Source organism: Stomoxys calcitrans, chromosome 1 (assembly GCF_963082655.1).
Source record: "Stomoxys calcitrans chromosome 1, idStoCalc2.1, whole genome shotgun sequence".
In the NCBI taxonomy this organism is placed as follows: domain Eukaryota; kingdom Metazoa; phylum Arthropoda; class Insecta; order Diptera; family Muscidae; genus Stomoxys; species Stomoxys calcitrans.
In genome coordinates this window covers 180840423-180962318 of record NC_081552.1, presented here as the reverse complement: position 1 = coordinate 180962318, position 121896 = coordinate 180840423, and the positions used below count along the sequence as shown (strand labels likewise).

Here is a 121896-nt window from a genome sequence, read left to right as displayed (position 1 = left end):
TAGGTAGATGTTGAACAGTGCCAGAGATATCACCCCACCTTAGGGAACTCCCTGTTTCATTCTACGGTGTTTCGACTTCTTATCCCTAAATTCCACAAATGACTGGCGACCACACAGATAATTCGCGACCCAGCGTTTCAAGCCTGGCTGGAGGGACGCGTTGGCGTTGTCCTCAAATAATTTGGCATGGCTGACCGTGTCGAATGCCTTCGATAGGTCCAGCGCCGCGAGGACCGTCCTATCACGTGGTGTGCGGTGATGGCATGCAAAGCTGTTGTTGTGCTGTTCTTAGTGCTGAGCATCAGCAAAATGCAAATTTGCCCATGAACAATCCATTAAGGAACTGGGGTAAACTTTTCACAAATCAATGGGTGCTGTCCGATTCAATTTTTATAGCCGAGTCCGAACGGTGTGCCACAGGTCGACACCTCTTTGGGGAGAAGTTTTTACATGGCAAAGTACCTCACAAATGTCGCCATCATTAGGAGGGGATAACCACCGCTGACAAATTTTCTGATGTTCTCGCCAGGATTCGAACCCAGGGGTTCAGCGTCATAGGCGAACATGCTAACCTCTGCGTTACGGTGGCCTCCGAGCATCTGCATGGGTTTCGTAAAATGCATCACAAGACGACTGCTTTGTACGTCAATACCCCACAGGCGAGGTCTCAACCAGGTCTAGTCATAGGACTGTATACGTGGCTCTTGACTTATCGAAGACCTTCGGTACGGGCAGTCATGTCAAGATTTTGAGGACATCCCTAACAATTCCCCCAAGCCGGACCTAATGTGGAATTTGTTCCACAACATTATAGAACATTATTAGAAGTAAATAAAATACCATATACCATTTGTCAATCATTATAAATATTTTTATTTTCTTTAGTTTCTTACTATAATAACATTTATATTACAAAGTTTAAAACTTGTTTTATTTATTTTGATTTGTGTTTTTAGTGTGCCTTGGTAATTTCTACGAATTGTTGTTTTTGTGTTTGTGCCACATATACTTGTTTCATCACACATTGATCATATGTATGATCTAGTGTGAACGATGTTTGTTTGATGTTGTATTAAATGTTGGAATAAAAAATAAAAAAAAAGATTGCATAATGCACTTTAAGACTACACCACTGCCATTTGAAGTGTGACTGATAATAAACTGATGCAATGAATATTTTAAGGACAATTTAACATTGTGTTAAATAAAACAATACACAATACCATATTACAATGACCAATAATAGCATTTGATTTAAAACATTCTTTGGTAATTAAAAATATTTGTATGTATATATTGGTTTTTATGTAAATAGTTAAACAATATAGAAATACATATATATATAAACATCAAGTTATTGTTGGATTACATTAAAGTGTGGTGTGTTCAGCGGGAAAAATTAAGGAGTTTATAGTTTTAGGAAATCAACAGCTTAACATTCTATAAAACTTGACAGATTATACAAAACAACCCAAACTTGTATATGTGTGTGTATGTAATGCATTTGTATGTTATTAAAAGTAATTTGTTATTAATATACACTTAACATAAATGGAATAACCTAGGCTTATTGATTTTTGTATGCGATGCTTTAACACCTTCATATCTTATTTATACTTAGTTATTACATAAAAATTTTAGAATAATTATTTTGTTGTTTTCTTTTCTTTCTTTCTTTTTTTTCCCTTCTTTTTTGTGTTTGTGGCTTATATTTTTACGGAAATTATTATGGTTATCTTCAATATTGCCTATAAAATATTGGTTATATTTTTAAATGTTCAGCCTATAGGCGTGGGACGTTGATTGATGTCGACTAAATAGATGTCTTTATGATTCCGCAATACAAAATCAACAAAGTCATTGATAGGTGCAATTTCATCCAGAGATGTTGTTTTCTTATCAGACCATAAAAAGTTGGGACCAAAGACAATAGCCAAGTTTGACGAAGTCATCTTATTGAGATCTTCGCATTCCATAACCTGTGAAATAAACGCATTGCAATAAAATATGAAAACGAATATAACTCAAAAATTAGGTTTATGGTACGAGGGTTGCTTGTTTTAGTCCGGGTCCGCGACGATGAATCACAGTGAGTGGGCGATTTCCCTCTATTATTACATAAACATCGTGTATTTTAACTAGGAGGCGAAAGCTGAACATTTTCAGTGGACCTTTTCTGAATGGGTTGTTTGAGTCTGTAATCTTTTTTACAGGCTATTATTTCAAAAATAAAAAAACGATGATTAATTTGTGTGTATAGTTGCACTGCTGGCAGGTACCAAAGCAAGCAGTTTCATTAAACAACAACAATGCGAGTGCAGTGGAAATGCAAGTGCATTTATGCAATACAGGCGGTTAACATGGGGAAGGACCTTTTCCGGAGTACAAGTACCTGAGCTTGATTCTTAACCAGAGCCTAAGCTACAGATAGAACGTCGAAGAGAGGATCAAAAGTTGTCGCAACTCACTTGGAAGAAATTAAGGGCTAACGCTGTAAACGATACATTGGATGGTTACGGCGTTGGTAAGGACGATTCTCATTTATGGATGTCTAGTGTGGCGTCGGGCTCTGGACACATATACACTCCGCAAGATGATCGAGAAGTTACAGACAACAATGGCGTTGCTGATCTCTGGAGCGAGGAAGAGTTCCCGGAGATAGGTGCTAAATGTCAGGTATGTCCGTTGAGCCCGCCCTTAGGCTGGGCCATCAGGAACCCGGCGCGACTGTTTATTTGCCATGAGAGTCGTTCGTTGTTGTCAGGTTGGATGTCGTTGGCACCCGGACGAGAAAATCTCAGGACCAATAATTGAGAACTGTATTAACGGATACCTAGCCTATCAAAAATGTGGCAAAAATGAGCAGAAATCTGCCTAAAGAATAATAAGGCAGCAGGAGCCGATGAGTTGCGACTGTGAGCGTGACAAGGGTTGTAGTCTGATCTGTTTGTTCATCGTCATCGCGATAAGCTCAGCTGGAGCACGTACACAAGGTTGCAGATAGTGGAATGCTCCATACACGCAGTAGCTCTTGCTTAAATATTGAGTGCCTATGATAATCGATATGACAAGGCGAGTTATTAACGTTTTTTTATAACCTATGGCAGGGACGATACACTGTACAATTTGGCAAAAAGAACTACTAATCCAGAGCATAAGAAAGAAGACTGTAATTGACAACTATGGAAGAATAAAAGGACACTTCTCCCATATTAAACGAGTGCTGTCCGATTCAAGTTTAAACTCAATTATAAATGTTGCTTTAGGTATTGTAGTGTGTATATGTGTGAGACAATTGTCTGGCCTTGGTCATGATCATTGTCTGGCTTAGGTAATCTGATTCGCGCATATGGACACCCATCCGCGTTGCCGTGTGAATATACATACGTTGCATATTCACACAGGTGAGCAACCCAACAGCATGGGAACACGCTGGCTAGGCTTAAGCTAGCTTAGAAATATTTTGTTTAAATAAAATTCAATTTAAGAACAACAGCCAATTGAAGTGGTCCTCAATTCTTTCACATGGCGACCGTGAAAATAAAAAAAAAATAAACCCTACTCGCCGCCATTTAGAGCACAGTGAAAAAAAAACTAAAAACGATTTTTTTAATTATTCAACGGCAAAAACAACACATAGAAAATAAACATAAATGAAATACAAAAAACTCCATAAAAAAACTGAAAAAAAGCAAACAAAAAGAATTAAACAAGAAGAAAACATTAAAACACAACAGCAACACCAAAAAAGATGAGAACTGAAGCACAATAAAAAAGGATCTTTTTAAGCAAAATCAAGCAGCAATTATAAAATGAAACACTGCACCAACAACAACAACCATCATTTGTTGCTAAACCAACAATCAGTTAATTGCATCTTTTCCAATCCTTTATTATTACCAACAACAAGTAGCAGCAACAACAATACAAATAGAGGGACCGCATCTACAACTTCCACCACCACCACAACCAGAAACGTAAAGATGTTCCAGCATATGCTAATTCCAATTGTTAAAAATAGTTTAACTGCTTCCATCGCAAAGAGTTTCGCAGGACAACAACAACAATAACGCATTCAAAAGTTAAGTAAAATCCATATATTAAATATACATATATGTATAGATTTTTTTTTTAAGGAGAAAGACTATTTTTGTCTCGAAAAAAGTAAAAATTTTAATTTATATTATGTACAAAATAAGAAAAGACCATGTTTCAGTTTATGTATTTGTGGACACAGTTTATTTTGTATTTGTATTTGTATTTTATTATGATAAAACCCATACAAAAGACAGTGTCTTATATAAAGCATGGGTTAGTAAATTGATAAATACAATGAGTTCAACAAGTTTTCATTTAAATAGAACAATAATTGGTACAAAATATTTAACAATTTAAGCAAAGTTACTGATACAATATTTAAGTTAAAAAAGGTTTAAACAAAACAAAAAAAAAAAAAAAAGAAGAAAAAGAAACTTTAAAGAAAATTTAACAATTTAATCAAAGTTACTAATAAAATAAATTAAAAAAAAAATAGTTATAAAAAAAACAAAACAAATAATTAATTAAAATGATTATAAATCAAAGATTTGAACTGACGTTCATTACTTATAATTTGAATACTATTGGGAAGATTATTTCAGAGACGTATAGCATTAACAAAGAACTGTTGTTCAGATACACGATATTGATGACGTATTTGTATTACTTGTTTACCTCTTGTAGAGTTAGCAAAACGCAAAACAGAAGCCAGATATGACGGTTCATTGGTATAAATTATCTTGTGGATCATTTGCAACAAGCGTATCTTAAGGAACGAGTTAAAAGAGACACCATATACTTTATTAAGCCTCTTCTTACCGCCTTTGGTTGTTGACGCTGCACAAGTGATTCGTTCAACATATTTAGACTTTAATCGGCGTAATCATTTAAGAGTATAGTAATCATGGGTAGTACGGAATCAAAGATAGAGGATCCCAATGCCAATGTGATTAACGACATTGTTGTAAAGGTAGAAAGTCCTACCAACTACTTCTTAATCATAATTAGTTTATTGGCAGCCCAGCTATTGGTAACTCTTTACCAACTGCATAAGAGGGCTCTACGGAAGAATTATATAAGGGCCGCTTCTGTTGCAAACGATCTTGAAAAGGTATAGGAATCAATATGTCAAAAAAATAACTTAAAAAAAAAAATCTTGACCAGCCATACTAGCACAAAAAATAAATGAAAATCTTTAAATTTTAGAACTCACATGGACTGGATCGACATAATCGGTGTAGCCAGAATAATCAAAGAGCAGAACTTTGATAGGTCATACAAAAGTCTGAAAGTAGACAGACCGATAGGAAATGAGACATTAGGTCGACACCTCAAAATATTATTTGAAGCCCTGGAAAAAATTCGGACATTTTTAAAAGGGTACTACGATAATCTTACCCCCTCCCACAAAATAGCAGCAGAAGCATATTTTTTGGATGTACGAAATAAACTAGCAAATTTATTGGAATCTAAGGGCATAGAAAATAGATTGTCAGTGAGTTTCCATGACGAGGTCGTTTTCTACATTAAATTAGAGGAAGTTGGCGAAAACAGTGTTTGTGAATCACTTACCAAACTCTTTGACATTGCAAACGAGGCAGGAAACATGACACAATCGGTTACGGACTTTCTGGGTTTGGCCACAAGGGTCATACCGGATTTTAACGGAAGCTCCGAAAATCTGCAGAGTTTTCTTGATGCACTGGACCTTATAGATTCAGTAAAAGAAACTCATGAACAGATTGCAGTGAGAGTCATTAAGACAAAATTAAAAGGGACGGCGAGAAACCTTATCAGCTCAGAAGGGACCATCAAGGACATAATAATAACATTGAGAAAATCTGTCAAAGGCGAATCAACTGAAGTTATCACAGCAAAAATTTTAAATATTAGACAAGGAAATAAGACGGCAAACTCGTTTGTGAGTGAAATTGAGGAGCTTACGAAAGCACTGTCTAACGCCTACATTTCTGACGGACTACCTGTAGAATTAGCACAGAAGTACTCAACTCAAGTAGCCGTCAAAACGATGTCGAAAAACGCATCCAGCGATAGAGTTCGGCTTATAATGGAGTCTGGGAACTTTAGCACAATGAATGATGCGGTGTCGAAATTTGTATCATCTTGCACCGAGGGCATGTCCACCTTTGATGTAAGATACTACAATTCGAATTGGTATGGACGCGGAAATAGTCGTGGACGGGGTAATGGCCACTATAGAGGACGAGGTCGTTACTATAGAAACAATCGAGGACGTGGCTCCAATAACCACAATTTCGACAGTCGAAACAATAAAGGTAATAGGAACCGCAACGTGCGTATCCTTACCGAAGAAAATAATGATTCGGGAAACCTGAATCTTCCCTTGGGAGAACAATAGTCCAAAATCCAACTATACATCATATAAATCTAAGTCAGAGCATATTTGTGAAGGCAAAAAACAATTTTTCTAATAACATTCTCACATTATTAGTAGATACAGGAGCGGATATATCTTTATTAAAGCAATTTAATAAAGAATATAGTCAATTAATCAAGTCTAATACCACAATAATAAGTGGTATAGGTGAAGGAACAACCAAGTCATTTGGATCAATTGATTTGGATCTCCAAATTGACAAATTCTTAATACCCCATGATTTTCAGGTGGTGGATAGGAATTTCCGTATACCTTGTGATGGTATTCTTGGCATGGATTTCATTAAGAAATACAACTGTATTTTGGATTTCAATGAGCACCATGATTGGTTGATTCTAAGACCTAACAACTTTCATTGTAATATTCAAGTCCCTATTATATTTTCTGACGTTAACCATAACATTTTGTTACCTGCTCGTTCTGAAGTAATTAGAAAAGTACATATAACAACAAACGAAAAAGAGTTTTTAGTGATGAATCAGGAACTTCAACCTGGTGTTTTAGTCGCTAGCTCTATAGTAAATGCTAAAAACACATTTGTTCGAATTTTGAATACAACTTCACAAAATGTTATACTAAACACCAAGAGTATTGCGACTGAGAGTTTGAAAAATTATGACTTGATTGAACAAAAATATCTACAAAATGACAGAAAAGAGGAAATTCTTTCAAGGTTGGAAAAGAATTGTCCCAAAGAGTTTAAGGATCAACTTCACAAATTGTGTTCTGATTACACGGATGTTTTTGGTTTAGAAACAGAACCAATCACAGCTAATAATTTTTATAAACAAAAGATAAAACTCAAGGACTCTGACCCGGTATATATAAAAAACTATAGGATTCCACATACACATAGAGCAGAAATAAACGAACAAGTAAATAAACTTGTGTCTGATGGTATAGTTGAACCGTCCGTATCAGAATTTAATAGCCCACTACTTCTTGTTCCGAAAAAGGCGCTTCCAAATTCTGAACAAAAGCGTTGGCGTTTAGTTGTTGATTATCGCCAAATTAATAAAAAGGTAATAGCAGACAAATTTCCCCTCCCGAGAATCGAAGATATTTTGGATCAACTCGGTCGAGCTAAATATTTTTCATGTTTAGATTTGATGTCTGGCTTTCATCAGATAGAACTGGAGAAAAAATCACGAGACATAACATCATTCTCCACGGACAATGGTTCGTATAGGTTCACTCGATTACCATATGGATTAAAAATTGCTCCGAATTCCTTCCAGCGTATGATGACACTTGCGTTTTCGGGACTAGAACCCACAAAAGCTTTTGTCTACATGGATGACTTGATTGTTATCGGATGTAGTTCGAATCATATGTTAAAGAATTTAAAGAATGTTTTCGAACAATGCCGTAAATATAACCTCAAGCTTCATCCTGACAAGTGTTCATTTTTTCGATGTGAAGTTAATTTTCTTGGTCATTTATGTACGGATAATGGTATTCTACCTGATAAGAGCAAATACGACATAATTGAAAAGTATCCTGTTCCAACCGATAGCGATAGTGCTAGAAGATTTATTGCTTTTTGCAATTATTATCGAAGGTTTGTCAGAAATTTTTCATTCTATTCTCGGCATATAACTCGACTTTGCAAGAAAAATGTAAAATTTGAATGGACATTACAATGCAATGAGGCATTCGAGTACCTCAAGAAACAATTGTTGAAACCTACACTTCTGCAGTACCCGAATTTTGAAAAGCAATTTTGTATTACAACGGATGCAAGCAAATATGCATGTGGAGCTGTGCTCAGCCAAGAGTATAATGGAAAAGAGCTTCCTGTTGCATTTGCATCCAAAACGTTTACAAACGGCGAAAGTAATAAATCAACAACCGAACAAGAGTTAATTGCAATTCATTGGGCAATACAATATTTCCGGCCGTACATTTACGGAACACATTTTTTAGTGAAAACGGATCACAAGCCCTTATCATATTTATTTTCGCTCAAAAATCCAAGTTCCAAGTTGACGAGAATAAGATTGGATTTGGAGGAATATGATTTTACCGTGGAATTTCTCAAGGGAAAACAAAATGTTGTAGCGGATGCTCTTTCCCGCATCACTCTTAATGAGCTAAAAGAGCAATATGAACAGACAGTTGGAGTATATAAAGTCGTGACAAGATCTGAAACTCGTCGAAATAGTCCAAACCACGTTTATGACGATACTCGTGGAAATATTTCAATCGAAGAGCCCAACGTTTATGACGTCATTAATTTTAATGATGTTAAAAAATTCGTAAAATTAAAGTTATCTTTAAACCAGTGTTGCTTAAAACATGGCAAAGTGATTTTAAAACGAATTCATGTTGTGGATTTGTGTGCTAATGGGAATTTTGATTTAGATCAATTTTTCCACAGGCTTAATAGAGAAGCTGGCTCACTGAAAATATCCCAACTTCAGATGGCACCAAGCGAACAAATATTTAAATTTGTTCCACTTGATTTATTCAAGAAAACGGGCAAGAAGATATTAAATAGGGTAAAAGTAGCGCTACTACCTATGGTGACCATTATAAACGGAAATAATGAGAAAGAAAAAAAGACTATTTTGACAAGATACCATGATGATGCCGCTGAAGGAGGTCATGCTGGTATTACACGTACTTACGGGAAGATTAAAAGACACTATTATTGGAAAGGTATGGTTCGGGATATTACCAGATATGTTAAGGCATGCAAGAAATGTCAACTCTCAAAGGTAACCCGACATACCAAAACTCCGATGACATTGACACATACGCCAGCACAGCCCTTTGATATTGTGTTGATTGACACCATTGGACCCTTCCCGAAATCCGAAACAGGCAATGAGTATGCAGTAACACTTATTTGTGATTTCACAAAATACTTAGTTGCTTTGCCAATACCGGACAAAAATTCCAAAACAGTAGCTAAAGCAATCTTTGAGTCTCATATATTGACTTATGGGCCTATGAGAACTATAGTTACTGACATGGGTACTGAATATAAAAACAGTTTGATTGAACACTTGTGCAAATATTTGAAAGTGAAAAACATTACTTCCACAGCCTACCATCATCAAACTCTTGGGACAGTAGAGAGGAGCCATCGGACTTTCAACGAATATGTAAGGTCTTACATATCCATTGACAAGGACGATTGGGATGTGTGGTTAAGGTACTTCACGTATTGTTACAATACGACACCTTCAGTTTCTCACGGATATTGCCCTTATGAACTGTTATTCGGCAGGGTTCCGAACATGTTTCAGGTATTTAATCAAATTAAGGATATTCAACCATTGTATAATCCTGAGGATTACTCCAAGGAAGTAAGATACAGGATGGAAATGGCGTATAAAAGGGCAAGGCAATTGCTGGAAACGGCAAAAATAGAGCGTAAAGAAAGGCATGATAAAGGAAAAATCGAACCAATTTTCAATATAGGTGATACTGTGCTTCTTCGTAATGAAACTGGTCACAAATTAGATAGTAAATATTTAGGCCCTTATAACATAATTGACGTGATGAAAAATGGTAATTACGTTATAAAGGGCAAAAAGACTATTACTGTTCATAGCGATAGATTAAAAATATTTAGAAAATAGATTAGAGACAGGCCTGTTCACCAATTTATTTTCATAGTTTTTTTTTTGGTATTTCTTTTTAAATATATTCAAATTCGTGTACCTTAATTAAGTTAATTTTAGCATTTATTATTAATTTTTTTTTTGTAATTTTGTTAAATGTATATTCTGTCATTTTAAGAAAATTAATCTAACTAACACATAACATTTAATTAAATTGTAGAATTAATAATTTTTTTAACTTTAAGATTTTATTAAAAACGTTTATATTTTCCATAAGAAATAATTATCTATTAAGTAATTTTGTACATATTAAAAAATGATTAGCAAGTAATCATTTTTTTGTGAAAAGGGAGATGTAGTGTGTATATGTGTGAGACAATTGTCTGGCCTTGGTCATGATCATTGTCTGGCTTAGGTAATCTGATTCGCGCATATGGACACCCATCCGCGTTGCCGTGTGAATATACATACGTTGCATATTCACACAGGTGAGCAACCCAACAGCATGGGAACACGCTGGCTAGGCTTAAGCTAGCTTAGAAATATTTTGTTTAAATAAAATTCAATTTAAGAACAACAGCCAATTGAAGTGGTCCTCAATTCTTTCACAGTATGGTAAATTTATCGTCAATCACATACTCGTATTCACACTAAGGCAGATGCCAGAATAAGCATAAAAGATTGCTTTCAAAGTCGCTTCCCACTAGGAAGAAAAAGGTGGGCCAATTTAACGCACCACATTTCCTCAATAGAACGATTTCGATATTTGACATGGTCAAATACTAAGAAGTGATCTTGGATAGGAAACTAAATTTACTTTACTTTAATTGGCTATGACAGAATATTTGTTCCACTAACCGAGCGTAGAATAGCGTTCCAAGCGCCTCGATCTTCTGCGCTCATTCTAAAATCTCTGACACCAAGTTTCGAAGTGTCTCTCACAACTTGATCTTTCCATCGGTCTTTTGGTCTTCCCAGTTTGCGTGTACCACCGTATTTGCCTTCAAAAGACTTCTTTGCTGGAGCTTCTTCATCCATTCTGACATGACCTAGCCAACGCAGCCGTTGTATTTTGATGCGTGTAACTATCCTATCGTCGTCATACAGCTCGTGGTTCATATGTCGCCTATATTCTCCGTTAACGCAAACTGGTCCATATATTTTACGAAGAATCTTTCTCTCAAATATTCCAAGCACTGCCTCATCTGCTTTCACAAGTGCCCACGCTTCAGAGCCATAAAATAGCACGGGTAGTATCAGTGTCTTTTAAAGTGTAGTCTTCGTCTGTCGAGAGGTGGCATTGTTTATAAATTGCTTACTTAGTCCAAAGTAGCATCTGTTTGCCAGTATTATTCTTCGCTTTATCTCAAAACTGGTGTCATTCGTTTTGGTTACGGCGGTGCCGAGGTAGATAAAGTTACTGACTGTCTCAAAGTTATGGTTCCAAACTTTCTCCATTTTCTTTATCTGCTCGGTTGTGCAAGGCTTTTTGGGAGTTGAAACCATCCATTTCGACTTATATCCATTTACTGCCAGACCCATTTTCACTGACTCTCTTCCCATTACTGGACGTTATCTCGTGGAGGCTAAACTTTCCGACTGTTGGACCAAAAATGCCTTCCTTCCCTATTTTCGCATTAAAATATCCCAGAACGATTTTAATATCATGGGCGGGGCAGCGGTCATATTCTCTCTCTAGGCGCTCGTTGAAAATATCCTTGCTCTGCTCGTCTTTGTCTTCCGTCGGAGCATGAGCACAAATAAGGCTGATGAAACTGAATTGGAACTGCCATATTCAGAGCGTGCCGAGAAGGTTCACAGATGTTGGGTACTATGTAGACGGGCCGTAGACTCGAAATGAGGCCTGAATCCGACGAAAGTCCACTGGCTCTACAGGAGCGCGATTAGACCAATACTTACTTACGCCTCAGTAGTTTGGTGGACTACGATGGAGAAAAAGTGCAAAATTAGGATAATACAACTGGTTCAGAGAACATGTTGTCTGAACCTGTAGACATACACATTAAGTGTGAGGCAGCCATTGTAGCTTTGAGAGTTAAGGCGACGGGAGAATGGATAGAGGATAGGAGCAGGTCATACCATCACGGTATAATCGAGGCGACAATAGGAAACCTGGAAAGAAAGGAAGAGGTTTCCGATCGGATACCTGAGACGACACTTGAGGTCGAGTGCGATGCAGTGCAGCCAGCGGCACAGTCTTGGATTGCGGAACCCTAGTATTGCCATTTGGAAGATCATGTTACACGAATGGATCAAAGCTAGACAACAGAGTTTTAGACGGCCTGACCATAATACGGTCCTGGCGATCACGGAATGTGTGAATTGGTGTGGTGCTAACGAGAGTACGTCGTGAGTGAACATCTTTAGGGACAGTAAACTGGTCATAAAGGCAATAACAACCAGGACGTTAAAGTCCCGAACAGTCTTAGAGTGTAAGAACGGTGCCGAGCCATAGCGGAGTAAGGGGAAATGAAGAAGCTGGCAATTTAGCAGTGAAGGTCAGGGGACTGCCTCCAACAAACTTGGTTAACCAGAAGCCTTTCGGGTTGTCGCAGCCCGAGTTAAAAGCGTGGGCTATGAACGCGCATCTAACACTGTGGAACACCGAAACGGTCGGCAGGACGATGAAAATCCTATGGGGAGATCTGGATTGTGAGAAAACGAGGCTATTGCTGAAAGGTGGTCAGTAAAGCTTTCGGTATCAGAACAGGACACATGACTACGAGCTCACTTATGCAATATCGGTGCGGCAAGTGATAGCATGTGTAGGGTATGCAAAGAAGATGATGAGACGTCGGAGAATTTCCTATGTCATTGGAAACCTACATAAACGTACTTAGAGGCGTGTTATGGAAAACAATTAGGGATCTTGACTTAAATTTTCTGTTTTGATGTTACTTTTTAGTATTTAGAGCGCACAACAAGCCGATTACTAGTTTAGGTGTGTGTCCATAGAGACATGGGGCGGATTAATATCCACACCCTCTTTTCAAACTAATCTAAGTCCCAAGCAGTCAAAGGTATTCATATCTTTGTCAGAGTTTGTTATTACTGGAATACCATCTATACCAAAGCTATTCAGCCGTAACAGCTATCTGCATAATCTATGATTACTTACCCTTACTAAAAACTCCACAATATATTTAAATAGTTCATAATTTTCTTCAGGTAATCTCTCACGAATCAATTGTGTTACATTGCGGGATCGATCCTCTTTAGGCCATTCTAAAAATAGACGTTTTCGAAATAAAAAAAAAAAATCGAACTTGATTTTTCCATATATGTATTATTTACCCTTGAAACTTGTAATTTCTTCATATAATTCAAAGGTTAATAACGGCTCGGATAGATCTCTAAGGAAACTTTTTAATAGACCGGCTATAACGTGAACATTAACATCCTTGAGATCAACATCTTCGCCTCGATTGACGCGATCTTTCAAAGCTATGATTTCGGAATGGTTGCCAGAACGCCGAAATATACCTTCAGTATCTATCATGCCCGTAATCGACAATGAATCTACACATTTGCGTACAATGGGCGGTATTGAATTTAAACACGGACTATTGGTAACGATAAATTTAAGCGTTACACCAAACTGTGTTGTTTTAGCCATTTGTTTGCTATTAGGTAAATCGTCGTGTGGATGTTGTTTGCGCGAGTGATTAAGGCTATCATCAAAATTGTAGACGGTATCGGGTAATTTCAATTTCGATAAGCCCAAAGCTTGTCGCAGTTCGTCTAAACTGGATATATAGACAAGTTTTTTGCGGAATTTTTCACTAATAAAAGGACTAAAGAAATTCCATATGACACGTATAAACCATGTGGGATGCACAACGTAGAGATTTTTTAAATTTTTTCGAAAGTTTCGATCAAGCTCCTTATATGAATTCCATAGGAATTGCGCCGATGGTTTATTGTCCTCTTTCAAGCCCTGGTGGAAATATACCAGTATGTAATCATTTTCGACATATGGTTCAATTTCTTTTATGATATCTCTGAAATAATTGACAAAAATAAATGGTATTAAATTGTATTGTCTCTTCAATCGTTCCATATATACCTGATGAAACTTTCCATTTGTGATCTTTCTGGAAATCTCGATGCGTAAATACCAAAAATATGTCGTCCCTGTTTATCTGTTCCCAAAAAATCACAGTTTTTTCTTTTGGGTGTAATACTGAAATTTTCATTTTCTTCCCTTAATTGATCCTCAAAATCATCTTCTAGGGGATTTGGAATTTCTACTGGCTCATCGCTGGGATCTAATAAGAAAATTAAAAATATCTGTTTAGTATCGTGATGGAATTAGGTAATAAATATGGTTGCAAAAAGTCTATATAACGACTATATAAAAGTAATAAGGACCATTTTTTAATGTATTGCCTACATAAAAAGATACTGCAAATCTTTTATGCTTTTTATGAAATCCTTATCGCTTGAACCGTTGAGTAGGGTGGTTGCATTTCACAAAAAAAAAGTCTTAAAATGCCTGTTTTTTAGGCCACTCAGGATTGCTATAGATATTATATTACTCTTCTGGCGTATATTCACCAATAGAGCGATAGAGCTAAAGGGCGGGGGTTGAATAGACTCCAAAGACACAACAGCTGCGTCGGTGGTATCAAGCCGTTTTGCGGCCTAGGTGGAATTCTAATTTTTTACAATTTTTTGTTTGTTTTATTATTTGTAGCTTTAAGTTCAAACCCTAGATTAAGATTTTTCTATTTAATGTAGTAGGCTCGGGAGCAAGGACGTCAATAATTCTAATTTCATGTATCCATATTACATTTTACCTTTTATGCTAAAGCCAGGTGCTGAAACTACTTAATATGTTATTGCGATAATACATTATAGTCATAAGTTTTCTTTATTATGTTTCTAATTCTACTTCAATGTTTAAAAAAAAAGACTCAATAAATATAAACTTAAACTTAAACTAATTTTTTACAAAAAGTTTTGTATGCATATACAATGCAATTAAGCAATTAACCTAACTATGATACTGGGAACCAAGGTAAACAATTTGAACAACAATAGACATTTGACAGAAAAACATTTTCCTACAAAAATTTTGTTTTGTTAAACGTGGTTTTGGAGTGGGGTATGTAGACTTTTCTGTGCCACCGTATATGTCCTTTATTTACAATTGGAGTATATAGCGCTGGTCAAACGCCTAGTTCCCAGAGATAAGCAAATGTATTTTAATATGCTAGCTAAGCAAGCCGAAAATGCAGCTAATATTGGAAACATGCGTTTCCAATTTACATATCAATAAAATAAATGAGCAACAACATATAAAACCAACGGCATTTTTATGAAAACAATATTTTCCGTTTCATTCCTGAAAAAGCCCAAGGAGATATTTCTAAGGATGGATCATGGACCCAAACATAAACCTCAAATTCGTGTTCCAGGAGTTTTGCATATTGGAAGCATGTTGCATCGAAATCGAGGGAGCGCCCAATACATCGCGCTTTTCGCAAAAGTGTTAACATAAGACTTGAATATTTGCAATAAAATTGTTATTGATCCAATTAAAAAATTAATTGGATACTTCGAAAATTTCAATCATTTTTTTAATTGGACCAATTAAAAATTTAAAAAATTCAATCATTTTTTTAATTGGATAAATTAAAAAATAATTGGAAATTTTAAAAATATTCAACAATTTTTGTAATTGAATAAGCAGGTTTTTTAATTGAAATTTTTTTCAATGAAATGTTTCAAAAACTGTGATTGTTATCATAATTTTCGTGATTGAAGCAGTTTTAATTAAAAAATTAATTGGATCCATTAATTTCGTGATTGAAACCGATTTTTATTTTTTTTTGTGTGGATATCCACGGTGTCATGCGGCTGATTCTCTTATGTGGATGCCTAGACAATATGCCTTTGCATTTTCATGTTGGGTGTGCCGCAACAGTGATCGCCAGGCGAGAACCTGGCGTTCGTCAAACTTCGGGCACTCTTCTATTCTAATGGGGCCTGGTAATGAGGCTGCGACGGATTATGTACCAGGGGACTCCTACCCTTCTGTTTACCGGTTGGAAGTAGTTTGACTTCCACAACGTTTGAAGGGTTCATAACAAAAAAAAGTCCAGAGCTCTGCCAAGTTTCGACACGCGTCACACTATAGTATCTTTTGATGCTTTAACTTTGAATAAAATTGTTTCATTCTGAATAGGACCGATTTGCAAAAAGAATCGCTACTTGTCGTCTTATTGCACGAAGATCTTAAAATCTCTTTAGTAAATATAAGAGCAATATCTTTCCAAAAAAAAAAAAACCAAAGCGAAACAACAACTTTTTACGTCCATATAATATGGCATATTGCTAAGGTAATTTCAGAATTATCCTTCAATAGCTTACCATCTGTAATCACAAAATCTTCATCCATCACATCGTCTGTATGAACAAAAATGAAATCAAAAATATTAATAGAAACTTTAAATTCACCAAATTTTTTATATTGTAGTTATGAAACTTACGTTGGGTATGTGTAAAAGGAGTCGCCAATAGTTCGGAATCATCAAATTCTAATTTTGGCTCAAAATCGTGTAAATCCGAGAGACTTGGTTGTGGTTCGTCTGAATTTTCTACTACAGGATTTATAGCAGGTCCTAGATGATGATTAACACGAAACTCATTATATCCACTTTTAAGGTTAGTGCAAGTCTAAATATGCATTACATACTAATCTTTTTAATTCGTTAAATTCGCCTGTTAAATGTCTTATAATTTATTGTAGTTTTTTGTATTGTTGGTTGTATTAGTTTTAAAAGATTTTTATTTTGAGAATAAATGTTGTAGTACAATTAAGGAATTATACGTTCGTTAAAAGAAAAAATGTTCAAAAAACAAAAATGCATTATTTATTACATTTGACCAAAATATTAGTAAAACAATGCTACATATGTGAGTATTTATCATTTATAACACTTAATAACATATAAATGGTATATAGGTAGAACATATAAACTAACATATACATAAAACATGAAGGTAAAAAGGAAATCAGGCGGATAATACAAAAGTTATAACAACAGGTTTCTGTTCAACAATATATAGTATGTAATATGAAAATGTTTAATATTTTATTAATATTTATGTAACAAATTCTTAACGTTGAATTGAATCTTTATCGTTTTCATGGGGGAATAATATTTGTATCTTCTACATTTCGTAACATATCGATATCCGGTATATGAGAGCCGATCTAGCAAAAGTGCTATCATTCTCTTCGAGGGGGCAATTCTTATCCAATATAACTACTATAATCAACCACCGCAATATTCATGCCTAGTATGGTCCTATTCAGTACATAGTATGGAGGAACAATACATATATCATTTACATTCCGCAACATCTCCATAAATTATTGCGCAATCCGACGGACTCTATTCTTTATCAGTACACAAACAAAATTGAAATACACAATAAAGACAACACCATTAAAGCCGAGTTGATTGGTGGTCATTTCTTGAGCATTTATTTACTCTTGCAATCAATTGAAGCGAAATGTATGCCTACACAGCGACCTGTCACTAATATTTTACTCATAGAACCCAGTATCACTTCTACGGAATGTGTTCGCAGCATTTACTTCGACATTTTTTTAACACCCAGAAGGAAGAATGATTGACCCATTGATGAGTACACCGATCGACTCAGAACACTTCCTGATTCGATTTAGCTATGTCCGTCTGTCCATGTTAATTTGCGTACAAGTACAGGTCGCATTTTTCATCCGATCTTCTTCAAATTTGGCACAAGCATTTTCTTGGGCCTAGAGACGAAGGCTTTTGAAATTGGAAAATATCGGCTCAGATTTAGATATAGCTCCCATATATATGTTCGTCCGATTTGGACTAAAATTGAAATTATATCGTCAATTGTAAACCGATTCTCACGAAATTTTGCACTGATCATTAATGTTGAATTTCATAGAAATCTGTTCAGATTTAGATATAGCCCCATACATACGGTCGTCCGATTTGGACTAGTATTGCAATAATTTGGTCATTTGTTAACCGATTCACACCAAAATTGACACAAAGGATTCCTTTATGACTATTTCGTCCGATTTTGAATAATACTAAATAATTTAGTAAATTGTTAACCGATTCACTCCAAAATTGACACAAAGGATTCCTTTATGACTATTTCGTCCGATTTTGAATAATACTAAATAATTTAGTAAATTGTTAACCGATCTCCACAAAATTTGACACTGAAGTTTCTCTTATAACTCTTCTGATGACTGATGAATTTCATAGAAATTTGTTCAGTTTTAGATATAGCTCCCATATATATGCATTTCCCGATTTTCACTTTTAAGGCCTTTGCAAACGCATTTATCAATCGATCTTCCCAAAAAATTTGCACAACGTGCAAATACTATGGCTACAATATGTACGGATTTTGATGGATTCTACATATCAAATGTTGTGTATGGTATCAAAAGGTCGGCTTCGCACGACTTTAGCCCTTCCTTACTTGTTTAAAAATGCGTTTTGACAGTTGTTCTGCCGAAAAGCTGAAGTCTGTACTAGGCTTTATTTATAACTTTGTGATGAATTAAGTTATACTTATTTGGTCTAAAAAAAGAAATCGCCAATCGAACGTTATCCCGTTAAAGTTTTTTTGCCTGTTAGGGCGAGATCATAAAATTTTACAATTTTTGTTTGTTTCTCTTTTGAGACAAGTTCAATGATCGGAGATTTTTCTTTCCAAATGGAAAAGAAAAGGCAGAGATAGCAACATACCACTATCGGACGCGTTTCGTCTTTGGTTAGAAGTTATCTTTTTATTCTATATTTTTTTTAGTTTTATGTTTGACTTAAACATTTCTTTTTACATGGATGGCACATATTTTCACAGTTCAAATCATGCAGCAATGAAGGAAATATAAAGCTTCTCTATCTTTTCCGATTTTCCTTTAACCTTTTCTGATATAACTTTTAGTGATATTTAAATAAAAGGATCTTACAATAAAATTATTATTATTCCAAACCTAAAAGAATTTTTGAGAGTTTAAATGTTTTTGAGTTCAATGGCGAGTTTATAGCCGAATGATCCGACCAATTATCAGCCGAAGAATTGTAGTTAAATATAGTGTTTGAAAGAAAGGTTCCTCGTAAAACGAATGGACTAGTCTATTCCGATAGAGAATATCGGCGTTGCACAGTGGTCCAGACGGCGAAAAAAGTACTTATGATCTGTTGATCTGAGCTGTACGAAAGTTGTAGACCTTTGTATGCATATACTCTAGAGATGTGAACGTGAGTGAATTTTCACTCACGAGAAAACATGTTATTCATGCTCAACCACAACTTTTTATGTCGTTCACGCACGCTCACGAGACAAAAATGTTACTCAAGCACGCTCACTTACAACTCTCGAGAAAATTACGACGCACGAGACACTCACGAGACGCTTACGAAAAAATCGAATAACCGTTAAAAAATATCAAAACAAATTTATATCTCGCTCACGAATTACGTGACTCATGCGAGAAACGACAACTCACGACTCATGTACACACCTCTAGTATACTCCTTTATAGGCTTTCAGAAAAATTCATTTATTGGTCTATATCTTTAATACAGGGTGAGATGCGGGATGCCAAAGTTAACCACTTTCGACTTCTCCAACCTTCTGGAGGCTATAATTTTTGATCTACTGAACTAATTTGGATGATGATTTAGATTCTGAAGATAGAGGAAGATTTAAAAACAAGGTGCATATTTCACCATAGGGTACCGTTTACAATATGTGAATAGTTTAAAAATTGCTCGTTTAAATGTAAAAAATATTTTTTTGTTAAAAACTTGCTAAGTTTTCCAAAAAAATACACCTACTTCTATTTCAAAACACCCCGTTAACATAAAATAAATATGGCAATTTTTTTAATAAATTTTTACGGCCGTATTCACAGAACTTAACGAAGCATTAAAATAGGGTTTTTAACCAATTTTTTGCTTTTTTGCATCAGTGACTTGGCGAATATGGACATGCATGTATTGACAGTATATTTCTACCTTATATTAAAAAAAAAAACAATTTTTACGGATTGCTCTGGCTCTGAGAATAACATATGTAGATACAATAATCTTTTCAAAAAAATGCCTGTGGTATTATTATAATACATAAAAAAACATAAAATGCTCCTTTAAATTCGTTGAGCTATTGTAAGTGTTTTTGTCGTTGATCATAAAAGTATAGCCAATCATATTTTTCATTTTAAGCAGTACGCATGATGGCCCACATTGCACTGTGGTAGGACTTGTAAGGAAAGAGCGGCAAATAATACTTAAAAGCCAGATTCATTACTTGATTTCGCTGAAATTTGGAACGATGAGTTGTTATACCGATGCCCGAATCGAATATGGTCCAAATCGGACTATATTTCGATATGGCTGCCATATAGACCGCTCTGCCGATTTCTAGTCCTAAGCCCATTATTGCCGCAGACATTTGGAACGGTAAGTTGTGCTATGCACATCAATGTCCGAACCGCAATTTTTTTTTGGCTGCAATTTTTTATAGGCCAGTATCCAGTATCCAAAAAAATGTGACAAAAATCTAAAAAATCAAAATCTGGAGGCTCGATTTTCGTAGACGTATGGTCTAGTGGACTTCTTTGTCCAGTACAATCCACAAAAATAAGAAACGCGAACAGTCCATTTAGACTTTTTCCTTTCATACTAGTTGTTGTTGTTGTAGCAATAAGTTGTATACTGAAGCGGCAGCCCTTGCCGATGAAGGACTCCATCGGGTCAATCCGGGACGTGCAACCGGCTGCCATGGAATTGGCTGTTGTTGGAAGTTCCATACTAGTCGATCCACTCTAGTACGAGTATGTAAAAAATAGAAAACTGACAAAAAACTTGGAGGTATTTCTAGTATTTTGGTCATAACTTCAAAGGTTGCAAAAAGTCGCAGCTAAAAACTTGCATGACGATCATTGACATTGGTGTAAAATATCAATAGGGTGTTCCAGCTCAATTATAGAGGCTAGATAACATTACAAAACATTCAAATAAAACACTAATTTTGAAAAACATAAAACTCATGTTAGTACCTTTCTTTTCAATATCCATTATAAATGTTATCAACATAAATTTGATTTATTTTTTCTTTATATTATTTTCACTTCACTTTTGCACTATCTCACGTCTGATACCAAATATTTACATCTTCTCTCTTTGGTGCTATTCTTTAAGAGTACCGTTAGAATGAGTCAATCCAATGTATACTTTCGAAATGCTTAACCTTAACCAAATATTAGATTTTAACTTGTTGAATCTGGCAATTTCTTTTCAGTAATCAATTAAAAATCCTTCAACTTCTGGTGATGTTCATTCTCATGGTCATTAGCTCGAATCACACTCCCCTTTGGGTTAACAACGTTAAATATAATTCATTGACCAGCCGTAATAGGCAACCATAATAAATAGTTGACGACTGAAATCAAGCTACATTTTGTGTTGCCATTGTGAAGTAGAGTTTTTAGCCGTCGAAGTTAAAATTTGTTTAACTTTTGCACTAGGCTATTTTGGCAATAGTTTGCTGAGTGGCATTTTTCAACGCAACGCTCAAAAACAAAGCTTAACAATCCCATGACAGCCGGTTACATGTACCGAATTGACTACAACACCAACAAAGCTAAGCTAAGAGTGATTGAAAAACCGACTATTTTGAATAAAGGACGAAAAAAAGTTTATTGCAAAAAAACCACAAAAATGTAAAATTCATTTAAATATAGATCCTCGTCATCAACTTTTACCTGATGATTTATTTTTATACTCTTCACCATAGGATGGGGGTATACTAATTTCGTCATTCCGTTTGTAACACCTCGAAATATTCGTCTATCATTCCATAAAGTATATATTTTTTTATCGTCATGACATTTTAAGTCGATCTAGATATGTCCGTCCCTCGGTCTGTCGAAAGCACCCAATCTTACGAAGGAATAAAGCTAGGCGTTTGTAAATTTGGCACAAATACTTCTTATTAATGTAGGTCAGTTGGGATTGTAAATGGGGCATATTGGTCCATGCTTTGATATAGCTGCCATTGGAGAGTCTGAATGAGAAGTCGGACGGCACCGGCTCTTGCCTAATCACTGAGTGCCAATAAAACTCGTATGACGAGGCGAATTGTTGGCGCCTTTAAATAACCAATGACTATGACGTTCCCTTTGGCGATCGTTCCCATGGACCGAACCGGAACGAGCTTGCTCACCTTGGAATTTGGCGAGGGTCGCTACCTCCTTATTCCCAGAGAACAAATCTGAGCAGATTCATGTATTAACTCCAATGCAGATAAAAATAATAAACATCAATGTCAAAATTAAGTATAGTTTTTACAAACAATATGGGAAAAGCATTAGTAAATATGTAAATATTTTTTGGAAAAATATATTATTCTAAATATACAACAAGAAACAATTATTTATACAATGAAAGAGAGCTATATTTACATGCAAAATATTAAGTACAATGTGACGACATGTATGTAAATTAACGTTACCTGGTAAACGGGGAATGTTCCGATTTACGTTATCCATAATTACTAACCAACCTATTCAATGGGTTTCATACAAATCTGTAAGTGAAAAAATCTTAATTAAAAAATATTCGTTATATCGTAATACATTGCTCATATCTAGTCATTTAAATAAAAGTATACATTAAAAAGCATGTGTCTAAAAAAAAACGTTGAGTCAGTCCTAAGTTTAAGTAAATCTTCTTCGCTGCAAACTTTAAGCACAAATTCATCTCGAGTATGGTGTTGAGCACATCCCTTGGGATACTATTCTCTGTCTCCGAATCATATTTCCGATCAAAGGAATAATAACCCAAAAGTGGAACTTCTTATGCTTGCCACTGCAAGACAGGTACAACAAATGTTCTTTAGTTTTCTTTTCCTCGACATCCGACTTCCAGCTTTGCTGAAATCGTTACTTATTCCCACTTATTGTCTATTATGTTTCATTTTTCCAATCAGGCAGTGGAATTTCATAGCGGACACGGACAATTTGTGGCCATCTGTCATACCTTGCGTTTCGGGCCTTATCTCGAAGTATTAACCTATCGCACATGCCGCTAAAGACATACCCACGGATTCCAGTTACGCTTTAATTTGTAATGTAGTTCCTAGGCTTGCGGGCTCGTCTGTTTTATTGTCTTAATGAGAAATATTATGAAAATTTTCTAAGAAAAAAAAAATGTAAGAATATAATCGTTCATAGAAAAAGTTCTTATCTTTTTGCAACTGTGATTCATAAATGTAAAGAAAATTCTCATAACATTAATAATTTGTATTATGTATATGTAAACCTTTTATAAAATTTTCACCTATGGAACTAGTTGAGAATCGCTACTTCCACATACAAATGTACATACAACAACCAGCAACCTAGAAAAATATTTATCAACAAACATGATTTCTATACCCTACACCAATGATGACGGAATAACTTATCGCTCCGTTCGTAAATATCGAAATATTCTTCCAAGACCCTATATAAATCCTATATATATATATTTGATTGCCACAACACATAAAGAACCTATCGCTGTTCTTGTTGGTTGCATATTTTTGTTCGTCATGATATTTGGAGTTTCTCCAGCAAATCAACTTCGTCGGTCAGTCGAAAGCAGGCTTTGTAACGAGTGAAGCAAGCCTCTTCAAATTTTGCATAAATACTTCTTGTAATAACTGTAACTATTTTTTAAAAGTAGTGCTGCACTGCGGCTAGCCCTTCGTATTCGGAAATAAAAAGAGGTCCCTTATCGCTTAAACATGTATCGGACAGCACCCGTTGACATTAGAGAAATATCGCAATTCCTTATTGAATGTTCATGACATCTTAAGAGCATTTATTGTCAAGTATGCTCCAAATTGATAACTGATCTTCCGATTTACTTAACCTACTTCTTTAAGCAATTCTTATTTAAATATTTAAAAAAAAATCACATACGTATGTTACAAATATAATCTATCTTAAATAGTTTTTTGTTTATTTCTTTCAAGGCGGATATGTTGCTCCTTGATTTTCTACCCATCAAGAGATATCGTACCAAGAACTTGGAAATAATGATTTATGGTAGAGTGTATATTAGATCCGGTCCAACTAAACATAACGTTCTTTTATTTCAGATTTTGTGGCCTGTGGCCCAAAAGAGATAAGAATGGTGATGATATGATGCGATGACCCATACAAATTTTGCGAAAGTATGTGATTTGGTTTTATTGATACCTACATCATAAACAAATGAAACCAATGACGTCACTATTATGCGTAAGTTAGAACATGCCAATTTTGTACTTAGACTGATAATTATTGTACTTAGCACCTGAGAAAGCCACATAGAAATAGGTGCAACTAGCTATTCTTGATAAGAAACTATACAGACAATATCCAAGACTATGTAAATTCCCTCTAATGTTTACAACCCAAACGCCCTAGAACCCACGACTATTGCAATTTAGAAATTATAATCTTAAATATTGCGATTAAGATGGATTCAAAGATTTTTTTCCCTTCGAGTTCTTACTTGGCAATAAAAAAGTTTCGAAAAAACTATATATTGATAAAACACAAACTCCGGAGGATGATAATGCGTAGGTTGATTGTTATTTGCAGTTACATACATGGTTACTCATTGTTGCAGGTCTTTTACGCAGAAAAAAGCAAATAAATTACCTTTTTCATTCGAAACAGAGAAAAACTGTGTATTCTTCCACGAAGGCTAATGATTTTTTTAAGATTTCAAGTGTTCAATTAATTTAAAATAAACTATAACCTTAGCGAAAATTTCGATATTTTGCACTTACTTTGTGCCTTTATTTATTTGAGAAGATCACAAAGTCAACTCAAAAAAGGGATTGGCGGCGTTATTTTTATTGTCGCCCGCGAAGACAAAATTTATTAATATGGATGGTTCACATATAACAAGGGTTAGGTTATCGAAAAAAATCTGAACATATAGTAGGTATTTCGTTTAAATAAAAATTGAGTATTTTTGTTATGTTCGTTGTTCACCGTTGAAATCCCATTTTTTCGCTATTACTTTCTTGAAAGATTACGAAAATATCAATGATAAAATAACAGTTTTATTCAATCCCATGGCAGCCGGTTGTACGTACCGGATTGACCCGACGGAGTTCTTCATCGGCAAAGGCTGCCGCCTCAGTGTATAATACACTGCTTCAACAACAACAGTTTTATTAAAATTTTGCCATAAGTAATGAGAGAATGTCCTACTGAACTGAAAAATTAGCAAGTTTTTTTGCTTTAAAATCTATTATCTCAAAAAAGTATTCGGCGAAAAATATAGCGAACAACCAATATAGTACAAGCCTTTATGTTAGAAAAGTACGTCTTATGCATAGTGTGATTGTTTATAGGCCTGTAGTGCGATACCGACAGAATTAACGATATTTTTCGGAAGTTAACGATATTTTTCTGTAAGTGATATTCTGCATTCAAATTTCACCGAAATTTGTCGTTAAGTCGTTAACAATCAAAAAATAGTAGTCGGTAATTCTAATCGACAATATTTGAACGTTTTGATAATTCAATTTTTAAAGAGCAACAAGTAAAAGCACGTTAAGTTCAGCCGGGCCGAATTTTATATACCCTTCACCATGGATGCACCAAAGATAAATTTACCCACGAATATTTCATTAAGGAACAGGGTGCAAATTTCTCACCACGGTGGTCTCCGTCACCATGGATATATTCACAAAAAAAGTGGGTCCGAAAATATCCCGATATGGACCATATTCTCAATGGATATAAAAGGGGTTTTTTTGATATGGTCCGATCGAAACCATGTTCTTCTGCGACATTAAATAAGTATTCGATCCAAATTCCACCACAATCAATTAAAAAATGGGTTCTTCGTAAGTTTTAGACCGCAAATCAGAAAAATAAAAACGTTTAACATGAAAAAAAATGCGTTCTTCATTAGTTTAAGACCCCAAATAAGAAAAATAAGGACGTTTAACATGAACAATTAATAATTCAACAAATAAATTTTTAAAAAAGTAATTCAAAAGAGACGGGTATTTTTGTGGGCTGGTCGGATAGCTAATAGACGCAGACCGTGAAACGTAATGGGGTTTCCTCCGTGCGAGTTTTTTTTGTAGAGTTGACGCTTTCTTTAATGGCTGCAAGTTGGAAAATGCTCTGTGGCCGAGTATTTCGCGAAACAGGATGTCGCTTACCCTGGTGTTGAGGAACCATGACTTCGGACAACAACAACAACAACAACAACCGTTTGCGTCGAGCTGGACACAGTGAGATACACTTATGCAGTATGTGCGATGCTCTTTGGCACGTTTTAAGGGCAGAGTGTTGCGTTGGAATTGCTCTAGGGCATCGAATTTTCTTCCTGCAAAATAGAACATTCGATAAAAAGAAAAACTTCAAAATATTGTTAATATTTACACGGAATCATATTTGAAATGAAAATGATTTTTTTGACATTCTTTTTTTTATTTATATTTATCGTAAACTTTTACCGACATTTAAAATCGGTAGCCTTAGATTACAAAATAACCTAATCGTTAATTCAACTGAATTTTTTCGTAAATTAACGATGTCGGTTCAACAAAGAAAACTTTTAGAGAATCGCATTACTGATGGCTTCGCATGAAATAAATAAATAAAAAAAAAAATTAAAAATATATCTTCCGCTGAACCCATGCTTTCAGCGTCAAGAGTGGACATGTTAATCTATGAGGTACCTGACCCCAACTCAGAAACACTAAAATTTTTTAGCTGGACAGCAGTCCCTATCTTACTTTAATTACCATGTCATATATTGGGTGTTTTTTCCAGTGCAAGTCAGATGGTCCGGATAGAACTTCAGGTCAATGTTGTACTGGATAGTTATCGATATCATTCAACTTTCGATCCATTACATCAGGATTAAACAGGATGCACTTTTAAGGTGAAGTCATCGATTAGCTGAGTACAATCTTAAAAATGTGTTCTATTTGATCCGATATTCCACACAAAGGCAACAAAACAAACAAACAAAACACATTTGAAGAAAATTTCTTGTGAAACCAAATTTATTTCTAAAACCACTTTGACATTTCAATTTACGCCATGTACGACTCAAGGTAGTTTCATTGGGGGTAGATTTTTGTTGTAGTACTAATAACGCTGCCTTTTAATTATACCATAATGATTTAACAAACAGCGATTGTCAATGACGAACCAGGATTCACTGAATAAGGTTAAGCCAAGCGATCAGCCGATATACTTTTTTTTTAATATTTGGCAGTACTCAGGATTCACTGAATAAGGTTAAGCCAAGCGATCAGCCGATATACTTTTTTTTTAATATTTGGCAGTACTTGGCATTGAGGATGTCAACTTGTTCTCTTTTTACATTCATTCTTTGTTTACGTTTTCTCCTATATGATGACATTTTCAATCGTCAGATTTGACATCCTTAATGATGTTTATGGGGCCTATCCACTTTGTGTTTTTGCATGTGACCTAACCTTCTATTAGTGAATCCTGGGCAGTACTTGGCATTGAGGATGTCAACTTGTTCTCTTTTTACATTCATTCTTTGTTTACGTTTTCTCCTATATGATGACATTTTCAATCGTCAGATTTGACATCCTTAATGATGTTTATGGGCCCTATCCACTTTGTGTTTTTGCATGTGACCTAACCTTCTATTAGTGAATCCTGATGACGAACAAAGTATACCCCCATCCTATGGTGCAGGGTATAAAAATACGAATGTTTGGTAAATTATTCTTGTATGTTCTGGGTTTCATCTTTCCCCTAAATGAAATTTCAAAATTTCTTGAATTTTCATATAAGTTTAGATAAAACCAAAAAAAGGAGCTTACAGCAAATGTTTAATTTCGCCTTTTAATTGCGATAATGACAAATTGATTTAGGGGAAAATATGAAAATGAATCACAGAACACACCACATTATTGTAGACTAAAATTTGGGTGTTCAAGTGTATCTCATCTCCTTTTATAAAAAGTTTTCGTAATTTTCCTCGTGTTTCGTGCAGCACAACTTTGTTCGGCCAACCTATTATGTACATCGACAGAAAAGTAATTTTGTCTTCTTTCATTTTTATAAGGATTTAAGTTTCCGAATTCGCCATAAATAGAGAAATTAAGTTAATGTTTAGATATACAGTGGCTGACAAGTCTACGTACGACCTCCATATCAGCTACCGAAGGTGTTCTATAATATGAAATTGAAAAGTAGTGATGTAGTGGGTTGCCCAAAAAGATTGCGGATTTTTCATATAGTCGGCGTTGACAAATTTTTTCACAGCTTATGACTCTGTAATTGCATTCTTTCTTCTGTCAGTTATCAGCTGTTAAATTTAGCTTGCTTTAGAAAAAAAGTATATTTGATTAAAGTTCATTCTAAGTTTTGTTAAAAATGCATTTTCTTTTAAAAAATCCGCAATTACTTTTTGGGCAACCCAATATTATCATTGGTACCATAAATTTGATGTGCCGTATTATGTCCCATTAATTCTGAGACTTCTGTTCTGACAGCCTTCAACGTCATAAACTTTATTTACGATAAATATTTTAACAATCGCATACAATCGAAATCGATTAATCATTCCCAGCTGAAGGTGACAAAATGATAGACCTGCAAAAACTTTTTATTTTTCAAAAGAGTGACTATTTTTGATTTAACTCAAGGTGCGGCTGTAAAAAAGTAGAAGGAATTGACACCATATAAAAGAATATCCTCGAGTACAACCTTTTTTTCTAAAAAGAACACAATAAAAATATTTGCAACACAAAGTGGTAAGTTGGAAATTTATTTATGTATGCAGGTATTTAAAGATATGTATGTGTCACATGGATTCCAACGTCGTCGTAATATGTAACTCGTGCACACTTACTTATTTGTGGTGTTTTGTTGTCGCCAAGTTTTTGCCATATATTCAACTATTAACAAACAAAATTATCTAATTGAATTGACCTTATCAAAATAAAAAACACATTTAATCTCCCCGTGTTTATGTTCAAATTTGGCGCTAAGTCAAGGTTTGCAATAGGTATGTAGGATAAAAGTGTTGAGATAAACTTGACTTACTTATTGTTGTTGCACATGGGGAAGGCAGTAAACAATTTCATACTTGTTTATTTTATTAACATTTACTTTGTGAGAAATAAGCATGTAATAAATTGTATACGAGTGGATTAGTTTAAGAGAAAGTAGCGAGATCAATGACATTTTCTCAAATTGTGTGAATAAACATAACATACACACAAAATCTTACCTAATACGAGTTCGGCGACCCGGCGCACAATGGGGTTTAAACTTAAAATGGATGGTTTCATTCAAATTTTTTTTAGATTTCATTCAGTAGAACATTCCCTTATAATTTATGAAACAATTTAAAAAAAAGTATTATGTTATCACAGAGATTTTTGTAATTTCATAAAGTAATCGCGAAAAACATGTGTTTTTTTTATTTTCGACAATTAAAGAGCTTTTAGTGAAATAACATGCTACGACAAATAGTATATCGCTTGACAAACAGTTTAACAATTTAAGTGCCTTTATCTTAATCCCATATAATCTTTATTCGTCTACGAATTTAAGTTTGGATGTAAGGTGTACTCCATTCTTAAAATACTTTATTTCAGTCCGATATTGTCATGATATCTGACACTTGGCCCTGAAAAAATATCAGCATCGTGTTCTTCTTTTAAATAACATTTTTTTAAATCCCATATTGCAATCGGTTTTGAGGGGAGTTTACAGGATGAGGCATCCCCCAAAAACATGGCCTCAAAATTGGAAATCAAATTCGTTTTCTAATATCAAATGCCATTACCTTAAACCACTTATTGAAAAATCCAGCAAATATGCCCGGTTTGGGGCATGGGCCCTAAAAACTATAAATACTGAGCTCCACTGCATTGAAGACCCAAATTGTCTTGGTGAACAAATACGTCGTACTTGGGGGTTGTTATGCTGGTGGGACGTCCCCTAGACAGTTGGTTCCGAATGTTGATGTCAGATTCATGGTCTACTCCCAAATACCCTTTATTTGAGCTCCATTGTCGGCAAACATGATCGGTTTGTGGGAAGTTTGGGGGATGGGGCGGCAACTCAGTGACTTGGCTTTGAAAATATATATCAGATTCGTGTTCTACTGTAAAATAAAATAAGTCCTGTTTCATTTGAGTCCCATATTGCCATGGTCGGTAAATATGTCCGATTTGGGGTGTTTTGGGGGTTGAGGTGGTCCCCCAAACACTTGGTCCGACAATTGGATACCAGATACGTTTTCTAATGGTAAATACCTTTCATTTGAGTCCCATACTGTCGTGATTGGTGTATATATATATTTGGTAGGTTTTGGGGTTGGGCGCCGTCCCCTAGGTACCCCATCCGACAATCTCATGGCAGCCGGTTGTACGCACTGGATTGACCCGACGGAATCCTCATCGGCAAGGGCTGCCACCTCAGTGCACGTGTTCGTCTATTCGGGAGAGGCACATCCCGGAGTGCCTTCCCCGCACGCTTCTGGTCCGTGCGTGGATTGAAAAGAGCCCCGCACCCTGGTTCGGTTCGGTTTGCCAGAACCGCCTCCATCATCTGTCGGTGTCGGTGAGGTGTAACCGGTGCATGGAGTGGGTACATTTCCGATCTTACTCTGGCCTCACTTCACTGCGGGTTATGTCGTATGGTGCTGTGCAAACATAGCCAGCAGTGGGTCACAAGTCGTCGTCGTCGCCTTTTGCGTACTCGTCATAGGACTATGTGACCCTCCCGACCTCTCCAGTACGGCAATTTACGCAACGGCAGCATCCCAGCCCAAATATTGCCAGGCCAGTGCCGGGAAGTCTATCGTTTTTGCAGTTAAACTTTGGCAAGATCGATGAGATTGTGGACTTCATGGGTCGGAAGAGCATATTGGTCGCAGCGATCCAGAAACAAAACTGACCGACACCTACAGCTTGCACAGTTTTCACGGATACAATGTGCTATGTAAGGAGCGCTCAAGGAATGGAGGTGGGGGATTGGCCTTCGCTATACACGATTCGGTGCAGTATAGACCTATCTCGCCTGCGCATGGCGCTGGTGACCCCTACATGGAGTACATGGGGATAGCAGTCAGGTTCGGTACTGCCGAGATAGAGCTATACAACGTGTACATAGCGCCGGTTGGTAGCTATGCCACTCTTTGGCAGAGCAGATTGAAGGCTACACGTTTTGCACGCTGAATTGGGATACCCCCATTAGGATTACGAGGAGGTGCAGCAGCTCGCCAGACATCTCCATTGCATCCCCTGATCCCCTAAATGACGTATCCTGGCAAGCCGTCATCTCTTTTGGGTTAGACCACCTCCCCATAATTCTCACCATCGACCGACCACCCGACTTCATAACCTCTGAGCGCCCGAAGTTTATCAGTCATAAGAAGGCCGATTGGACTGGCTTCAGAGAGTATACCAATCGCCGCTTCAGTGAACTACCACCCCCATCACAATTTACCGTGGGCGAAGTTACGAATGTCATCCGTGGCGCCAAATCTTCCAAGGCGTTGGGCCCCGACGGAATCTCTACATTGATGCTGAAGAATCTGGATTTACCTGGAGTTGAGTACCTTACCACTGTCCTTAACCTGTCATTGAACACTCTTATAGTTCCCGATGTCTGGAAAATGGGCAGAGTGATCCCGCTACTGAAGCCTGGTAAAGACCCGAGTTTGGGGGAGTCGTACAGACCGATCTCCCTTCTCTCACCAGTGGCTAAGACGCTTGAGGCATTACTCCTCCCGAGCCTCGTAGGAGAATTTCCATTCGCCGAGCATCAACACGGATTTCGGAGACTGCACAGCACAACAACAGCTTTGCATGCCATCACCACACACATTTGCCGTGGCTTCAATCAACCCAGGCCATGTGATAGGACGGTCCTCGTGGCATTGGACCTATCGAAGGCATTCGACACGGTCAGCCATGCCAAATTATTTGAGGACATCGCCAACACGTCCCTCCAGCCAGGCCTTAAACGTTGGGTCGCGAATTATCTGTGTGGCCGCCAGTCATTTGTGGAATTTAGGGATAAGAAGTCAAAACACCGTAGAGTGAAACAGGGAGTTCCCAAGGCGGGGTGATATCTCCGGCTCTGTTTAACCTCTACCTATCCTCCATCCCACCTCCTCCAGACGGCATAGAGATCGTATCATATGCGGACGACTGTACGATCTTGGCATCAGGCCCCCCACCCATTGATGACATCTGCGATAGGTTGAACGTCTACCTCAACGAGCTTGCCTCATATTTCGCTGCAAGAAATCTGAAGATATCCGCCACCAAATCTTCAGCCACACTGTTCACTACAAATACGCGTGAGGTGAATTCTGAGCTGACTGTGACGGTCGATGGAGAATTGATTCCGACCATCAAGTGTCCCAAAATACTTGGTGTCACATTTGACAGCTCCTACACTTTCTCCCCACATGCCACAGCAATCTGCAATAAAGTCAAAAGTAGAAACAAGGTCCTCAAGTCACTCGCTGGCAGCACGTGGGGTGCAGACAAAGAAACCTTGTTGACCACGTACAAAGCAATTGGCCGGTCTGTGGTAAGTTATGCAGCGCCAGTGTGGTCACGTCAGCTTTGTGACACGCAGTGGAATAATATTCAGATCTGTCAGAATGCCGCCCTCCGAACTGCGACGGGCTGCCTCCTTAGTTCTCATGTGGACCACCTCCACCAGGAGACAAAGATCCTACCAGTGCGAAGACATAACTACATGCTGTCTAAGCAATACCTTTTGGGCTGTTATCGCAGAAATCATCCAAATCATCATCTTGTGGATAGATACCCACCGCCCAGAAGCCTTAAGGTAGATCTACATGATCTAGAGCGTGAGGTCCAGCGCTACAAGAGAGAACCTCTTGTACCGAAGAAATCGACCTCCCCCGGCAAACCAGAGTGATTCTGGCTCAATTACGTTCCGGCAGATGCAGCCGCCTCAATTCTCACAGAGCTAGGATTGATGCCGACGTGCAAGATGTATGTCCCGACTGTAACCAGGGACCGCACGATACACGTCACCTGTTTAACTGCCCGGCCAGACCCACTCGACTCAGACCCAGATCCCTGTGGACGCACCCCATCTTAGTCGCGGAGTTCCTGAGTCTTGACACTCAACAGAATCAAGCAGACGAAAGATAGTACACAATAAACTGCTACAACAACAACAACAACCACCCCCCTCTGATGTGCTAGTGGCTGAGAGGAAATTCCGAGACATCATTAACGCAGCAGCCACTCGCTTTATACCAGCCGGTCGAATACCCCGTGATATGGACCCCGCTAACCCCAGAATCAGCGAGCTGAATCTGGAAATAGACAGGGTAGTCAACGAACATAAGCGGAATTTGTGGCTGGAACACTTGGCCCTGAAAAAATTTCACTTAGGCACCGGTGTAGGCAAACTGTGGTCTACTGTTAAGTCACTCTCGAACCCCGGTAGACGGGATGACAGAACCTCAGTCACTTTTGGCGAAATAACCGTGACTGATCCGAAGAGATGCGCCAGGTTGTTCAACCGCCAATTTATTGTGCATCCCGAGAGAGACAGGGCAAGGAGGAGAGCCATTCGCCGTATTCGTGGTCTCCGAGCCGATGAACAGCCATCACAATTTACCGTGGGCGAAGTTACGAATGTCATCCGTGGCGCCAAATCTTCCAAGGCGTTGGGCCCCGACGGAATCTCTACATTGATGCTGAAGAATCTGGATTTACCTGGAGTTGAGTACCTTACCACTGTCCTTAACCTGTCATTGAACACTCTTATAGTTCCCGACGTCTGGAAAATGGGCAGAGTGATCCCGCTACTGAAGCCTGGTAAAGACCCGAGTTTGGGGGAGTCGTACAGACCGATCTCCCTTCTCTCACCAGTGGCTAAGACGCTTGAGGCATTACTCCTCCCGAGCCTCGTAGGAGAATTTCCATTCGCCGATCATCAACACGGATTTCGGAGACTGCACAGCACAACAACAGCTTTGCATGCCATCACCACACACATTTGCCGTGGCTTCAATCAATCCAGGCCATGTGATAGGACGGTCCTCGTGGCACTGGACCTATCGAAGGCATTCGACACGGTCAGCCATGCCAAATTATTTGAGGACATCGCCAACACGTCCCTCCAGCCAGGCCTGAAACGTTGGGTCGCGAATTATCTGTGTGGCCGCCAGTCATTTGTGGAATTTAGGGATAAGAAGTCAAAACACCGTAGAGTGAAACAGGGAGTTCCCCAAGGTGGGGTGATATCTCCGGCTCTGTTTAACCTCTCCCTATCCTCCATGCCACCTTCTCCAGACGGCATAAAGATCGTATCATATGCGGACGATTGTACGATCATGGCATCAGTCCCCCCACCCATTGATGACATCTGCGATAGGTTGAACGTCTACCTCAACGAACTTGCCTTATATTTCGCTGCAAGAAATCTGAAGATATCCGCCACCAAATCTTCAGCCACATTGTTCACTACAAATACGCGTGAGGTGAATACCGAGCTGACTGTGATGGTCGATGGAGAAATGATTCGGACCATCAAGTATCCCAAAATACGTGGCGTCACATTTTTCATTCATTCATTTTTTATTATTAAAACATCGCCCACTCGGGCTTTACATTGATAGATTGGAACATTTTCAGGTTTTTATAATACAAAAATCAATATTAAAAACTAATATAATACTATCACTAAAATAAATAAGTTTGTTGACATACTGAGATGTTTTTAAGACTAGAAGACCTAGACAAGCGAATTACAAATGATCTTTCAAATACAACATGATTGAAACTTTCAATACGAATTTGAGAGTTCCGTGTTGAATGCAAGAATTGAAAGTTAGGAAGAAGGTAACTGGGTTCACGGTACTTAAGGATATTGAAGAAAAAGCAGAGGCATCTAATATTGAGAAAGTGCTCAAAAGAACATCCAAGTAATTGTTTCGCAAAGTATTCGTAGTCTCGTCTACAACGACGACCGTAAACAAACCGTAGCATGCTGTGGAAATACTTCTGAAGCCTAAGCAGATTAGTCCTATTTGATCCGGAATATACCTCAGCACCATACAATATATGAGGCATCAGCAACGAATGAGCCAGCATATATTTTATTTGTGTGGGTAAAATAACTTTCAAATTGTAGAGCTTTTTTAGTATAAAGTTTAGTTTGGAGCAGGTTTGTGCAATGTGCAAGGAGAATACAATATTCGAATCAATTACAAAGCCTAATGAGGTCATAGTATCAGTCGATGTGACAACATTGTTTTGAACAATAATATTTTGAGGAGAGTATTGATGACGTGAGCTATTGAATACCACGCATTTTGTTTTACCAATTTTAATTGTTAAGTTATTTGACCAAGCCAATTGACAAACTCGTCCAATATCTTCATCAAGGTTCGAGATGCAACTTTCTAACGTACCGGAGTCAGTTGTAGTTAATAACTGAAAATCATCGGCATATATTGCTAAGTCTACATGTTGTACACAAGAACGAACGTCATTAACATAGAGCATAAAGAAAACAGGTCCAAGACAGAACCTTGGGGTACACCAGTAGAAATAGAATTAAAATTAGACACACGATCATGGCAGACTACATACTGCGAGCGATTTGACAAAAATGACATAAGAAGTCAACAAGAGGTATGTGACAAATTGAAATTGTTAAAGAGTTTTAAAAAAAGAATGTTATGGTCAACAGAATAGAAAGCTTTGCTGAGGTCAAGTGCGGCAAGAATACAGGGATTGCCTTTATCAACAGCACGCCTGATCTCATCAGTAAGTTTGACCATAAGAGATGTGGTACTGTGGTGTTTTCTAAAACCCCATTGACAAGGGTCAATCAATGAAAAAAGATTAAGATGATCCAAAAGTTGATCCCTTATTATTTTTACAAATGCCTTCGATAATGCTGGAAGAATGGGGATTGGACGATAATCAGAACAACTTTGACCTGTAGTGCCTTTTTTCCGTAGGGGAGTAACTTTAGCTAGTTTCCATGCAACAGGAAAGAAATTCGTCATTAAGATAGTATTAAAAAAAAAATGTAGTATATGCTGCTGAATATAAGGTAACTTAATAAATCGAATAGGTATACCATCGGTTCCCAAAGCATTCGACTTAACTCTAAATATTGCACATTGTAATTTGTCCGGATATATATTTCTAAAGTTAAGGGTGTTCTTACGGCTATCAGAGTAAGTACTATTTATTTGGCTAAAATCAGGTACGTAGTTAGAAGTAGAAGAAGTAAAATAATTATTCAACAAACTAGGATCTATATCACAGTTGCTATCACATATAACTGAATCAAGACTGCCGGTAGAGCGTATTTTAGACCACAATTCTCTCGAATCTGTGGAACCAGCAAAAAAACGAGCACCATATGAGCGTTTAACCCTTCTTATAGTATTACGAGCCATAGCCTTGTATCTCTTATGCCGCAAGTCATTACTGGCTGAGGGTTTTTCAATAGAAGCGCGATATGCCAAATCCCTGATAAGGATAGCTAGCCGCACATCATTATTATTGTACCATTCTGGTTTGACAGCTCGTACACATTCTCCCCACATGCCACAGCAATCTGCGATAAAGTCAAGAGTAGAAAAACGTCCTCAAGTCACTTGCTGGCAGCACTTGGGGTGCAGACAAAGAAGCTTTGTTGACCACGTACAAAGGAATTGGCCGGTCTGTGGTAAGTTATGCAGCGCCAGTGTGGTCTCGTCAACTTTGTGACACGTAGTGGAATAATATTCAGATCTGTCAGAATGCCGCCCTCCGAATTGCGACGGGCTGTCTCCTCAGTTCTCATGTGGACCACCGGAAGACAAAGATCCTACCATTTGGGCTGTTATCGCAGAGACCATCCAAATCATCATCTTGTGGGTAGATATCTACCGTCCAGAAGCCTTAAGGTAGATCAACATGATCTAGAGCGTGAGGTTCAGCGCTACAAGAGAGAACCTCTTGATCAAGCGGCATATCAATCAAGTCTAAACAACATTCATGCAGACACGGTAGCAGATGCGGTAAATGGCTACCGGTTAAATGTTGTCCTTGGAGAAAGACCGCCTCCCATTGCACCCGAAAAAATTGACCGCCCCGGCAAACCAAAGTTGTTCTGGCTCAATTACGTTCTGGCAGATGCAGCCGCCTCAACTCCTACAAGCAAGGATTGATGCCGACGTGCAAGATGTACGTCCCCATTGTAACCAGAGACCGCACGATACACGTCACCTGTTTAACTGCCCGGCCAGACCCACTCGACTCAGACCCAGATCCCTGTGGATCGCAGAGTTCCCGGGTCTTGACACTCAACAGAATCAAGCAGTCGAACGATAGAACACAATAAATTGCTACAATAACAACCCCATCCGAAATTTGAATACCAAATTTTTGTTTGTAGGTTACTATAAGAGAGCACACAAAATTTCCCTTAAATCGCACCACCCATCTCTGAGATCTGGCGTTTCTGAAAATTAGGGTCCGCTCCCCCTTCAGATATCAAAAATGTAGTACCCTTTTTTCACAACGCGATCATTATGCACCATCAGTGAAAATTTCAAAAAAAAAAAATCGGTTCAGCCGTTTCTGATTCTAAAAGGAACACACAAACAAACAAACCTACAAACATACACAAATAAGATTAGTTTGAAAGATCTTAGGTATTATGTTTGAGGTTTGTAGGCCTTCGGAAAGTCTATCGAGGAAACGGATTACATGGGGGCTTTATGTATTCATGAACCTTAGTGGATGCTATTTAGTAAAAATGTTGAATTTTAGCCAAATCAGGCAAAATTGAATTGGGCCGAGGAAGAGAAATTATGCCTGAGCTATATCAGATGTAGACTGATTTAGGCCATACTTGTCATGGTTGCTGAAAGTTATAACAATATATAACGTGCAAAATTTTGCCAAATCGGATAACAATTGCGGCGTCCAGTATCAAGATGTCGAACTGGAAGATCAGTATATGGGAGCTATATCAGATTATAGACTGATTTGGACCATAGTTGTCATGATTATTGGAAGTCATAATAAGCATGCAGCGTAAGATTAAAAAAATCATATTAAAAGGAGTACAATTTCATATGGGAGCTATTTATTGATTTTTGTATAAAAATAATGTTGATTTTTGTATAAAAATATTTTGTTTTATTTAGAATAATTTTTTCCCAAAAATTTGCTGTTCAAAATAATAGGAGTGTTGATATATAACTCAAAAATTTTAAAGCCAATTGCACATAAATTGAAAATTAATTCATAATTTCTGTTTGATTATTTCTGTTTCTTTCTTTCTTTTTTATGACTTCTGCATATTTACGGCCCATGGAGTCACAAATACATCCTTGCATTTCTTTACAGGGAGTTTTTGGTAACTCTTTAAACAGATTTTGTTTTAGGGATTATAATTTCGTTCCATAGCTCTTCAGCATTCGTGTCGCTATAACATAATTTCCAATGTCTACCCACATATATTCTATGGGATTGAGGTCAGGAGATTGAGCAGGTCACGACCTAACCTGAACCTCATTGACTTTTAATTACTCCTTTGCCTGTTTACTAGTATGTTGTTGTTGTTGTAGTAGCAGTGTGTGGTACACTGAGGCGGCAGCCCTTGCCGATGAAGGAATTCATCGGGTCAATCCGGTACATACAAGCGGCTGCCATGGGCTTGAGTATGATTCCGGTGTTGGTATACCAATTTCAGAAGGATATCCTATTCTGCACAAGGTCAAATTATATGTTGCAAATTCCAACATAGACGTGCATACTCATGACCTACACATTGTGCAAAAGTCTCCAATTTGTCAATACTTTTCCCCCTCCATGTTTGACTATCGTTTTTCGTATAATGTGCTTTATATTATGTGTTGGGAAGTGATCCGACATACTGTCTAGACTCAGTTCCACCAAATGACACAATTTTACATTCGTCGCTCAATAATATGTTCCTCCATATTTCCAGTAGCCAATCGATATGTCCTAAACTGAATGTCTCATGGTCAGCATTGGTACCATTTTTGAACGATTCGCTAATAAGTTACTTTCCAGCAATAGTTTGTGAATATTGGGGCCCACTACAGTCAGATTTAGCCCTTTTTGAATACGCAGTTGGGTTTGCTTTTTATATCACACAAAACACGGTCATCAATAGTTGATGAGTTCGAGTGTTTCTGACTTTTTGCATTTGCAATGATTAGTTCAAAGCAACTTACTATTTCCTTAAATTCTTTATTAATTTCTCGTAGTTTTTGGGTTAGTTTTCGTAGTTTTGGGATAATTCTCGCCTTTCCTTGGAACAGTGCTTTCTTCGTCATACTATTACAGACATTATAGTCAAAAATTAATCAATTACAATTAAAACAGCTTCAGTACTAATTCTCTGTACAAAGTTTTAATTTTTTCATTGAAAATGTAATACTGTTTGATTTTTTTATTTCAAATCATTCATACTCCTATATTTTTTGAACAAGGCCTTGGAGTGACCAAACGAGAAAACGAGGGCATATATATATAATATTTATAAAGAACTCATACTTGCAATTTTACTTCTTACATACCCTTCAAAGTACCCTTAGAATATCACTTTGGTTATTGATAAGCCAACAAATTTGGTTATTGATAAGCCAACAAATTTGACTTTTCAAAATATAAAGAGATGCACACCTATTATTTTGAACACAGCTGCACATATATCCAAATCATAATTTTTTATATAATATGCAATTATAAGCCACAATTGACCGAATAACAATAAGCTTTGCCATCAAAATTAATTAAGATAAATTTATAAATTATTTATTTCTAAGCTTAATATATACTATTAAGCTTACTACTAAGCTATTATCGTATTAGTTAAAATAATAAAAACATGCTCATTCCCAGCAGCAAAATCTCCCAAAAAAGCCACAAGACTTGGCATATAGCGTCTGGATTAAAAATCCATATATCAAGTTTGTGTGTTAATAACAAAATACACATGTAGCTGTTTCCGGTGGGTAGTCAAAGACATTTATATATATATATTTCAGATCATTTGGCAGAATATTAAATACGCGTGCCACTTTTATTTGAGATAATTTATATGGAATATAGATAATGCATAGTCCTGTCTAAAGCCTTACGTACCCTGTCCATATTATTGGCTGATGTATCACAATAAGCTTCTAAACAGTTAAGAATATTGGATATTACTAAAGCATGCACCAATTGATTCTTCATAGAACTTATAGAAGCAAGTTACCATTTTTAAGACGCCACAAAGCGCCATACGTGAGCGACGCAACCTGCTCTATATGACCAAGGACCAGAATTAGATTTGTCATCTAATATGACGGCCAAGCATTCCAAATGTTTTATTAATATGCATGCTGTGAGCACCACACAGGCAGGAACATTGAGGTTCGTTCTGTGTGGTGTTCATTGCTGTCACGACAAGCTTAGCTGCGAGCTACCGGACGCGTACACAGGAGCAGCTGCAACGGCAGTCGCGGACAATGAGCAGAGTCGCAGTGAGTGGTTGGCGGGTGGACCCGGCCTCCCACTGGGTGCCTATGATGCTCGATATAACAAGGCGAGTTATTGGCGCCTTTAAATAACCAATGGTCAACCTGTTCCCGCGGAACGGCATTGATTTCATACAACTTGCAATACTTATTCATATAGAACAGTTATAGAGATGGCGAATGATGGGTTTTATATCGGACTCAGTCAGGAGAATATTCTTGCAAGTTTGATGACCGACCTAACCTTGTTTCACAAGGATCTAGAGACCACAATGATTCCATCAGCTCCCTTGGGGGTGACAGGACCAAAACAACAAACAAGTCAGGAGCCCTCTACGTATGAACAAACATAGGACACAGCGTCGGCGCATGCGCCAAGAAAGCAATGAATGCCTTTAATCGAGCTTGCTCTTATCTATGGAGATACGTGGGTAAGGGCGAGAGAGATTTTATACAGAGGGAAAAGAAGCTCATGAAGGTCTGTGGACTATTGGTGGCGGCTGTTCCGTCCCCCATGTCGCAGTCGAGGAGCGCTGGCAGGAAGGTTTCAACTCCTTCATAACTGGTGGGATCGAAGTAAGCAGATTTTGGTGGCTTGTATGACAAAGAGCCCACCCGATGGTTGGGTGGACTTGGCGCTCATGCTGCGTCCGGTAGGTGTCGGGCGGAAGGGGCACTTCAGGTGGCAAGATTCCAGCTGGGAAGACGCCCAAATCACGCACTGTGCCAGAGAACTGTAGCGAGCAAAATTTGTTCAGCACACTTGTTCAGCGTCTCGATTTATGTTGATGCTTATGTTTGGGTGGATGAACGGGGAGGGATTGCTTTCATATTTGTTCAAACTGATCATTCAGTTTGAATCGCTTCATTAATAATCCAACATGAATGTTTGTTCTCGCTCGTTTTATTCAGTACCGAGGGATGATCAAACAAGCTATCTTGAATTGAATGAACTTTTTGTTTCTATTCGAGTTTATTCGGGACTATTGATTGGTCTACGCACATTCATCCAACTCGGTGCTCTAAAAAATAACAACAAACACTTGTGAGTATTTCTTTGTTTGAAATGGACGAAATTTCTGAAAGTGTGGCTGAAAATATTGAAAGTGGAAACTATACACCGTCTGGCCAACACAAATGTCGGAGTTTTGTGTGGATAATTTTGGCCGACTTTATCAAATCAAACGGTCCAGGTAATACAGCCGCCATTATGTAAAGCGAAATTTTTTAGTAGTGACATTCCATTATCAAAAAGTCCATAAGATAATTGATTTGGTGTTAGGCATGATATAAATGGATTTCGAGTGGCTCACCAGCGTAAACATTACTTACTTACTTTACTTACTTTAATTGGCTATGACAGAATATTTGTTCCACTAGCCGAACGTAGAATAGCGTTCCAAGCGCATCGATCTTCTGCGCTCATTCTAAAATCTCTGACACCGAGTCTCCCACCACATGATCTTTCCATCGGTCTTTTGGTCTTCCCGGTTTGCGTGCACCACCGTGTTTGCCTTCAAAAGACTTCTTTGCTGGAGCTTCTTCATCCATTCTGACAACATGACCTACCCAACGCCGTCGTTGTATTTTGATGCGTGTAACTATGCTATCGGCGTCATACAGCCCATACCCTGTCTCGTCTGCTTTCACAAGTACCCATGCTTCAGAACCATATAACAGCACAGGTAGTATCAGTGTCTTGTATAGTGTAATCTTCGTCTGTCGAGAGGTGGCCTTGTTTCCAAACTGCTTACTTAGTCCAAAGTAGCATCTGTTTGCCAGTATTAATCTTCGCTTAATCCCAAAACTGGTGTCATTCGTTTCGGCTACGGCGGTGCCGAGGGGGATAAAGTTACTGTCGCAAAGTGGTGGTTTTTTTATCTGCTCGGTTGTGCAAGGCTTTTTGGTAGTTGAAACCATACATTTCGTCTTATATCCATTTACCCATTTTCACTGACTCTTTCGATTCTTTCAAAGGCTGCAGTTACTACTTTCGGTGACCGACCTATGATATCGATGTCGTCGGCATAGGCGAGTAGTATGTGTTCTCTTGTGATTAGTGTGCCATATCTATTCACATCTGCATCTCGTATAATCTTCTCCAGCAGGATATTAAAGAGATCACACGAAGGGCTGTCTGCTTGTCTGAAACTTCGTTTGGTATTAAATGGTTCGGAGAGATTCTTTCCTATTCTTACAGAGTCTTATTATTTTGCAGGGATACCAAACTACGAAGGCGGCTTCGTAGTCAACAAAGAGATGGTAGGTGTTGATTTGTCCTTCTCGGGTCTTTTCCAGGATTTGGCGCAGTGTGAATATCTGGTCCAGGGTGGATTTACCAGGTCTGAAGTCGCATTGATAGGGCCCAATTATCTCATAGACTTTAGGTTTTAATCTTTCACACAGTACGCTCCATAGTATCTTGTCTCCTTTCTTGTGTATGCTGAGGTTCAAATCATCGGCTATACGTTTTTCTAGCCAGATTGCGCAGATAAGCTGATGCATACGACTTGTCAGCGTGTCGCCTCTGGTCTGGTCAGCGGGTAACTCGTCGGCTCTTGCTGCCTTGTTGTTCTTTAGTCGGGTCACTGCTACTTGGACCTCAATCTGACTAGGAGGTAAATATTTTATACCATAATCAGGGATTGGTTCTGCGGGATCGTCTTCGCCGCCTACGTCGGGTTGCTCTATATGCCGCACTCGGATTTCGTACGGATTTCGCGGCATTTTCCATGGAGTGGCTTCACTTGTGCACATATACCATATATCAAAACGTGATCAATTTGGTTCCTCGTGTTTTGATCAGGTGACAGCCATGTGGCTTTGTGAATATTTTTATGTTGAAATCTGGTGGTCAAACTACCATGTTTTTCGTTTTTACTATTCCTTTTCTTATAGTAGTTCTCATAGTTTTCCGGTGGAGGGTTACTGGCTCAGCGCCGCAACCGCATGGGTTTTGTGGGATTGCACATGTAACCCTCGTTGTGGCGAGCCGCTTGCTCCAAGATCCGACACTCGCCTCCAGCCGGCCCTAACTTGGGAACAGACGCTGATGTTGGTCATTGGTTATTTGAAGGCGCCAATAACTCGCCTTGTCATCTCGAGTATCATTGGCACTCAGTAGTTAATTAAGAACCAGTGCCACCTGACTCCTCACTGAGACTCTCCTCTTGAAAAACATTCGGTGTCCCAAATATCAAAAAGGTAAATCTTTAAATATTTAGTTAATTTTGGTGAAATTAAATTTTTAATATTAGAATTAAGCCATAAAACCAAATGAAATGAAGGACTTTCTTGTTATCTAAATCTTTGTTAATTTACTGAAGCGATGGACACTTTAGGTAGCTTGATTCCAATCAGACTTCTTCATTTGCACTTTGAATAAATCAAAGCAAATACAACAAAGAGAAAATTCATATAAAGCACGAGCTTTAAAATTGAGCGTCCCGTTCAGCAGAATCATTCACAGGCTCCCAACCAAAACAAGCATGTGATTTGTTCGATTGGAACCTAGTGATTTAATCAATTTATTCATTTAATCAATTCATTGAATCACAACATGAATTGCGAGTTGAATAGACTGGTTTCACTTGTGCACATGATTGATTTTACTCGTTTTTCAAAACATTAAGCCTACACAATCATACTCGTTGCAACTCTCTGCACTGTACCTGTTGATTGACCTGCTGAGTCGGGCCACCGGGTGGACATTGTTGGCAGTGCAAAAGGTCAGTCCAGCCCACTGGAAGCAGTTGGAAACGGGGTTGGTCAGGGTGAAGCTTTCAGATAGGTGAAGCAGCAACTATATAATTTTTAATAGGTTTTGCCGATTAACTGCACCACTCTGTGGCTGTCTCGATCGAACTTCTTGCGCTCTCTAACTCCTCGGTAGATATTGATTAGGTTCAGGAACCTTACATCGTGAGAAATAGGGTCTCCTGGTTGAGCAATGCGAGGTTCACCAAGTCTTATGTTGCCACTTTTTTTAATTAGAATACATTCATGGTTACATTGTCAAACTATTGCTGAATTGGTTGAAAATTTAATTATGTAAAGTCACATTTTTTGCAGCCCGAAGAAGCGGACACTAAAAAATAAAATTAACGTTTTAAGTTGAATTGGAAAACGAAAGCTTTTCTGCAAACCGGAAAATCAATGCATTGATTGAGGCTCTATTCGGCGTGGATGTTGCGATATTTATTGCAACTCCCATCCGCAACATTCAGCAAGATCTTCTAAAAAGAGCCATTTGTAGGCTGACGAAGTTACTGGCAACTGTTTATCCAAATTGGGTCAATTATAAACCATAACTTATGGTCCATAAGATAGCTTTCTTCATATATGGTCAAATTCGCACTTATGACAGTTACATCTAAATATGGTTTATAACAAATCTTATTTAGGACAAATCTAACTTTACCTAACTTACTTCTGCTGTAATTTTTCATTTATTATTTTCTACTACTGCATTGGCTAAGTGATATTGTCGGAATAATTGAAAAAGCTTCAGCGAAGAAGTCTTTTGAAGGTAAGCACTGTGGTATACGCAAACCGGGACGTTCAAAAATTCGATGGAAAGATGAAGTGATGAAAGACATCTCGAAATAAGTGCAAGAGATTGGTAAGGGTGCGCAGAAGATTGAGCCACTTGGAAATCTATTCTAAGTTCGGCTAATGGGACAAATGTTATGTTATAGTCAATTCTAGTTAATTTCTGATACGCTATGTATTTTCATCAACACCTTTATCAAATTGATTAAGTTGCTCTACATACCCAACGACTATTGAGTACGGTGTAGAGCACGCTCAATAAGGCCTCTAAATCTCCTTAGCGCAGTAAGAGAGAAAAGAAAGGCTTCCTAGAGGAAGCCCTTATCGGTCCTCGTTTCCGCTTCCCATTGCATTCTAATACCATGCACCGTATAATCGTGTATTCCTATCTGTATTCTTTTCTTTGAAGCTGAACACAAAAGTTTCTAGACACATACTCAGAGGTTGGTAGACTCGAGCCCTTTAACGTCATCTAACATTACCCAACAGAGGAGTGACTACTCTCAGAACCAAACTCAGCCTCATAGACCGGTCTTTTGTTTCGATCTTTTGATCTCACTAAAGATTATGACAATTTTCAATTCGAAAAGAATTGGATTTCAATATCCGGTCCGGCCTATGGCTAACAAAAGGTGACACCATAGGGAGATCAGAGTCTACAGTTTATTGGTCTGGAGTTTTTCTGATTAGAACCGTTATTTGTTATCTAATACCTCGTCAGTCAAGTAAAATGAATCATTTTCATTTCAAATGTGAATTGGCAAGGTATATTTTTACAATTGAAACTGGTCTGCTATATAAGTATAGGTGCTATTTAATAATTCACACCCAATGCACTTTTATTTGTGTATTTGTGGACATTTAATATTAAACTGGAAAAAGCAATAAATTAAACGTAACTTATTATAAAGTAACAACATTATATATAAACGTACTATAATTTAATCACTTAAATTCGCATTCTACATTCGAAATGGTTGATAACAGCAGGCGGTAGCCGTTTTATGGTAATCGAGAACACAGTCGTTGCACCATGTTTTATGAATGTCATAATGACGAATTTTTGTTTATCTAATTTGAAAATGGACTTTGATCAGTTCAATACGAACAAAGAATTTTGCCGTTGTGGTCGCTAAAACAATACACCCTAAATAATGATAACATAGGTTTTATCAAAAATACATATGTACGTAGGCACACTGAGGCCATATATTTTGCTATCGATGAAAAAAAATTGCTTCAGATAACGCCAACAAATATTGTGCTCATATATTTGCGAAAATCTCTCACTGTTTTAAATTGCGACAGGATTTTTTGTCCCATAGTTGTGATTTCTTTTATATTAAAATTTAAATTAACGTATTGTGATTTTTCGATTTAAATGTTGCAAACTTGAGGCCGGGAAAACTATTGGTTGGATAAGGGAAAGCGTCTAGCGATCTCCAAAAGCCCAGAATTTCTTGATAATCTGAACACAAGCTTAAAAATATTTGGGGATTAATCTATTGTAGGTAATGAAGCACACCGGACCACCGGCGATCCTCGCCTAGCTCCTATAGGTGGCAAGCTCGTTCTGGTCCAAAGGACCGATCGCCGCGGGAACATGGTGGCCTTTGATTATTTGAAGGCGCCAATAACCCGCCTTGTCATATCGACCATCATAGGCATTCAGTAATTATGCAAGAGCCGGTGCCGCCCGGCCTCTCACTGAGACTTTCCACTCGATACCGCTGATTTAGTGCGACTGCCGTTCAGTAAAGCCAACAATTTACCAACAAAAATCGTAATAAGAATTGTTAGAAAATAAAATTTTGTGTAAAAAAAAAGAGTAAAAAATCACTTTGTTTTTGAAAATTTTTGCAAATAGGTGTATATTTCACGGAAGAAAATTGCTATTTTAGTTTTATTTATTATTGGAATAAGTAAAAATAAGTAAAAAGGCGTTAAGTTCGGCCGGGCCGAACTTTGAATACCCACCACCTCGGATATATATGTAAACCACCTTACGTCAAAATCCGGTGCAAAACTCTTACCTTATCAGCTGTATCAATATATGTTCCGATTTGGACCAAACTCTAATAAGTAAAAGTCATTGTTCAAATGTATATAACAAAATATTGGTCTTTTTAGTAGCTATATCTAAAAATAAACCGATCTGAACTATATACGACACGGATGTCGAAAAGCATAACATAAGTCAGTGTGTCAAATTTCAGTGCAATCGGATTAAAAAAGCGCCTTTTATGGGGCCAAGACTTTAAATCGAGAGATCGGTCTATATGGCAGCTATATGCAAATCTTGATCGATCTAGACCAAATTGCAGAAATATATGGAGGGGCTTAACTTAACTCTTTGTCCCAAATTTTGGCAACATCAGACAATAAATGCGCTTTTATGGCCCCAAAACCTAAAACCGAGAGATCGGTCTATATGGCAGCTACATCCAAATCTGGACCGATCTGAGGCAAATTGACGGAGGATGTTGAAGGGCCTTACACAACTTACTGTCCCAAATTTCAGCAAAATCGGATAATAAAAGTGGCTTTTATGGGCCTAAGACCCTAAATTGGAAGATCGGTCTATATGGCAGCTATATCCAAATCTGAATCGATCTGAGTCATACTGAAGGAGGATGTCGAAGTGCCTAAGACAACTCACTTTTCCAAATTTCAGCAAAATCGGATAATAAATGTGGCTTTTATGAGCCTAAGACCCTAAATCGGAGGATCGGTTCAGATTTGGATATATGGCAGCTATATCCAAATCTGAACCGATCTAAGCCATATTGACGGAGAAAGTCGAGGGCCTAAGACAACGTACTGTCCCAAATTTCAGCAAAATCGGATTATAAATGTAGCTTTTATGGGCCTATGACCCTAAATCGGAGGATCGGTCTATATGGCAGCTATATCCAAATCTGGACCGATCTGGGCCAAATTGACAAAGGACGTTGAAGGGCCTAACACAACACACTGTCCCAAATTTCAGCAAAATCGGATAATAAAAGTGGCTTTTATGGGCCTAAGACCTTAAATTGGAAGATCGGTCTATATGGCAGCTATATCCAAATCTGAATCGATCTGAGTCACATTGAAGGAGGATGTCGAAGGGCCTAAGACAACTCATTGTCCTAAATTTCAACAAAATCGGCTAATGTGGCTTTTATGGGCCTTAGACCCTAAATCGGAGGATCGGTCTATATGGCAGCTATATCCAAATCTGGACCGATCTCAGCCAAATTGACGGAGGATGTCGAAGGGCCTAACACAACTCAAATTTCAGCAAAATCGGATTATAAATGTGGCTTTTATTGGCCTAAGAGCCTAAATCGGCGGATCGGTCTATATGGGGGCTATATCAAGATATAGTCCGATATAGCCCATCTTCGAACTTAACCTGCAAATGGACAAAAAAAATAATCTGTGCAAAGTTTCAGCTCAATGTCTCTATTTTTAAAGACTGTAACGTGATTTCAACAGACAGACGGACGGACATGTCTAGATCGTCTTAGATTTTTACGCTGATCAAGAATATATATACTTTATAGGGTCGGAAATGGATATTTATACCCACCACCGACGGGTATACCCACCAAGAAAATCACGACTAGTAAACGAATTGGCAAAAAATAATAGTGCGTCGCCATCAAATGTTTGTAAAGAAAATTACGACGAGTAAACGAATTGGCAAAAAATAATAGGGAATAATAGGAATGTTTGTATTTTAATTGTCCAGCTGTGGATTTGATTGACCCTTCAGAACTCCGAGGTTCAAATCACGGGTGGAACACCAAGAAACACGTGCAGTGAAAATTTTTCCCTCGTTAATGGTGCCAACATTTGTGATGTATTCAGCCATATGAGACTTTTCTGCGAATAGGTGTCTTAAACAGTCGTTTGAACTCGACGAAAGTGGTCACTGATCATTGGATAAAGCTTTATTCGGACTCCACTCATTGATTTGAGAGAAGTACATATCCCCTATTCCTTAATGGAATGTTTGTGGGAAAATTCATGTTAAATGAAATAGGCAAGCAAATGCTCCCGGCGACAAAAAGCGGCACCAAAAAACTCAAACTTACAAAAAAGGTTAAAAAACACTAACAAGAAATGCAAAAAGCGTCCACCTAGTGCCTTTTTTCGTTTGGCACTAGATGGTACCTTTTCGGGTGCGATAAGCACTATGTTGGCTTCCTTGCTGCCGTTGCAGCTACTCGGTATGGAGCATTCCACTATCCGAAGCTAAGCTTCTCGTGACATAGATCAGACCTCAAAGTTCCAGCCTGTGTGGTGCTCACAGCTATCCCGTGCCGGGAGGCCAGTTAGCATTCCATGAATGTGAAGATTTCATTAAAATAGAAAACAGAATAAAACTTCGACTATGAACAGTTCTATGGAAGAAAGAGAGAGATTGATGAAGATAATAGAAAAAGTTTCTTTTTTATAGGAAACTTTCATTTGGATTTTAAATCAAATTATTTAAAATATGTTTTTGGTTAAATAATCCCAATATGAAAATTGTGTTAAAGAATATTTAGTATTTGTATTATTGCTACTTATTACAGTTTTTATGTACGTTCTTTCTGGTACACCTTACGTAGCTGAATTTTAAAATATTCTAATGCGATACGTTTGCCCTTGTTCCTTAGTGGAATGTTTATGGGCTAAATTTTCAATTTACAATGCGGTGCGAAAGTTTTGCTTCTCATAGGTCTCATAATTTAGTTCAAAGTACTGTGACGAACTATGTATGAAAAATGAAACGAAAAATTAAATGATCATCTTTGGCGAAGACTGTCGTCCTGTGGTGGGTCGAGGGCGATTAGTGGTGTCTGGGAATTAGACAACCGACGAGCTAAATACAAATTGGTCATTGATGGACGTTTCCTATACTAGGGAATTAGTGAGACCACCCCTGTGCGATCGCTGTGCCAATAGCTTGCGGTCTGAGGCTATTGCTTGGGGCCAAGTTAGAGCTCGCAAACTATCGATATTCGCTCCTTTCGATAGTTTCGATTTATAACATCTTAACTGTTACATTGTAAGAGCTTTGACATTTAGTTGATTGCTAAAATCATATATATATATTATATTTCCTAAGGCCGTAGACATATCTTATAATGGCGTTATAGGCTGTTTGCAATCTTTCCTTGCTTCTTGAATCACATTTTCTGAACAATTCGGAACCATACAGCAACGTTGATAGTAAGTATGATTTGGCCAGAAGAATTCGAGTATGATGCGTTAATTATTTGTTTATTACAAATGTGTTGGGGTATGTAGGCTTCACCATTATTAAATTCTCCATAAATCAATAATTCTTGATGTTAGACAATATGGAGGCAAACCCAAATGCAGTAAGGGTTGTGAGAGTGGCAAAAAACCACCGTCGCGTACTTCCAAAGCATAGTTGATAGTGTGCAAAAGATTTTAATGCAAAAGAAAAAATTAAACTGGCGGGTAATTACAAAAAAAAAAAAACAAGAAATCACAGGCCGTCGGCCACCGCCAGAAGTGTCTACGTATTTCCATTATACGGACGGCAGCAGATTTGTTGCAAATTAATTTGGATATAAATCCATTAGGCGAGCTTTTAAAGTGTTGAAAAAATATCGGATTTGGAGCAGCTAAAGAAAACCATTCAGAAGAGCAGAAAACGGCAACACAAAATTATATTTTACACGTTAATAAATAAAAAGATAGTTCAACACTGCTTTAAATTAATAATAAAATGTTTTTTTTCATGGTATTTCACAATTTCTTACATTTTTTGTGGTGGTTTAATTTTTTGTTTGCACGTTTTCTTGCTGCGGGACTGCCAAAACACAATTACCGGCATCAATTGACAAAAGTTGCCATACATAATAAAAATTTTTATTTTGGTTTCGTTGGCTTCAACTGAACGTTGGTTGCTATCCATAATCGACTCCTAATACTAATGCTATGTCTACACTAACTCGTTTTGCTTATTGTGTTTTCAAAAACCACTGAACCGTTTACAATAACTTATTCGTTTAACGTTTGTTAATTATTTCAAAGAAATTATTTGTTCGATGATAGCAAGTTTTAAGGAAGTTTTGTTTCCTATTATTTTTTAGTTTTTTAGCCCGCACGTCTTCAATAAGTTTAATATTTTTATTTTTGATCAATTTTGGCAGATGGGTATGTTCAGTTCGTGACTCACTGGCATTTTTTAAGATTCACATACATTGGTTCTCTTACAAACGACTCGTTTTTGTGGCACACGAGTCGTTTTGCCCTTATAATTTGTAAAGACAAAACGAGTCGTTTTCAATGAATTGTAAAGGGAAAACTAGTCGTTTGCCAAAACAGCTTTGGTCTGAACATAGTATAAAGTAAATCGGTCAATGATTACAGCTTTTAGGTTTCAAGAATTGTAAACGTGGTGAGGATTCACGCACAAAATTACAGCCTGATTGGCTAATAATTGAGGTTTCATGGGGGTAAATAGTCAAATTGAAGGCTAAGACGCCATGCCACTTTTCCGCGGTTAACAATTGTGGATTCTAGACGTGCGAGAAGTCAATCATACAAAATTGCTTCTTTTTCTTTTACCCAAGTTCGTGCCGTACTCGACCTATCGACTCTTTTTTTCTATTCTACTAAAGTGGCAGATGGGATGCCGCAAAATTAGCAATATAAAACTTAAACTAACTATTAAACAAGTAAAAGCGTGCTAGGACAGGTCGAATCTTAGAAACCCTTCACCATGGATCACATTTGTCAAGTTCTTTGCCGAGATACCGGGCAAAGAACTTATTATTATAGGGAAAAAAGATAATGGATAACAATTAAAATATTCGTATAAAAATGTTCTTTGAAATTTTGTATGAAATCTCAGTCTATGTGGAGAAAATGTATTGGGCAAAACAACGCTACGCCGAAGTCTTTGTGCGAAATATCAGCCAAATCGGATAAGATCTGCGCGCTATAGACGCTCAAGAAATATATTTGGATGCGAAGTGCGCCCTATATACTCTCAAGAACTATAATCGGGAGAGTGATATTGAGCTAAAAGAGTAAGAAAACATGGTTACTTCTGTTAAAGGCTGAACTTAATTATTCGTAGACCTGCTGAGTTTTGAACGATGAACTTAAATTTGATATCAAATATCATTTAATTCGCGGATGCTCGTTATGGTGAGTTTTACGGTGAATTAACTTGGGGAAAAATTTGCCCATGAACATTCCATTTGGGGACAGGGGCAAACTTCTCACATATAAATGAGTATTGTCCTATTCAAGTTTTAGCTCAGTGATAAGCCGTAGCGCAGAGGTTAGCATGTTCGCCTATGACGCTGAAAGCCTAGGTTCGAATCCTGGTGAGAACATCAGACAAATTTTCAGCGTTCGTTATCCCCTTCTATAGAAAGAGGCCCCTTATCATTGAGCTTAAAATTTGAATTGGACTGCACTCAGTTCCTTAGTGGAATGTTCATGGGCAAATTTTTATTTGATAAAAATAATAAAAGGCCTCCTATTATAGCCGAGTCCGAACGGCGAGCCGCGACGGTGCTACTTCTTTTTATGGAGATTTTTTACATGGAAAAATAGCTCACAAATGTCGCCAGTATTAGGATGAGATAACCATCGCTTAAATTTTTTTTCTGATGTTCTCCCCAGGTTTCGAACCTAGGTGGCTTCCCGTTGTACAGTCATAAAAAAAACATTTTTCATTCGATTTTACTGAAATCTGGAACCCTGACTTGTATTGGAACCTTCGACAACAATACTAAATACTGTCCAAATCGGATCATAGTTGGATTTAGTTGCCATGACTGATTTTCTGAATAAACTCATTACGCTTATAAAATGCCAATTTTACCCGAGTTCGCTGAAAAAACTACCTTCTGTGTACAGAATTTGACCACAATTTTTTTTTTTTTTAAATCCAAATAAATACGTATTTTGAGGTCAGCGGTACGATCTAATGTTTATTTCTTACGCCAATGCATGATTTGAAGTTGGCACAATGCTCTTTTCAAAACTAGGCGTTATGATCCGATCAACAGTTTTTGCCGAATTTGACAGTCGAATTCGACTGCCAAAAATGTAATAAATTGTTCGTCTTCAACAACCATAACAACGTTATATAAAATTGTCTAAATTCGAATTTGTTGAAGGTTACTACCTTCAAGAGAGTTGTATTAGTCTTTTTTCTCTAAATAAGTGCAAAATGTGGCCGATAGTTGTCATATTGACTTATCTGTTGAAGTGACCTCTTGAGCTCATTGTAGTATTGAACTTCATTTCACTGATATATGCACGTAAATTTTACGCATTAAACTACCTCAAAATCTCCCCGACGCTTCTCAGTAGGTAATTGGGAGAATTTGTAATTTTAAAAACATCCAATAGAGGAAAAAAAATCAACGTTTTTAGACAAAGTGGCTGCACGGCACGGCTAATGTTATCTTATAATTATACTCGTATTCATATACCTCCCACCCTTTGGAAAAAAAATCTTTCGGCAATTAAGAATCTATTTTGAGAGAATTTTTCACAAGACGTCAAATATTACCGTAGCAACGAAATCGTTGAATCATTACAAAAATGTTAACGTTCTCCCCAATTAATTTTAATCAAAAATTCAAACTTCAACCTTTTTTTATCAAGGTAAACTACAAACACACAAATTTTTGTTTTCTGCTTCATCAATAATTAGTAGTACACTCTGTACTTATAGTCATATATGTACATATTCGATTTGTTGATATGACTATTTATATTTTATAACAATTATTGTTGTTGTTTTTTTTTAACTTCTTGTCTAAATGACCATACTACAAAGCAAGAGCCACTTTTAGTTTGGTGTGACCATTAGCTAAGTGAGGAATAACTCCTGAATTGTTCAAACATCGGAAATTAGTTCATAAGCAGTGAGTTGCGATAAAGTTTAATGTTTTCATGAATTGGCAATTGATTTGAATTTTAAACCAGACATTTAGTTGTTGTTGTAACAGTGTGTTGTACACTGAGGCGACAGCCCTCGACGATGTAGGATTTCATCGGGTCAATTCCTTACGTTCAACCGGCTGCCATGGGATTGAAACATTTAGTACTAGATGTTTGCGCAGTTGAGTGAAATGTTTATGCGTTTGTAAAGAGTTTAAAGAAATAATTCAACGTATCAAAGGCCATTACAATGCTAAGGAATAATAATAATAAAATGTTGCAAAATCTGACAAACCAATACATTTTTATTTCACTAAAAACACAAATAAATCTTTTATAGGCTTAAAAATATTTTTAAAGAACTTTATAAAACTTATTTGCTTTGGCAGTAAGTTGCATACAAGACGATGAAAGGGATTTTCATAGACGGTCAAAGTGAAGATAAATTGCCAATCCAGTAATTTATGCAAATTGCAAATTTACCCACAAACCTTCTATTAAGTATTAGTGGCAAACTTCTCATATATCAATGAGTGCCGTGCATAATCAATATTCATATAGGGGTTCTATAAAACTGCAGTTTTCATTTTTGTTGACCTTTGGAATTTTATAACTTTGTCTTCTCGGTTTGTCTTGGTTGTAAATTGTTCGATGACCTCGAGCCAAAGCAAGAAGACAAAGTTATATATCTAAGTCTAACAAAATTTTATGATATATCCAAGAATAAAATTGTTTGCTAATTCTTGTCGATACTTGCACTTTGGCAGCCGGTTGTACGTATCGGATTCAATGTTAAGGAAAAATTCAACCAAACCCGACCACAACCTACCAAATGTTCTACAAACCAAAAATGCGGTATTTATAGCCACCAACCAGAAGTTGGTCATTTTGCTATTCTATTTGGAACACATCAAATTATAAATTTCCAGCCTCACAAAACAGTAAACATACCAGATCGTCGTTGTATTCATAGACAGCCTAGACATGTCCGCCTGCCTGTTTGCTGAAATCACTCTACAGCCTTAAGTTCAAAGATGGCCTGTATATTGATATAGCACTGGTCTCCCCATAAGAAATTTTGACCTCATAAAAGTCGGGTTTTTGGTCCCGATTTCGACGAGCAACCGTGCCGAGTTTGGACGAGGCTATCTCCCAATTTAAGGGGTTGAGCCCATTAATACACTTTACTACCCATTTTCGACATTTCAGTGAGTTACATAGTAGCTGCCATATTGCCCTGTTTTCCGATTGAACGAATGCAATAAAGCTTCATTTCTTACCTAGTATCTACGAAATTTGGAAAAGATCCCTCAACACTCATATCAGTTACAATCAATTTCAATAACAGTTTTAGGGTGGAACCTACCAATCGGATTGGCCTAGTATAACTTGGTCGTTGAATCCTGATCACAATCTACAGATTCACCTAATCTGGGTGCATATAACAATTTTTATACCCTCCACTCCGTTTGTAACATCTCGAAATACACGTCTAAGGCCCAATAAAGTTTGTATATTCTTGATCGTCATAACATTTTAAGTCGATCTGGCCATGTCCAGGCGTCTGTCTGTCGAAAGCACGCTAACTTTCTTGAAATTTTGCAAATTTTGATTCCAACAACTGTGATAAATATGGTTAAAATCGGGGGTAAACTAATTTCGTCATTCCGTTTGTAACACCTCGAAATACTCGTCTAAGACCCAATAAAGTTTGTATATTCTTGATCGTCATAACATTTTAAGTCGATCTAGCCATGTCCAGGCATCTGTCTGTCGAAAGCACGCTAACTTTCTCGAAATTTTGCAAATTTTGATTCCAACAACTGTGATAAATATGGTTAAAATCGGGGGTAAACTAATTTCGTCATTCCGTTTGTAACACCTCGAAATACTCGTCTAAGGCCCAATAAAGTTTGTATATTCTTGATCGTCATAACATTTTAAGTCGATCTAGCCATATCCAGGCGTCTGTCTGTCGAAAGCACGCTAACTTTCGAAAGAGTAAAGACAGGCGCTTGAAATTTTGCACATTTTGATTATAAAAACTGTGCTAAATATGGTTCAAATCGGCCCTGATATAGCTGTCATATAAACATAGTCATAGAGTGTGCAATTATGTATAATCCGATCTGGCTGATATTTTGCGTAGTGTTTTGTTTTGTCTCGCACTCAGGGGAGGGAGATATAGGCAAGTTTTTCAAAAAAAGCACATAAAATTCAGAAAAATGTATGAAATCTTTATTTGAATTGATAGTACGATCCATATAATTTAATGTTTGAATATTATTTCATGCCAATGTTGACCGTGACTGCGCCTCAAATGGTCCATCCGCTCTTTCAAACATTTCGGCCGGTATCTGACGAATAAATACTTCAATGTTGTCTTCCAATTCCTCAATTGAAGCGGGCTTGTCTGTATAGACATGAGATTTAATATAGCCCAACAAAAAATAGTCTGAAGGTGTTGAATCGCAAGAGCTAGGAAGCCAATTGACCGAGCTCGAACGTGAAATAAAATGTTCACCGAACTTGCCTCTGTTGCGCGTGCTATGTGGTATGCGGCACCGTCTTGTTGAAACCACACGCCATGCAAGTCAAGCTCTTGCACTTTGGACAAAAAAAGTTAGATATCATCTCACAATAGTGCTTACTATTCACAGTTACGTCTTTGAAGAAGTGCGGTCCAATGATGCCACCAGCCCAGAAACCGCACCGAACTGTGATTGTTTAAACCAGTGTTCCCAAAAAGACAACAGCTAAAAAATCATCCTTTAGAAATTTCTCAGACCGTCATTTTTACTACTCCTGAAGTTATTTACCATGCTAAGCTTGAGGCCACCGTAGCGCAGAGTTAAAACCCAGAGAACATCAGAAAAAATGTTCAGCAGTGGTTATCCCCTCCTAACGCTGGCGACATTCGTGAGGAACTATGCCATTTGAAACAAGTAAAAGCGTGCTAAGTTCGGCCGGGCCGAATCTTATATACCCTCCACCATGGGTCGCATTTGTCGAGTTTTTTTCCCGGCATCTCTTCTTAGGCAAAAAAAGGATATAAGAAAAGATTTGCTCTGCTATTAGAGCGATATCAAGATATGGTCCGGTTTGGACCACAATTAAATTATATGTTGGAGACCTGTGTAAAATGTCAGCCAATTCGAATAAGAATTGCGCCCTTTGTGGGCTCAAGAAGTAAAATAGAGAGATCGATTTGTATGGGAGCTGTATCGGGCTATATACCGATTCAGACCATAATAAACACGTATGTTAATGGTCATGAGAGAATCCGTCGTACAAAATTGCAGGCAAATCGGATAATAATTGCGACCTCTAGAGGCTTAAGAAGTCAAGATCCCAGATCGGTTTATATGGCAGCTATATCAGGTTAAGAACCGATTTGAACCATTTTTGGCACAGTTGTTGGATATCATAACAAAATACTACGTGCCAAAATTCATTCAAATTGGATAAGAATTGCGCCCTCTAGAGGCTCAAGAAGTCAAGACCCAAGATGGGTTTATATGACAGCTATATAAGGTTATGGACTGATTTGAACCATACTTAGCACAGTTGTTGGATATCGTAACAAAACACGTCGTGCAAAATTTCATTCCAATCGGATAAGAATTGCGCACTCTAGAGGCTCAAGAAGTCAAAACCCCAGATCGGTGTATATGGCAGCTATATCAGGTTATGGACCAATTTGAACCATACTTGGCACAGTTGTTGGATAAAATAACAAAACACGTCGTGCAAAATTTCATTCCAATCGGATAAGAATTGCGCACTCTGGAGGCTCAAGAAGTCAAGACCCAAGATCGGTTTATATGGCAGCTATATCAGGTTATAAACCGATTTGAACCATACTTAGCACAGTTGTTGGATGTCATAACAAAACACGTGGTGCAAAATTTCATCCCAATCGGATAAGAATTGCGCACTCTAGAGGCTCAAGAAGTCAAGACCCCAGATCGGTTTATATGGCAGCTATATCAAAACATGGACCGATATGGCCCGTTTACAATACCAACCGACCTACACTAATAAGAAGTATTTGTGCAAAATTTCAAGCGGCTAGCTTTACTCCTTCGGAAGTTAGCGTGCTTTCGACAGACAGACGGACGGACGGACATGGCTAGATCGACATAAAATTTCACGAGGATCAAGAATATATATACTTTATGGGGTCTCAGATATGGGGTCTAGAATATTTCGAGTAGTTACAATCAGAATGACGAAATTAGTATACCCCCCATCTTATGGTGGAGGGTATAAAAATGGTATGGTATATAAAAAAATCTCCCCAGAGAGGTATCGCACTGCAGCGCCCCATTCGGATTCGACTATAAAAAAGAGGCCCCTTATCATTGAGCTTAAACTTGAATCGGGCAGCATTCACTGATATGTGAGAAGTTTGCCCTGTTCCTTAATGGAGTGTTCATGGGCAAATTTGCATCCGCAAGCTTGATTTAAGAATTAATATTGGCGACTATTATCTGAATAAAACTGAATATCTAGATATCATAACTTGTTTGTTCATTTTTCACAACATATTTCACTCGTATTTCTCGTTATAGAGGGGCAATTACACAAGTGAACGACTCTACCATCGGTCCATCTAGGTTTTGTTAAGAATAAACAAGTTTAAGATATCGCAGAAATACACTTTTAAATATAAATGTGGGAGGAAACTGATAAAAATGTCGAATTTTATACAAATTTTTATTTCATGGAGGCCATCGTAGGACAGAGGATAGCATGTCCGCCTATGACGCCGAACGCCTTGGTTCAAAGCCTGATATGAACATCAGAAAAAAATTTCAGAGGTGGTTATCCCCTTACTAATGCTTGCTAAATTTTTAAGGTATTCTGTCATGTTACAACTTCTCTACCAAGTGGTGTCGTTATGCGGCACGCTGTTCGTACTCGGCATAAAAAGGAGGCCCCCTATCACTGAGCTTAAACTTTAATCAGACTGCACTCATTGATATGAGAGACGTATCCCCTGTTTCTTAATGGAATGTTCATGGGAAATTTAGTAGTTGGTTTTATCTCCGGATAGCGAAACCATTGTTGAGTTGCAATCCATAATCGATTCATTAGCTTGATAAATAAAGGGTTGCTCTCCCCTCTTCTGCATCCATTATCATCCAATTTATCAATTAAGACTAACCGTGACAAGTTTAAAAGTCGCGTCCTATTTTTGTTATATATAGAGTTTCACAGAGGAGTAATAACTGCCCAGCCAGACTCACTGGTCTTAGATCCAGAACGCTCTGGACGCACCCCACCTTAGTCGCAGTGTTTCTGGATCTGAATGTTTAACAGAATCAAGGAGGCGATATTTAACAGAATCAAGGAGACACACTGCTACAACAACAGCAAGTACATACAAGTCGGACGTTTTTTGCCGCGGTATATTTTATTGATGGATGTCGATTAGAGGGCGTAGATTAGTTTGAATGTAATACTCGACATGGGTGCATTGCTCGTTAAGTAACTGAAATCTGAAGCTAAGATCAAATCATGAATGGAGAGAGGATCTCTAATACTCTCTCATGCTACTTATTTGATTTAAACACATGTTTTTCACAAAACAGCTGTTTGATGCTGCAAATATCTGCTAGGAAGAAACCTCCAGTAGAAATTTGCAAGCTCTCAATTACCAACAAACTCTCAAAATTTAGCTTGCTCGCACGCACTCTCCTGCACTTTTCTGCTGGCAAATAAAGTATACGAACGACTTCCAGTAACAATTTGTGCAAATTTGCACAAATTTTTGAATACACGGACACACTTATAGTCACATAATACTCCATAAGGTACTTTGGTGCGCTGGCCACTAAGTATAGTATGGAAATTCATCAAATGGATGCCATAAGTGCATATTAAAATGGAAACCTTAAAGGGGTCATTTTTACGAAGTAACCTGGGGATACTCTGATGAAACGAAATGAAAAGAGCCTGCAATCGAGAAAAATCAATATAATGCGAATTCATCAAGTCGGGACTTATTCTGTAGTTGTATATAAAGATACTACAAATATAAAGACGAAGCTTTCCAAAATATTTAAAATGAAAGACATGGGAGAAGTTTCTACAGTACTCGGAATGTAAATAACTCGAAATCGTGACAGCATAAAAATAGATCAATCAAAATATGTTAAGGATGTTGTTGTTGTTGTAGCCACATTTTCATGTGGAGGTGGCGATCCTCGTCAAGCTCCTGTTGTGAGCAAGCTCGTTCCGTTCCAAAGGACCGATTGCCGCGGGAACAGGGTGGTCATTGATTATTTTAAGGCGCCAGTAACTCGTCTTGTCATATCGAGCATTATAGGCACTCAATATTTGTGCAAGAGCCGATGCCGCCCAGGCTCTCACTGAGACTATTTGCTCGATTCCGCTGATTGTCTGTGACTGCCGTTGCAACTACCACTATCCGCAACCTGTAGAAGCGCCCGGTAGCTCGCACTAAGCTTCTCTTGACAGCAATAAACACCACACAGATCGGACCTCAATGTTCGAGAATAAGGATGTTTTATTTCGCTTTAGAAAGAACGACTGAAATCGAGTGTCAACACCGATTGACACTAACCAGAAGCTATCTACTTCTATGAGCCCAAAGAATGGAAAGTAAAGACAGGAAATCTTAATCTTATAGGGAAGCAAGTGGTAGTTTTTTATACGCAACGAAAGTGTCATATGCCCTAAAGCCGTAAGATGCGTCGCTGGAAAGTGCGTTTTGCAATTCTTAAAAAGGAACAATAATCATAGATTTCGTATACAAATTTGATGTGTATAGTTCTGTTACTGGCTACTGCGACTCTGACCAGGCTGGAAATATAGATAACCGCCAAACGACAAATTTATCAGATGAACAAAAGACAGAAGTTTTCGACAAAGTAGTGAGTTTTTAGCCATATAAGGATCAAATTTATTACTCGATTTCGACGGATCTTTGGAATAGACATATTATATTGGGTTGCCCAAAAAGTAATTGCGGATTTTTCATATAGTCGGCGTTGACAAATTTTTTCATAGCTTTGGACTCTGTAATTGCATTCTTTCTTCTGTCAGTTATTTTTAGCTTGCTTTACTGTTACTTTTAGCTTGCTTTAGAAAAAAAGCGTAAAAAAAGTATACTTGATTAAAGTTCATTCTAAGTTTTATTAAAATTGCATTTCCTTTCTTTTAAAAAATCCGCAATTACTTTTTGGGCAACCCAATATTATAAGGACAAATGTCTGCAAGATATAAGTCCTTGGTGGTTACACTCGACCGGGCTAAACATAATGCTTTTTACTTGTTTTATTTTCTGGAGTTTGTCCAAATCTTTTTAGCGCCCATTTAGTCTTATATACAAATTAAAAGGTTTTTTATTTGTTTGATCCACATAAACACGAAAAATGCCGAACCACTTATTGAAATTTCCATACATTGTGGTCTGGAAAAATCATAAGCTACATGACCCTATAGGAACAGGTCATAGGTGTTGGAGGCCATTCAGCCCCAAAAACATAGTGTGTGTTTTTTTTGGGACTGTATGCTGCCTTCTCATCCCCTAACGGACATGTAAATTTGGAATATTTGCCACCAACTCTCAGGGAGGAAGCCCATCCCCATAAATTTCCAAAGGAAAAAGTAAGCCGACATGAGCGATGTGCGACTCAAATAATAAGTTTTTGAGAATAGTCTACGAATATGGACAAAATTTGGCAGAAAATATTGAATTGATAGGTGTTCGGATTTTAATAAAAATGTGGTTCTTAAATTCGGGCTAAGTGTTGCGGACTTCCAAATAACTCCTAAAATAACCACAAAAAAGCCAAATCAGACATAGGACGACCGGAGAGTAGGAATAAAGTACGAATCTGATACTCTTATTTGGAGGCATGTACCTGGGGCCGCCACTTAAGTATCCACTAAAATATGAAACTTAGGTAAAGAGACTTTGAAATTTGGTATTAGGTTGTTGCCTTAAGTTCTGAATATGTATAAAATTTTCCTTTTCTTTAACTTGGTCTGCTTAGAATGTAAAAAAAACTTAGCTCGCCGGATAGGGGAGGGTCCTTTGACCTTGCTGAAAGAGCTACTGAGACAACAATAAGAACTAAAAATATGCACATCCTAAGACTTTAAAACAAATGAACATACAATAAAAGGGATCGAAACTATGGCAATAAAATTTAAGAATACTATTTAGCTTGTTCTATGAGGACGAAAGATGTTGTTATCGCCCAGGACACTTTACAAACGATAACCACCCTCTACTCTTAATGAATTTCGTGTCCGTTGAATGCTAAATCCATTTCCTTAAATCGGTCTATAACCACGAAATTACTTTACCACATTACCATTTATCTTGCAACGCACCATTTGAGCACGACTGGGCTTCCAATGTAGACGGAGCGGGGGTGAGTGATCGAGAGAGATGACGTCACAATCGGAATTCCCTCGATGGCTGATGATGAGTGGACTGTAATTTAGGCGGTTTACTAAGCTTATTATTCCTCACGCACAGAGGAATAATAAGTTAGAAAAAGAGGAGATAAACCCAAAAGAGACAAGTGGAAATAAAAGGATGGTAAGTGTTTCGGTTGCGAGATTACAAAGGTAAGGGTGTTATTAGGAGAGGAGAAAAAAGTGTGGATGCTCACCTTGCTGCGGTTGTGTAAGAAGTGAAGTTTTAAAAATTACAGAAAGGGCAAGTGAGCTGCAGTACTAAAAGGCTTATAACTAACAATTCACAATAGTCTTACAATCTAGTACGGATGGCAAAAAAGGATCTCTTATACGCTAGACAATTCATATCAATTCACAATACAATTCAATAATTCATACAACTTATTCTACGATATGTTCTTAATTTTTAAGGGACAAATGCAAATTTGTCCATGGCGCCGGCCTTGCGGTTACGCAAAATTTGATGAGGAAGCGCAAAGTACGGTCGCCAAGGACTTTATAGCCTCTGACAGTATCAAGTAATTCGGTTGAGGGGCTGCTGAGCGTTCTTTTTTGGCTTTCTGTGGCTTTGGCTTCTGTTGAGGTCTTGGCTTTTGCTGAGGTCTTGGCTTTGGTGGCAGGCGGCCTCTTTGACTCTGAGACCTGTAGCGTTTTTTGGGTTGTCGCTGTTGTTGACCAGCTGAGGCTGTGTGTTGACGTTGGCCAAGGCGTGATTTAGCTGGTTGTTTGCGTTGGGCCGGAGTTGATGTTGATTGTTGTCGTCGAGGCCGTGCTAAAGTTGGTGGTTTCTTTTGGGGTTGTTGTCTTGATGAGGTCGATTTGGTGGTGATGGTAGAGCTGCTGGAGTTGAAGGTGAGTTTTCGTGGGTGCAGCATGGTGTGATGCCGAAACCCACATTTTCGACAAGTATCTGCCGACTGGCAGTCATCAATTGTGTGGCTTTTCGCCAGACAATTTCGGCAGTAGTTGTGCTGTCGAACTACTACCCTCCTGTCCTCCACCGTCATCTGGATGAAAATTGGGCAGTATCTGAGGGCATGGCGTTTTTTGCACAACATGCACTTGTAGAGGTTTTGGGCACTCATTTTGACCTGAAAGTAGACAGATGTTTATTGACTGTTGAGGTAAGCAAGAAATGAGAAAACAAATGAGAGTGAGATAGAGTATATAAACGGGTATGAAAAGTAAAGGAAATGGAAATGAGGGGAGAAGCAGACACACTTATGCGGTAATAATTTCCCCTATTGGGTTTGATCAAGTATGGGTAAGTGACATAGTTTAACGATTGGTCGAGTAATGACCCCGGATGCGATCTTCACATCCGCAATTCTGGTGTTCCTATCGGAACCGCTGTAGGTCTTAGACACTCTTCCCAGTCGCCAGTCACTAGGCGGTAGTAGATCGTCCATTACGACTACAAGATCACCGACCTTCACATTGGGAGAAGTGGTCTTCCATTTATAACGCTTCTGCAGCGTCCTCAGATACTCCTCTTTCCATCGTATAGCAAACTGGTGATGGATGGCCTTCAACTTCACCCACCTATTTACCACGGAGATATCCCCAGCCAAAGGCTCGGGAAATGACATTATCGGAGCGCCTTTCAAAAAATGTCCGGGAGTCAGCGCCGTGAGATCATTCGGATCCTCAGAGACGGCAGAGATGGGGCGAGAGTTCAGAACTCCTTCAATACGAGCAAGTAATGTGGCAAATTGCTCGAACGTGAATAAATGAGCGCCAGCCACTCTCCTGAAATGGTGCTTAAAACATTTCACGGCCGATTCCCAAAGCCCACCCATATGTGGAGCATGAGGGGGTATAAACTGCCACTCAAAGCCCTGTGTAGAGTACCTCTCAGCAATGTCGCTTGCTGCAACCTGAATGAAACTCCTAAACTCTCGTAGCATCTTTCGACTGGCACCCACGAAATTCCTGCCATTATCAGATACTACCTTACGAGGTAGGCCTCGCCTCCCAACGAATCGAGAAAAGGCGGCTTCAAATGCCGCCGTGGAGAGCTCGGAGCATGGCTCTAAATGCACAGCCTTTGTTGAGAAGCACACGAAAATGCTTACATAACCCTTTAAGAGAGGGGCTCTGCGAAGAGCTGAACTTTTGAGATCAAAGGGCCCTGCGAAATCTATGCCCGTCACGTGAAATGGTGGTGTTATTGTACATCTGTCAAGAGGGAGCGGAGCCATAATCTGGGAGCAAGGCTTCTTCTTGAAGATGATGCACGTTTTGCACTTGTGAATAATGCCCTTCACCCTTGGTCTGAGACGTGAGATGTGAAATTCTGTCTGAATCATACGACACATTAGGATGCATTCACCGTGGGCGAGAAATTCGTGCAAATGGAGCAAATAAAGGTGGCAAAGCCGAGAGTTCCCTGGAAGTATGATAGGAAATCTCTCGTTGTAGGGTAAAGAACAAGCCGCGAGTCGACCATTAACGCGTAGGACCTTGTCCCGATCCAGGAAGGGGTTCAGACATTGTAGTGAGCTTTTGTTGGAGAGTTCTTCAGAACTACTAACCTGCTTGTATTCGTCTGGGTACCACTTCATCTGGGCCAACATTATCAGACGGAATTTCGTGTTTCTTACCTCATCTTGGGTAAGAATTGGAGAGGAGTTACTAGTGGTCCCTCTAGATTCAGCAAGGCAGTTATAGTAGAATCTGAATATATAGGAGACTACCCTAAGTGCTCGGGGGTATGACGAGAATCTGAGCAGGATGTCTGAGTCTTCCACTGTCTCGTGCATAACCTGGATATTCATGCGCTTTCCCATTCCAGGGGATACCAAAGGGTTCCTGTTTGGCCATTCTGACGGTGGGTTCGTCAGCCAATTTGGGCCATGAAACCACAATGAGTTGCATGTGAGGTCTTGCGGCCTACAACCTCTTGTGCCGAGGTCGGCTGGATTGTCGTGAGTAGGGACATGTCGCCATGTCCCCCCTGGAAGAAGGTCATGAATCTTGGACGTCCGATTGGCCACGTATGTTTCCCATGTCCATGGTGGTTTTGTTAACCATCCAAGGACAATGGATGAGTCCGTCCAAAGAGTTATGCCACTAATGTCCAGATCGAAAGTGGATAGCACAATGTTGACAAGTTTTGCCAAGAGAAAGGCTCCATTGAGCTCCAAACGTGGTAGGCATACAGGCTTCAGTGGAGCCACTCTACTCTTCGCAACGAGTAAATTCGAGGATACAACGGATTTTGAGGCCCGACACCTAATGTAGACGCATGCACAGATCGCCGCCTGAGACGCGTCGGCGAACCCGTGAATCTCTACTGTATCAGTCGGATAGTACTGTAGCCATCTGGGTATGGAGATTGATCCGATGTGATTCAAGTCGGATATCAGAGAATTCCACTTCATTAGAGTTTCTGAGCCGAGTTCGTCGTCCCAATCCAAACCTTCTAGCCAAAGTTGCTGCATCAGTATCTTCGACCTGATTACAATGGGAGCCACCCATCCTGCAGGATCGAATAACTGAGCAACGGCAGACAGTACCTTGCGTTTGCTCATGGGCTGATCTGTTGGAAGAGCGCCGAGGGTGTAACTGAAAGAATCAGTAAGCGCATTCCATTTGATACCCAAGGTTTTCGTTGTGCTCGCTTCATCGAAACGCAAGAAGTCAGAGTCATAGAGACTCTCTTTGGGAAGCCGGGCAAGTAATTGTGGGTCGTTTGCAGTCAGTTTCACAAGAGGAAACCCTGCTTGCCCCAGAACTGATATCAAGTCCTCTTGCTTGCGGATAGTGTCCTCTATAGTGAAGCCACCAGACAGAATGTCGTCGACATAAGTCTCCTTCCTCAGTGTCTTTGCGACATTCGGAAACTCATCCTCGGAATCAGAGGCGAGTTGCAATAGAGTGCGAATTGCTAAAAACGGTGCGCAGTTCAGACCAAAGGTAACCGTTTTTAGTTCAAAATCCTTCACCGGTCCGTTAGGATCCGGTCTGAAAAGTATGCGTTGATATGCTCTGTCGATCGGATGTAGCCATATTTGCCTATACATCTTCTGAATGTCGCCACCGAACACATATCGGTATCGGCGCCAATTGAGGATCACAGACGTTAAATCGGTTTGCAGTGTAGGTCCTGTGCGGAGCACATCATTCAGCGAATAACCAGATTTGCTCCTACGAGATGCGTTGAACACAACTCTCACCTTCGTGGACTTGTGTTCTGGACGGACGACTGCGTGGTGTGGGAGATAAAATGAATTGTATCGTCCATCGCAGTTGATTTCCTGAGACGAGGTCTCCTGAGCGTGATCAAGAGAAATGTACTCGTTTAAAACCGAATTGTACTCGGTTTTTAGCTCGGGATCATTAGAGAGCTTTGTCTCCATCCGATTATACTGAGTCAGAGCCAGAAAGCGAGATGAGCCAAGAGAGAGGGAGTCGGAGAATTCTGCTTTGAAAGGCAGTCTCACGACGTATTTACCGTCCGGCGACCTGGAGGTAGTTTTAGAGTAGAACTCTTCGCAAAACTGATCATCTTCACAAAGAGGAGGAGCCATGGGTACCTCTTCTTGCTCCCAGAATTTTCTCAGAAGTTCGCTGATTTCTATATCCTCGAATTCCACCACGTTCGTGGAAAATGATAAAATTCTCTCAGTTTGCATTGGACCGCTCAATACCCAGCCAAAAACTGTATTGTATGCTGAGGTATCGCCACATATATTCCTCCTGATTCCTTCCATATTAATGAATCGTTCAGAATCATTGCCTAAAATTAGGTCAATTTGAGCGGATTTGTTGAAGTTTGGATCGGCCAGATCTAACTCCTCCAACTCGGACGGATTTGAGATTTTGAATGAGACGGAAGGAAGCCATTTTGTCATTTTAGGCAATACTATTGCCGAGACTGTGAAGCGAACATCGTATTTCTCCGCCACAATGACAAGTTGGCATTCCTTATTTGACGTTTGAGTCTGTTCGCCAATACCAAAAATCTCAAAATGCGCTTTAGAAGTGGGAATTTGTAAGCGCTTCTGAATTCGCTGTGTTATAAAGGTTCGTTGAGAACCAGGATCAATAAGAGCTCTTAACGTAAACAACTCCCCTTGATGTTCCATCCGAACCAGAGCTGTTCGTAACAAAATCATTTCGTTGTTGGACGAGAAATTGGCCTGAACGTGAGAGGGGCGCCTTGCGCCTGAAGTTGAGGGAGCCTCATTATGACCCGTGTTTCTCGAATTCATGCCAGACGATTTCATTTGACCCTTGTCATCCTCGCGACTAGAATGGGTTGCCTGATCTTCAGTTTCCACTTCTGGATTACTTCTTAGATGAAGCAGAGTGTGGTGTGGCTTATGACAAATTATACAGGTGTTCACACTTTTGCAATTTGTCTTGAGATGAGATGAGGAGAGGCAATTTATGCATAACTTGTGCTTGTATGCAAAATCTATGCGTTGTTGCGCAGTATATTTCCGAAACTGTCCACAACTTCTTATGGTGTGGTCGGAACTGCATAGGGGGCAAGAAGAGCTTAGCTTTTCTTGCGAGTGATAAGTTTGAACCTTACCACTGCTTTGAGACGGGAGCGAACTTCTGGTCTTTGTGGCTTTTATGCTCGAGAGCCGTTCCACGATTTCGTACCTGTTGATGAGGAATTCATCGAGCTGTTTCCAGGTAGGAAGATCGCGGTGAGATTTGAGGGATTGCTCCCACAGAGCCAGCGTTTCATCTGGCAACTTGGTCGAAACCAAGTATAAGAGTATGGGATCCCAGCTTTCTACATTGACGTCAAGAGTCTCGAGAGTGCACAGGCAATCATTCACGGTGGATTGAATTTTGTGAATTGCTTCACTATTCTCCACAGATGCCATAGGAATGTTGAAGAGAACCTTTAATTGATTGTCTACTAAGACCCGCTTGTTCTCATAACGAGCCTTTAGAGCACTCCAAGCGAGTTCGAAGTTTTCATCGCATAGAGTGAATCTCTTGACTATGGCGCCAGCTGCACCTCTAGTCTTGTTCCGCAGATGATATAACTTCTGAGCTCTCGTCAATTTTGGATGGTTAACGTAAACGGCCGTGAACATGTCACGGAATGATGGCCATTCCTCGTAACCCCCTTTAAATACCTCTGTATCACAGGGAGGCACTTTGATGTAACTGCCAGCCACCTCTTGAGAGGAGTGATCAACCGAAGGCTGGGGAATATAAGCCGGAATAAGGCTGTGCCTAGCGTTCTGGCGAGCATTTCCTCCTGATATTCTCAGAATATCCAGGATTTGGGACCTTGCCATGTAATAGGCTTCGGAGCTGGCATTGAAATTAACTCTAGCGTTGTCCCTGTAGTCCTTGGTATTGACACTTCTTGGAGCTAGCATGAGACCTTCATAGGTAGCCTGAAGTCGTTGCCACCGATTCTCGAGGTCCTCTAACTTTACTTCCAATACCGAATCAGTTTGATCCTGAATGTCACTCTGTTCAAATTGAGTGCAAAAGTTGATCAAATGGTCGCAATCAAAGAGAAACTTGTCTTGATTCGACGAAGTCTTAATTGCGGAAGTGGGATTCGATAAAGGATTAGATCCCGAAGGCAGAGAAGCCATGTCCGTGGTGGCTTCCTCTAAGTTCATTCTGTACTGATTCCGTACAATAGAGTGAACAATGAGAAATAGAGCAAATAAGCGAAGAGTGAAGAGATTTCAACTCCTGTCTGGGAAAATAGTGCAGAAGAATTACTTCGAGTAGAGATTTCAACTCTTGTCCAAGAAAGTAGCGCAGAAGAATTATTTGGTGTACTGTCGTGAGAAATCTATTTGCCTCTGGAAACACAGGGAGATAGAAACAATTTTGATTTGCGATTGGGTTGAGTGCAAGCGTAAAGCTTCGTTGAATAACCAAAATTGTTCACCTAGTAAGAGAGGTGATAAGATTCCGAATAATTAAAGTAGCGGGTTCTGCATAATATGCCAAATATAATTTTAAAAACTCAGAATCTTTGCGGGCGTCTAAAGAGCAGTCTTAGATTTAAAGGCGAGAATACCAAAGGCAAGATTTCACAGCTAATCCAAATAATTCATAACATTAGACGTGAGGGACTGAAATTCCCGTGATGAGCATAGTCGGAGGGATAAGTGGTGTCCGAAAATTCAATTTTAATTGAATTGCACCAAACTTATAAACTGCAGTTCAATAGACAGAGAACCGTCAATTTGAATTGCATTACAATCAAAAAGGAAAAGGTTCTGTTGTAGAGGAGTGTGGCAAAAGAGAACTTGTCGCCTTTTCTCACAACTATACACTGCCGCGTACTAATTGCGAGCAATTATTCAATAATTGACAAATGTTCAGATGATATCTGTTGAAATTTATCTAGAGTGGCTTATCAGCTGATATGTGTAAGTGAATTTCTCAAAAATCTAAAAACACATACTTCTCCAAAGCTTGATAAATTTCTTCAAATATCTCTGTTTAATTCATAGAAATTCTTTAACTTGTCAAACAAGTTCACAGAAAGGCTGAAAAAACAGGTAAAATGTGTATATGGTTCGAAATTTATGAGTTAGTAAATATGTGTGTATAATTCTGTTAGTGTATTGACGATTCCAAGACATTCAATTCAAATTGCATATGAATCAAAATGTCAAACTGCCGCTTTATTCATTGAGCTTTTTTCTCTAAGTGTATGCCTGCTGAGTGAGGGTATGTACTCATACGGTGCCGTACGCATGCACTGTTGCCAAATACTGCACACAGATTCTTGTTACTTCAGTGATTAATGATTTATATACGCAAATCAAAAATAAAAAAAAAATAATTATGATCGTGTATTAACTAATAACAAACTCTTCCAAAGATGCCAAACGTCAAGGAAATTCTTGTTTTCCTGTTCCAAATACCTTTTTTAATTGATTTAATTAAGCGGGGGAAATTGAGAAAAATAATTACGAATCCCGCAATTCAATACAAAACAAACAATCTGGTAACACCTAATAACACGTAGTTTGTTTTGTTCCTCTTCAAAAACAAATATTCCAATGGGAACAACTAGGGCAAAACAAACATGCGGATGATGACCATTAATGTAAGTGCGTGTGTGTATCAGGTGGCTAAACGAGAGGGCTCTGCTTGTTGTTCAGCGACAGAGTCAATACGTACGGAGTTGGCAGTACCGAGTAGGCAGCGCAGCGTAGGCAGAACAGAATGGGAGCGGGTAGGCAGATGCATAAACATACACTCATACGTATATAAGTGATCATATGAGAAGAGAATTGGCGCGTATTTCTTTATTTCTATTTGTATGTACCAACCAGTGCTTTTAGGCAGCAGCCCTTTTGGTTTGTTTGTTTTTTTTTTTTTTTTTTTTTGATCTTTTTCCTTATTCTTTCTCTTGTTGACAAATGTCTTGGTTGGTACTTTTTTACTTCTTCTGTTCTTTATTTACGTTTGCGAAACGATGGCACACAACTATGTATGTATGTCAATGTAGATGGGATTTACCTCAATCGATGGTTGTCTCTGGTTGTCTCAGTGGACGGCTTCGAAGGACCATGAGCACGACTGGGCTTCCAATGTAGACGGAGCGGGGGTGAGTGATCGAGAGAGATGACGTCACAATCGGAATTCCCTCGATGGCTGATGATGAGTGGACTGTAATTTAGGCGGTTTACTAAGCTTATTATTCCTCACGCACAGAGGAATAATAAGTTAGAAAAAGAGGAGATAAACCCAAAAGAGACAAGTGGAAATAAAAGGATGGTAAGTGTTTCGGTTGCGAGATTACAAAGGTAAGGGTGTTATTAGGAGAGGAGAAAAAAGTGTGGATGCTCACCTTGCTGCGGTTGTGTAAGAAGTGAAGTTTTAAAAATTACAGAAAGGGCAAGTGAGCTGCAGTACTAAAAGGCTTATAACTAACAATTCACAATAGTCTTACAATCTAGTACGGATGGCAAAAAAGGATCTCTTATACGCTAGACAATTCATATCAATTCACAATACAATTCAATAATTCATACAACTTATTCTACGATATGTTCTTAATTTTTAAGGGACAAATGCAAATTTGTCCACCATTCCCATATCGGAAAATATTTATCTCATGTTTCAATTCATTATTATTTTATTAAAAAATCAAGTATAACTTTTAAATCTATTGCTAATTTAAGCTTAGAAAATATAAATCGACCGTATACTTCTGTATACGAAATAATAAGAAACTAACATCAAATTTGGCTCATTCGAAGGTTCCTCTAAGTACCAAAAAAAAAATCGAAAACATAAGGCTTGACTTACGTTTTTAGATCCTCATATTAGGATAACGATAATGTGTAATAAATGGAAATTGTTGGACCAAAAATGTTCCCACAGTCGTAGCATTCTGCAACGATGCATTGAGCTCAATCCATACTTATTCTGCAATATATTCCAAATTAAAATTATCATTAAAATATTCCAACAGAATCAATCATCGTTGAGCATTAACAAGAGAAAATAAATACCTAACTAACATGCCCCCATAATCCAAACAGATTTTTGGGCCATATAAAGAATTTACATAGCAAATTCTCTCAAGCACTTTATGTTGTTATTCTTTTTATCTTTTTTTTTTGTAATTAGGAATATAAAGTAAAGCCTGGCTTATGCCATTAAGATTAAAACTGTTAGACTACGAATAAAAAAAAACAATGCTATTAAAAAACAGCCTTATGTTAAATACTTCATTATTCTATGTTATTAACATTACTTAAGCAAAAGTGAGTGACTTAACAGGGCTGCTCTCAATCTTTTAGTCCGGAAGTGTACGGAACTATGAAATTACAAAGATCCCTAGACCTGCAATTGTCATGGGTTTGTTGTTGATGAAAAAAAAAAACTTGTATGCGGGAGATCATAAAAAGTCGTTGCTTGTTGTTGTAAACGCAGTGTTTTTTTTCTTGTCTCCGCTTTAGGCAAGACAAAATTTGAAATTCGGTGTGGAGTGGAATGTTATGACTTTTATGATTTTTCTGGACATATGCTTCTTTGCGACCTTTTTTACCATGTGTTGCTATGCTATATTTTTTTATAAAGCGTAAGATCACAAAACACCTGTTCGTTTAAAAGATATTTCAGCGCGATCAACTGATTATTCCAAATTAATATTTGTTTCAATTCCAAAACGTTATGGTATAATTGACTGGCAGCGGAGGTGCACGTTTACTTCGAGGTCGAGGAAAGGAAAGAAAGAATCGAAGCACGCTGATTGGAATAAAAAACGATTGAGTGTTGCCGTTTTAATCGAATACACATGGACATATTTCTGTTCCCATTTGAAATTAAATCATGCCACTCTTGCTCAATCAACCACCTGTGGTTGCTGACGAAGTCGTTAGTTTTAAATTTAAAATGTAATATCTCTCGTAGGATGTTTGTATAAAAAAATAAGTGTATCTTAGGCAAAAATTTAAATAAAATAAATCCTTAATCTTTTGGAGTAGTAATAAGAAAAATCTTACAAACAAAAAAAAAACTGCAACAAGGTTGATCCAGCAAGGAGCTGTCGGAATTGGACTTTTATGTGCCCATGACCTTAAATGAAACAGGTTATATGACAGTTTTATCCAAATATGATCTGACCTCGATCAGTCTAATACAACTGAAAGACCCAAGGTTTAAGTGGCAGTCTACCATCAGACTCACTTTGACGTTTTCGTCCATTGTGATACCACAGAAACAGAAGAAGGAAGATGCCTTCTAGTTCCTACCATTGAACCATCAACATTTGTGAACCCTAAAAATTTTTTGTGGATTCACTCACACAAAATTTTTGTTTGCCCTATCGGATAAAAAATTAGACTTTTATTCGCCAATGACCTTAAATCAGGAGACGGGAAATACAACTCATTGTTCCAAATTTCATCTTATTCGGGTAGAAAATGCTCCTTTTATGGGTTCAAGATCATAAATTGGGAGATTGGTCTTTACGGTACATATATCTAAAAAGGTCCCCATGTGGACAAAATTCCTAGGATATTACTATACACATAAAACTCAGTGATTAAATTTCATCAAAATCGGAAGGTAAATGCGCCTTTATGAGTTCAGATGTCAAAGGATCTAATGGAACGTCTGTTACAAATTTCATTAAAATCAAATAATTAACACGGGAGATCGGTCTATATGGTAGCTATATCTACACATAGTTCGCTTTAGGGTGTAGCGAAGCATGGATAAACCGATTTAGGCCAAATAACGTTTTTACCTTGAAAGTTATACAAAACCCCAAACAGCATATTTGAATGTGTGGTCAAGCACCTAGGGGGCACGTCCATCCCCAAAACCCCACAAAACGGCCATATAAAACAGCCGATATAATATAGAAGCTACATAAAATGTATTAAAGAGTAAGGTACCTCCACCTCCAAAACCTCCCAAAACGGGCGAATAAAGTTCGATCGGCCTTAAATAAATGATTTTTGCACAGTACAGTGCTAATCTGTTGTACAAAATTAGTGGCCAAGTGTAAGTGGGTCGCCCGCCTTTCCCCCAAAAAAACGTAATTTTCCACCCCCCGATTGGCTGTTGTACAGTCTAATTAAAAACTAAAACCAGCGTTAGATAAAAAGTGTGCGAATGTGACTGGGTTTAAATGTTGTGTCTGGTATAACGTTCTCAGCACATCAAAGACTTTCATCTAGCAGCAATAACCAGATAACTACAAGTTAGCGATTGATATATGAAATAACACCCTAATTGTTTGCATTAGAAGCTTGCAAAATACAAAATGTACTTTCCGCTGGTAAATCATATACGTTTGAAATACATAAATATACCAGTTTATGTTTTTATGTTGTTGTGAAATAATGTGTGATTAGGATAATGAGCAATTATTTTTTGAGAATGCATTCTTATGTATACAAACCGTTTTCCGTTTCACGCGCGGTTTTTGGTGTACCATTTACCATTTGTTGATATAACCAATTGTATTTCTATTGCAGGTATTTTTTGTTTTAGTTGCCGCCACTGATAGATTGGATTTAGTACAAAATCATGTCTTCGCCGGTGGTTCAATTGAAAGAAAGACTGTTCCATTTCACCATAGCAATAACCTTCTTTGCATCAGGGTTGGTTATAAATGCTATGCAACTGATTCTTCTTCTGACAGTTAAACCCATCAATAAATGGCTCTTCCGAAAACTAATGTACTATTTATGCTATTCCTTGTATTCACGTAAGTATAAGAAATTGTTTTACAATTCTCGTAATCCCCAGAAGAGACCAAAGATTTTTTTATAATAATGTATAATTTATGCTATAATTTCCAGAATTAACCTTCGTAAGCGATTGGTTCTCCAACAGTAAAATTAATGTTTACATGGACGCCGAGGACGAGAAAAAATATTGCGGAAAAGAGAATGTACTGCTAATTATGAACCATTCATATGAAATTGATTGGTTAGCCGGATGGATGTTCACTGAGAAGGTTGGCGTTTTGGGCAATTGCAAGGCCTATGCCAAGAAAGTTATTTCGTATGTGCCCGTAATTGGATGGGCTTGGAAGTTTGCCGAATTTGTCTTCCTGGAACGCTCCTTTGACAAGGATAGGGAAATTATAGCACGACAACTGAAGGAAGTTTATGCGTATCCCGACCCTACATGGTTGCTTCTAAATGCAGAAGGCACGCGCTTCACAGAAAAGAAACATGAGGCTTCCGTAAAATTTGCCCAAGAACGTGGTATGACCGTTTTGAAACACCATTTGATACCCCGCACCAAGGGTTTTACCGCCAGTTTGGAAAGTTTACGTGGTCGGTGCCCTGTTGTATATGACATCAATTTGGCCTTTAAAAAAGATGCAGTGGTGAGTAGTTGTTTGCTTTGTTTTATGAAAACGAAGGTTTATACAATTTATACTCTGTCCTTTAAGAATCCACCTACCTTGTCAACACTTATGAGTGGCAAACCTGTTGAGGGATACATGTTCGTCAGACGCATCCCCTTAGAGACTGTGCCAGCCGATGAGGAAAAAGCAGCAGCATGGTTACACAATCTATTCATTGAAAAGGATAGAATCATCGAAAGCTTCCACACAACTGGTAGCTTCTTCAAAACATCGGGCTTTAAAGAAACGGCGTGCAAAATCTATCCCAGACGATTAAGTACCCTCCTGAACTTTGTCTTTTGGTTTTTACTCTCTATTTCTTCGATTCTCTATTATTTAATATCTTCATTGATATTGAAAAATTGGATTGGACTATCCATTGCCCTCTCCATCCTTGCCATATGTAAGTATAGTATACACGTAGTTTATATTAATGCCATTCAAAATTAGTCATTTCATTACCTGGGCTTCTTATATATTTGCGCCAAGACAATTCCATACAAATCTAAAATTTCTATGAAAATCAAATATCAATGACATTTTTGACGAACACCAATCCCATTGTGTTCGTAACGCAGAGATTAGCATGTCCGCCTATGACACTGAACGCCTGGGTTCGAATCCAGGCGAGACCATCAGAAAAAATTTCCAGCGGTGGTTTTCCCCTCCTAATGCTGGCAACATTTGTGAAGTACTATGCCATGTAAAACTTCTCTCCAAAGAGGTGTCGCAATGCGGCACGCCGTTCGGACTCGGCTATAAAAAAAGGAGGCCCCTTATCATTGAGCTTAAACTTGAATCGGACTGCACCCATTGATATGTGAGAAGTTTGCCCCTGTTCCTTAGTGGAATGTTCATGCAATCCCATGGCAGCACATTGTAAATATCGGATTGACACAATGGGATCCTTCACCGGCAACGGCTACCGCCTCAGTGTACAACACATTGCTACAACAACCACCCGGCACGGGATAGCTGTGAGCAACCCACAGGCTCGAACATTGAGGTACGACCTGTGTGGTGTTCAATGCTGTCACATAAAGCCCGGTAGCTCGCAGCTAAGCGTCCACATGTTGCGGATAGTGAAATGCTCCATACGGAGTAGCTGCAACGGCAGTTGCGGACAATCAGCGGTATCGAGCGGAGAGTCTGAGTGAAAGGCCGTGCGGCACCGACTTTGCAGAAATACTGGGTGCTTATGATACTCGATATGACAAGGCAGGTTATTGGCGCCTTTAAATAACCAATGACCACCGTGTTCCCGCTCCGATCGGCCCTTTGGACTGGAACGAGCTTGCTCACCTACAGGAGCTTGACAACGATCGCCACCTCCACATGAAAATGTGGCTACAACAACAAAAACAACCTAAACCCAACACGGGATAGCTGTGAGCACCACACAGGCTGAAACATTGAGGTCCGGCGATCGGAGCTCAACGTTCCAGCCTGTGTGATGCCTATAGTTATCCTGTACTGGGTGGATGGTAGTAAAAAAGCGCCGGATCCGAAAAACTTAAAAAAACCTAACCAAACCTTTTTTACTTTAAAGTCCTTCTAAAGTTTTTTTAGTATTTATAATCTATTGAATCAATTAGTTTTTTAATTGAAAACGTTTCTATTTCCAAGTACATTTTTAATTGAAAACGTTTCTATTTCCAAGTACATTTTTAATTGAAACAAGTAAGAACGTGTTAAGTTCAGCCAGTGCGAATCTTTGTAACCCAACACTATGGTTTTTGCTAAAAATTTACACAAAATGGCCTTATATAAAAGGCATAATTTTACTCTACATACCATAATCCTGCCAAACAAGAGATAATTGATGCATCTAAGCTTGTAGAAGGCTAATCCGGAGATCGGTTTAAACTGGTGCTAATCAGACTAAACTCAATTGGACAAACTAACCATGGATTTTGGAAATCATAAAAAATGAGGTGCAAAATTCTGAGGTGCTTCCTGGGCCTCGGGAGATAAGTGTATATGGGAGTCTTCTAGGGGTCAAGAAGTCAAGTCGAAAGCTACGCAAAGCCTCAAAAGTGTGTCAAAACCTGTGACAGTTTTGGCTTTTGTAAGGTTATTGCAAAAATATTTAAGATAAAATAAATTTGCAAGATTATTGAAAATACATACTTTCCTAAGTAAATAAGGTATATATATATATCTTCAACATTCTTACCAGAATCTTACAATAATCTTGACTAACTTTTGATGCTCGTAGTTAAAGTCCGTATTTTTATGCAAATTCAACCAGTTGCTTTCTACAATATTATTTGGCGCCGGCACTGGATAACTACGAGCACTACACAGGCTGGAACTTTGAGCTCCTTTCTGTGTGGTGTTAATTGTTATCACGAGAAGCTTAGCTACGAGCTTCCGGGCGTAGCTAAGCTGCTGCTCTATACGGAGTAGCTGCAATCGCAGTCCCGGACAATCAGCCGTATGGAGAGGAGCGTCTCAGTGAGAGGTCGGGTGGTGCCATCTCTTGCATAAATACTGAGTACCTATGGTGCTCAATATGATAAGGCGAGTTGTTGGTGCCTTTAAATAACCAATGGCCATAATGTTCCTGCGCCGATCGGTCCTTTGGCCCGGAACGATCTTGCTCACCTATAGGAGCTAGATGAGGATCGCCACCTCCACATATAGACATGTGGCTACAACAACAACGACATTGTTTGGCATATTCGGTAGCATTTTCCAATAAAATTTATTTTTGTGAACACATATTGGCTGGAAGACTTCAATTCCGCATGTATATATGCAATATTACCAACAGATTTTCCAAATAACGGATGGCAAAATTTCGATTTTGCATAAAAATCTGGACTCTACTAATAATATATCCAATTATGAACCGATGTAGCCCATTTTCATTTCTGTGTCAAGTATAACGGGTAATTTTTTAAGAGCTATAGGAAAATTTTTCAAAGAAAAAACACCTAAAATTCAGAAAAATGCTTGAAATCTTTATTTGAATCGATAGTACGGTCCATATAATTTAATGTTTGAAGATTATTTCATGCAAATAGTCCAATTTAGGAATACTTTTTCCAACATTTCGGCCGGTATCACACGAATAAATGCTTCAATTTTGTCTTCCAATGCGTCAATTGAAGCGGGCTTGTCTGTATAGCCCACAAAAAATAGTCTAGAGGCGTTAAATCACACGATGTTGGTGACCAATTGACCGGTCGCGAACGTGAAATAAAATGTTCACCGAACTCGCCTTCCAATAAGTCCATTGTTAGGCTTGCTGTGTGGCATGTGGCACCGTCTTGTTGAAACCACATGTCATGGAAGGCAAGCTCTTCCATTTTGGGCAAAAAAAGTTCGATATCATCTCACGATAGCGCTCACCATTCACAGTTACGTTACGATTCGCATCATCTTTGAAGAAGTATAGTCTAATGATGCCACCAGCCCATAAACCGCCCTAAACTGTGACTTCTGGCTGGTCTTCACTCCCAAATCGACAATTCTGCCTATTTACTTACCCATTGAGCCAAAAATAAGCATCGTCGATGGAATGGAAGAAGCGCGCGTTGAACTTTCTTAACAGAGCACGCATTTTGATAATAACATTCAATAATTTGCAAGCGTTGTTCGTTTGCAGCACTATTCATAGTTATATTAACCAAACTGAAGATGTTTGACAGAAAATAACGCTTTGGTACGGTTTATAGGTCAACGGTGTCATTGGGCCGTACTTCTTCCGTCCCGGTGAAGACCTGCACGTTACTGTGAGTGGGAAACGCCACTGTTCAATGATAACACGATACTTTTGGCCCCAATTGGATAATATGGACTTGGAGGACATGTGGTTTCTAAAGGACGGTGCAACAAGCCACATAGCGAATGTCACCATCAATTTATTGGAAACCAAGTTTGAAGAAAACGTTATCTTATGAAGTGGTCCAGTCAATAGGCCGCTTTGGTCGTGCAATTTAACTCCGTTAGATTATTTCCTGTGGGGCTACATCAAGTATATGGTCTATGCCAACAAGCCAGCGACGCTTTTTGAACGAATATCGAACGCGAAATCACTGCAGTATCGGCCGATTTATGCTTGAAAATCGTCGTAAATTGGGTTCAGCGTCCGGACTTCTGCAAAAGAACTATTTCTTTTGCAGAAGTTCCATACATAATAGCATTGAACGTATTTTCACAGAAATTTCATTGATAAAAAAAATCATGTGTAGAGCTCTTATTGAAAAAGGTCAAGAGTTTGGGGCCTCAATCGCCTAAACCCACAAAGAAATTCCCAAACGGACATTTGGCACACCGAGACAATATGGGATATCAAAATTCGGGGCCAATTGTTTGGGTACGCCCACATATGCCCCAAAACAGGTATATGAAGAACGACAACAATACTTTTGGGACATATTTTCGTCTTTTTGGGGCCTTTTTTTAAGCAGCCATCGGGGCCAATAAAATTATTCCTCAAGTAAATCCATTTAAAAAAAAGGTTGGGGGGTTCATAATCACCCTTATTCCCGTTGTCGAAGGCGAAAATCGACAACAGTCGTGGTCAAAGGCAAATTTTACATTTCGTGGTATTCTGTAACTTATTCGCCTTCGACAGTTTGACAATAGAAAAATGATGTGGTAAACAAAAAAATAATATAGAAGTAGGTTCCATACTCTTTCGACAAACAGGCGCGATGTAAGTTATATGGCAGTTATATCAGTTTATAGATCGATTTGAACCATACTTGGCACAGTTGTTTGAAGTAATAGCATAACGCAACGTGCAAATTTTAGCCAAAGCGGATAAGATTTACGCCCTCTAGAAGCTTAAGAAATCAAATTGGGATATCGATTTATATGAAAACATGGAAGGATTTGGCCAATTTACAATCCGAACCGAACTATACTTATAAGAAGTATTTGTGCACAATTGAAAGCGCCTAACTTACTTCTTCCAAAATTAGCGTGCTTTTGACAGACAGACGGACTTGGCTTTATTGACTTAAAATGTCATGACGATCAAAAATATATATACTTTATGGGGTCTTAGACGCATAATTCGAGGTGTTACAAACAGAATGACAAAATTAGTATACCGCCATCCTATGGTAGAGGGTATGAAAATCTATTTTCAAGAAGCCATTAAATCAATTAAATTAATTGATCATAAATATGAAAAATTATTAATATTTATTTATTTTTTCTACAATTTTCAGTCTATTTCTTTATGGTGAAAGCCATAAATATGTCAAAAATCAGCAAGGCATCAAATTATGGAGCTGAAGCAAATAAAACTCAAAAGAATTAAATGATATTCCTACAACGGACCGACGACCATCCAGTACGGCGAGAAAGCTTGTTTCTTCTCTGTATAGTAAAAATGCACAACTCATTTAAAAATGAATATTTTACGCCGAAAACTAACGTACAATTTATTTTGCAATTATACAAGATGTGTATTTAAAAGCCAAAAATCTACAAAAAATATATTTCTATATTTATATACATATTGATAAATATATAAATACATATGTGTACACTTAACATGAAAACGACTTTAAAAGCATCATCAATTCCAAACCTACGTGGAAACAGTGAAAACTCCCCCCAATGTATGAAATAATTTTAGATTTTATTAAAACATGCAAGTTATTTTTCGTTCGCTTCCTAATAAAGCATTGCAAATATTGAGTAGTAGTCATTAAAATTATAGTGTTATTTACGTTGAGTTCATGAAAATAAAAACAAGGAAAAGAGACGAATATTTAATTAACTGATTGAATTTCTTATAACATAAAGATAATAATAAGTGAAAACTGACTTACATCATATACACATACATTGTCCTCCTTAGTTATTTAAATCTGAAATCTGAATTTTGTTAAACGTTATTATTGGAATTAGAAAACCCATCTACATATATATATATATATATATATATATATATATATATATATATATATATATATATATATATATATATATATATATATATATATATATATATATATATATATATATATATATATATATATATATATATATATATATATATATATATATATATATATGTATATTGTATATTCATAGGTATTGTTAGCCAATGATTAATGGATTTTTTTACTCGGAACTGATCCCAGCGGGCCTACAGTGTTTTTTCTAATGATCTATCTATATTATGTACATATTTTAGTAAAACAAAAAGAACAAATTATATATATGTATACATACATAGATGTACTAACAAAAACAAAGCTGTTGAAATATATTTACAAATTGATTTTTTATGATAAATGTTGTCTATTTCTAAAATAAAAATTTTTATTTATAAAAAATCTGATTGTATTATTTTTTAATACACAGGCTAATGTTAATTAACAGACGATCTAAAAATTATGTATAAATCTTTATTCATGGTGGGCTTCAAACACCAAAAAGATGGAATTGAGTAACATCGATTGTAACTTGATCCGATTTTAAAATTATTCGTTCGAAATAGCTCGAAAATACCCTCTCATGGAAACTTTCCGCTCGATACCGCTGCTATATAAACCGATGAAAAATGCTCCTTTTATGAGCTCAATACTCCATATCGGGAGATCGGTCTATATGGCAGACTTATCCAAACATGATCTGATCTGGACCACATTTGACAGGAATGGGTAGGGGTCTACCAGAACACACTGCCAAATTTCATCGAATTCGGGTAATAAATGGATCTTTTACCATACCATATATCGGGAGATGGGGCGGTCGGTCTAAGAGCACCTATATCCAAATATAGTCCGATATGAACCACACTTCACAGAAATGGCTAAGGGTCTACCAGAACCCACTGTGCCAAATTTCATCGAAATCGGATGAAAAATTACCATTTTAGTGCCTTAAGACTTTAAGTCTGGATATCGGTCTATATAGCGGCTATATATAAATAAAATCCGATTTTATGAGATCAGAAGATCAGGATTATATACAAAGAATACGAAATCATCAAAAATTGTTTGGAAAATATTGTTATACCCAAGATATCTGCAAAATTATAAATACCCAGCTTTTGGGTATAAATGGGTAAATACCCAGGTATTTACCCAATTTACCGGGTAAATACCTTTTAGGTATTTATCCATCGCCTGCCTCTACGAATGGAGCATTCCACTATCCGCAACCTGTGGACGGGACGGCGTAGCGTTATTCGCCCAAAACGACAAATGCCATAATGCCCAATTTTTTTCCAATGTTAGTTGTTTTTGCACGCTTTTGGGCGCAATAACATTTTCTGACAATAACTTTGGGTCCTTGGTAGAAATGGATATGACATAACACCCAAATAACCAAAAAATTATTAATGACATAACGCCCAATGACATTAAACCCAAAGCAGTTACTTATCAAAACTTTAAATACAGTTCAACCCCAATTATCCGTCTTACTCGGGACCGAGCTGAGCACGGAAAATCGGAAACACGGTTAATAAAGTTTTTTTCTTAAATTTTATTATTTATCTGTTTCTGGTAGTACCATATAAATTGGTATATATTTAGAAAGCTTCTTAAAATATATATACATAAATATTGAAAGTACTTATGTAATGTTTTTTGTTTTTGTGCATGTATTCTTAATTTTTTGTTGGTTTGTAAGCTATGTACCTGCATTACACCTTTCTCTAAAATTTCATGACATTCCAGTAAAATACGATATGCCTTTATTGCTATTCAAAAATTTGGCGAAATCATATTTGCTATCTGAAGTCAAAAGTTTTTAAAATATTCATTTACTGTGGTTGAAGTTTCGGAGCGATTTCTGTTTTTTTTTTAATTTCCTTCGTCTGATTCCTCGGAATTTCCATTAGTCTCGTGTTCTTCACTTTGCTTAGCCATATGTATTATGCCATCCGATACAACAGCGCAGGATGTGATATCACCATCGACCTCTATCTACTTTAGAAGGTCATTATTTGAACATCCAGGGGATAGTGTAATGTTTGATTGTATAACAAAAGTTTAATTCCGTGTAACAGTGTCCTAAGATATAATAACTGTCTACAAAGCTGTCCTGATATTCAAAAATTTGGCGAAATCATATTTGCTATCTGAAGTCAAAAGTTTTTGAAATATTCATTTACTGTGGTTGAAGTTTCGGATTGTCCCTTGAACAATAGGCTGAATTAAGCATGTGGAAAAATTTTATTATAACTTTTTCAGATATTAATGCTTTCATGTATCTAAAAGCAAAAGCACTTTGCATTCTTTATCAAAACAAATGTTTTATTAGAATTGAATTTACGCATTTCTTCTTTTTGGTAAAATCCCCCTTTTTTAGATAAAACAATTTTAACTAAAAAACCATCGTTTGAAAATTTCCAATAGACTTTTTGAATTCTAGATTTGAAATTACCGTTTGTCATTTGTTTGAAATGTGTATGATAATAGGATTGGCGTAAGAACCATTTTACTCTCTTTAAAAAATTTGCAAGCAAAAGTACGCGAACGACTTCCAACGAAAATTTGCAGAAAAACAGCTAATTTTCGGTGGTTTTTTATTTGCATGCTTGGAAAACTATTTTTTTAAACAAAAAATACTGGCGATACTTTTGAGGTATTTTCCTTAGATAAACGGCAATTTATTGAGTACATTGAGAGTAAAAAGGCTAGAAGGGGAGCCATGCGTATATCCGTGATCTTTGTGCTGCTGGACAGCCATCACAAATTACCGTGCAATCACATGACAGCCGGTTCTACGTACCGGATTGGCCCGATGGAGTTTTTCATTGGCCCGATGGAATCTTTCAGTGTAAAACACACTGCTTCAACAACAATCGTGCACGAAGCTACGAATGTCATCCGTGATGCCAAGTCGAGCAAGGCGCTGGTTCCAGCCAGAATCTCTACACGGATGCTGAAGAATCTGAATCTGCCTGGAGGCGACTACCTTACAATTATCCTCAGCCTATCTGAACACTATTATAGTACCCGATGTTTGGAAGATGGGCAGTCTAATCCCGCTACTGAAACCTGAAAAGGACACGAGCAAGAGGGAGACGTACAGACTGATCTCCCATCTGTCATCAGTAGCCAAGACGCATGAGGGACTACTCCTCCCGCTCCTCTCGTTGGACAATTTCCATTCGCAGAGCATCAGCATACATTTCGAAGGATTGACCCGACGGAGTCCTTCATCAGCAATGGCTGCCGCCTCAGTGTACAACACACTGCTACGACAACAACAACAACAACTGCTTTACATGCCATCACCATATACAAAAGTATACTTGTTGTGCTGACAAAGATACCTTGGACTAGCCATCTAATGCTTTTGTATATTGTGGCTAAATTAATTGCTACGACCGCTGATGTGCTTGGTTGATTACTGCTCAGCTAGACCCACTCAATCCCATGGCAGCATCTTCCCTCCTTAACAAATTCAAAGGAACGGTGTTGGTTTCATCGTAGCTCTCCGATGAGGATGATTCCATCAAAACACTTAAGAAACCGATAATTGCTCTTTTTTTTGGTGTCTAGAAGGATACAATGTTTTAAATCAAGATTTTCCAAATAATTCCGCAAATTTTGCACTTACCTTCTAATGTAGAACACCCGACTTGAGGTAAAACTACAACTACATTTGTCGAGTTTTCTGTACCTGAACACTAGCTGTTGCCAAGAATCTTCATTAGAAGTATATGAAAATTAAACAAATTTGTCCAAAATTTACTTACCTCTGCCTTTTTGATCCATTTTGGGGTTAGCTTTTGTATTTTTATGTAACGGCTACTTTTCATAAAACAGCTGACCTTTACAAAACATATGTTCAAAGTTGCAAATTTCTGCTAACAAAAAGTCCTTGTAGAAATTTGCAGGTTCTCTATTTTCTACCTGTCAAAATTTGCGTTATCTCGCGCTCTCTTCTGCTGGCAAATAAAGTACGCGAACGACTTCCAGTAAAAATTTGCACAAATTTTTGAGTTTCCGAACACAGCTAATTCTGAAACTCCTCAATATTTAATTAGCTGGGCTCGTGACACTACCTTATAAAATTAATATACCTTGTGTAATGTCATGTCTAAATCGACTCGTTTTGCTTTTGTTGTTTTGAAAAACATCTCAACCGTTCATACTAGTGGAGATGTTTTGGAAATTCACTTTTCCACACTCCAACATAAATGTTATGATGTGCTTTTGTTAAGATTTATTTTTTCTTGCTTTATCTGTAAAATTTTATTTATTTTATCAATTGCTTTTGGAAAAAAATAGATTGTTATTTTTTGACATTATTCAAAGCTGTGTTTATTTAGCACAATTTAGGCATTTATTTGGACTCACATGCTTTGAATGACTCCTTATAAAGTGTAAATGAAAAACGAGTCGTTTTCAGAGAATTATAAATTTTCAAAACAGCTTTGGTCTGAACACAGTATACAACTTTATATTAAAATAAATGGTCAATAAACATTGAGAGGGTGTTCATCAAGAGGTTCGAAAGTGCCTGTTATTAAGCAAAAACTAAGTGAAAGTATCGATTTTATAAATTAAGAAAGCATAGAAAAATATTTTTAATAACAATTAATTTTTAATGGTAAAGGCAATCAAAAGAACATTTTAGTCATATAAAATTATTGTTTGTTTGCGCTTTCTTTTTTCGGTCTTAAAATCTTATTGAGATTTCATTGCAGGATATTGTCCAGCTTTAGACAATTGTTTAATGCTTTCTATTCAAATAATAGCATAGCAAAAAACACTTAAAAGTCAGCAAAAGTGTGCGGCAGTTCTATGGGTGATATTAGCTTGCATTAATGTTTATATCGCTTAACTGGAAACTAATTACACTTATCCGAACTACACTAAAGTGAAAATTACGGATAATTGAAATCAAATTGATGCATTTTAAGTGTTTCACTTATCCGGTTTCGAAAGTGGATACCACCAGCTTGAATGTTGTATGATTTTAAGACACCTCGTACTAAATTTTTACTTAATCGAACAAGATTGACGCGCAGCGAACTCAAATATTAGCTAATTTGTACAAAAATTAAATGTTTTCGAGCTTAAATAGTCAAATTTGAGATCAGCTTATATGGGGGCTATATTTATTGTATTTATGAACTTAACTAGGTGCGATTTTTATTCGATTTGGTTAAAATTTTGTATTTGAAGTACATTATGCCTTTTAGGGTCAGAAGGACCAAAAATAAATATAAGCAGTTTTCATGGCTACAACCTCGTTTGTATTGAATGCTACAATGCACGTAACCGCTGTAATAACGATTATTGTTAAAAATTAGAACAATTGTAAGTCGACTGCCAGGTGAGGTCATGCGAACCGTTGAGTACAATTTTTTATTTTTGTTTTGATTTTGTAGTAAATCTAAGTGTCAAAGGCTTGATAACACAGCTGTGATTTTTTCTAAAATCTCGAGGATATATTCTATTTGATCCGATATTCCACACATAAGCGACAAAACAGTGCTACAAAACTTAATTATATTTGAAGAAGATAAGTTGTAAAACAAAGTAAAACCACTTTGACATTCTAATTCACGGCATTTGCCACTCAAGGTAATTTCGTTGGGGGTAGTTTTTTGTTGTTGTGCTAATGACGGTACCTCTTAGTTGTACCATGACCGGCTGCAAGCATAAGTTTCTGTATCACTCAATTTTTGAATTCTGAGGCACGGAATCCATTTTGACAGAATAAAAGGCAACGCATAAGAAAGGTTTGTATCGTGAGAACTCACCTAATATGGTAGCACCACAAACATATTTATTTTATCCGGTAACATCTTCATCTGACGTATGAAAAGACATTTGTCATTTCATTGACTTTTCTTTCTCGAAAAAATACAGAAAAACTAAAATCATCATTTGTAAAATTTAGAAAAAACAATTTGTGATAAAGTTAAATTCCACAAAGTTAAGAAAACAAATAATAAGATATTGCAAACTAATAAAAAAATACAAAATAAAATAATTGGAGAATAATATGTGCATTTTTAAGGTGTGTAAGCAAGAAAAAAATAAGAAAATCAAAAGTGAAACGTAACAAAAAAAACTGATAAAAAATCAAAAACCTTACCCAAAGCTAGGCAATCGGTTAATTAATGCTTCATTAACTCATGCAACAAAAAAGGATTGAAAATAGTGGAAGAGTATAGAGTATAATTCCATAAAAGCCCACATCTGTTACTTTCGGTATATGAACTTGTGAAATTTTTTTACTGCATCGCAACGTAATGCTGCGCTGCTGACGTTGATTGTTTTTCGTATAAAAAACCTTTTGTTTGTTGGCAATTTTACTTTGTGATTGTATCATAATGATGTTTTGAGTTGTTGCTGCTAATGTGAATAATAATAATAATGATGATATGAATCGTCTAAACTGCTTGCTGTGTGTCTGTGGCATTTCGTTGGGGCTTTGAGGTGACACCACCACCACCACCTCCCGCACTGTCCGTCCACATAAGAAATAATCTACAGATCTTTTTTTATAAGTGCCTACGCATTGTATTTTTTCGATAGATTCATTTGAGCCAATTTTCAATTTTCCCATGTTGTGTTTCTCTGTTTTCTATCTACGAGAATGGTCATGATGAAAATATAGAGTGTTATAGCTTGCTTCTTCGATGCATATGTACTATGAATATTCATATACCTATACTAGTTGTGTATGTGTGTATATTTTTAAATTATTTTGCTTGAGATTTAAACATTTTCAAATTGACAACAACAATTAAATGTTTACTTCTCTTTGTTGGTAGTTTTTTATTCATTCGCTATTACTCAACTTCGTTCGTTCGTATGGCTTTGATGAATAAAATCAGCTGAGCAACAGTAGTTTGCAGTGAGGTTGTTAGTTCAAAATCGCTCTCTTGTTGTTTGTAACCAAATCGTTGGACAATGGCAAGGGCGACCTGAGCAACATGTTGCTTTCTTTTTAAGTACCCTATACAAAACTTCCTCATGTCCACTTTAAATTAAAAAAGTTTAAATTCACCAGAGTGCATAAGTTTTTTTTACTAAAAGTTTTTAAAACATGAATGGGTGAAACAATGAAGGCTACTTATATGAGATGGCAAGAGAGAGAGAGAGTGAGAGTATTTAAGGTTCACTCTTTGTCTCTTTGTGTGCATTATGTATTTTTTTTTTGCTTTTTCCTGCTGGTGATGTTGACATATGGTCTCTGGCTGAACGCAGAAAATTTCTTATTTATTATGATGGAAGTGTTAAGGTTTATTGTAAAAGATAACTGCAAGAATGGCCAGGAAAGCAATTTTATTAATAGCACGCCAGGAAAGCAGTCTATTTAGAGATCATTCCGATTGTGTCAAAATTAATTCAAAGTGCAACATTTTTGGAATTACTTGGGCTGTCAATAATAAAATGTTGTAATGAATGAATAAATGAATGAAGTTTTGCCTATAAATGACAAAATAACGTTTATGCCATTTAAATATTAAAAAAAAGGTTACGCACAAATCACGTTTAAATTATTTTTTGTGAAAAGATTTAAATGTTTTCTTTTTTGTAAATCAAAAAATTTATAACGAAAAAAATTGTCAAGTCTTATAACTTTCACGAAATGCCACATAACCTATGAACAAAATGAGATATTGATCGTAAAACTTGGTTTACATACATACAGCGGTCAAAAAAAGTATTCATCATTCAATGTTTTTTTTTTAATAAGTCTACAAAAGACAATTGGAATAAAAACATATTAAACTAATGATGCAGTAGTTCTTGTGTGATATATATGTACACAATTTCATTGTTTTTAAAGAAAAAAAAAATAGTATTTATTGGAACAAAAAGGGCCATTTTACAGCTGAACACAAAAAATTAAACAAAAAAAGTATTCATCATTGCAAAAAAACAAAAAAATAAATAACATAATTTAAAAAAATTAATACTTTGTTATTCGACCACCGCGTCTTATAACTTCTTTTAAACGGTTTGACATCGATTGGACTAATTTAGCGGTTATATTTTGGTCTATATTAGTCCGTTCCTCCATTATCACCTGTTGCATTTGACTCTTGCTCGAAAAATTGCGCGTTCTCAATTTGCGTTCGAGATGTTCCCAAAGATGTTCAATTGGGTTCAAGTCGGGACTTTGAGGAGGAGTTTTAATGACTTTGGGGCAGTTATACAGCATCCACATCTTGGTATTTAAAGCAGAATGTTTGGGGTCATTATCTTGATAATATTGAAAGTTATTACCAAGCCCAAGTTTTACAGCACTATCTTTTAAATTCCTCTTTAAAATGTCAATGTAATACTTATGATCCATTACTCCATTAATAATTTCAAGATTTCCCGCTCCTGAAGCCGCCATACACCCCCAAACCATTAAACCACCTCCACCATGTTTTACAGTAGCAACTGTGTTTCGTTCTTCAAGCTCTGTATTTGGTTTTCTGTACACTATGACCTTTCCATCGCACCCAAAAAGATTAAACTTGCTCTCGTCTGCAAAAATGACTGTTTTCCAAAATGATTCGGGCTGTTTTACATACATTTTTGCGAAGTTTAGCCTTTTCACTCGGTTTATTTTATTTAGTTCTTACGTGCAGTTCTTCCTCTGTAACTATGCCTTTTGAGTGTATTTCGAATTGTTTGTGTAGTAACTTCCTTCCCTATATATTCCATAGTGTTTTTACGAAGAATGGTCGCATTTGTCTTCGGAGTTTTCTGAACTTGCCGCACTAGCCAACGCACATCTCCAACTGAAAGTGCTTTTGGTCGACCAGATCTTGGTTTATTGTCAACAGTTTTCGTTTCTGTCCACTTTCTGATGATGGATTGTATAGTAGATCGTGGTCTATTTAATATTTCACTGATAGTTTTTTGAGTTAAACCATTCCTGTGGTGTTTTATTATCAAAACTTTTACCTCATCAGAAACCTCGTTTTGCTTACGACCCATTTTGACAAAAACTATATTTTCAATGAAATTAAATATTTGCTGTCAAGGGCAAAGCCTCCTTTACCAAATAAAACAGAAAAGGGGGATTCCCAAATAATATTTGAATTTGACTTTGATGATAGCACATCAATGATGAATACTTTTTTTGTTCTGTTTTTGGTGTTATTATATAAAATTGCATTTTTTGCGCTAATTAAATTTATTTTTTGAATTTATTTTAAAACATATTACGAAAAATAAACTATTGCATAAAACTGCATTATTTGTTTACTTTAAATTTTCTTCAATTACCCAAAATAAGTGAATTTATTATCAATTTTGCTAATGATGAATACTTTTTTTGACCGCTGTACATCGCTTTTATTAACAATTTAGTGAAGGTACCTCATTTGGAACCATCTTTGGAAAACCCGTTGACCACTTTTTTATGATTCTCAGATTAAAAGAAAATAAGTTAGAAACAAACGCTTATGCCATTTTTCATTGCGGTAGGAAACTTATGAACTCTCATAAATTTAAGCTGACTCGTCCTTTGGGTTTCTTATTACCGCCACTTCGTTTACATTCAATTTAAGGAGGAAAACTATGTGTTTTTCCGTGGGCTACCTGTAGGGATGATTTTGTTATGGAAACCGCTTTTATGAGGGTCATTAATTTGGAAGTTTTAAAAAATCGTTGAGATCGTTAAACATCAGGCCGTGGTCGTCAAGAATGAATGAATCGTATCGCAGAGGTTAGCATGTCCGCCTATGACCTGATGCGAAGTTTGCCCCTGTTCATTCAAATGCGCTTTTTTTGGGTTCCAATTAAAATATGGTAAAGCTCAAACAATCGAAACAATCGCAGAAGGACTTAATATATTCAACCACTGGGGATAAATTGTGATTGTTGCAGATACAAAAAGCATAAATACCGACAAAAAGAAGTGTTATAGTTAGACTGCAGCAAATGTCCGAAGAGAAATGTCAACCCATACCGAAGTTTATCAGTTGCCAGCAGCATGCGCTGGATCGCATTCTTCGCGTTGTCATAGACGATGACCAAAAATCGAGTACTTCTTTGTGCAGGAATTGATGAGAAATAAAAAAGCTTAGATTAAGGAAACAGGAGGCTGGCGACATTACATGAAGTTTCTCTTTCACCTCACTCGTGTATTCCGTCACTTCTCTAAGAGGAGTGAATTCCCTTTCGTAAAGTTTTAACAGATCCCAAACATCTGCATTGCACGCTGGAACTCTCGTGCTGTTTTACGTTTATTCTGACGTGCTGATCATTGGTTCAGTAGTCAATTGTTTCGTGCTGAACTATCCGTTGCTCTAAATGGCTACCCAAAAGCTCTCAAATGCTAGAAGACACGCTGGAAAACGATGAATCTCCAATCAACATTGTCCGGAGCAACCAACTCAAAAACTGCACAAAATCCTGAAATAAAAATTTTGAAATCGTTTTGTCGTGAGTTTTTTTTTGTCAAATCACCTTAAACGTAAAAATTTATCCAATCTTTAATAAGAACCCATTAAAATATGGTACAGAGATATGAGGTTGTAAAAGCCATCTTCCTAATGTGTATCTAACTAAAAAAAATCGCTTTCAGTCACGAAATTAATTGATTCAAATAAAATCACGAAAAGGATAATATGAGTCACCGTTTTTAATGTATTAGGTTAAAATTTTTTTAATTAAAAAATTAATTTTAGTTAATTTTTTAATTGATCCAATTAAAAAATGATTGAATTTTTTTGAAAATTCCATTTCATTGCTATAATAAAAATGAAAAAATGAACCCAGTTTGCGTTGTTTGGGAGAAAGTCCGTAAACACTCATAAAAAAAACTCCCTCGCGACAGTGCTTGGCCGATGAACGACTACATCGGATTAAACCATCGGATTAAATCATTTGAAATACGCTTGTCAAGGCTATGGAATACTCTTCCTCCTAGTCTTGAAAACATCTCAGTATGTCAACAAACTTTTAAGTCTAAGCTAATCCAACATTTCTCATAGGTAACTCAATTGAATTCGTTTTCATCACTGATGATATCTCACATTTGCTGCTTTTTCTTGGTGTTTGAACGGATAATTGTGCGTTAGACTATGTTACTAATTATTTAAAAACAATTTTTTTCACATTCAATAAATTTGTTAGTTATTTATTTTAGTGTTTAAGAGAGTCGGATTGCAGACTGCCACTATAACATAGTCTAAAATGATCCATGAATATGTATGTTTTCCAATATGTATTAATGGTAGTTGAGAAAAATAAATCAACCCTGCAAACATTTTCTATCCCAGGAGTCACTGAAACGTGACGTGTAGGCTTTCAGTTTCAACGCCGGTATTAAGAGACACTTAAGAGACACTTCATAAAGTATCTTTGTAGTGACTCAAAGAAGGAATCACAAACGATACTACTGAGAGTGCCGCAAAAGAGATGCCAAGTTTTGAAAAAAAGACGATTCAAAAGATCTACTTTTGCTTTTTATTTTTTTTTTATTATTTTTATTGATTAGGAATATAAACTAAATAAATAATATACATTTTTTTGTATTTTATTTATTTTCTTGCTGGTACATCTTGTTTTGTAAGGAACACAACTCTTTCATTATTTCGCGATTTGTTGTTGTTGTTGTAGCAAGTTATTGTGTTCTATCTTTCGTCTGCTTGATTCTGTTGAGTGTCAAGACCTAGGAACTCTGCGACTAAGATGGCGTACGTCCACAGGGATCTGGGTCTGAGTCGAGTGGATTTGGCTCGGCAGTTAAACAGGTGACGTGTATCGTGCGGTAACTGGTTACAATCGGGACATACATCTTGCCTGTCGGCATCAATCCTTGCTCTGTAGGAGTTGAGGCGGCTGCATCTGCCGGAACGTAATTGAGCCAGAACCATTCTGCTTTGCCGGGGAAGGTCAATTTCTTCAGGTGCAATGGGAGGCGGTCTTTCTCCAAGGACTACGTTCACCCGGTAGCCATTTACCGCATCTGCTACCGTGTCTGCATGAATGTTGTCTAGACCTGATTGATATGCCGCATGATCTAGAGGTTCTCTCTTGTAGCGCTGAACCTCACGCTCCAGATCATGTAGATCTACCTTAAGGCTTCTGGGCGGTAGATATCTATCCACAAGATGATGATTTGGATGGTCTCTGCGATAACAGCCCAAAAGGTATTGCTTAGACAGCATGTAGTTATGTCTTCGCACTGGTAGGATCTTTGTCTCCTGATGGAGGTGGTCCACATGAGAACTGAGGAGACAGCCCGTTGCAGTTCGGAGGGCGGCATTCTGACAGATCTGAATATTATTCCACTGCGTGTCACAAAGTTGACGAGACCACACTGGCGCTGCATAACTTACCACAGACCGGCCAATTGCTTTGTACGTGGTCAACAAGGTCTCTTTGTCTGCACCCCAAGTGCTGCCAGCATGTGACTTGAGGACCTCGTTTCTACTTTTGACTTTATCGTAAGAGCTGTCAAATGTGACGTCAAGTATTTTGAGACACCTTATGGTCGGAATAATTTCTCCATGAACCATCGACCATCACAGTCAGCTCAGCAATCCCATGGTAGCCGGTTGTACGCACCGGATTGACCCGATGGAATCTTCATTGGCAAGGGCTGCCGCCTCAGTGTACGTGTTCGTCTTTTTTCGTCATGGGAGAGGCACATCCCGGAGTGCCTTCTCCGCACGCTTCTGGTCCGTGCCGGGATTGAAAAGAACCCCGGACCCTGGTTCTGTTCGGTTTGCCAGAACCGCCTTCATCACCGGTCGGTGTCGGTGAGGTGTAACCGGTGCATGGAGTGGGTACATTTCCGCTCTTGCTCTGGCCTAACTTCACTACGGGAGTATAGTCATACTGGCTATGTCGCAAGGTGCTGTGCGAACATAGCCAGCAGTGGGTCACAAGCGTCGCCTTCGGCGTCCTCGTCGTCGGACTATGTGACCCCCCCGACCTCTCCCGTACGGCAATTTATGCAACGCCAGCACCCTAGTCCTACTATTGCCAGGCCAGTGCCGGGAAGTGTATCGTTCTTGCATTTAAACTCCAAAGGACTGCGTGGCAAGATCGATGAGATCGTAGATTTTATGAGTCGGAAGAGCATATCGGTCGCAGCGATCCAGGAGACAATGCTGACCAACACCTGCAGCTTGCACAGTTGTCACGGTTACAATGTGCTACGTAAGGATCGCTCAAGGAATGGAGGTGGGGGATTGGCCTTCGTTATACACCATTCCGTGCAGTATAGACCTAACTCGCCTGCGCTTGACGCTAGTGACCCATACATGGAATGTATGGGGGTAGCAGTCAGGTCTGGTACTGCCGAGATAGAGATATACAACGTGTATATACCGCCGGTTGGTAGCTGTGTCCCGATTAATGGCCAGGCTTACAACCCCGACATAAGTGGGTTGCTATCTGGCCATAATCGTCTGGTTCTGGGGGATTTTAATGCACATCACACGTCATGGCATTCTCCGCTAGCTAACGACCAGCGTGGCATAGCTTGGCATAGCTTTGGCAGAGCAGATAGATAGCTCCACGTTTTGCACGGTGAATGAGGATGCCCCCACTAGGATTACGAGGAGGTGCAGCAGCTCGCCAGACATCTCAATTGCATACCCTGATCTCCTGAGTGACGTCTCCTGGCAAGCCGTCATCTTTTTGGGGTCAGACCACCTCCCCATAATTCTCACCATCGACCGACCACCCGACTTCATAACCTCTGAGCGCCGGACCTTCATCAACTATAAGAAGGCCGATTGGACTGGCTTAAGAGAGTATACCAATCGCCGCTTCAGTGAACTGCCACCCCCTCTGATGTGCTTGTGGCAGAGAGGAAATTCCGAGACATCATCAACGCAGCAGCCCCTCGCTTTATACCAGCCGGTCGAATACCACAAGTGCGACCCAATTTCCCGGCGCAAGCAGTGGTACTCGCAGACGAGCGTGACCCAGAATCAGCGAGCTGAATCTGGAAATAAACAGGGTAGTCAACGAACATAAGCGGAATTTGTGGCTGGAACACTTGGAGCAATGTAACTTAGGCACCGGTGCAGGCAAACTGTGGGCCACTGTTAAGTCTCTCTCGAACCCCGGTAGACGGGACGGCAGGACCTCAGTCACTTTTGGCGAGATAACCGTGACTGATCCGAAGAGATGGACTAGGTTGTTCAACCATCAATTTATTGTGCATCCCGAGAGAGACAGGGCAAGGAGGACAGCCGTTCGCCGTATTCGTGGTCTCCGAGCCGATGAACACCCATCACAATTTACCGTGGGCGAAGTTACGAATGTCATCCGTGGCGCCAAATCTTCCAAGGCGTTGGGCCCCGACGGAATCTCTACATTGATGCTGAAGAATCTGGATTTACCTGGAGTTACTCAACTCCACCTTACCACTGTCCTTAACCTGTCATTGAACACTCTTATAGTTCCCGATGTCTGGAAAATGGGCAGAGTGATCCCGCTACTGAAACCTGGAAAAGACCCGAGTTTGGGGGAGTCGTACAGACCGATCTCCCTTCTCTCACCAGTGGCAAAGACGCTTGAGGCATTACTCCTCCCGAGCCTCGTAGGAGAATTTCCGTTCGCCGAGCATCAACATGGATTTCGGAGACTGCACAGCACAACAACAGCTTTGCATGCCATCACCACACACATGTGCCGTGGCTTCAATCAACCCAGGCCATGTGATAGGACGGTCCTCGTGGCACTGGACCTATCGAAGGCATTCGACATTCATCAGCCATGCCAAATTATTTGAGGACATCGCCAACACGTCCCTCCAGCCAGGCCTGAAACGATGGGTCCCGGATTATCTGTGTGGCCGCCAGTCATTTGTGGAATTTAGGGATAAGAAGTCGAAACACCGTAGAGTGAAACAGGGAGTTCCCCAAGGTGGGGTGATATCTCCGGCTCTGTTTAACCTCTACCTATCCTCCATCCCACCCCCTCCAGACGGCATAGAGATCGTATCATATACGGACGATTGTACGATCATGGCATCAGGCCCCCCACCCATTGATGACATCTGCGATAGGTTGAACGTCTACCTCAACGAGCTTGCCTCATATTTCGCTGCAAGAAATCTGAAGATATCCTCAGCCACATAAGTAAGAAAAAAAATGCGAAAAACAGTTAGAATTAAAAAAGGAACTATATCCTGAATGGCTGTTGAGAAGATAAAATGCGATTGTTCGTGTATTTTGTTTTTGTAAAACACAAACAATCGTTTTTTATATCAGATCGGACGAGTCTAAGGCGTCACTACATGGCGATTGCCGATGAATGGCACTTCAAAATGATGGCAGGGAAATATCCTGTATACAGCCTCTCCCTGCAAACATTTTCTATCATGCGAGTCACTTAATCTGCACTCAAGGAAGTCGAAAACAATATCAGGCGATTTAATTTTTTGCCCTTATTAGTGTCTCGTTACGAAAGAGAAAACGTGTCACCTGGCGATATTACCCATGAGTGACTAAATAGGAACTAAAAAAAGTTTGAAATTCGATTATCAACGTCATTAATAGAAATAAATATTTTTTTTTTACCTGTTAGAGTGAAGCTTATTTTTATTTCTCTTTCTAAATTAATTTATTTCTTTTTCAAATCGAGATTAATATTTGAAGATTTTATTTGCAACGATTTTCCCTGACTGGGATTTGAACAGCGAACCATACGATTGTGAGGCGTATGCCATCCCTCTGTGCTAGGCGCCTTTCTTCATTACAGGAGGCTAAGTAAACATATATTCACTTGTGTGGGGTTTTTTGAGTTAGAGTTCAAAACAACAACAAAAAATCTATTTTTAAATTTGAAACAATAATAGTTGTTTATGAGAAAGTAATTAGCGAAACATGAATGACATAATTTCGATAGTAATGTATTTTGTTGTTTCAAATCATGAAATATCTACAAACTATCATACAAAAGGACCTAAAAAGTGACTATTCTGGGAGGGAGTGAGAAAGTTACTTCCAAATGTTTGGAGGGGAAGGTTAAGTAAACATACATTCTCTTGTGTGGGTTTTTTGAGTTAGCATCCAAAACAACAATAAACAGTTGATTATGAAAAACTATTTAAAAGTGACTATTTTGGGAGGGAGTGAGAAAGGTGGAGGGCTCTAGCAGCCTCCTTTGTGTGTGGGTGCGAATGTTATCGTATGTGTGCCTTCTAAACACAGGGGGTAATGTCGACATCTTCCCCTATTTTCCCTTCCTAGTAAATGCAAATGCAAATGTTGATCATGGACATTCCACTAAGGAAAAGGGGCAAACTTTTCACATATCAATGAGTGCAGTCCGATTCAAGTCAAGGGGAAATCCACCGCTGGAAATTTTTTCTGATGGTCTCGCCAGGATTCGAACCCAGGCGTTCAGCGTCATAGGCGGACATGCTAACCTCTACGCTACGATGGCCTTCCTAGTACATACCTGAAAAACAACTAATCTAATTGTAGACGTTAAGTAAGTACCGCTGCAATTGTAGCGGTAAGATTCCTGGAGCTAGATCTGGAGAATATAGCCGAGCCAGAATAATCTCAGAATTAACCAATTTGTATACTTACATCAATCGTAACTACAACAACAATTGACCCGATGGCATCCTCCACCGACAAGCGCTGCTGCCTCAGTGTACAATACACCGCTACAACAACAACATAGGCATGTTCATCTTCATCAACCTATAGGAGCTTGACGAGGATCGTTATTTCCATAAGCGGCAGCAACAACAATAGGCGTATTTTTTAAACTTTCCTACTCTTGCTTACACTTAGTCTTATTGGCTTAAGGCGTATAGACCGTTGCATAACTTGCCAGTCCTCGGTATGAACACTACCCTTGCATCTTGTCAGGCTTATGATGTATAGGACTACATGCTGTGCTCGCCTGCTTGTGCTGTCATGGATGGAAGTATTGAACCAGTCGTTGGTAGCTAAAATGGCAAAAACCTTTTCATCGTTTTTTTGACTATTATATCCATCACAATGAACTCAATATTAGTACCACTGTTGCAGGTGTATCCGTTCAACCCGTCGTTGTCTGCGGAAAATTGGCGTTCATCAAGAGCCTTCGCTCCATTACGCATATTTAGTTTTTCCCAGATTTTGTGGAGGCTACCGTGGGGTAGATGTCCGCCTATGACGCCGAACGCATGAGTTAAAATCCCGGCGTGAACATCAGGAATCCCCCTTACAAATGCTGGTGACATTTGTAAGGTATCCAGTCATGCAAAACTTCTCTAACAAGTGGTATCGCTAAGCGGCACGCCGTTCAGACTCGGCATAAAAATGAAGGCCCCATATTGCGTTAAAACTTGAATAGGACTGCACTCATTGATATGTGAGAAGTTTGTCCATTAATGGAATGTTTATGAGCAAATTTGCATTTGCAGTAAGACATTGTGGCATGCTTTTAACTCATACTTGATTTTCAGTTGAAATGGGAAAAATTATGTTTTCTGTAGGTTTTCAAAACGACAAAATATAGATGTGAATAGTACTGTTTCTATTCAACAAATAACACAATACAATATACTTACATACCATGCATTCAAATCTGATTAATATGATATCTCGTGTTGCCTTTTACGAGAGTAAAAAGGCGATCCTACATTACCAAAGAATAAAAAGCAGTGGTCTACTTTGCGTCCCACACTTTGGAATATTCGTTGACTGTATGTTCATTAAATAATTTTCGATCTTTTCTTTCTAGAATGCCGTTTCAGGCGCCTTCGTGGACAGAATTTTATACCTGTCCTATTTGTGAGAATGAGTTTTCTACAAATCAGCGTTTGCCAATAAGTTTAGGCTGCGGCCATACCATATGCCGTGTATGTTTAGCTACTTTATATAGTCGCCAATGTCCATTCGATCAGGTAAGCTTCAACGTTCTTACAGTAGTTGATTTGATAATAAGTTTAAATATATTTTTTCTTTTTGCAGGCACCTATTTCGACGGATGTTGATAATTTACCCATCAATAATGCTTTATTACAACTACTTAACTCAGGGGATGGCAATGACAATGGCGCTGGAGATGGGAAAGTCAATAATAACAGCGCCTCCGTTTCTAGTACAACTTCCATTGCAAAGAGCACAACAACTAACAATTATACCAACAGTGGGAGCAATAGCATCACCAACAGCAACAATAATAAAGCCTTTGCATATATCCATGAAAATTTTACAGCAGCAGCGGCAGTGGCTGGGGGTGACCAGCACATGCCGCCCAGCGTTCGTAACTTAAAGCCGGAGGACCTTAAATGTTACAAATCCTCTAAAAAATGTATAGAAGACCTAGCCCAGTATCTTAAGTCGTTTGTGACGAATAGTGGTAGCACATTGCTGACACGTCCCATGTTGCGGAAATTAGTTACCTTGGTCAATTGTCAGCTAATGGAGGAGGAGGGTAGAATAAGAGCTGTTCGTACAGCTAGATTTTTGGGCGAACGAACTGTTACTGAGCTTCTGTTACAGCATCAGAATCCGCAGCAATTGAGTTTGTGCCTTTGGGCTGCTGTACGTTCAAGAGGTTGTCAATTTTTGGGTCCGTCTATGCAGGAAGAAGTTTTGAAGCTGGTCTTACAAGCATTACAAAATGGCTCGGCGCTTTCTCGTAAAGTTTTGGTTATGTTTGTGGTTCAGCGTTTAATTGATAATATGTTGCCGGCATCCAAGACTAGTATTGGTCATGTAGTCCAATTGCTTTACCGTGCTAGTTGCTTTAAGGTTTCGAAAAGAGAGAGTGACTCGTCTCTGATGCAGCTAAAAGAAGAATTTCGGAATTACGAAGCGCTGCGTCGTGAACATGACGCTCAGATTGTACAAATCGCTACAGAGGCTGGGTTAAGAATTGCACCGGACCAATGGTCATCTCTTCTTTATGGAAACACGTCTCACAAATCACATATGCAGAGCATATGCGATACTTTGCAAACGCCCTCATCGTTTGCCCAATCTGTCCAAGAGTTGGTTTTGGCCTTGCAGCGCACAGGAGATCCAACGAATCTGTCTAGTTTACGTCCGCATCTCAAACATTTGGCTACCATTGATCCTTCACCAGAAAGTCCTCCACCCACGTGGCAAGATGTTGAGAAGGCTTTAGAAGCTGTACGTTACGTAGTTTTGGGCCTGGTGAAATTTATGCAATACCATAGTAATCGTAAAGTGCAAGATTACACTGTTCCACCGATTAATGCCAATGGGAAGTACAAAATAAGTTTGTGCCGTGATTTGACGGAGAGACGAATGTGTCCGCGAGGCCCTAACTGTACGTTTGCGCATTCAGCCGAGGAACGTCAAAGGTACCGAGCCAAGCATCGAAGAACAGGACCCGGTGATAAAGCAATTGTCAGGCCCCATACGGTGGCTTCCATCGCAGGCGGCGGCCAATTACAGGGTCTAGAAAATATGAAAAACGATTTTCAAAATAATCACAGCCAACAACAAAACTCCGTGGTTCCAACACATCAAATGCAGCAACAGCATGGCCTCACGTTATCAAATCCCATTGATACAGCCAATTCTCCTGTCAAAATGAAATCATCGCCCATGAGAAAATACTCCAACAATGACAACAGTGGTAACGTTAACATGATGCGAACCAATATGATGGGAGATTCAAATTCGTTCATGGGAGATATTTCCAACACTACTTCGCCGTTAAGCATGCAGGCGTCCCTTAATGCTCTACACGCAAGCCCCATACCACCAACAGGGCATTTACTAGGCATGAATGCCTCTGCGTCAATAATAAATGTACCTCCTATGCATAAGCACCCTCCTTCTGGTTATGAAAACATACCATTCGGATCAATAAATTACGGAGGTGGTGGCGGAAAGTACATGCGTATGCCAAACATGGGTATGCCAATGCCACCCAATATACGCCCACCAAATATTAGGGGGCCAGTAAGTAGCAGCGGTGCCGTAGGGGCGATTGGTTTGGGAGTAGGACCATCAGGACAAGGGATTTTATCACCCAGACCTTCCGTGCATAATTCCTTAAATATCACCACCGTTGCAAACCCACCGAATTTACAGGGCACAAACTCTAATAAGTCTGCTGGAAGTCCTATGCATAAAAACATTTACAATACAACAATGCCGAATGATTTTTTCAATCCCCCCGGACCTCCGTCGTATTTTACAAATGCGAATATGGATACTGGACCAGGAGATTACCCATTTAGATTGGCCAAATCAAAAATGCAAAAGGCACAAAATCCAATGTGGGAAGTCCAACACCAACAACAATCGATAATTAATCACGCAGACTATACATCCAACCCACATCACCTTATGTATATGTCTCCACCGCCGCCGCCACAGCTGTTGCATCAGCAACAGCACCCGGTTCGACCCCATCCAGATACAAATGTGTTTTTTGACAAAAACCCTCTGGACTATAACAGCTATGGTAGCAATAAGCAAAAAACACACTTGATAGATTCTGCGCTTAATTTGCCCGATAGTCTGATGTTCAAGGGCAAGAATAATTTTCTTGAGGCTTCGGGAAACCCTCTTAAGGATATAAATAGAATGAAAAATAAAATGCCTATGGCTATGCATGAAAAAACAGATTCATTTTGGCACGGCGGCAACAATGACATACAACAACAACACATTAACAATGCCCATTTCATGGAAGCCTCCAGTGGAAATGGAGGCAGTGTTGCCTCTGGTGTTAACATCGAACCTCCTTCACCATCGACATCACTTTTCCGTGATAGAGATAATTTTGTGCGTTCTGACTCTATATTAGACGATGACGCAGCGACATTTGACTGTCCGCCTACATCAACAGCAGCACTGGGCAATAAATATGGACCAATTTGTCCCATGTACAAAGGTCACTCATCGTCTATGCCATCAACAACGAACACAAGTAATTTTGTAGATTCTTGGAATGCTTTATTATCACAGGAGAACGATAAACACCATACCACCTCGGGTAGTAATGCTAAGAATGTAAACGATTTTACAGCATTCAATTTAGACAATGATGATCCTTTGAACCTACCGCTGGAGAAACATGCAACTCATCAACAGCATACAGATCGATTTATTGATCCCGCAATTGCCGCTGCAAGTGCTGGTACTTCATCAACATCATCATCATCACATGTCACTACTGCAAATGCGTTCGACAATTTCAATAATATGCAGGCTGCTCTATCAATTTTTAATGATGCTCGAAGTGAACAAGATCAGCAGCAGCAGGATATGAGTCATTTTCGTTTTGATCTCAATCCATTGTGTAACATTTTGGGCGGAAACAATTTTCGAACGGATATAACCAAGGTATGTGAAATAAATGTAAAAAAGTTAAGTGCATTTTTGAAGAAAATCCTGTTTTAGTTCATTGAGAAGGGAAATCTTTCGTAGGCAAGTCTAAACGGCGAGAAAAATAAAATGTAATAATATGGTCAGCATAACCGATAGGAAAGTCTCTGTAGAATTTTAACCCCTGCGTTCAGCGTAATAGGCGGACGTGGTAACATTTGTAAATACTGATCTAACACTTTGTTAACCACTTTTATTCCTACATCGTTTTGGCATTCTTGGTCATTGCAATGTCCGCTTCAAATGTTGCACATATATTTTTTGTTTATTGATTGCAAATGCAAATTTTCCCATGAAAATTCCATTAAGGAACAGGGGCAAACTTCTCGCATATCAGTGAGTGCACTCCGATTCAAGTTTAAGGTGGGAGGAACTCCCTGTTTCACTCTATGGGATTTCTTATCTCTGAATTTTGTAAATGCACGAGAAACCAAATTGATCACGTTGTGATAGATGGAAGGCATTCATCCAGCGTGTTAGATGTACGATCGATCCGTGGAGCGAATATAGATTCGGATCATTACCATGTTGAAGCAAAGGTTCGCAGCCGTTTGAACATGGCGAGGAAAGTACGATCTGACACTGAATGGAAGCTGGACATTGAAAAGCTGCAAACACAACAAATGGCAGCGGCATACTCCACTCGACTGACCCAACTGCTTCATGAAAGCTCTCCTTGTTCCGATGATATAATGGCGCAGTGGCAAACTATTGCCCACTCCATGGAAAATGCCGCGAAATCCGTACTTGGGTACCGGATGCCTCCTCCAAAAAACCCATGGTACGACCAAGAGTGTCGTGATGCTACTGAAGCCAAGAATGCAGCATATAGAGCAACCCTGCAATAAGTAGCAACGCGCCAGATGAATGAGAGGTATCGGGAGAAAAGGAGAGGAGAAACGTCTATTTCGCAGAAAGAAAAAGAAAATGGAAAGACGTGAGTGCGAACGAATTGAGATTTACAGGAGTCAGAATGAAGTCCGGAAATTCTACCAAAGAATTAAACACCAAACCGATGACTTTGGTGCAGGCACATCCTCCTGCAGAGACAGAAGGAAATCTGGTAACTGACACAGACAACATCCTGAGGATATGGAAAGAACATTTCACCCAACTGCTAGTGTCCGATGTTGGCGGCGAAGAAGGTACCAATCCCTGATGATGGTATAGAATGTTTACCTCCTAGTCAGAATGAGGTCCAAGTAGCAGTAACCCGACTAAAGAACAACAAGGCAGCAGGAGTCGACGGGTTACCCGCTGAACTATTTAAGACCGGAGGCTACACGCTGATAAGGCGTAATATCAGCATAATATGTCCCGTACACAAGAAAGGAGACAAGACGGAATGTGTCAATTACAGAGGAATAAGTCTCCTCCCCATCACATACAAGATACTTTCGAGCGTACTGTGTGAAAGATTAAAACCTAAAGTCAATGAGATAATTGGGCCCTATCAATTCGGCTTTAGACCAGGTAAATCCACCCTAGATCAGATATTCACACTGCGCCAAATCCTGGAAAAGGACCGAGAAGGACAAATGAACACCTACCATCTCTTTGTTGACTACAAAGCCGCCTTCGATACTCCTTTACGTTCAAAGGTATTTTAAGCCATGTCTGAGTTTGGTATCCCTGCAAAATTAATAAGACTCTGCAGGATGACACTTGCTGATACGCGTTCCTCAGTAACAAGAGGAAAGAATCTCTCCGAACCATTTAACGAGGTTTCAGACAAGGAGACAGGCTATCGTGTGATCTCTTTAATATCCTGCTGGAGAAGATTATACGAGATGAAGATGTGAATAGATATGGCACACTAATCACAAGAGAGCACATGCTACCCGCCTATGCCGACGATATCGATATCATAGGTCGGTCACCGGAAGTAGTAACTGCAGCCTTTGAAAGAATCGAAAGAGAGTCAGTGAAAATGGGTCTGGCAGTAAATGGAGATAAGACGAAATGGATGGTTTCAACTCCCAAAAAGCCTTGCACAGCCGAGCAGATAAAGAAAATGGAGAAAGTTTGGAACCACAACTTTGAAATAGTCAGTAACTTTATCTACCTCGGCATCGCCGTAACCGAAACGAATGACACCAGTTTTGAGATAAAGCGAAGAATAATACTGGCAAACAGATGCTACTTTGGACTAAGTAAGCAGTTTAGAATCTTCGTAAAATATATGGACCAATTTGCGTTAACGGAGAATATAGGCGACGTATGAACCACGAGCTGTATGACGACGATAGGATAGTTACACGCATCAAAATACAACGGCTGCGTTGGCTAGGTCATGTTGTCAGAATGGATGAAGAAGCTCCAGCAAAGAAGTCCTTTGAACACGGTGGTACACGCAAACTGGGAAGACCAAAAGCCCCGATCATGGCATCAGGCCCCCCACCCATTGATGACATCTGGTTGAACGTCTACCTCAACGAGCTTGCCTCATATTTCGCTGCAAGAAATCTGAAGATATCCGCCACCAAAACTTCAGCCACACTGTTCACTACAAATACGCGTGAGGTGAATACTGAGCTGACTGTGATGGTCGATGGAGAAATGATTCCGACCATCAAGTGTCCCAAAATACTTGGCGTCACATTTGACAGCTCCTACACTTTCTCCCCACATGCCACAGCAATCTGCAATAAAGTCAAAAGTAGAAACAAGGTCCTCAAGTCACTCGCTGGCAGCACTTGGGGTGCAGACAAAGAAACCTTGTTGACCACGTATAAAGCAATTGGCCGGTCTGTGGTAAGTTATGCAGCGCCAGTGTGGTCACGTCAACTTTGTGACACGCAGTGGAATAATATTCAGATCTGTCAGAATGCCGCCCTCCGAACTGCGACGAGCTGTCTCCTCAGTTCTCATGTGGACCACCTCCATCAGGAGACAAAGATCCTACCAGTGCGAAGACATAACTACATGCTGTCTAAGCAATACCTTTTGGGCTGTTATCGCAAAAATTATCCAAATCATCATCTTGTGGATAGATACCCACCGCCCAGAAGCTTTAAGGTAGATCTACACGATCTAGAGCGTGAGGTCCATCGCTACAAGAGAGAACCTCTAGATCAAGCGGCATATCGAGCGGGTCTGAACAACATTCATGCAGACACGGTAGCAGACGCGTTAATTGGCTATCGGGTGAATGTAGTCCTTGGAGAACGACCGTCACCCATTGCACCCGAAGAAATCGACCTCTCCCGGCAAACCAGAGTGGTTCTGGCAGATGCAGCCGCCTCAATTCCCACAGAGCTAGGATTGATGCCGACGTGCAAGATGTATGTCCCGATTGTAACCAGGGGCCGCACGATACACGTCACCTGTTTAACTGCCCGGCCAGACCCACTCGACTCAGACCCAGATCCCATCTTAGTCGCGGAGTTCCTAGGTCTTGACACTCAACAGAATCAAGCAGACGAAAGATAGTACACCATAAACTGCTACAACAACAACAACAACCAAAAGCCCAATGGAAAGATCAAGTTGTGGGAGACACCTCGAAACTTGGTGTCAGAGATTTTAGAATGAGCGCAGAAGATCGAGGCGCTTGGGACGCTATTCTACGTTCGGCTAGTGGAACAAATATTCTTTCATAGCTAATTAAAGTAAAGTAAATTCTGCAAATGTCTGGCGTCCACACAGATTATTCGTGACCCGGCGTTTCAAATCTGGCTGGAGGTACGTGTTAACGTTGTCCTTAAATATTGGCATGGCTGACCGTGTCGAATGCTTTTGATAGATCCAATGGCACGAGAGTGGTTCTATAATACGGTCTGGTCTGATTGAAGTCACAGCAAATGTGTGCAGTGGTGGCATGCAAAGCCGCTTGTTGTGGTATGCAGTCTTCGAAATCAATGCTAATGCCCGCCTACGAGTACCACTGCCTGCACTGTGAAATTGGATCGCACTGGGGGTATTCGGATTGGTGTACTCTCTGAGGCCGACCCCAATCGGCCTTCTTCTTATTGGGAAACTGATAAACGTCTTGCGCTCAGTGGTTATGAAGTTGGGTGGTCGATCGATGGTGAGTATTATGGTAAGGTGGTCTGATCTTAAAGAAATGACGGCTTGCCAGAATACGTCGTTCAAGAGATCAGGGGATGCACTGGAAATGTCTGGTGAGCTGCTCCACCTCCTCGTTATCCTAGTGAGGGCATCCTCATCCACCTTGCAGAACGTAAACCTACAATTTGATCTGCTATTCCCCGCTGGTCGTTACCTTGGTAAGAATGCCATGAAACATAATGCGCATTTGTCTCCTAGAACCAAGTGATTATGGCCAGGCAGTTGGCCACTTATTTCAAGCCTGCAAACTTGGCCATTAACTGGGACAAAACTACCAACCGGTGGTATGTGCACGACGCATAGCTCTATCTTGGCAAAAGCGGACCGGACTGCTGTCTCCATTCTTTCATGTAGATGTCACTAGCGTCAGGCGCAGGCGGGATGGGTTTATAATGCTCGGAATGGTGTACCTTGAAGGCTAATCCCCCACTTCCACTCCCCTACTTCCACTCCCCCACTATGTCGCTAGGGACAGTTTGGTGATTGCAGTTGTCGACAAGGGAGAAGAACTGGGCTACATACCTAGGAATAATTGGAGTGGGATAGTCAATGGACTGTCATCAGTATACTCCGATGTTCTTGAAGAATTTCCTGGGTCTCCTCCAGTTTGTGACGATGCAGGCTGGTATCGGAGCCGACACAGACTAATTGCCTTCGGGGATTAACGCTCAATTAAAATGTGATGTTGTGCACTAAAAAAAAGATTGGTGAGATCTGGCCAGGTGCAGCACTAAATTTATTCAAGAAGGAAGATATTCCTTCTCCACCAATGGCGCATGCTTGGATACCAAGGATTCCCTCAGATCCTGAACCGATACTTGGAAGACTTAGCGAATGTAATCACAATCTTGCAACCACCGACTGGAAGATTGGTAGATTGGATGAGACTGATGGTGGCCAGAGACTTGTTGAGGTCCGGCTTTCTCGCAGACCTCAACAAGTCTGAAGGGTTGTATCCTACGGATTCAACAAGTTAAAACTGAAGGTCTACAGAAGCGGGTGGGGTTAGGGAATTAGGAGACAACTCAGCAGTTGTGGGTGAACACTTGCCTGAAGAACTATGGACCATATAGCTGGAGTCTGGCGGATTGCGGGAGACTGAAAATCCCCAGCCACAATCGAAACAGGAGGGGATGGTATCGAAACGGGACCCGACAAGCCCTGTGTGGGTGGGTCATCCGGTTGGACTCGGCTCAAAGTGCGCGCCAGCGGGGAAGCATGGGACTCAAAAAGTACTTCGACAGCAGCAGCTAGTGAAGCATCTTAGGAGGAATTGTCCACACCGCATGTGTCCAGTGTCCTGAGGAAGAGTGGTTCCACAGCTTTCTCACTTGGCCCTGGATGCGTACGGAAGCTCATCGTTAGAAGATTTAACGAATGTTGTGAGGATGAATATTTGGTTAATAAATGAAATGAAAATGAAATGAAATGAAATTCTTGGTGGAATCAGAAGACGAGGCTAACACAAAAGTGGTGCATGTCCTGGATCCTGACTATGGTCCGGTTTCTACAGATAAATCTCTACCATTGTAAGGCCGCCTCGGCGGCACTAAAGTTCCTCCTGATGGGAGGCGGATTTGACGTGGTTCTTATCCATGAACCATGGGTGTGTGGAGTAATGGTTCGTGGACTAAGAATTCCGTGATTTAAACTACTCAAGGGTACGGGAAATGGGAGACACAGAGACTGTATTCTTGCAAAGAGAAGTCTAAATGTTTTTCTTCTTCCGTCGCTAAGCACTTAAGATTTAGTAGTATCCAGCCTTGAAATAAACAAGTCTCTTTACTGGCTGGCTTCCCTATATATGGCACACGATTCAGAGATGCCGCCTTCAAACCTTAGGCCGCTGGTTAAAGCCGCTTCTGTGGGGAAGAAGAGCCTCATTGTAGGAAGTTATGCTAATGCACATCATCAGATATGTCAACGAATGGGGTGAGCTGCTTGCCGAATATATTATAAGTTGCAATCTGGCGATTTGTAATAAAGGGGATAAATCGACCTTTATTACCAGGAACAGGCATGAGGTACTAGATATTACCTTTGTATTGGAAGATATAAATATAAAAATATGCGACTGGGATGTGTTGGATGACCACAGCTTCTCTGATCATCGTTATATTAGTTTCAGCCTTGAAAAAATACTGCAGAAGTGGTGCCTCCGCTAAACACAAAAAAGGCGGTTTGGGATAAATTTCGGCATAAATTCTGCCGTCTATCCCTTCTAGACTAGAAAAGGAAGTGGAAACTACGGAGGATATAGACATAGTGGTCAAGTGGATCACGAAGGCCCTGAATGACTCGCTTGTGTCAGCAAGTCCTAGTGCCTAGCCAAGCGGCAAACAGCGACCGCCATGGTGGACCCCAGAGCTGGTTGGTCTAAAGAAGGCCTGCAGCAAACTCTTCGACAGAGCAAACGCCACAAGAGCACCACACGATTGGGACATCTATAAGACTGAGCTAAGAAAATATAAGGGCGAGTTGAGAAAGGCTCAGAACAAATCCTGGGTAGAATTCTGCAGCTCCGTGGAGGATACATCTGAGGCCTCTAGACTAAGGAAGATTCTGTCCTCGAGACCTATTACGGTGGGTTATATCCAGAAGTCAGAGAATGTATGGACAATGTCTAGTGAGGAAACACTCGAACTACTCGTTGATACACATTTCCTGGCAAATTCTCCAACGGACAACGTAGCGCCAGAAGAGGTTGTCACTGGTATTCATTGGTATGAGGCTATTAGGAAAATTGTGTCTGAGCCGAAAATCCTTTGGGCGATAAGAATTTTCGACTCCTTTAAGTCGCCAGGACCTGATGATGTATCAACGGCTGAATTACAAGTTGTGTCCGATAAGACTGGTTCCCTGGTTCTGTTTGTAGCAAAATGTCATATATACTTTTGGGATGGAGGGACACGAAGGTAATTTTCATTCCGAAAGCAGGAAAAGCCTACCACACGAAGGCGAAAGATTTCCGTCCTATTAGTCTGTCATCCTTTATGCTGAAAACTCTTGAGAGGTTGATAGAAACATATCATAAGGCAAAGATCCCTGGAGATTGCCTGTCGCGGCAGCAGCATGCATATAGTAAAGGTAAATCCACTGAAAGAGCCCTTTACGACCTAGTCGGTAACATAGAGGGTTCTCTCACTGTCAAGGAATATACAATGGTAGCATTTCTTGACATTGAAGGTGCTTTCAATAATGTAAAACCGACGTCAATCATGAGGGAGTTGGAGTTTCTAGGCATCAACTCTACCGTAATAAAGTTTTTTTAACTAAAAGATACATTACGGCAGGCTTGGGATCTGTGGATCTAAAAGATGGGTTAGCAGAGGAACACCTCAAGCAGGTGTATTGTCTCCTCTATTTCGGAATAAAGCCATTAACAATATATGATTGTCTCTGGAAGAAAAAGGTGTAAAATTGGTCGCGTATGCTGATGACGTGGCAATTGCGGTTAGGGGAAAGTTTCCCAGTACTCTAACAGTCCTATTCCGAATATCAAACCCTACTCCATTTTCCCTTATTTTAAACAAACTTCGAAAATCGGAAATGTCTCCCAGAAAAAAAGTAGGTATTCTGAATCGAAATAAAAGGAAGCATGAGACGATAAAATTTGGGAAAGATTTCCCTAAACAAATGGAAGGGAGTTAGTATAAAAAATTATGAATTTTATTATTTTTATAAAAAAATTTACCACTTATTATTTACGAACAATTTATTATGTACGGAAATTATTTTTCATTCACTTTTTCATTTCACTTTCATCAAAAACAAGGATAACTTTGCTAAAATTCTAGAATTGGCAAATGAATATACATTTGTATGTTGTTGTGTTGTAGTAGTATGTTTTAGACCGAGGCGACAGCCCTTGCCGATGAAGGACTTTATCGGGTCAATCCGGAACGTACATCCGGCTGCCACGGGATATACATAGGTATCAAAATATGTGATTCATATTTTAATATCCTTAGACCCATATGTATAAAGAGATGTTGTAAAGTGATACTAAAAAGGGGTCCCTTATTATTCAGCTTACTAAAGAATACCGCCCCATTTGGCAACGTTCACGCTACAGGGATATAAATAAATCCATAGTTCAACAGCCATCCCAACCAACAAGAAAAGCGGCCGCCGCCCGGAATGTCGATTAGATATTCAAGTTCTAGCTGCATGAATATAGATAAAGCAGCGTATCAGGCAGACCACCACAACGTTCATGACGACGTAGTCGAAGCAAACCTCTATTTTACTCACTTAAGTAGTTCTGCCCAAGAACGATCCGGTAGATTTAGCTGCCTAAACTTCTTTTGGCAAGGGAATACGTCAATGTCCACCACACCACTCTGGAAGCCAACGATTTTAGCCAACGATTGTTGGATGAGGACGAAAAGATGTGTTCACTTTACAGAAATTTCGTGACAGCCTGTGGGCCATAATTGTCCACAAAAAAGTAAAACAAACATTACAAAATCAACACAAAACATGCTTGTAAACTTTTTAACAACCTTTATAGCTTCCTTTTGGTGATTTTTCCATTTAAAGTTCTTTTTCCCAAAAAAATTATAGTAAAATTTTTAGCCAAAATAAAACAGCTGAAGCAAAACATCTGTTTTCGAAAATTCAAAATTCCCTCTCCCAAATTTTTTCTCTCCCCATTTAATCAGAATAGGAGGATTTTATTTGAGGGAGAAATTAATTCCCTTGGAGTTTATTCCCAGGGAATTTTCAGAATTGTTAGTGATATACTTCAGAAGGTTGTTAGTGATATACCTTAGAAGGCTCTACGTGCAACAGCAAAGTGGGCTACCGAAAGTGATCTAGGTATAAATCCGTGCGAGACAGAAGTAGTTCTTTTTAGCAGTAGATACAAGATGCCTACAGTGAAACCTGTCTCCTTGGGTGGAGAGAATGTTCCATTTACAGAAAGCGCAAAATACCTGGGTGTTTTGCTGGACAGGTAATTCAACTTCAAATCCAACATTTTGGAAAACTCTTGCCCTATACACCTGCAAGAGAGTCATATGCAAAAGTTGAGGATTTAGACCGCGTGTCATGCATTGGGTATATACTGCAGTTGTCAAACCTAAAATGTTATATTGTGTTGTGGTCTGGTGTACGGCGCTTCAAAAGTCCATCTACTGCTCAATACTTAATCGGATCCAAAGGATGGCTTGTTTGTGCATCACAGTCGCACTCAGGATGACACCATCTGATGCACTGAATTGAATGCTACATGTTATGCCTCTGGACATTGTGGCTACCCAAATTGCAGCTACCAATGTCGTGAGGTTAGGGATCTTTCTCATTGGCCATGTAGCGGCTACGGACACTGTGTTATACTTGATACAATAACCGATGTTCCAGGCAGTGTGGATTACACCCTACCTGAGCCGCTTTTTGATAAAAAAAGTAATGTACCACTATTCTTGATAGAACTGATTGGAACAACGATATCACAGGTAACAGAAGTTACATAGACTTCCATACTGATGGTTCCAAACTAAACGACCTGGTGGGCTTTAGGGTATACTCTTAAGATCTATAACTGGTCATATCGAAAAGTTTCCCGACCACTGCAGTGTGTATCAAGCGAAGATTCTTGCAATTAAGGAAGTGGTGGAATGGCTAAAATATAATGTCATTACGACGATTGGCTTAAATATCTTCTCAGACAAACAGGCAGCCATTAAATCCGTGGAGAACGTATTTCTGAACACAAAAACCCGCCCTAAAACCTATCTCAACGAGATAGCTGAACAGTTCAAAATTCACATGTTCTAGGTGCCGGTCCACAGAGATATTCCAGGGAATTGTAAAGCGAGCGATAATAGGAACTACCCTACACATTCCAAGGATACTGGAATCTGTGCGTATGCCTCTAGCGACATGTAAGCTACATTTTCAGAACCAGGCCCGAAGGAAAACGAATGATAGATGGTTACAAAGAAGGGGCTGTAAGCATTCCAAAACTATGTGGTGCTATATGATGCTCACAGCTATCCCGTGCCGGGAACATTGGGATCCGATCTGTGTGGTGTTCATTGCTGTCACGAGAAGCTTAGCTGTGAGCTACCGGGCGCGTCCACAGGTTGCGGAATGTAATGCTCCATACGGAGTAGCTGCAACGGCAGACGCGGACAATCAGCGGTATCGAGCGAAGAGTTTCAGTAAGAGGCCGGGCGGCACCGGCTCTTGCATAAATACTGAGTGCCTACGATGCTCGATATGACAAGGCGGGTTTTTGGCGCCTTTAAATAACCAATGCCCACCCTGTTCCCACGGCAATCGGTCTTTGGACCGGAACGAGCTTGCTCACCTACATGAGCCTGACGAGGATCGCCCCTCCGCTTGAAAATGAGGCTACAAAAAGAACAAGATGTGGCCTAATGTAGACACGGAGAAGTCTACCGCTTTGCTGTCATTGGCTAGAACAAACCTCTCAGTCATTGTGTCCGTCATGACACGTCGCTGTCTAATCGGAAAACATGTTGACAGACTGAAGGTTGCCAGCAACGACTTTTGCAGAAGCTGTGAGGACATCGAAGAAGAAGAAACTATAGAACACCTTCTGCGTGTGTGTCCCGCACTAGCAGTCAGAAGGAGTTCCACTTTAGGTTCTCATTTCTTTGAGAACCTGTCCGATTTAGCGGATGCGAACATTCACAAGTTATTGGGCTTTTTAAAGCGATCTGGTTGGTTCAACGGTAGGAACTAGAAAGCATCTTCCTTTTTCTGTTATCCTGTGGTATCACAATGGACGAGAACGTCTAAGTGAGTCTGATGGCAGACTGCCACTTAAACCTAACCTTACCTGTTGATGTTGCGTATATTGTTGCACGGAAGAGGTCGGAGGGATCGATAAAGAAAACGCCGAAGGCGACGACATCGACACTTGTGACCCTCTACTGTCTAGGTGCGCACAACACCATTCAACATATTCAGTGCGACTATACTTCTGTAGTGACGTAAGGCCGGAGCAAGATCGGAAATGTACCGACTCCATACACCGGTTACACCTTACCGAAACCGACCGAGGATGGAGGCGGTTCTTTCAAACTGAATGGAATCATGTTCCGGGATTCTCTTCAATCCCGGCACCGACCAGAAGCATGCGGAGAAAGCACTCTAGGATGAGTCTCTCCCATGACGAAAACAAGACGAACACTTGCAGTGAGGGGGCAGCCCCAGGGTGTTCGAGATCTTTTAACCCATTTTATTTGACAGACGGTAATTGTTTCGGAATATTTCAACGTTCAGATTAATGTTTGGATTCATTGGATATGTTACAAATAATATATTAATTTCTTGTTTAAATTTCTATTTGCAGAATCCATCTTTGAATGAAGAATCGTTGTGGAACAACCATCGACCAGTCAACAATTCAAAGCATACATCAACCATGAATCTAGGCTTAGATAGCTTTTGGGGAGAAGACTCAAAGGCTGCTTCAATTACTGTAACACCACCGCCGACATCAAATACCACAACAACACTCATTAACAATAATCTAATAATTACACCGCAATCGCATCACGAACAACGACGCACCTCACAAAAGTTCGATGATACCGAATTCGATATTACAGAGATTGTCGATAAAATGTGGCCATCAGCTGATGATAGCGGTATAAAACTAGACTAGAAACAAGGTAATGTAACTGAAACACACACAAAAACATTTAAAAGAACAAACTTGACACAAAGGACAGCAAGAATATGCCGCCGTCTCCCTTCAGTAGTAACTTGTGAGTGTATATGTGTTATGTGTATTTGATTAATTTCAAGGTGATAGTGTGATAGTAGTAAATTATTTGCATCAAATTTTAAGTAACATACTTTTAATAGAACGCTTATTGTTGTTGGTTTCTCTGTGATTTTTTTCTTCTAATTCAGTCTTAAAAAACAATGGTCTAACCCCGTCCCAAAATCCTCAAACAAACAAAAAACAAATGAAAAAAATGCCTTCTTTAAATGTTAACAAACGACGACGACAACAACAACAGCAGGCTTAGTTGTTTTTCACTATGCTTAATGGTAGTTACTCTAGTAGGTTTTATTATTTAAACAAAATTGTTGAGATTGTAATGAAAATTAACGACGTTTTTGTGTCTTTTTTTAATTTAATTTTACCTTTATTAAGGATTTCTCTTTTTGTTTTTAATTTCATCTTACGATGTCATGCTGCCAACAGCATGTTTACAAAAACAAACACACCCACACACACACATAAATAGTTTATTTTTTGTAATTTCTGTTTTTTAGTTTGTAAGTTCGCAGCCAATTTCAAACGACATTATTGTTGTTTTTTTTTTGTTGGTTATATACATTTGTATGTACGTATCTAACGAAATGCCACCTAGGAATAGTAGTACGACGATAGCGGAAGCGAAAGTCGGTAAATGCAGAAAACAACTGCACTCACTCATCCCTTCGCGTTGTCTGTAACAAAGAAAAAAAATGAAACAACAATTCTCATTAACCACAGATTTTTTGTATAGGAATTTATGACCACCCAAAACATTATATACACACTATATATATTTCAATATCTGTGTACATACATACATGGTATATGGATTAAACATATATGAAGAGATATAATATCTACATTTGTAAATTATTTACAACAACACATCTAATTCATTTGTTAACATTTAAAAAACAACAACAAATTCAAACAAACATTTTTATTTTTGCCCCACAAATGATACCTAGGAACATGTAAAACAAACGATATATGCATATATATATTTCTTAAAGAAATTTAAATTACGCTATTATGCGAATGTTAACTACTACAATTTAAACTATATATATAAATAAATATACACACACACACAAAAATTAAATACAAAAATCATATAAATTATTATATGTACATTCATATATGTTCATTAACTAAATATCTATTGTTTTTAATTTTTGATGAAAAAATTTGTCAAATTTGATATATACATACATACAATACATATATATTTTTATAAAATCAACAATACAATGATATGTTATGCTATTCAATATATTATAACAAAACAACAACAAGAAAATAAAACAAACAAAACTGAACGATTTATTATTATATAACGATATGATGTATTTTACCTTTGATAAAACATAACAAGAAAATCCTTCAATCTATAAAATTGATTACTTATTAAAACAATTATTGATAAAACTGCTGTAACGAATGCGAATCGATGATTTTATTATAGGATTCTTAACATAGCTATTAAAAATTTGTTTTTGTTGTGCTTTTTCAATAGCTAAAAAAAAATATTCCAAGCAACAGTAAAAAGGGTCGAATGTGGATGGCAACTATAGTCCCGTTGAGTTGTCATCTCGCATCTGGCAATTAAAAAAAGAGAAGACCTCTAAAATTTAAAAGAAACACAATGTTTACAACTGCTGTCGACCACTTAATTTGTTTGAAAAAATGTTTACGATTCCTGTAGACCACTTAATTTATTTAAAGTCAAATTAATTTCCAACATTAGGCTTACAAGTTAATAAAACACCTGGCATAATTATGTATGTATAGTTTGGAGAGCAAAAATCTGCTATTTGAGAATCCACTTTTAGTGACCAAATTGTAAACCAACGATAAATACACTCTTGAGAATTTTTAATTCTCCCAATATGTAAAAAATCATTTTGTGGACTGAATGTTTTGAAAAAATTAACATAAAATATATTCTATTTTACAAGAGTGTTATCAATAAAAATCATTGTTTTTAAAATTAAAGTGGAGTACGCACCTCATACGAAATTTTCAGTTGCAGCCAAGACATTTATATCTCCAACTTTTTAACTTTTGGCTAACAAAGTGCATGCGTACTGAAATCAAACTTTTTTATTTGCAAATAACTTTATTTCATGTTGCATGGACCGCCCAAACATAGATTTTTATTCGTAGTTGCCAGAAAAAATACTCCATTTCAATTGAGCTGCGACCTACGAAAAATTTTCGGTAACGATAGATTGGGAGGTTAGGTTTAAGTGGCAGCCTGCCATCAGACTCACTTAGACGTTTTTGTCCATTGTGATAGCACAGGAACACAAGAAGGAAGATGCCTTCTAGTTCCTACCGTTGAACCATCCAGATCTCTTCAAAAAGCTCAATAATTTGCGAATGTTCACATCCGCTAAATCAGACAGGTTCTTAAAGGAATGAGAACCTATAGTGGAACTCCTTCTAACTGCTAGTGCGGCACACACACACACACACAGAAGGTGTTCTATAGTTTCTTCTTCTTCGATGTCCTTACAGTTTCTGCAAAAGTCGTTGCTGGCAACCTTCAGTCTGTCAGCATGTTTTCCGATTAGACAGTGACCTGTGATGACGGACACAATGACTGAGAGGTCTGTTCTAGCCAATGACAGCAAAGCTGTGCACCTCTTTAAGTCTAAATTAGGCCACATAGTTTTAGAATGCTCACAACCTCCTCTTTGTGATCATCTATCATTCGTTGTCCTTCGGGCCTGGCCTTGAAAATTTAGCTTACATGGAGCTAGAGGCATACCCACAGATTCTAGCATTCCTGAAATGTGTAGGGTAGTTCCTAGTCTTGCAAGCTCGTCCGTTTTACAATTGTGGCCCGGCACCCGGAACATGTGAAATTTGAACTGTTCAGCTATCTCGTTGAGAGATCTTGAGGGAGGTTTTTGTATTCAGAAATACGTTCTCCATGGATTTAATGGCTGCCTGACTATCTGAGAAGATATTTATGCCAATCGTCGTAATGACATTATTTCTTAGCCATTCCACCACTTCTTTAATTGCAAGGATCTCCGCTTGATACACAGTGGAGTGGTCGGGTAACCTTTTCGATATGACCAGTTCTACATCTTTAGAGTACACCCCAAAGTCCACCTGGTCGTTTAGTTTGGAACCATCCGTATAGAAGTCTATGTAACTTCTGTTACCAGGGATACCGTTGTTCCAATCAGTTCTATCAAGAATAGTGGTACAGTACTTTTTTTATCAAAAAGCGGCTCAGGTAGGGTGTAATCCACACTGCCTGGAACATCGGTTATTGTATCAAGTATAACACAGTGTCCGTAGCCGCCACATGGCCAATGAGAAAGCTCCCTTAACCTCAGGAAATTGGTAGCTGCAATTTGGGTAGCCACAATGTCCAGAGGCATAAAATGTAGCATAAAATTCAGTGCATCATTAGTGTCGTCCTAAGTGCGACTGTGATGCACAAACAAGCCATCCATTGGATTTGAACCGCCGTCCACCAGACCACAACACCATATAGCATTATAGGTCTGACAACTGCAGTATATACCCAATGCATGACACGCGGTCTAAATCCCCAACTTTTGCCAATGGCTCTCTTGCCCTTTCCAAAATTGTTGGATTTCCTGTCCAGCAAAACACCCAGGTATTTAGAGCTTTCTGTAAATGGAACATTCTCTCCACCCAAGGAGACAGGTTCCACTGTAGGTAACTTGTATCTCGTGCTGAAAGGAACTATTTTGTCTTGCACGTAGAGCTTCCTGAAGTATATCTGCCTAACCGATAGATAGATAGTCAATGTACATCTAATGGAAACAAACTTTTCGCCAGAGGTGCATACTGGTCTCTAAAACAGAAAAACAATGCCTATGGAAACGAAAATTTCACCAGAGCTGCATACGGGTCTTTAAAACAGAAGAACGATGCGTATACCCTTGCACATGTTCATTTGTTGATGTCTCAACAACTACTGAAACAAAGGGAATAAAAATACGTGTGACTTTCCATCACGATAGCCAGATTTTTTTGAGAGAGATCCCCGAAGTTTTATTCACACAACCAAAAGATTGGTGCATTTTAATTTTGTCACACTGCGTGCAAAATTTCAGTCGATAACAAATGCAACTTACACGGGCTTAAGTTTTAATTTGGGTGTTAGTTTTATTTGGTTTATTTGAGAGCTATTGTATCACGTTATAAACCGATTTGGACCATATTTATCACGATTGTTAGAAGTCGTAACAGAACACTACGTGCATTTCAGCCGAATCGGCTAAAAATTGCAATTTCTAGGTGTTAAGAAGTCAAAATGAAAGACCTCTTTATACGGAAGCTATATCGAAATCTGAATCGATATGGTCCATTTGCAAATGGTCGGAAATTTCTAGGATAGCTTCATTCGTTCGACAACTGTTGTGTTTTCGACAGACGAATGAAGAGACGAATATGGATTGATCGATTTAGAATGTTAAGACCACCAAAAATATATACACATTATGGGGTCGCGCATTAATATTTTGAGTTATTACGAACGGAATGACTAGATTAGTATACACCCATCCTATAGTTGTGGGTATAAAAAGTTATCTTTGTATTTTGGATACCGGGACCTTAGCCGACCTTAAATTGTGGAAAATATTTCTAGTTTTAGTATGATGGAGAAAAACTAATGCCCGGTAAACTAAAGCCTATATCTATATTCCTGTACAATTTCTCATCTCGGGAGATACGTTTCCACAGTAAACATTAGTGTAGGTGAATATGTTTTCTATTAAATCACACCTAATCCATGGGTATTGTCCAGCATTAAACATAAGAAAAATTCCTATACTCAAGAAAATTAATTTTGAAGTTATGCTGATGGAATTTCCCCTAGAAAATCTACAAGTTTTACTTTTTCCTCCATCAAAATCCCTGTACCCCAAATGATACATTTTCCCCAATCACGAAACAAAAACCCCCGGTATGGGGAAATTTCCCCTTATCTGACAACACCGCTTGCCATCAACGCCACCGCAAAGGACTGGTCATCGCTGGTGAAAACACAAATTTTTTCAATCGCTATAATAACGTCGAATTTTTGCTTAAAATATTTTTTCCGGAAATTATTTCCGTCATATGAAGAAAATAACTGTTTGTTTGCATCTCATTGCTCTGGTGGTGAAAAATGAAAACAACGATACCCCTCAGTGTATATTAATTCCGAGCAATTAGCGCTGGTACCGAATGGGGTATTTGATGGGATCTGTAAGGACCAATCAACGAAAATACAACAGAATATTTGCTGAAAGGTCGGTCAAAATGTTTTTTTTTTGACTCACCCGCCTTATAGCCCAAATCGTGCCCCTTGAAAAATTAGCTTATACTGCCAGAATGTGGGAGAAAGTAGAGTCTAACGAAAGACATTTCAGGCGATAGCCCAAGACCTTTAGTTGGTAAGTTCTCTTTATTTTGCTTTTGCATTTGAAAGAATTCTTTAAAAGATAAGCAAGAGTTTTCTGTTGTTTGACGACCTTCTCTTCTCCAAAGAATATGATAGCAATAAACTCCCTAAAAGTTTAGCAAGAGGCAACTCCATAAAGATAAGCGTTTGACGGCATTCTCGTTAAAAAAATGTATGGCCCGTTTGTTGAATTTGAAATCCAACTTTCGAATAACTCATGAGTTTGCTTAAACGGCCTTTTTGGAACAAAAACGAAGAAAATTTTCATATATGAACCGTTTCTTTCAACTTATCCACGCTAAATACGGAAAACCCTGTGGATAGACGAATCTGGATAAGAGTTACTGTTTCTCACTCGCCTGGATTTCTTTATTGACATCAACAAACAGCGGCGACTGGTAATGAAACTAAGATTTGATAGGCATTCATAGTCGATGCAAAATTATTTACGAATTTAATATGTAACTGCAGATAAAGTGCAACGGTAGACAGTAAAAGATATACTTATGATCGACCGGACAAACATCGCCCAGATGAAAATAATTTAGGGGTCGAATATGGATTACAAGCCATCTTCGTTGGGTTTTGCAATGGGCAAATATGTATTAGAAATTTTAATTTTTATTTTACTTCGTATCTGAATGTTCAAAACACGTATAATTTTGAATGAAACTAACAAAATTTCAATTTTGAACTTTTTACCATTTTTATACCCTCCACCATAGGATGGAGGTATACTAATCTCGTCATTCTGTTTGTAATATCCGGAAATATGCGTCTAAAACCCCATAAAGTATATGTATTCTTCATCGTAATGATATTTTAAGCCGATCTAGCAATGTCCGTCCGCCTGTCTGTCGAAAGCATGCAAACTTTCGAAGATGTAAAGCTAGGCGCTTGAAATTTTGCACAAATACTCTTTATTAGTGTAGGTCGGTTGGGATTGTTAATGGGCCAAATCAGTCCATGTTTTGATATAGCTGCCATATAAACCGATCTTGGGTCTTGGTTTCTTGAGCTTCTAAATGGCGCAATTCTTATGATTGGATGAAATTTTGCACTCCCGAGTATGGTCTGAATCGGTTGATAATCTGATATGGCTGCCATATAAACCGATCTCCCAATTTGACTTTTTGAGCCTCTGGAGGCGCAACTGTGCTAAGATGGTCTAAATCAGGCCATAACTTGTTATAGCCGCTATATAAACCAATCTCCCAATTAGTCTTCTTGGTCATCTAGAGGGCACAGTTCTTATCCAATTTGGTTGAAGTTTTGCATATATCGTTTTGGTATGACTTCCAACAAGTCTTTCGAGTATGGTCTGAATCGGTTGATAATCTGATATGGTTGCCAAATAACCCGATCTCCCAATATGACTTTCTGAGCCTCTGGAGGCGCAACTGTTCTATGTGTGGTCTAAATCAGGCTATAACTTGATAAAGCCGCCATATAAATCGATCTCTCAATTAGACTTATTGGGCTTCTAGAGGGCGCAGTTCTTATCCAATTTGGTTGAAGTTTAGCATATGTCGTTTCGGTATGACTTAAGACTGCGGTCTTAATCGGTTGATAACCTGATATGGCTGCCATATAAACCGATCTCCCAATTTGACTTTCTAAGTCTCTGGAGAGCGCCATTTTATCCCGATTTGCCTTAAAATATGTAGGCGATTTTTTTCTATGACTTCTAACAGACATGACAATATCGGTCGGCTTATACATATTGGAAAAAGTCATATAAAGCACTTGACAAATGTTATCCATGGTGGAGCGTATATAAGATTCAGCCTGACCGAACTAGCACGCTTTTACTTGTTTATCTTGTTGTTTTATCTCTTCAAACACACATTCTTAGTTGAGTTGCAATCCACAATCGTACCATTAATTTGCCTTCAAAATTATGACCAAAACTCATATGATAGGCAATAGTCTGCAACCAGAAATACCTAGACAATATAGTCCATTGTAATGTAGCCGTAGCTCAGAGGTTATCATGTCCAC

General features: G+C 38.6%; 4 protein-coding genes and 3 long non-coding RNA genes across 8 annotated transcripts; 3 read left to right on the top strand and 4 right to left on the bottom strand.

Moving 5' to 3' along the window:
- Positions 1-849: 849 nt before the first annotated feature.
- Positions 850-24929, bottom strand: LOC106086427 (rho GTPase-activating protein 68F). The gene is made up of 8 exons (XM_013251110.2): positions 24773-24929; positions 22594-22668; positions 16545-16676; positions 16426-16461; positions 14117-14318; positions 13345-14051; positions 13169-13275; positions 850-1979 (listed from the first exon to the last, which is right to left on the bottom strand). The coding sequence occupies exons 2-8, from the start codon at positions 22628-22630 to the stop codon at positions 1779-1781; spliced, it is 1422 nt and encodes a 473-aa protein (XP_013106564.2). The 5' UTR covers positions 22631-22668; positions 24773-24929; the 3' UTR covers positions 850-1778.
- LOC106086428 (uncharacterized) lies at positions 24089-24652 on the top strand. The gene is made up of 3 exons (XR_001221130.2): positions 24089-24172; positions 24226-24367; positions 24420-24652. It is a non-coding gene; the product is annotated as an uncharacterized LOC106086428 (long non-coding RNA).
- Positions 24930-28694: 3765 nt separating the features above from the next.
- LOC106086436 (1-acyl-sn-glycerol-3-phosphate acyltransferase delta) lies at positions 28695-80927 on the top strand. Of its 2 annotated transcripts, none has more exons than XM_059371058.1 (5): positions 28695-28884; positions 74519-74751; positions 74846-75381; positions 75448-75805; positions 80589-80927. In XM_059371058.1, the coding sequence occupies exons 2-5, from the start codon at positions 74571-74573 to the stop codon at positions 80678-80680; spliced, it is 1167 nt and encodes a 388-aa protein (XP_059227041.1). In that variant the 5' UTR covers positions 28695-28884; positions 74519-74570; the 3' UTR covers positions 80681-80927. The 2 variants fall into 2 exon arrangements, with proteins under 2 accessions (XP_059227041.1, XP_013106571.2); XM_013251117.2 differs by lacking the exon at positions 28695-28884 and adding an exon at positions 54074-54094.
- Positions 62699-71059, bottom strand: LOC131998576 (activating signal cointegrator 1 complex subunit 2 homolog). Its single transcript, XM_059371060.1, has 2 exons — positions 71043-71059; positions 62699-63661 (listed from the first exon to the last, which is right to left on the bottom strand). Exon 2 carries the CDS (start codon positions 63653-63655, stop codon positions 63020-63022), a length of 636 nt encoding a protein of 211 aa, XP_059227043.1. The 5' UTR covers positions 63656-63661; positions 71043-71059; the 3' UTR covers positions 62699-63019.
- A 1826-nt stretch (positions 80928-82753) lies between the features above and the next one.
- LOC106086420 (uncharacterized) lies at positions 82754-85520 on the bottom strand. Its single transcript, XR_001221128.2, has 4 exons — positions 85415-85520; positions 85088-85353; positions 84949-85022; positions 82754-84886 (listed from the first exon to the last, which is right to left on the bottom strand). It is a non-coding gene; the product is annotated as an uncharacterized LOC106086420 (long non-coding RNA).
- Positions 85521-87194: 1674 nt separating this feature from the next.
- On the top strand, positions 87195-115021 carry LOC106086429 (uncharacterized). Its single transcript, XM_013251112.2, has 4 exons — positions 87195-87363; positions 99009-99171; positions 99239-102598; positions 114039-115021. Exons 2-4 carry the CDS (start codon positions 99010-99012, stop codon positions 114351-114353), a joined length of 3837 nt encoding a protein of 1278 aa, XP_013106566.2. The 5' UTR covers positions 87195-87363; position 99009; the 3' UTR covers positions 114354-115021.
- Positions 91114-91878, bottom strand: LOC106086430 (uncharacterized). The gene is made up of 2 exons (XR_001221131.2): positions 91767-91878; positions 91114-91712 (listed from the first exon to the last, which is right to left on the bottom strand). It is a non-coding gene; the product is annotated as an uncharacterized LOC106086430 (long non-coding RNA).
- Positions 115022-121896: the final 6875 nt, after the last annotated feature.

Coding starts and splice junctions, on each gene's coding strand:
- LOC106086427 (XM_013251110.2), bottom strand. CDS start 22,630: ATGGATAACGTAAATCGGAACATTCCCCGTTTACCAG. Junction 16,677..22,593: donor GAACATTCCCCGTTTACCAG/GTAACGTTAATT, acceptor ATCATCATCTAG/GACCTGCTATAAATCCTGTA. Junction 14,052..14,116: donor CAAATGGAAAGTTTCATCAG/GTATATATGGAA, acceptor CAATTATTTCAG/AGATATCATAAAAGAAATTG.
- LOC131998576 (XM_059371060.1), bottom strand. CDS start 63,655: ATGAGTGCCCAAAACCTCTACAAGTGCATGTTGTGCAAAAAACGCCAT.
- LOC106086429 (XM_013251112.2), top strand. CDS start 99,010: ATGCCGTTTCAGGCGCCTTCGTGGACAGAATTTTATACCTGTCCTATT. Junction 99,172..99,238: donor GCCAATGTCCATTCGATCAG/GTAAGCTTCAAC, acceptor TTCTTTTTGCAG/GCACCTATTTCGACGGATGT. Junction 102,599..114,038: donor TTCGAACGGATATAACCAAG/GTATGTGAAATA, acceptor TTCTATTTGCAG/AATCCATCTTTGAATGAAGA.
- LOC106086436 (XM_059371058.1), top strand. CDS start 74,571: ATGTCTTCGCCGGTGGTTCAATTGAAAGAAAGACTGTTCCATTTCACC. Junction 74,752..74,845: donor ATGCTATTCCTTGTATTCAC/GTAAGTATAAGA, acceptor TATAATTTCCAG/AATTAACCTTCGTAAGCGAT. Junction 75,382..75,447: donor CCTTTAAAAAAGATGCAGTG/GTGAGTAGTTGT, acceptor CTGTCCTTTAAG/AATCCACCTACCTTGTCAAC.